A 144,179-nucleotide genomic window follows, 5' to 3' on the forward strand; every position below is an offset into this window, starting at 1 on the left:
CTTTACATCATTTTCACGTCTGTGCTTTTTCATGGATACATCTTTCTCTTTGTAACAAATTCCTTGTAATCAGCATGTTTTACATACCTGCTTTGATATTGAGCTCAACAGTTTTTGAATAAATCTAATAAGATTTGAAGCACCGCAACGAAGACTTGTCCCTTTATTATTATTATTATTATTAGTAGTAGTAGTAGTAGTAGTAGTAGTAGTAGTAGTAGTAGTAGTAGTAGTAGTAGTAGTAGTAGTAGTCACAGTAGTAGTAGTATCTAAGCTTCCCATTTTTACACAAAGTTGAGAATGTTCCAGACTAATTACAGTCATGTCATGATGAGTGTGGGGTAAAATGACATACATAACATGATCAAAAACAGAAGTGGACCAAAAATGGACTCCTGAGATACACCACACCAATCGACAAAACATGAGCGTGTACACCTAAAACTAACATTGACTTCTTCCTGTAAGGTATGATCGAAACCACTTCAGTGACAAGTCAGAAAACCTGTACACAGAAAGTTCGCTCAGCAAAATGTTATGATCAACGATGAAAAAATCTTCACGTAAATCTTCATCCATATTCTTTAAAAGTATAGACCCTGGTCAGTTAACTTGACTAAAGCAATGTGACAAGAGTGATGTTAACGTTGTCTGATGATTGTGAGTTGTGACAAAAAGATTAAATGCAAAAACTGTAAAAACTAATATAAACATGTTTTTCTAGTATTTTAGGTAGAAGAACTGGTAGGAGGGAGATAGGCCTATAGTTGTTGACATCACTCTTAGAGCCTCCCTTATGAATCGGAACTATTTCAGCACATTTGAAACAGTCGGAAATTGTACCATTATAAGCTTCAAGATTAAAAAAGTCGCGAATATATGTCAGACATTTCACCACTTTACAGCTCTGGCCAAGCGCTAGTCTGGTTCGAACTTCGCTACTAGATGATACTAGAGTTTGTTAATTAGGCGGGTAAATATCCGATATATATCGAAGATTTTATAGCCTTAGAGATCTATATCGTATAGTATAGTAGCCGTAAATATCGATTGGATATCTTATAATTATATTGCGGTGTCCTCTTGTTGTCAGAGCATCTGTATAAAATGACAAAGACCAGACGACAGACTTTGCATGGCGTGAATATCTCTTTCACTTCTTCAGAAATAAAGATGGCAAGTTCTTCAATGGTCACTGGTCTCTCTTTGCTTTCAGCGATAGTTGTATTCTTGCAGTAATTGAAAAGGAGCAAACGGTCCTATGACCTTTTTACAATCCTTCGAAAAGATAACGTTAAAATAACAACTACTGCCACTAGCGCGCTACTGCTAGTGCCACCGTTTTCATTAGTCCCTCACACCTGTCGGCCACCCCTAAAATGTAATGGTACAAGTCGGCTGGGTACAGAGTTCAACGACGGCGGTCAGGTTCGAATTGACTTCGCGCCTGAGTCATTAAACTGTCATTTTTCAGCCGCAAGGAGTAAAGTTGACCATCGATAGGAGTTACAAGGGCTCTAACATTATCTGGGAGCAGGATTATGGTGAAATTTGCACACGGTAAGGGGAGATTCTCTGATAATGCGGCCCCGTGTGTGCCTGGACCATGCAGTGTAGATCCGCACTGCAGCTTTTACACGAGCAGGTATTGGGAGAAAATGTAGCCCTGGTTGGGGCAAGGCGCGAGCCGCACGACAGAAGCCCAATCCCCACCAACCAAGGGCTACAATTATTGCAGCTAGGCGTACATAGAGAGGGGAAGATTGCTGTACCTCCGCGATCACAGCTATTTAGCTCATTATCTAAGATAATGCTTGACACTCTGTAATAGCCTCCCAAGTCAATAACAAATGTGGGCTTATGTATTGTCTCTGTAGTTTCGGCACAAGTTCCTTTAACTCCATCAGTCAAATATTGAACGGTTCTTGTATTTCCATGAATCTCCATCCATCAACGCTTTTGTTCAGGGCATCATTTTCTGAAAGAATGGACATCATTTTATTTCCATGTGTGTTAATTTTACAGCTGTGAATGGCTAATTTGTGCCGAAAATATTGAACATTTGATGATGAAGTCTTGCCCTTGCGTCTCTGAAGTCGCACCTCACACCGTCACCATGTCAATGATCACGCCTCTATCTTTCCGGTAATGAATCATGTCAAAAGGTTAAAATTCCTGTCTCTTTCCAAACCCGTGCTCGAATATTAATTTAACAAAAGTACAATTACAATTTGTAAAATCGAATAGCCCGATCATATCAGTACAATCGGCTAGTGTAAGTGATGATGCAAACTTTATCCACCCTTGTTGATGGAAGGGTGGTGGTCAAATGAACAAACGTACTTTCCAAACAGTAATCTTGCAATCAACCTTGAAATGACTATGAGGTAGCTGCAGCGTGACACTTGACCTAAACATTGGCTGTTTAGGTATAGGCATTTATCGATGAGGTTTCCACCGCCCTTGAGTCGGAATTGTCTATGATGTCCGCTAAAAACGGACTGAGCGTGTTGGTCCCTCGTAAAATCGTATAGGACCTTATTTCAATAACATCTTGTCATACACAGAAATTATGAGGAGCTAACAGATTCCGAAATAATCCAAACACAGAACAGCAATGTACTGAGAAAATGTGGTCGACACTCATAACACAATGAAAAGTTATTAACAGGCAAATCAAATGCGGTCTGTGGCACACTGTATCACGTAAAGTCAAATGAAACCTCTTTATCTCCCTTTCAAAATATAATCAAATGAAATTTGTCAAGGTCATGATACAAAACTACAATTCACACAAGACGTGTGCCCAGCATCAGATCTCCCATCAAAGGAAATTAAAAATGTACACCCATAGAGTTACACAAGCAAACGGGAGCTCACGTCCATAGATAGCTTGCAACAAAGAGCATAAAAAGTCACAAACAAACAAAAAAGTTTAAAAGCAGTGAGAGATAAAAAATGATGTACCTTTCCTATAAAAAATGTTTTCCAACAAATCTTAATTGATGTCAGACTACGTAACCAAGCAATCGCTTGAAATTAATCGCACTTTTGACATGATCAAGTTTTCTATACAGTTTGTATACACCTTCGTATCCTGTACGTACAGTATCTTCATTTTCTACTCACCTAATGCCGCAGTCTCATGAACCCTATTTAGAAAATAGAGGAGTGACAAGGTTTTCACACACATTTTTCGGTAAAGTGAGCCGTATCTTAAATGAGAACCAAATTGGTCTCTCTGGCAGTGTGGAGCCCGACCACAGCAGATGTTATCGGTTAGCTCAACGCAGCGATTATTTTCTGTTGACATCAGTTTTTATGACTTTCATTTTCCTTATATATATTCATATAAGTAATCACCTTGTTGACGACAGAAAGGGTTGATTTAGGGGCCATTTCTGGATAATTACCCTGAGATGGTTTCAGTACTAGTTATTCCAGTATGATTAGGACTCAAAAGCCCATTGTTATCATCCCAGTACAAAGGGCTTCACATACATTGCTCAGTATAATCAACCCTGAGAGAATTAAAACGCTTTCCCTGACAATGTGAAATCTCACTGAAGACATCTTTAAGCAAGTCGACAGCAATTGTACTCCCTGTGAGTACATCGCATGTTCATGTATTATTGACCTTGTTGGTGACAAAAGTTGTCGAATGAGAAATCGTTTCTCGTAAATTACACCATGCTGTTTTTTGCGTACCTGGCGGTGGTACTCTCGAGGAAAATGAGCATCCAAGCGCGTTCCCAGAATCATTTATGTTTGTTATCATTATGGTTCGTCAAGACGATAAAAAAGAGCACTTTTTCTAAACTCCTAGCCACTGACATGACTGAAGATATTGGCATGCCTAATGCACACTGCAAGGAACGAAAATGAAATATTTGAGTCTCCTGTTTTCAGAGTTGATTCAGACTAGTACGGGCATCGATATGCATCAAGCTCTAAACGACAACTTTACAATAAAATGCCATCGTACTTTGTTTACAGTGAGAAAAAAAATCAATATATATTCGAAACGGTTCTCTCTGAATTGTCGTATATATCTTCCTGTCCCATATTTTGCAAAGTCGAGGCTTATTGTCGAAAAGTCCCGGAAAAGGTGGTATCTTGAAATATTGCGGAACGAGCCTGGATACCACCATTATTGTAGTGCCTCCACAAGGAATTGGGACGCGCTATCAAAGAAAACTGCATATCTTACAGTTAGGCTAATAACAATCGTGGTTACGTAACCGTTACCATTACATTTTAAACAAATTTAGGTAAAATATAGAGATTAAGAACATGCTAATTACAAGCTTGTACGTCAGGAGGGCAATCTGCGTGCAAAATGTAGAGTTCAGATGACAATCATTAATGTGTATTTAGACATTTATTGACCAAAATGGTGCATGTCTTATTAAAATATCAAAAAAAGCCTCAGAGGCATAGTTATTGGTCGATGACGCACCATTCGATGGTTAAAACTCTAGGCTAAACTGTAGTCTGGTCGCCCTCAAACGAAGTCCATACGTGGTACCGTTTCAACCGTGTAAAACAAATGTAATGTCATCTGTCAAGGTAAATTACAGTCTTTCAGTTTATCTTAATAAATTTCTAAAAATTTGCCCGTTTATTTCCAACATGGCGTTGCAGGGCATTACACTTTGCCTATTCGATCACACACACACACAAAAACACATATATATTGCTACTAGTTTTGGCGTGTTTGTTATAAACAGCGTTTTCTCTATCTAACACGTTGCCCATAATATTTCTATTCGTCTATGATATGCCTGGCTTCATTATTCCCGTTTACTAATCACACTATTTAGTCCCCAAACACATATTAGACAAGTTTTAACCATGACAACCTCCTTTGCCCATTTTGCTTTTTACAAACACCTCTTTGTCCTTCGTCAGTGACTTTGAGAGTTCAACGAAAGGTCATTTCATTAATTTTCGTCGTAAAAGCAATTTAATATGACTGATCAGCCATTAAGCTGCCGTCGCTTTTCAAAAAAAGTCGCTGCAAACAACCCTGAAAGGCACGTCGGCCTCCGTTTTATCACACCAGCAGGACATAAATTAAAATTCAACGACGCTGTAGCAGTGTTATGAAGTTGTCTCTATGCTTCAAATACGGAGTACGAGTGACTTAATGTTATCAGGAAGTTAACGACGAATTATATTTATAATTACTTAATTACTTGAAGAAAAGAATTTTCCGCTTGCTACTCGACTTTCCTCCTCTCTTGTGTGTGTGTTGAGAGAGAGAGAGAGAGAGAGAGAGAGAGAGAGAGAGAGAGAGAGAGAGAGAGAGAGAGAGAGAGAGAGAGAGAGAGTGGTGCTGTCTGCCAGTAGGAGTGCATTACTCTTTGTCCATGAGTATGTCTCTATCTATATCTGTGAGCAATTTTCTTCATATGGACGCAAAGTACAATCAAGCTAGAAAAATACTACTTGTGAACAAGAGCAAAATGTGATCTAGTCGCGGGACAGACACCATTTTATTGCACGTGAACACCTTTGAGAGATCTGAAAGTTCTTCGATGAGGTTTGTACTTGCACACTGTATATATCCCGCGACAAATCGGGCAAATTAAATACGATGTAATCTTGTTTTATATTCATCATTTCTTATTTTGTTTTAGTGTATTCAAAAATGGTCACAAGCATTGTGATAGATACACATATATGAGTTGCAATGGAAATACATGTATTACACATTACCACGGTGTAGTCGGTGCAGTTCCATGAACAAAGTACCTGTACGTATCTTCAAGTTGTGAACAAGAGGAGAGGGTATTACTATATACCTTCTACGATAGACATTCATAGGTGTACAAATCTTCGCGAACTGATTGGCAAAGAGGCCATAACTATATTTTTGAGTATATTTTTCTAGAAACTGACTTTCCTATGTAAAACATGCTATGTTATCAATTTTAAAGCCCGATGTCAATTTTAAATCAGGCTATCAAGTTGAAAATAGTTCCAGTCAGTCATTTATGACTATGCGGTCCGCTACGTCATCAAGTTACCATAGAATTTTACATATAATAGCCCACACATGGGACTTTGTGCCTAAGGATAGCTGAACATTTACCGGAGTTAAGGAGCGCAAAAGGTCTCCTGCCTGCAGACTGCATACATGTATGATAGTTCGTTGTTTGGGCTGTAATGTTTAGATTTATTGGCAAATGACGATCATGTGCTTTATTTCCATTTTAGAAGAAAATCCGTTAAAAATGGCACGATCTTCATCATTGAATGGTACATGGGTATATTTAAATCACTGTTTGTGTTGTTTATCAGTTTCGTATACCTCATAGTTTTCTAAAAACTAAATTTCCTATGTAAGACATGTAATGGCATATTTTTTAATCTAAAAGTTGTCAAGCTGACAATAGAGGCGGTCCATTTTCTGTCAAATGATGACTTTGTGGCCAATAACGTCATCAACGAGTTACCATAAGAAAGACGTTCAGTTATACATAATTACGTTCCATCAATACGCACACCTTGATGTAACGTGATTACTACGCGTCGCATACGTGTATCACAGACATTCGGAACGTCAAACAACTTTCTACACATGCTTGTAATTACGCTTCGTAACTTTTTTATATTTTCTTGATGTTTATCGTGAATTTAGACACGCAACCCAGTGTGAAGTGTCATTGTAAATTAGCAGACATCTTTGATATCAGAAAAATTCGCATAATTTCCACCAGTACAAGAAGTACTTGCAATGATTTCCTGACATGAACAGAATGTTGTAGTCTCATATCCACTTTTTATTTGACACCTTCACAAAGATTTCTTTAAACCTCAAGAGCGACTATATCAAAGAAAATAAGTGGATTTGATTCAACTAAACCTTTACATTGAACCCTATGGAGAATGGACGTTCGATGCACGAGGCATGCAATCATATGGGGCGCGCCACGTTCGAAATGTAAGGCATGTAATAAAGGCGAATTTATTCTCATCGGTTATCAAGTGCATCAATATCAATATTTCTGTCAGATATTAGAAGAAAGTAAATCTCTTAAACAATAAAACTGACTCAATTTTTTACCCAATCCGATAACTGCAACTGATCATGGTTGTGTTCATCGGTTATTTTTGACAGCGATGTTTTACCCACATTTGTCACTTTTTGTCACGAGGCTGTGCAAGTTGTGTACTCTTCTATCGCGTTTTAGACGTCAAAGTAGCCAGGGGTAACGATAATCTCAACAGCCACGGTCTGTTATAATGTGCCAAGGGTTTTAGTTCGCCAGTCTAGCAAGTTTTCATTGTCACTATACAAAAGCACTTCTCAATCTGCCATGAATAAACTTACATTATTTCGGTGCACAAATAAGAGCCACAAACTCGTGTTTATGGTAGTAAGTTACCGAGAAGGACTTCACTGGACGCATTTCCAGCCTTTTAATTTGCATATCAGTATTACTGACCATTTTATAGGTTTTTAATATCAACGTTCTCTCTCTCTCCTCTCTCTCTCTCTCTCTCTCTCTCTCTCTCTCTCTCTCTCTCTCTCTCTCTCTCTCTGCTCTCTCTCTCTCTCTCTCTCTCTCTCTCTCTCTCTCTCTCTCTCTCTCTCTCTCTCTCTCTCTCTCTCTCTCAACAATAAACACGACATCACAGAAAAAGGGTAATTACCAATTGTATTAATTCCTTAAAAAAGCACCATAAAACGTCTTGGTATAACTGAACCATACCGAATATAATAACGAATAATAATTATAATATTAAATAATTATGATGCAATAATAATGATTTGATATTATAGTAATAGTTATAATACAAATAACTCTCCATGATATGTGTAATGTCTATACCTCCACCAGACAACAAGTACCCATCATTGATTAAATAGGTATGACAAAGTTGGCAGTTTGGGAAATAACATTAAATATAACACCTATACTAGATTCGACAATGACCTTGAATAATGCCGATTTGTCTAACACTTGCTACTACCATGATTCAAACTTTGCCGGAGTGTGTTAGCTGTAACTTTTGACGATGCTTTCGTTATTTTCTTATTTTCTTCTCTAGATCTTGCAATCGCATTTCACCCTTGCAAACATAACACATAATCTAAAATATGCGATGTCATAGGTATGTTCTAGTCCGAGTGAAGTCGCTAACGACGACGATGGATATCATAGTACTCATGCTATGTGGACAGGTTGAACACAAAACCATGCAGTCTGACATGGTTTTGGGGTTAGGACACTGGTATGTGGAACTTCGAAAGAAAGGTTGGTTTCTTTTCGATCAGAAAGGTTCGTTGAAGGGATAGAGTTCCACGTGATTATCACGTACCACAATGTTGTCCTCGGAATCCTAGAGAAAAACAAAAACAAAAAACAAGTACACGATTTTGTAAATTTTCATTTTTTAAGCTTATCTATGAACACACAGTGCGCACTGATAGCAAGACAAAGGACAAACACTGATCATTAATTATACATCTCGTCGGATGTAAAGTCTTATTTTGAACATGGCTATTGCACGTGAAAGAGTTGCATTACATTTGCTATTACATGTACACTCAAAATGTAAACATGAGTTAAGTAACTTCTTAGAGTTAGTATAAGCAGGGTAAACGTTTTCAAACATATTTTCCGTCTACTCACTCTTTTAAAGGGCTCATGCATTCTCCTTTCAGGGTACGATTCAAGAATATCGATGTCGCTTTGATCGAGGTCAAATCAAAGACCTACAAATTAAAGTATGCAAAGTGAAATACATGAAGATGAGTTAATGTCCAGCAAAATACTTCAGTTTTAGTCGGTGTGAAATTTAATCATCGTCATGGTATTCTGCTTACAACGAATGGAAACATGAAGGGGTGCATGGTAATATACAAATTTCGGATGACTTCTTTTCTCGCTATTGGCAAATCCTATTCAAACTAACGACTAATCCTCGACCTTATTACCTGAACACTGCGTCAGTTTTCCATGGTACCCTCTGAGCACAAAAAAAAACTTATAATAAAATTTCCCTGCTCGAAGATGATAAATCTTTCATTTTCATTCGAAGGCTACGCTGTGCTAGCTTTGAGCACGCGCTGCCAGACACAGCGACTGTCGGTTTTTGCAAGTATATGAATATTCATAAGGGTAGTGTCGTCAAAAGAAACACCTATCTAACTGGGCGGTTGAAAATTTTTACTTGTAGCTGGTAGACTTATATATGCAGTATGTTTTTATTTTTCATTTTTAATTTTATTTGGCAATGGTACTTGTCATTTTTTTTATTAAAGGATGTGTGCAGTTCTATAAAGTACCCGGATCAGGCAGAAATCCGCCCGGTCGCTTGCAAGAACGTCCAGACCCTGGGATTCGCGTCGCGTCTCTGAAGGGTGCGCGCGTGTTCCAACAGGGAAGAACCCGAATCGCAGGGTCTCTGCCCGACTAGCAGACACCCTATGCTGTAATCTTCTCCGCTGCTGTAAATGACTTGATATTTTTTGTATTCTTTGACCATTTCGCCACTACTTACCTTGATATTTTCGATTATCCTGCTTGGAGTGACGCTCTTTGGAATGGCAGCAACCCCTCTCTGAGTTTGGAACCTAACATAATAAAACTTCGAGTAACTGCTCTGGCGAAACAACGATTTCTACTCAGTGCTTACGGGGAAATTATGGTTGACATGACAATTGTCTGAATGTTAACTTTTGATTGATTGAGGTAGTTGTGTAGATTATCGACTGTTTTAATAACACACAAAGATGACGAATCACTCGGCAAGGTCGTGCTGACCCTTAAAGTGCTGTAATTTGACCCTTTGAGTGCTGTAATTTTTTCCAACCAAAATTTTATTGCAACATTTTACCATTTTTTTCATTTTGTTGTAATTTTATTGATAATTCTGGACCAAATGGACATCAAATTATATTAGCTACAGTTTTTTAGCAAAATTTTGGCAAAAATCTGAAAAAAAATTGACTGGGGTATATTTTATAAAGGTGACAATATCTGACTGTGGCCCTCAAAGGGTTTAGATAGTACAGTGCGTAGACTAGTATACCAAGTAAGTAAAAGGAAACATTTGTGCGCACTGATACATTCTCTGGGCAATGCATAGTATTACTGTTACACATGCAGGAACAGGGTATACCTATACACAGTAAGTGTCGCCGTCACTGCTTTAACATGTCTCCCAGCTTTAGTGTGCAACGTTATGCAAAACGATACATCAACCGACCAAAGGTACACAAGAAAGACAAATATTTCAAATATTGTTTCTTCAAACTGAATACAACTGAATTCAATATGTAAAGAAGAAATGTAATATTTATAAATGTGTATAATGATGAGGAAATATGTAATTAAATATAATTTAAATATTATACAAAAGATGACGTAATTTTGCGATGCTTATATTCAAACTATGTTCAACTTCCTGAGATTATTACAAGAGTTCTACATTTGGCTGTATGGAAAGCTTATTTGTCGCTATAAAAACAAAATTATTTATTACACTACCGTGCTCCAGTGTAAATGCAGAACTGTACGCTACATTCTATTGTCTATCTCCATTTTATAAGCATTAAACTGAAAGTTACGAACATCCTGCGTAAACTTTAAGTGTTTGCGCTCGCGGAGGATGAAGTTTGCCACACATACAGACACATGTACATGAAGACAGGGTAGAGACGTTGTTTTTTTAGTGATTTTAAAACTTGAGTATATGGGTGAACTAAGACACGTGTACGGACGGAGAGACAGACAATGACATAAATGATAGATCGATAGTGTTTCTCCCTTTAATAGGCCAACACTTCCCCATTATAGTACTTCACCTTATCATCACTTGTGCTGGTGTCCTGCCATGCTTTTCTGCAATTTGGACAACGTTCTCTTCAGACAGCATATCTGGGTCACCAGGGCGGTGCCAGGTCCGATGCCTGGATCCGAGACAGCTGTGCGCAGTGACTGCAATTTTCCTTTCCTTGCAAAATTGAATCAGATTCTTCTGATTCAGATATGGGTGACACTCTACCTGTAAACATGATATAAGAAAAGAGTATTATTTTGATCCACCATATGGTGAAACTATTTGTCACTTTTCAGAGCACCAGTTTATGCGCGTGAGAGGAGCGCCACCACACGGCTGAATCTTTCTGTCATCTCGTTGAGTGCGTCGCCTGGCGCCTGCACCACACAGAGATCTGTGTGTTGTCTCATCTTTTCCCAAACAAATTTCGTGTGTTCACAAAATTCCTAGCCGTAGAGTTCCCAAGCAAAGTCAATGATGCACCATTTGTTTTCGGTAAAAAAACAAAAATTATTTATGAAGCCGCGGCTTCCTTTTCTTGTTAACATAAATTTGACAAAATGGGGAGGGGAGGGGGCTTAATCATTTTGTAGTTGGTGAAAAAACATAATGGCAGCAATTTCGAAGAGGTATGTATCTAGGTAAAAGCCAGCGGAACCACCCGTTACGTTTGACAGATGATCAGGCCTGGCGATCCCGGTTTTTTCCCCTCCAAGTTTATCGCTTTTACCTGTAAATTGGCAGGTGCTATCTTTCCTCTTCTCATGATGTCAGATATTTGTTTACTGTTAAAATTAGAAAGGCCGATGGCTTTGCAGAGTCCTTCGTCAACAAGTTTTTCCATTTCTGCCCACGTTTCCATGTAATGCACATCGGTGTACATAACTGTACCATCGTCGTAACGCGGGACTATTGGACCGACGTCACTGGAGTAAATAAATAGAAAAAAAAACAGACATTAGGATCCTTTAATAAAATAATTCTTTGTTTGCCGTCTTCGACCTTGTCCCTAAGGTCAAGAAAAACCAAACAAACAAACAAACATACAGACAAACAAATAAACACGATGTTAGTACACTAATTTTCAACCGTTTTTGGGTTGAGGTAAAGAAAATATATTTTTATTCGTCGTGCCTTAAATACTGTTGTTATTTTTTCTTATCATTTGGCGTGGAAAACTCAACCGCCTGTAGATTGCAAGCGAAGAATTTTTGAGCGTTAAATTATCGTACCTCACGGGTCTTTGTTTTAATTTATCACAGAAACACTGTAAATACTCGTGGCACAGTTTGAATTACATTAGTGTTTTAAACTTAGCCTGGTCCCCTGATCCATCACTACTGCTGGCTGCGCTTCTAACGAAAATAGGATCTGGTATGGGTTGATGTTTCAGTCAGAATTTTGACTGCATATTAATGAGTCACCTGACAAGATCATGTGATCAGCACATCTGTACATTTGCAAGCTCGGAAATGACATGACGAAACATCGAATGTTGAAGTTGTTTGCACAGCTTCACTTTTAAGTATCCGACTATACTCGTGGTGAAATGGCGATTATCGTTTAGGATTTTATTTCAGACTTGACCTGGTGACCATGGTGACCTTCAGCATCATGTGCGGCAATTACTCAAAGTTTAAAGATTTTTTTTATTTTTCATTCAATGTCGACATAGGATGCATAGTTCGGAAACTATGGAGGTAAAATTATTCCATGGGCATACGACATCTAAAGTCGAAGGTAGCTCTAAGTTGGTAATAAATTCAACGCAATCACTGCACTGAGTCTCGTATATTATTGACCAATGATAGCCATGCTTTCAGTAGCCCATACCTTACCCTGTTTTCGTTCACAGTGCAGCCAGCAGACTATTTTACGCTTTGCAGCGCCATCACCGTTCGAAGTATGGTAGGTTCCATTGTGTTGGCAATCAATCATCCATTAATTGTCGGCCCGCAGTCCCTTTTCAGTGCTTACAAAAAATACTCAGTAACTCATTAATGTACAAAATTGTACACATGTTTAGTTGTGTACGGAAACGACGCAAAGTCCGTTCTCAGAAATCACGCAACGCGTTTAATGAGATTTGAAACGGTGCAGCAGATGATTTACAGTTTGGTTCAATAGAGTGATTGTGTAAACAAAGTCATTTCAGCAAAGTTTTGACGCATTGATGTTAATTGGTATTTGAAATGTTTTGACTGAGATTACTGAATACGGTCCTTCGCGGTCTTCACTCTTCAAGTTAATACACTGCTACAAAGTGAACTTTCTCGGTAGTGGACATGCGCATGCCTTGATTTATTTCTCCCCGTATATCGCCATGACTTAAACATGTACACTACATCGCGTTCAGAAGTGTAAGCAGTCGCGATATTGCGCAACTATATCGCATTCACTAAATCAGTTTTTTTATTCTCAGACTTGGACCGAGTTTACAGAGGTTTGCCTTTAAATTCGGTGTGGATTATCGACGTCAAGCTATATTATAGATTCTTTTAGCTCTATGAAACAGCAATTTTTGAACATACTAGTATGTGGATATGAGGGCCAGATGAACGTCTGAGCATTTCAACTTGTGAAATGATTAATTCGGGATCACACATATAAAGGGAAAGAGTCGTCGGATCTGCGCCTGTGCGAGTTTTTTGTTTACTAAAACAAGTTCGTGGTAATGAACTCATTGACGGGTTTGTATACAAGTATTATTGACTGCCTAGTGGGACTGCATACGCAATTTTCAACAAGATAAATAATAAACGTGTGCCGAAACGTAAAATGGTGCCCCCATGCAAATATAGAAAAAATTGTGTACATAGTGCATATACGCATTGTAATCTTCACAGAAACAACAGAGTTGTCCAATGTAATGCATAGTGCTGAATGTTTTCAACTGGGACACCATATGCTGTTTTTCCTTGAAATATTACCACTTTTTCAAAATGGTGGGAAATCAAAATAATGGTCAAGATATAAATTTACTGGCACTTGTCCAATTTTTCACTAAAGAATGGTTTTGTAAAGCAGTAAAAGACTACATCCTGTAAATGGGTAGAATTTAAAGAAAAAAAGAGGAAATAGGAAGCCTTTTCTAGGTCAACAAATTTCAAGAGTTACAGCTAGTGGTGCTTTAATATTCATTAAAAATTCTAACATTTCAAATGCTTGTATGTTTACTTTCTTGGAGTTTAATGTATAAATAATAACAGCCATTTCCATCGTACCTTCAAGGTATTTTTGCAGTTAAAAGTTTTAACCTAACTATTACAGAAAGAAAAAATAGCGTCAATGACACTGTAGCTCCCATCCTGGACTATTTAGTGTTTGTTCTCTGGTCAGATATTTGAACATGTGTGTAAGGGATAAAGTGCATGAAGTGAAAATACTTAAATGAAATGTACTGGAGACAGTGAAATATGTTTAATGTAATTATTCAGAATATAAAATGGAAAAATACAGAATTAGATATATCGAATACTGTGATACAACCATTAACTCAACAAGTCATTTACAATGACATAGTCCCCACTTGTAATAGGAGTATAAGTCTTGATGGGGCAGGAAAATGTGGTCATTAAGAAGTATCACTGGAGTGTATATGTTGAGATCTATGGGCACATAGGTCTATGTCGTTGTTCCCAATTTGAAACACATGAGGCAAGTCTAAGTTATGGTTCTAAATCGGGAAAAAAGATCAGACCTCTAGCAGTATTGGCCAGCCAAGAAATACATATGCGCATTATAAATGAGGTACAAGATGTGACATCTTAAGGTCTAATATCCTATCAAAATGGAGGGTATAGAACTTGTGGTTACTGAAATATGCATATATATGTATAATCAAGGTCAAAGGTCATCGAGGTCACATGACATTTTGAAAAAAAAATTATGCTAATTAATCCCTATATGCCAAAAAATCAGATCTCTAGCTCCATTCGCTTGCCCAGAATTAGATGTGTACATAATTAATGAGGTAAAGCGTGTGTTGTCATAAGGTCTCCCATCCTACTAAATACAAAGGACATAGCACTTGTGGTTACTTATTTATTGACATAAACATATATTTTAGGTAAAAGGTCATCGAGGTCACATGACATTTGGTCAAAAAATTTCTCTCCTATAGTTATCCCTATATACCAAAAATCAGACATCCAGCTCTATTGGCTCGCTCAGAATGAGATATGCGCATAATTATTGAGGTACAGTATGTGGCGTCATAAGGTGTCCAAACATACCAAACATGAAGGGTGTAGCACTTGTGGTTACCGAGTTTTGGACAAATATGTATATTTGAGGTCAAAGGTCACCGAGGTCACGTGACATTTTGTCAAAAAAATTGTTTTGCTAAGTTATCCCTATATACCAAAAATCAGACCTCTAGCTCTATTGGCTCGCTCAAAATTAGATATGTGCATAATTAATGAGGTACAATATGTGGCGTCATAAGCTGTCCCATCATACCATATATGAAGTATGGTAGCACTTGTGGTTACTGAGTTATGGACAAATATATATTTGAGGTCAAAGGTCATCAAGGTCACATGACATTTTGTCAAAATATCCGAGATATCTGCATGAACGGATGGACTCACGGATGGACGAACAGACGGACATGACCCAATCTATACAGTTCGTGTTCAGTCTTAATTTAGAGATGTATTATGCGCACTCGCAGTAACGTTTGACCCGTTGACCCTTTGCTGCGCGTGCGTAGAGCAGAAGTTGATCGTACCTAAATGTCAGAGGTCAGAGCTAGCTCCGATCGCGCGGATCGCGCTAAGTTTTCTGCCTGACTGTCTACACCGTGTGTACTCCTTCGGAAGCTTCTGCTGTATACGGTAAACTTGCCGAATCAGGTCCACAGTTACAATTGATCAGGAATCAACGGTTAATAAACCTCTTTACAGTGATCCCATGATAAATTTGTGGAACCAGCGCTTAATTTTTAACTTTCCTGGGAGCACGATGCAAGGCCTGCGAGGCAGGGCTGTGTGTTTTACCGGCGTTGGGGCCACAAAACGCCGGTACCCTGCGACGCAGAGCCCGCTGCCCGGACTTGTATTTCATGTTTGCATGCACGGCAGTTGTATTTCTTTGGTGTTAAACTTCGCCATTGTACCGTCGACTGTTTGTCCCTCCCTGCCTGTTAATGTTGATCATTTCGAATATATATATTGCCATGGGGCTGTGTATGGCTTATAATAAATATGATGCTGCATGGAGGTAGAAACTTCTTCCGCCATCGCCACGGTGAACGTACGTTGATGCTCCGATGGACGACTGCACTCTAGTCTGCAGAGGTACGTCTCAGGTGATCGTCAAAACCTAAAGCTTCCGCAATGACCCTCGGGGGCTAGGCTTCCATAACTGACATAGGTTTCTAAAACTGTATTTAATTTCCCTTCCCCTCAGTCTTTTGCTACACGTCAACGACGCCAAAGGAGTCTCGCCATGAAGCGGTTGGGAGGATCTGGACTAATGGAAGGAAACCAATTGAAGGGGAATTTTAGTCAGATGTACGACACCAGGATGATAAAATTTGCCTAAATAAAATTTGCTTCATGTGCATTATAACGTTTGTCTAGTCAAGCTTATAGGCTGATTTTCAGGTTGTTTTGATTTTGCTCTTGTTTTAGGAAAACCATTTCCTCCAAAAACCTAGTTTGAGGGTTTTCTTTCGGTTTTGTTCTTATTTTTTTATCGTCATATTTTTGCACAGTGCAATGAAAGCATTTGTTCTTATAAGGTTAATATAAAAGACACATGTCAGCAGAATATCACTCATAGTTAGTTACTCAACAGGACTGTCCATGCAGCACTATAAAGTACTACAAAAACAAGACAGAGAAACATTTATTTACTGCAAGAGTATTTATTTGAAAATTATAATACTTATATTGTTATACATGTTCATGGTGTTGTGAAATATAATAAAGATACTGCAATATGATTTAGTAGTGTCTTTTTAGTGTCTTTTTTAATTCAGATCCTCAGTCATGAAAAGCAATACAAAATTACTGGAATAACAATACTGACTAAGTTCAAGGTATCTCTTGTAGAAATACCCAAACTGCAGACCTTGAAGATGCATCACCAAATTGACTAATCACAGGGCCAGGTTACTTATCCATGTGACCCCATACATATATCATCTAAAAAACAAAAACTTTGCTTGGCAACCCTAACATCAAAATGTTTTGACTCTCCAGAAGACAATTTGTTATTGTACTCTACAATATCTGATACATGCAATATTTATTTTCAAACGAGATCAAAATCCTAAATATTTATAATGGTATATTTCCCCTCTTATCACTTAACATCGAACTCAGTTTAAGTTTGAACCCATCTAAAGTGCGGTACGTACCAATGACTTGATTCAATTCGTATACTGCCACTAGACGTAGCCGGCCCTGCGTACAACGCTGTATGTTCCTGGCGTTACACGGATGGGAGGACGTTATAGCGCCGGGAACACACACTATTGTACGCAGGGCTACCACTTGACGCAGCTGAACACTGGATGAAACTATGGACAATTGAAGGCTGTATTTTTTTCACTAAAAGAATTCCTTCGCGGGCTGTTCTATAAGTCGCCATGCATGAGATCGTTATTTCTTGGTACGTATACAAAGCTAAAACGTCGGAATTTCCAAAAATAGAAGTAGGCCGCGATGCATGTAAGGAAATGCCGAGTGTCCCCCAATGTCCCCCAAGGCGCAACGGCCATAAAATGCTGGCCTTTGTGTCCACCAATTGTTCATCGACAGTGTTGTTCACGTGGGATGAAAAAATCGGCCGAAAACGGCCGAAAAGACACTGTACGATGGATTTGAATATAGCTGAATGAAATCATGGATATTCTGACAGAAACAACATGGCGGAAACCCTGAGAGGATCGCTGAAAGTATTGCATAAAATCTACCGGAAATCCTAACTTTCCACCCTCGCTGGTAGCCATGACGTTAACTGAAAGTCCAAACTGTTTCTGCTTCCAAGCTTGACCCGAATATGTCTCTCCATCGCCTTTACACAAGAGCCGAAAGCACCCGGTGCGGTGTGCGTACCCTGAGAAAAATCCATTTTCGTGTTGAACGGGTCGCTTATGCAAATGTTGAACTGCGCATGCGCAATGCTCCAAAATACATCTCTAAATTAAGAGAGAACACGAACTGCTATAAGCTCACTGGACTTCATCCTAGGGGACTAAAAATTGTGTCACTGCATCCTTTTTGCAATACGAATACGATGAGAAACTAAATTTTTATTTTTCGTGGCCTTATACATGGGAGTCTATGGAGATCTGCCTTATACATGGGAGTGTATGCACGTGTAAACTAAAAATATGCAAATTTCACCACGATTTGCCCAAATTTGGGAAAGGTCACTCCTATGCACTTCCATACCAAGTTTCAAATCAATCGGACTTGTGGTTTCAGAGCAGGAGATTTTTTGACCAAAAATGGGAGAAAATTACAAAAAATTCATGAAAAATAGCAAGTCCAAGATACTGACCCAAGATGTGCACAATCATTTCATGTCAGCCCAAAGTACTTACATGCTAATTTTTCATGTAATCTGCTCAGTGGTTATTGAGTTTTTTCAATTTTGACTGTTTTTACATTTTTTCACTTAATTGCATATTTTTCGCAATGACAACTTCATTGAACAAAATCTAATCTACAGCCCATCATCCATATACACACCAAATATCAAGATGAAATGTACAGCGGTTTTGGAGTTTTTGATGTTGACGGACAGACATACAGACATACAGACATACAGACATACAGACATACAGACATACATACATACAGACATTTCCCTAGCCTATAAGAATAGCTTCCATTGCCATATATACATATGGCTATGGGAGCTAAAAAAGTAATATAAAAAATCAAATGAAAAAATGCAGATTAGATACTGAATATGAATTTTTTTTTTTTTTAAATCTGCCACATGAAAAAAAATAGACAAATAAAAGCATAACATAACACTGTGATAACGGAGTTAAAAAAACAAGGAACAAAGTGTAAATAAAAGCTGCAAGCAGAGTTGGCAGAGCCAAGCATTTTGTAAAAACTAATATGGGTGCCAGGGATTTGAGTGAAATTTTAGCACAATCAATTTTTTTTGTTCTGGAATTTAAGATTTTTAAGAGATTAAATTGCTATTATTGGAAAATCCAATTTTGAAGTCATGCGTGCTGTATAAAACTTTCACACTGCCGAGACCTGTAAGTCATTGGGAGAAGCCCTGTTCGGTTTTGTGAAAAGTAAATCTGGTAACTTGTTAAAATTTCAACAATTTGGTTCACCATCTCTCATCGCCTCTAAACACTCTGCTACGTTTGAGAAGTGTACATACAGTTTTTTTTAGATGTGGGCTGGCAAACAATAGAAAGAAGAATAATAAAGAAAGAAAGAAAGAAAGAATAAGATTTTCTCAAAACTAATAGGGGGCTAGCGTATGGGCTTTGATGTGTAACTATTGAAAGTACAATAATACTCACTGTGAGGATATGTATGCACTATTATATAAAATAAATGAACTTGTCTTCAAATGCATCAACAATGATTGTAATAGTGACTATTTGAATTTGAATTGGTGTTTGTGTCTTATAGAAAATATTTGGATGTTTTCATGCTTATGTAGATTCTATGCTCTTAATGGCAATGATGGTATTGGTGGTGTTAGCCTTGAAATTAATTTCTCGGCCATCACAAAATGCTGCTACTTCTTGTTGTAGTTGGGATTCGGTGTTATTGAAAGGGTCGATTTTGAGTTTTCTTAATAGGATCTTTGCTTGTTTTGGGTATATCTTGTAGGTGGTTGAGGACATGTCATTCTCCAGTGAGAGATTAAGAATTACACCTTTTCGTGATGATGGGCCTTGCCGCTGTTTGCAAAATGTGCATCTGAAATAGAAGAGATATTAAAAACAGTTAGTTAAAGTTACAATTACATGTGGATGTTGGGTGGACTTAATTATCAAATATGAAGTGGGTGTGGGTAAATATTCAGAGTAATTTAGCAGGAAATGTATGGTGGGATATGTTTGTTATACCAAAACAACCAAAATGCAGGTTTGATAAAGGTAAATTATGGTCACACACGTTTTATAATTCAAAGTGCAGGTTTCCTCCAGTATGAATTACAACTAAAAATGTGGCTATAAACTATTTGCTGATTGACATTTTTTCATCACTAGTACACACTTAGGGAACATACTATACTTTGTCAGAACAAGAACAACCATCTTTTCACAAAAATTTTGGAGAATGAAACACGGTCCCTCGGGGACCGTAAATGAAACAAACTAAACTTGTTCACACCAAACTTGACAATGAAAGAATTTACCAACAACAGCTACGTAACCCCCCCCCCAAAAAAAAAAAAACAACCAAAAAACAAATATGAGCTAAAAACGAATTTCGAACCCTCCATTACATTATTACAGACCCACAAGTCATGTACCCTTTCATTGCATGAACTGATGCCACAAACTGGTGCTACAATACCCGGGTACAATACACGTACCGGTACTTGCGAGCTAGGTGGTACCGATCGACTACACACGACTGACTTGTGCCGATATTCAACGACGCGACATCGACACATAAACACTTCGTCCTAATCATATGCACTCTATTTATATAGCGCAGTCGCGAGCATCGAAACTTGAAAACCGAAGTGGCGAAAGAGTACCTTGATTAATCGCAATAAAGGCAACAATATTTTTTTATCTAGACAAAGTAGAAAAACAAGAGAAAAACACTGGTTCGTTTTTGTCGTTCGCCGACCTCGACCGGTAGCTCAATGACCCGCTAAAACTACATGTACTTCCGGATTTACTGCAGCTATTCTCGCGAGAGTTTTGACGTCACACGTGTACATAAGCACATGTATAAATGCATTTTACACAGGCCAGGCAGTCTTGATCTCGCAAGAATTATAACTGACTTTGTTTTCATCAGGACAATGCCGACCGCCCGTCGCAGCAGCGAAATTGAATCGTCGTGTTCTTAGTTGCTGGTCTCGGCCAGTATTTCTTACTCAATCGAAAATTGAAAAGTTTAGGAGGATTCAAGCTGCAAAACATCAGTTAAAAATCTACTAAAATATAATCGAGATATTCGTGATACCAGGCTGATTGTAGAGGTAATGTTGCGCGGATGACCGCACCGTGCGTAAACACTGTAAACCTTACGCAGAAAATGAAAATCACACCGGCCCTTTCAAAAGCGACTTTACAGTTACTGATGAAAATCACACAGAATCAGTCAGACATCAAAATGAAAATGGTCGACATGCGGATTGGACGTAATCTCAAAATAACCTCACAACAAGTAATCCGCCCCGTCATTTCGGGACATTTACTGATGGAAATCACGCTACTTCAAAAGAGAGTTTACCGACGATAGACGTATAGTTACCACAAACGCCTCCCAACTGAACAGACAGACATTCAACGCTACTCGCTAGGGCTTATAACAGACGTCAGTCTGACATCAATAATCGACATGCCGTTTGACTTAATCAAATTCAAATTCACATCAAAATACATGCTACACAGTTCACTAGATGTAACCTCACAACAAGTAATCCGCTTTGTCATTTAGGAACATCTTGACACGGCAATGCCGTTCTGAACAATTTCACAGCCGCTAGCCAAACAACAGAGATTCAGCAAGTGCCCGTATACAGGCCACAATAATCATTCACAAATTACAATCCACCACTTCTAAATGTACAAATATGATAGAACATACATCTGAAAACAGCTATTAATAGACATACAGATTAGCTTACCTCCTCAATCGTAAAGTATGCGCCAGCGGCAGGAAAAATCCGGATTCCTCAGTCGACTTTAACACACTCGTCTTGTCGTCGTTCACTTTGTTTTAGACACAGTCCCTCCACCTGTGTTTTAGACAATGGTGCATACGCTGGCAATTGGCTATTACATTAATTGTTACTATTCCCTCCTTACATGTATCGTTTCACCATGCAACAATAGGGTCCTACACTATCATCGTAACAGCAATTACGCAATAGAACATAGGCTGAACTTGCATAAGCAACAATAACGCAGTTAAAAATAAATTGATCAAGAAAATTGACTTTCCAAATTTAAACTTTACCCACAAATAGTTAACAATGAGCAATCCCACTGGCAAGAAGGTATAACAATTATAAACCTTTTATTATTCAACATGTATTTTTGAAGAGCACAGTTGTTCAACCATAAATGAAAAAAAAAATCTTAAAAATACAAAAATTAAAGATATCCCTGTAAAAATTAACATTTTTGTAAACGATTGGTGCTACCTACCTATGCACAAAATATCAACACATTCTGCCTGCTGGTTCCTGAGTTGCAGCAGCTCAATGGATTTTCACATTTTTGTACCTCATTTGCATATTTTTGATCCAAACATTTTGATTTGAACAAATTCACATCTCCAACCTAGGATGCCCCTTTGTACCAAATATGAAGACGGTAGGTATTGCGGTTTTCGTGTTTTTGATAAGGACGGACATACATACATACATACAGACAACCATTTTCCCACCTTATACGAATAGCTCCCATTTGCATATATACATATGCTAATATGGGAGCTAAAAATAGTAGTTATAAAGAATCTTTTGAAGCTTCAGAAAAATAATGTGCTTCTTTGTCATGTTTTACTGTGCTTATATCATACATCAGCTATGAAGTTTTGATGAATGCCATTGCACCAGGTGGTATTTTTAATGCTCATGCGCAGACTCAGTAGAATTTACACCAACAACCTATGTATTAAGGCGCCGGCGAATATTTCAATGTGTTCTGAAAGCAGAAATTCTCGATGTCAAACTCACTCTAATTGCTTCTTGACAGTCATTTTAGAATGGAAAAAATGGTTGCCACGGACAGTTATTTTTTGCTTATTGACCCAAAAGATAAGTCACTGTTCATTGAAAATTCAAAGATTGGACCCATTGACACCAAAGCTTGCCCGTCACTTTCATTGCTTGCAGTCTTTCCAAAATGCCACTCGCAGTCACTGAACATAACATTGACGAGTACGTTTAAGTAAAGTCCCGTATTTTGTGCTAATTTTCGCTACCGGACTTTATTTTTACAGTGTTACAAACGTTCGTACAAAGCACAAAAATCACAGTGTCTCTCTTTTTATCGTGTGACACTGTTACCTAATAGTTAGTGCAAACACAGTCCCTCTATGGATAGAGGGACTGTGGTGCAATGAAGTTTGGTGAGCGCACGATCCACCGGCTAAACAGCTTTTCATATGCAAAATCAGCGTACGGTAATTAACCGGTGTTATTGCAATTCTTTTCATCAACTCTTCATGCAATTTTATGAAAAACATTGTGCAAATGTTCACAATGGCATATTATGAATACTATTTGCTGTTTAAGTCCGCGTTCCCTCACCAGAAAATCACTGTCGTGGACGTGATTTCTGGGCAATTATTTTTTTCACTTGTCTCGTAGGGTAAGTTGCATCGGAGATCCACTTGCTCGAACGCGACTTTCACTGGCCCCGGGCAATCGGGCAACCGTCAGTGTCTTTCCCTGAAAGCACAGGCACCACCGTAGTCAATAATAGCGCTTTCAGTGTAGTAGAAAGGGGCATGCACTGAAAGCGTTATCAACTACGGTGGGTGGTGCCTGTGCCTGAGAGTGGTGGAAGCTTCCTTCCCCTCCCCCATCTACTTACATGACATGTCCTATGAGCAGAGTAAATGTCATCAACAGTGTTTGCCATCATAGCAACGTTGTAGCACGTGAAAGAACGATGCAGTCCGCTCTATTCCTCCGTGTGTAGACGTTCTGCAAGACGTCCATGGGTCCATGTATGTGGCTGGCATGACACTGCGTTGTACATGTTAACTTTTCCAAAGTCAATCCCTGGTATAGACTTTCGGTTGCAATGTCATAGAAACTTATTGTTTTCCTCAATCAGAGACGGTCAAAACAAAAATCAAAAAAACTTACGCGAATGAATACGGCCAGTGCATGAGATAAAGGTCGAGGTAGTCCAGATGAAGATCTTTCAAAGACTGCTCAAATGCCGGTCGCACGTCCTTGGCTGCGTGCTTTGTGTTCCACAACTTGGAGCATATGAACATTTCTTCCCGCTTGACAGTCTGTGACAAAGAGGGCAATCGAAAACACATGGAATACAGCAATTTTATAAATAATGATCAGTATCATTGACAATAAGTACTATTTGACGGATTACACAAAATATTTATTCTAGGACTACCTGTTCATTCAAAATCGTATGATCTTCTGCAGCACTGTGCTGTGGCGACTACAGTCACGATGATCGCCCTGCCTCGATCCATTATCGTGTGCACGGATCGGGGCCAGCACACCCCGGGCTTAAATGGAGAGGTCTGTCTGAAACTTTGCAGAGTGTACGAGTCAAAGTTCAAAATAAAACGTGGCACATGAAAAATGAATTGAGTGTATGAACAAAATATATAGGGGCGAGGCTCTACTAACAAATCTGGGTATAATATTATGTAGAAATATGTATGCGTCATTGGAAGCGAATTTCATCGCCCGCTACAAAATTTGAACTCGAGAACCAAATTCCTGAACTCTCTGGGCCTCCATGTATATCATACAATCAGGTCATTCAGAGGGCAGACGACATGTCACCGTTATTTGATCAGTGTCGTGCGATCATTTATATACTACTTTAATTTGTTATGAAATATTAGTCGTTAACTCCAAGGTCACGTTTTCATGTAGCTTTAGCCACTGCGATACGAAAACTGGCCAGCTCTAATATAATCGTGACCGAGTGCCAATAACGCTGTTATCTTACCGCTCCTATCCGTTCCTCAAGGCCGGCGCCAATGGCAGCTTCGTTACCATAAGCTGCGGCACAATCGATGTGTCTGTAACCGTTATCTATAGCTACTTTCACTGCGTCGCCTACTCTCTCAGGTTCGCTTTTCCAAGAACCAAGTCCAACTAACGGCATCTTATCCCCGGTATTCAACGTCGTAGTGGTTGGAGCTGAATTCATTCTGAGACTGGTACTGCAGGTACAAATGCGATCCACGGCCGGCCGCGGCCTTTCGCTCCAAGGCTATACCCACGGACGACAACAGAAAGAATTCAAGCACAGCGACACGTTGCCAACATAACCTTTGACCTCGAAATCGATAAAACCCGCCAGTCTGCTAATAAGAAACAGCCACCTGTTGCAGCGGGATCGCAATTTATAAGGCGACCTCACAATTTTCAAAAAATTAAAGCTTATAGCTACAGACAAATAGTTGAATAAAACCTTCATGGGTCATTTATCTTTCCTCCTAAATTTAGAGGTCACCATCAGGAATAAATATTCGATAACATCGTCACGTAATTCCAGACATATAGGCCTACGAGGCAATTGCTTTTCGCACGCCGCTCCAGCGGTTGCATTGGCATCCGTTTCTCCTTTGATCGGTAGACAGCAGTCGCAATTATCAGAAAACAATTTAATTAATCGGGTATTAGAGCAGCTGCTGTCACCAGATTTTTTTTTCACAATAAAATACATGTACTTTTGCCAAGTAGGAGATAGTTGGATTCCTAAGGCCGACTCGGAGGGCCTAGGAAAATCGTTAGTGTTCCGGCTACCTGACCGACCCAATTTTTACTCTTAACCTTTACAGGCCGTACGTAAACGCGGAAGTGAATAAAATAGGTACAAAACAAAATAAAAATAAAAAACACGTGGACTCTAGCTGGCGAGAAATACATATCCCCTGCAACTTCAGTGAGGGAGATCTGCTGCACGATACAAACAACAGACGTAGCCGACGATATCCATAACGTGTACTCGATTTCATTCCACTATTAAGGTGTATGCTCCTCGAAAGTGAAGACTTAAACTTGCTCAAAACTTCCGGAACTGTCAACCATTTTCTTATCAAATCAACAAAAAATAGGGGGGGGGGGGTCATCTCGCAAAGTTTAGAACTAGAGAAACAAATAACCCAAAGTTTTGCAATATTTGAAATTCAAAATGGCTGCCATCCCTGTGTTAACTGCAAGGGCAAAATTAAATTTTGATTTTTCAAAAATATTAAGACGCTGAAATTTTTCTTTCTCGAAGAGCTTTACTTTAAAATGAGCTCCCACAATAAATATTTATCCATTAGGGGCCGTCGATAATAAAAGCTGACGCACAAGAAACGTAATTCCTTCGTTTTACATGAAACCCCCTCCCTCCCCCCTCAAACCGACAGTTCTCATGCGAAATCAATTTCGTATTATGATGCCGTTTCTGACAAACCCACACGCAACTCTCCGATCAGCACGTCCATGAAAAAATACCGGAAGGGCACATTAATTAATAAACCTCCACTTTACGCGTTTCATTTTTTAAGACAGGACTTTTAATGTATTTCGCACGTAGGAAAATGTTTCACAACTTACATGTTTCAAGTTGAAAAAGGATACAAGTTTTAATTTCACATTCATGTCTTTTCGTTGTCTAGGCTGTCTCCGTATTTTGTGGTCATTCTGTTCTCGATGAACGCGAAGGTAGTTTTGTGTTCTCGCTGCAAAGTCGCACTTAAAACAATAGAAAATCCTTATGCGATTTTGACGCACACAAAACGAAATGAGCTTTTCCCCCTCCCCCCCCCCTAAACGAAAGAATTACGTTTGTCGTGCGTCAGCTTTAATCATCGACGGCCCCTTAATAGATCAGAAGAGAGTTGTAGAAATGCGAAAAACCGAACATCCGTTCCCTTGGCGCGTTCTACCTTGAATGCGATCATGCTTGGAGCACTGCCAGAAAAAAAACATTCCGTTGGCTGTATCTTTGTATTGTGCTTGACTATCATGTACAGGCTTCACTGCAGCAAAGACGCCGTCTTCTTACATCGATCGGCCAATTTCGCTCCTAACTTCGATTCCTGATACGGCCAAATGAATCGACCCGTTTTTGCAGGGTCATAGTACAACTGACCCCATGACCTGCACGTTCAGTAAAACCCGTCGATGGTACGTGCACTGGCACGTGCAACATGTAAGTACAATCCCCGAAGTACAATCGCAATGTGCTGCTTTGGTGTTCACAATAATATGCGCTCTTCAGAATGTGTTTTGGGGTATTCGTCCACTAAAAGGGATTTTGAGTACTATTGAAGTCAGAATCGATTCGAACGGCTGCAGAGTGTAAACCCATATTGATCGGTACTGTAGTAAGCCTACATGTATGAATGTCGAACACAATGTGAAGGGCACCCTGAGGTGAAGGGATTTGTATTTCTGTACTGTGATTGTTACGCAAGATATGAAATTTGTATTTTTTGGTTTGCTATACTCTATTTAATTTATTTGGAAATTATTTTACTTCCGGTGCTGGAATGAAAAAACACGTTTGTCAAGAAAAAACAGGCTTCATAATAAAATAATTTCATAATGAAATGACAGATAGATTGAAGAAATGGAAGATCCGAATGTATTTTGCAATATTGTATTCTCATTTCGGCTGACAAGACACATCATTGATTGCACCATCTTATAAGACTAAATAAGGATTTTTGAAGTTATTTCAAAAATATGAGAAGTTGCTGATTTGTGTTACAACAAAAATGGTCTAAGGCAATTTCAGCAAAATCTTGAATTTTCGACGTTGTTCCAGTACAGTATACATGCTCGGTAGTCGTCGGGAAAAATTTCAGAAAGGAAGGAGTCAATGACAGCAAATGCGTTGTGTACATTCTTATTTACCCAAACGTAACGTGATCAGACTACGTAAATGTGAGCAATGTGTAATTGCTTTCTCTCAAACTTCGACAGTGGTCATTGACAAACAATTCAATATTTTTGTAGAAGAATTGTGTTTGGTCAAATCAATGTTAATGACATTTTTGCACATACACTTTTGTGATGTAAAGCTCTATTTAATCTGAAAACGCCTGATGAAGGAGCTATTTACCGCTAAACTGTTTTGAATAACTGCAATACGATAATTGAGAATTGAAAACACTGGCCTACCTTACGAAAACGTAATTCTGGGAAGAAAAACACGCGGAAAGAAAACTCTCTACAACATATCATAATTATTGATCTCTATAATCGTCCTTACCAGCTCGAGAATGAAGTGATGACAAAGTCACCGAAAAACAATATTAAATATTCATTTTACCTGTCATGCTGTATAGGCGTAAATGTTTATGATACAAAATCAGAGCAACACAGTCTACGCTCAAATGATAGAAAATTCCTGATCTTATCATGTAATTAAGGAACACTGTCAGAGACTCTATTGGAACAACACTTTGGGGGTTTTATTACTTTAATAAGCTTAAAGATTTTCAACACAATTATCAGACAAAATCGAAAAACGTACCATTTACCAATATATGATGCCAAAAATAAATAATAATTTTTCAACAATGGACGACCAGCGTCACTGTAATGAGACTAACAAAGATTTAGCAATATTTAAAAAGTGTAAATAAATACAGAATTATATAAAACGTCATTCGCAAAAGACCCATGGGAGCTCCATTTTGATCTTGACGAATAGAAAATTTTCAAAGTCTGCCTTCGTCTCTATTTCAAATCGCAGTTTATAAACTTCTCGAGCGAACGCGAAATCCTTGGCGAGCCACGGACCAGTGAAAGAAAAGATGTCTGTACTGAATGTCTATACTTTGAACTACACGGATGGAACTTAGAAAATTTCTTGTCTGAATTTCATCCCGAACTGATACGATTTTCTTTTGAGTTGTTGCCCTAACTGACGTGGACCACAGTAGAAAATCGTGATTTCTCCCTTCTTCTCTTGGCAAATTTTTCCGAGTACCTGTGGAATTGTAACAAAAACCAGTATGTGATCGATCAGCACTGTTAAACGTTAGAGACATCAAATTGTAAACAGACAGCTCTACACACACTGATAGATTGAGAGAGATATATACATAATATTAATATAACAACTGACTGCATTAATGAAAAAATGCGGCAATGGTATAGGGTCGTTTATAGACATTGGGAGGTCTATTGAAGATTGAAGCTCTGAGTTTTAAGCTAAACAGAGACATTGATACCGTGACGATTGCTGAAAAAATCAGACAAGAACGATACAGACACGAAAAGATGGCACATATATGTTACTTGTTCTGCCTTACCTTATCCCAGTCTGGCCTTCCCGATTTCGTTCTACTTTGTAAACCGGTGAGAAGATCACGCCTGTCTCTTCGATGCAGAAGGTCGAGCGCCAACTCGAGTCCAAATCCAGCGCATTGTTGAATGTGGATTGCAGACGTCATGTAGAGGTGAAAATTTAAGAAATTGTCGAAAGGACCGTGTTCTTGTAGATCCTTTTCTAGCCGCCCAATCAGATCTACAAACCATTCAAACGACTTCTGGTCTCGATTTATCCAGATGAATTCGACCTGCGATTTGAAGTATCACAAAAGAATTAATGCTCAGTATTATTGTGAGGAGCAATAAATCATGGTTGTGAATTATTATGAATGTCGCTCTGTTTTGTACTTGGCGTAAATTTGTTTTCGCGTAGAGTGACTGTCCTTTGCAGAATTCTTTCGGTGATCAACGTCGATGGAAGAGAAAGCAGTTGACGGCAAAGAATTACGACAAAGTTTTCTGTTATCATAGAAATATGTCCTCGGTCTATGTATTCGTAAACCTTGTAAGCACATTGTTTGAGCGCGCAGGTAAGTGCTTTCCCGAGAACAAGGGCGTCCTTTCAGCACTCTTTGCTCTTTCACTGGGAAAAATTAACCGTCCAGCTGTTGCCACGAAGAGGCTGATGGGTCATCTGTTTTGAATGGGGATTACTTATGGGAAATCTCTTACATCAAACCATAGTAGACAGTAGCTATGATCAAACACAGATGGTCTCACCTTTCTCAATTTTAGTTCACTCTCTGGAATTTCTTCTTTCCATGCGTATTTACATTCCGGGCACGTTCTCTTGGCCGCTTTGTATCGTTCATGAATGCTTTGCAAAATTGAGGCAAATGGCGTCACTCCAATCCCGGCTCCCACCAACACAGCGTGCTCGGACTCAAAAATCCTCTCCGAAGGCGACCCATAAGGACCATCAAAGTTTATCTGAGGAATAAAAATTAGCGAAAGATGAAGATTGACTAAGTATGGAGGTCAAGTATATCAGTGTTTATTGCAGGAGCTATTTTCGAATACAATTATGTGATATGTGGGAATTTAAACATTTAATATCCTTCGGTCAACAATACGTCGTCTTATAGTACATATTTTTTCTTGGCAGTGGTTAGTTACATTAACTTACAAACACAGCTCCTAGGTCTTCGATTAAGCACCTACGAGCGTCAATACAAAGGCAATGGACGATACATAGAATAGCAAACATACAATCCTAACCCAAGAAGAAATGCAAAGAGAAGGTAAAACACCGTGTGACTTACCTCGATATCCACTCCAACATTTTGCAGATTGTAATGGATCGACTCTGATATAGTTGGTATCGTGGAAGCCCGTTCAGGTGAAGCCCCGTCAGGAATAATTGCTGTGACTTCATGACTCAGTGGTGGGTCCGCATCTCCGACACACGCTTGATTCGATAAATTTCGACGACTGTCGTTGGGGGCGCTGTCAGTGTTTACCCCTTTGTTGTGAACTGTCGCTTGTTCATTGCCGACAAGCACAATATTAGGCATGTTTGTGACAGCTTGCTCCCGATCAAGCTCTTCTATCTCCACGTCAATGAGATCCAAATCTTCAAGAAGATCAGGTATAGACTTTACTGCTTCTTCGAGAAAGGCTACCGATGGCGAATCTTCTTTAGAAAGTTCACCGCATCGTTTGTAATATCCGTACAATTTTCTCGTCCAAGTACCGACCACTCGTACATGCAACTCTAAATAATCTGAACGGAAGAGAAAGGACATTAATACAAAGTTACAGACACTAAAGTACACAGACATATTTCAAAAGTCTAGGAAAAACGTGGGCACTACCATTATCGACCATATCGTACACCACATTGACTTGAAAACTTTTGTTTTTGTCAAGTATTCGTGTTTATGTATAAAGGCTCTAGGAGTTGGTTTTGTTCGCATATCAACGGGACATGTGGTAGATAACATGTATATCTACTATTATACTATAGCCTTGTCAATATCAGTGAAATTTCAATTTATTACTGATAATGTATCAGATTATAAAGCATTGAGCCCCAAGATGTTTTCTACAAGTATAAATTCATTGGCACCGCCAAAATCGTTAAATAGTACCAATAATGTACCCCATCCCGGCCTATCCTGAGCATTATTCGGGCTATAGAAGCATACTATTACGGTATTATTAGTATATTAGTAGGTTTCTCAGATCGACGATACCGCTTCTTTTTAAATCATCAAACGCAAAATATATCCAAAACAATGTGAACAGACGAACCAACAACAATACCTACCTTTCTGTTCTGGAGCGCTGCTGATTGTGAAGGGATGCCATTCATGCTTGGCGATACTCGGAATATTCACATACACGTAGTCACCAGCCTTGAAAGTGAAATGAGCCGGTCGCCGGACTTTCAGATGGACCACCTGTTAGAAAGAGAAACGGTAGATTCATATTACGGGAATTGTGACAGCCTATCTTGTCAACGACGATCAGTATTCGAATCTTATTGATGAGACTGTATGTATACTGGGTAGGTAGGTAGGTAGATAGGCAGGTACAGTAGGTAAGTAGGTAGGTAGGTAGGTAGGTAGGTAGGTAGCTAGCTAGCTAGCTAGCTAGCTAGGGAGGTAGGTTTAATTATAACAGACCCATGTATCAATGTATATTTACGTGAATGGCCTACCCCATTGTCAGTGTTTCAATATATACTGCCTCCCGCACAAACAAATCAGAGCCTTGGGCGAAGTTTGAAAGTAATAGTGTCAGTCACAGATGAAAAATTGTCTAGAAAAATGATTGTCTTTTCGAAAAATGGATATCGACTTTTTTGCTTCCGAATCTTCTTGATATTATGAGATCAGGTACCCAATAGGAAATGTGGCATATGACTCTTGACAGAGGCTTATATTAAATGTAAAGAATATTGTCGCGTGTTACCTTAGAGGGCAGGATTGCCCCCCTTTCTATGTATGTTCTTCCATTGTGAGGTTTTCTCATCCACTTCGTTCGATGAACTCTTTCCATAGCATACAACATCGCGGGAAACAGAACCCAAATCCAGAACGTAGTTGCATGGACCAGGAGGCAGATCCACCAGATGAAAAAGAGCTGATGTGTCCAGTAGAACAGCTATTGAGGAAGTCAGTAAAAAAAGAATTGAGATGTAATTGGCATTTAATCATATTCTGTCGCATATTCTTATTGTCCCTACCCTTGAATATTTTTTCGGGTTCGAGAGTAAACTTTACAGATTAATGAAAATGTTTATCGGTCTCTTCCATTCGTTGTGGAATGTAAGTCAACGTGTGCATAAAACACAGACAAACATGTTCTTTTGCAAACTGGTCACTTTACTTGGAAAAAGTATCGCTTTACCATGCAACAAACACATCGATTTATAAAGGTAGAGGCATCTGTACGAAGTAAACGACTGATAGTGTGACCTTCGTGGCGCTTGGTCAGTTATGTGGAGACACCTTACCTGAAAATAACCTTTCCTTCTTACGAACGGTAGAGAGCAGACGACCATAACGACTAACACAGAAACCAAGATGACACCAGTTACGAAGGGGAGATTTCCAGACCACTGAAATCCTGCCGTGAGAAATGACAAAACAGAATTGACATCTTAGTTTTTTAACGTCAAAAAAACCCAGAAAGCTAACTGGAAGAGTACTAGTAAGTGGAGACCGGTCGTCAGCGTACACATCGTTAGTTCGATTCCCTCCCTATACTGTGCACAAAACTCCTTATTTGAATGCCATATGTATTGTAGTAGAATTATCGTGAATATGTTTGTGAATGTGATGTACATGTAGTATAGTTATTGCTGTGATTCGGACTGAATCTAATCGGGTTCACCTCAAAGAGGCGCTAATGCAGATATCATGTTTTTACACAGATCGGTGAAGAGAGCGTAAGGTCGTGGTACGGTTATCCAGTTTAGAGCGTTTCACATAAAAAATATCACTAAATACTTAATTGCTCGCCGAAAATGACACTATTTTACTAAATCACCGACTTGAATCGAGTCTGATCTATTCTCGGTCTTTCGGGGCAGTGAAAGATATCCATGATGATAGTTTTCATAGTGTCACGAATTCAGGGATGTCGCCACGACGAGTCCAGCTGACGTCTACAACACAAAAAACCACGACTATACTTACCCAGGTTCATCAGATGAGCTGTGGTGTGAATGACGCTCAGAGAAACAACCACCCAGCCAACCATCTTATGGAGGTCAATATGCTGATCCAGCGGTAACGCGTGACCAAGTCTGGTTGGACGAAGCCACGTTAGACACTTCCTCAACATCAACACCACTATAAAGGCACTGTTGAAATTCAGGCTGCGACCTGTACAGAATAACAAGTTGTACATGACTCACACCACCATTCAAACATGTCATCGAAAAATATTTCAACCGTTCGACATTGTGCATCAAAAAGATCGACTACCTTGAGTATGTTAGCTCGTTCCTTGGAAACGCCGCGTCACACGCATATTTTATATTACACTGACATGCTGATTAAAATTGTCGGTACGAATTAAATGTAGCGGGCTTTCGATTTTCTAGAATTGAATGATTTAAAATTTACTGACCACAAAAAATTCATTCCAGGCTAGATGTGATGATTATTAGCTTTTTTTACAGTAAACATGGTAGTCATTGGTAGGTATAATTAATATTTGGAAATCGAACATTATACTGACAGACAGGCAGACAGAGAGACAGACAGACAAACATAATGGCAGGCGGAGAATAGACTTACCGCATCCCTTGGCAATGATGATCCACACGTTAGGTGGCGCACTGTAATTCCTGTATGCGGCTTCCGCAAAGAGACCAGCGTTTAGCACAATGTAGAATACAATGAAGACGATGCAAGAGAGATGGTTGCGAAGGTAGCTGAAGCAATATCGAAACACTGACGGCGGCTTCGACCTTCTCTGTTGGCGTTCGGGTCCGTTCAGCCACTTAGAAGCACTGGTAAGAAAACAGGGAAATATTAAGTTCAATAAAACACCAATCAAACATAACTTATATAGCGCCAGAATCCAAGAAAAAATATCTGTTCAATGGCGCTTAATTGGTCCGCAAAGTAAGTTCTGTCACAGTGGCAAAGTTTGTGGTCAATTTGAACAGACCAAAAACCCAGGCAATGAGATAAACGAACGCCAAAGCAAAAGCTTACCTGGCTTTTAAGTTTTTCAGAATGTCTTTGTTTTCTTGAATGTAACGTTGGAAGGTTTCGAAGTCGATTCCCAGACCGGTCGTGACACTGAAGTCTTGGTAAAGTAACTCTGTTAGATCATTCAGCTGCGTTTCTGTGCAAGTCATGCTGTTCTCTTCGAGACATGATTTCATCACACTGTGAAGTTCTGACTTATCAATGTAACCATTGTCTAGAAGAAGAGAAAAAACAGGAGAGAGAGAGAGAGAGAGAGAGAGAGAGAGAGAGAGAGAGAGAGAGAGAGAGAGAGAGAGAGAGAGAGAGAGAGAGAGAGAGAGAGAGAAACAATAAGAACACGCTTCAAGAATGATCTGTTCAAGAGGACTCCGTTTTAGAGATTATTTTGTTTTGTGTAAGGGGCGATTCCATATCTATTCCATGATTTGATTGTTTTGCAGTGTATTCCTCGTTAAAAGAACTCGCTCTAAGCAATGATTACTTCGAGATAGACAAGAACTGGAAGGAGGGATCTACAGTTTGAAATGCCACTACGTCGTCTTGAAAGTGCATACCAAGAAAATGGCACTGCCCTGGAGTGGAAGGTGGATTTCTCATGAAATAGTTATACACTTAAAATAATAAGCGTTGAAAATGTGAATTCATGAAACTACAAAGAATTCGATTAAAAATGAACTACTTCGCTTCGAATGGCTAATGGCTTGCCCCCAACTTCTCTACCAATATCATGCATCTAAGGAAACAAAACAGCAAGTGCAAATGCGAAGCAGTGGCTTAGTTTCAATAGATGCATGGTACCGTTGAACAGAATAATCGTGTGAACCTGGAAGCTATCGAGGCTGAAAGATAATGATAAGCTCTACCATACACAGGGGTCTTCCCCTCTAGGCTCTACTGTCTATGGCTCTACCAAGACCGCTGCCCTGCTAACAATGAATAGGTCCTCTTACCGTTGATGTCATACAGCTGGAACAAAACAAGTGACCGGTCTTTGTCGTTACCATAGGTCAGTAGATTCAGGCTGTACAGAAGGTGACGAGTGCTTACTCTCTGAGTGTTGCTTCTGTCCAAGATCTTGAAGAAACGTTCAGCCAAGAACGTGGACTAGTGGAGAATCATAGGATAAAATGCTGCATGTGAATTTGTCATAGTAAGACGAAACAAGGCCTGCACTGAATTCAACACTCACCTTAAACTAAAAGTTATTCGAACTTTCCCCTATATGAAGCTCAGTTTATCATGAATACTATAAAGAATCAGCTGTTAATGTATTTGAATACTTATTTCAAATGATGGAGTGACTGTGATATCATACTAAGTATGGAAAACTATGACGTACAGTAATATGATAAACAGATACGGCATAGAAGCACGAGTAGTGTCGCCTGATCGTCTCACCTTCGTAAGTTGCAAAATTTCTTTGAATTCTGTGAAGTCAATGTTCTTGTCTTTGTTGTCGTAGCCGCCATATTGATATTCAAACCATGAACGCCACTTACTGTCTCTGTCCATTCTGCCAGAAAAAATAATGAGATTTGCTAAGAGCATATTTAAAGTAAATGCTTGTCTTCCCGTCACTTTCAAATCGTTCGTTAAAAGCACGCCAAAATTATTGTCACTTCAAGAAGGTAGCTCTTCTTCCATGGTTGCTTGTAGTACTAGAATTACCGTATGCGCAACAGCTGAGCAAGTGCCAAGCTGGTGTTGGTCAGCCTAACATAGATAACTATAGAGACTATGGCCTCGGCACATGCAGGCCTATGACTTTACTTAGTCTATACGTGCACGTGGTGGCTAACGATTTAGCTCCATAGGGTTTAATTTGCTTTCGAACACTTGTCGTGTGGGGCGCCCCTGTTCTCAGCCGACTATCTGATTTCTTGGTCAGGATGCATGCAGCACCTGATAACCACACCCTCAAAAAATTATGGGAAAAAAATTTAACTCACCTGGAAAGGACTTGGAATTTCCTTTCTAATTCCTCACAAGTCAGTATGCCATCGTTTGGGTCCTTCAGTACACTGTAAAGACTTTTCATACCCTGAGAAACAATACGTCGGCATGAAATATAAGGAGATACCATTGTTGTGCACATTTCTTTTCAATAGGCAATAGTCTAGACAAAAATCAAACTTGGCGCTTCCTGTACGTTACAAAGACTATTTGTTGTTTATCCAATTTTGTTGATAATTTCTGCCAACATAGCGAAATAGTGACGGTGAAGGAGTTTCGAATGCAATAATATATTACTGCTGCTATACACGTCGCATAAAAGGTCACATCATGGAGGTCTCTGCTACCTCCATGGTCACATCAATACCTTTTTGCTCTGGATGACTCGCTTGAAATCTTCCTTGGATACCCGCCGTGTCTCTTGGCAAGCAGGGCATAGTTTCCGAAACGAGTCAAAAAGGTCCGACGCTTCTTTCCTCTGACAACGTTCACTGTCAAAAATGAAAAAAAAATATTTAGTATCCGTCTTACTTACCTACAATGTAATTGCAAAAAGTGATCCATGTCCGGGTCTTTTGGGGTACTCTGCCAATGGACAAACTAAAATCCCATTTCGCATTGGCAGCCGAAAATAGTGTCATTTTTTCCTACTTAGCCCACAAGGGGCTCAGGCTCATTGTTTGTTTGTTTGTTTGTTTATGTGTGTTTGTTATTTGTTATGTATGATTACTTCCATATACAATAAAGAACCAATAAAGAGTTGCATTTATGTTCATATTTGTCAATAAAGAACGATGTTTATTTTGTCTGTTGTTTAAGCGTGTTTATTTGTTTGTTACGTATAATTATTTCCATATACAATAAAGAACCAATAAAGAGTTTGTATATGTGTTCATATTTGTCGATGAGGAACGGTGTTTGTTTGTTTTGTTTGTTTACAAATATCATCAATAAATGATACAAAGTTTCTAATAAATCCCACACATGAAAAAACCATACCCCGCCTTTGCCATGAGTAAGCACTCATGTGTGTCCACCACTCTCTCTCTGAATAACTATCTTTTCTAAAGTGAGTTAATGCATACCACGGCGACCGCCGTGTATCGAACCACACGCAACTGTGATAGGAACCATAGACTGTGGAGGAAGAACCTCCATGCATAAATCCTGCAATATGTCGTACTTCAGGGCCAACCATAGACCCTCGAGGGTCTATGGACCAACCATTATGATTCAATCAAGACTCACCCACGTGATTGGACATTGACGAACCTCACTTACCTTGTCAGTCTGTAAACAGCCCCGATTAATTCATGCAAATGAATGCTGGCGCCACGCTTCCCGTTGATGAGCATAAACAGCTGATCTGAGAAGTCCTGGAAACAATTGAAATGTACACTATCAGATAAAAGTAAACAGGAGCTGTATGTATATCGGAATATATCTATTTGTTTACTGTAAACAATTTCGATCATGGTGGTCTCTTTCCAATAACCATGCAGGTAGGAAGAGATTTCCTTTTCCTACGTCCATGCGTTTCAGGCTCCATTGTCAATGCATTAACGGGGACAGAGAGAAATTATGGCATTGATAGTTTTAGTCGAAACTACATGTTTTTTAGTTTCTCTATTGACATATCAATATACCATAGACAGTGGAAGCGATGCAAATACCCGACCTAATGGTTTCTCTTGGTCGGTCGTTGGTTTTCAATCTTTAAAAAAATCATGATATATCCCTGTCTCACTACGATCAGGTAATACTAGACTTGTCCCAAGTCTGTGGGCATGTATAAATATCAAAACAGAGTAAATTGAAGCAATATACTCTGGCATGCTGTCGAGTAGATCGTGGGGTGGGCTCGATGGTCCACGAGATTGGTCTACCAGCGTTAACGATGTGTTGAATTACGATTCGTTGACGACGTAGTATTTCGTAACAATTACGTGCACGTCCAAGGTTTCACCTCGCATTCATGATACACAAACTTTTGTAATAATTTCCTTCGAGAACGTTGCTGTTCAATTATCCCCACTGATTTCACGCAAGGACCTTGGTGTGGAGATTGTCGGCTTGAGAACGAATTGAATTCCTGAAGACAGTGGAATTAAAATCATGGAGTTTCCCATGGAGTTTCGAGGCATGCGTACGGAATTGGGATCTATTAAAGGTAAATTATTACCATAGACACTAGAAAAAAAGGAATAACATACCTCAGATAACTCCTTGATGCGTTTTATGAAGTCGGTGGCTTTCATTTTGTCGGGGAGACTTCGGCAGGTGAAGTTTGTTTGAAACCACTTGAATGCATTCTGAGCTATCTCTTCTCCGTCGCACTCTCTGTTTTCTTCAAGAACGTCATCTTCTATCGAAATGATGACTTCACCATTGGAATTTGACGGATGGTGTATGGTCGACTGAATTTGCTCCATCGTTGATAGATGATATTCAAGTTTGATTATTTTGAAGGCTAGAGGTTTGGCGACGTATTTATATCTTCTTCGAAAGTAGCATGCCTGCACAGCGCTGAACAGACCTGAAGTTGAAAAGCGTACTTTGAACGAGCTTCTGCGCAATACCGGATAACCGTTGGTGCTACTATGAAAATGGTAAGAATGCAACTTTCAACGGGTCTCTCGTTGTTGAACGTCAGATCTCTACTACCTCCATGGTCAGATGAACTGAAAACGTTTACACTGTTTCGATATGTGTAGTCCAATATAGATGCTGCATCCACGTGGTGTTTGTAAACTGTCACTTGTATCTTGTGGTCCCTCCTCGATCAACACACTATACTTTTGCAGCCCTGCAAAGACAATGGACTTAATTGGTCGATAGCAACGAAAGAACGCCCCTATTGGTTCAACGTGAAACCAAGACTGACTATGAAAAGAGTCGTTCACAGTTTCAGCGCCAGTGTGTCTCCGAGTCGTGTGAGTGAGGAGCACCACAAGACTAAAGTAAACATTACAGGCGCCTCCTTGCCTAGTAAACCACGTCAGGGAAGCAAGAAACCTCCGTCAATATTTCTCTACTGCCAAACAGCAGCATAAACGTTGCCACTCACTTGCGGGTGGTCCATAAAGGTGAAAAAAGACAGCACACCTGATCGTAAACAATTTATACAAGAGGGCAAGTGGAGGGATCGTGAAGTGGGTAAGACTCCCTCCATCTTGACCGTTTCCTTCCACAGTCTCTTACACCTCACCTTTGTACCTTCACGTGTATTGTAACACTGTGGTACCACGAGTGGTGTGATTATCTGCATCACAGTGTGAGTCCCTCAATACTCTATGCGTGTACCATCCACACTAATATGGCAGATCGTCCATGTATCATAGGTTCTTGGACTACCCACGGTCCGTGGATTACCCTAGTTTGGGCAAGGTCTCGTTTTCACCTCCATGGTTTGCACAAGTGAAAACGGATTCCAGAACTTAAGTTTTCTCGTTTGTACCCTGTATGGACGTAGTGGGAGTTCTCGCAACCATGGAGGTAGTTTGCCATTCAATGACCTTGGAGCTACTTTACATAAAAACATATTGGAAAATTGGTCATTTTCATGACAGACGCGACCTTCAATACCGATTTGTTTTCTTGGTAATAAAGAATTGTTATGATTTTGCGATGTTTCCTTGTTGTATAAGCATTATTTTGTTATCTATGTAACTTCGAAAATTAACATGCTATTGCAAATACTAGTAGTGGTACTGTGATTCCCTTCGCTTACCACTTCACGTGTAGCTGTGTGGGGAGGTCTCGCTTTTACCTCCATGGCTGCATGTGTATCCAGCCTCTAAGCCGCTCCTGACTGACATCGACACAGTCCCTTCACCATCTTCTACTTGTCTTTCTTACTGTACACATGGACATTCTCTTGGTCACGGTCCCGCCATCACGTGTTTTGATATATGCTTTTTAATCAAATCTTGGGTAAGGAGGAACTGCCACGTTCGTAGGTCTGCGTGTCAGGGCTGTCTGTTACTGGCGTTATACGGCCTCCCACGCCGGTACCACACAGTCCTGCCATGCAGAGATACCACGTTCGGGTCTTTCGTTACCAGACCGAATGTCCCGGCCCTCACATCGCGAAGGCCCGTAGCACGGATAATGATTCTCGATACTGCTACTGACGTCGCTTTGCCCACAGTGCAGCAAGGATACGCCTTTTTTTATTTTAAACTCCGTGATGCGACCATTGGAAAGAAGCGTCTCTCTTCTTCGTCATGATAAGACCATGGAGGAAGACGTAGCACGCGGGGCACATTCCGTTCTCTTCCAGAATGTCGTTCAAGTATTGCAGCTTTCCTTTCTACAGATGTGGAATAAAATATTTGGCGTTACATATGCTGCCTGGCTCTAATACAAACGTTTATTGACAGGAAATTTTGCACCCTGCAAAGATCTCTTCCTACCTCCAAGGCTCCATCATGCTCGTATTATGGTAAGATAAAGAATGGGAATCCCGAGAATGACGTCAGAGGGATTCCACCATTTCAACCAATGAATTTCCGCAACAAATTTGAGCATGCGCGATAGCCTCAGCCCACGTTTCAGATTTCAGAACCCAAAATTGTTCAAAAGTTTGCAGGAGCAGGCTCCCGAGCTGTAATTAAATATTATAAAAAGACAGAGACTTTCTTCTCTCAGAAATGAGCCAGAACCTTACAGCGGTGTGCGTTTCGGTGTTGTTGCTGTATTCGTGAGATGGAGCGTTTCGTTGAACTCATATTCAGGTGAGTGTTCAGTCTGAAACCATGGAGGTAGCATAGCAGAGACTCTCTGCCACCTCCATGCTGAAACGAACTCAAGGATGGTGTTAGCTCATAGACAGTAGAGAAACTTAGCTGCAGTGCTGTAGCTCGAGATTTTGCCCTGATATTTGGGCCGGACGGCAAAACCAGACCCCAATACCCAGGCAAAACCTCGAGCTACAGCACTTCAGCTAGGACGGGGTCAGACTTGTGTTCGTGCTGTACTGTAATGCAGTGTAATGTAATGTAACACAGGCATTCGACTCAATGCAAGCATCTCTGCTACACACCTCCATGATGCAAGCAAACCGTCACTGGTTGCATCAGTGACGGTTTGCTTGCATTGAGTCGAATGCATGTGCAATGTAATGATACCATATACGGAATGTAAAATTGAAATAGATGAATAAAATTACTGAAATATCCGGTCCGATCAGGGAAGTAAGAAGAGACCTGCGTGGCTGAAGTTACTCTGGGGGACAAAGCTATTTGAAAGACAAACCCAGTCAGCACTACACTTACACACTCACGTATCATTATTTAGCGAAATTATTGCAAATTCAAGAAAAAAAATTCACCTTTGTGGGCTATATTGTGTTTTTGAAAACATTTCATGATTTTCGCTGTATTAAAGAAGGTCAATTCAAAATCCAGAGTCTTACAATCACAACACATTGTGTACATTGTGTACATTCTTGTTAATATTAGAGTCCATTTGTCAACAGTAATATTTCACCTTTGGGAAAGACTAGTGTATGCAGACATACATGGTATGAGGTAAAGTCAAACACTAATCATTTTAAAGTGATTTTTGTGTAGAACAATGAATTTTATGCCTTAATTATGAGCAGAACAATGATAAATGAAAATATTACAGAAGTTACATCTAATTAAGCCCCCACCCCTCTCATAACCATGGTTTTACCCAAACCTATTGTTACATGTATCAATCATGAGTTTGCACCTGTTGACAAGGAATTAGGGGTGATCAGGTTAAATTTTGTGTTGTTATTTTATGTGTTAAAGGAGCTGGTATTGGTCCAATGTTTGGTGACTTTGAGGCACAGAGACACTGGATGGAGATCACGCATCACCTGCCCCTGAAAGAATGGTAAGAAAATGTCCAATTTATCATGTATGATGTACTTTCAGTGAATGGTGTACGTAGTGAAAATTTCCCTGTGATATTGGAATGATTTATGATTTACAACCCATTCATTCACCGCCTTTCATAATTCATCATATCCTGTAAAATGCATGATCTCATCGGTGTATGGCTGTAGTCATACCATGGAGGCATGGCGGTAGCTACCTCCATTGTTTTACTGAGTGTTTTAAGGTACATATTACAGTCACTGAGCATGTAACAAAATAGTGATAAAAGTGGCTGATACAGCATTCTTGTGTTTTTCTTTTATGTGTATACAGGTACTTCAATACAAGTGATAATGACTTAATGTACTGGGGCCTGGACTATCCACCATTGACTGGGTATCACAGTAAAATATGCGGATATGTGTGAGTACTCTTCGACAATGGGAAAAAAGACTCGCCAGAATCCATAGAAACATATATAGTTTATAGATTACTCTTGCATATAACATATTCACAGATGGTGGCAAAACATTTGTATATCCATCAATACTGAGAACAAATGGTTGGTCAAGAGTATAAAGTTGTTGGAATTCCATTGCCAAACTGCTTGTCATGTGCAATGGACTTACAAAAAGTGCACATTTAAACAGGTACTTCCCCTATAAAAGTCGGATTATCGTAAATCTTTGCAAATGTTAAAAAGCCATGATAAGACATGCCATGTTTGGTCCCAGATTCCCATAATTTTCCCATGTTCCCATTTAAGTACACTTCAGCCTATGAATTAGTGATACAAGGCATGTGCAGACAATAAAGGTCTCTTTTCTCTTTTATGCATATACATAAAACAGTTTTACCTATAGATTTACAAATATCCACACATATTGACATACACTTATACATACAGTACGGTATGTGTGTGCATACATATAATGCAAATTATTATACATGCACATATCTACAGTGTATATGTGTACATTGACATTGCCAGTCAGTGTTTCCCGTGTTCATTCCAGTGCACATCTCATCAACCCAGAATGGGTGGCTCTGAAAGATTCAAGAGGCACTGAAACATATGAACATAAACTGTTCATGAGATACACTGGTAAGAACAGTATATGTATATTGATTCCAAAATGCATGTAATTCTACAGTAACATTGACTCGTTTCAAAATATCATACTCTCTCAACCCTTTGAGTGCTGTATTTCCACCAAAATGTTAGTGCAACATTTTACCAACTTTCATGAACTTTCCTGTAATTTTTTTGATAATTTTGGACCAAATGAAGATAACATTTCATGGCCAATTTTTATCAAAATTTTGGCAAAAGTCTGACAAAAATTGACTGAGGTATATTTTATAAGGGTAACAAAAACTGACTTTGGTGCTCAAAGGGTTAAACCAGACCATCACAACCAAGTATATAAAGTTATACTGAATGCAATTTTCTCAGTTCTATTATGCATGTATACTTAAAAGTGTGAGCAACTTTCTCTAGGTTTGATGGCAACCTCCAGTGCCCAGGTGTAATGATAGATGTAACAATCATACAACAGAGTCTTGAACTCTGTCATATTATGCAAACCAGCCAAGTTTCACTGTTTCGGTATTCCAGCAGAACAATAAAATTGCAAATTCACCAGTTCACATTAGTTGAAACACATGACCGTCGAAGACTACAAACTGCTTGATTTGCAAAGCCTACATTCACTACATTTAAAGAAATCAGAGATCATTTCAATATGTGAAACATGTGCATGTTCTTGTATTTTGACATCATATTGCCTGGTTCAGTCACCTATTAAGTCTAAGAAATGGCTAAGTGATTCATTTTAATCATTCTCTCCTTTTTCTTTCTGCAAGTCCTATTGACAGACCTATTGGTATACGTATCTGCTGTTTTGGTGTATTGCTACATCACAGTGAAAGACAAAACCCCACTCAGCAGAGTATTAGCCGCCACTGTTCTGTTGGTCTATCCAGGACTTGTACTCGTCGACCATGGACATTTCCAGTATCCTTTTCGTTGTGCAGTGTCACTGTGTGCATCCTTGGTATTCAATTCTCACCTTTTGATTCAATAAGGTTTGCTTTGAAAAAAAAAAATTATATATATTTATATGTGTATGTGTGTGTGTGTATATATATATATATATATATATATATATATATATATATATATATATATATATATATATATATATATATATATGTACATATATATGTGTACACGTGTGTATATCTTTATGTACATGTATGTATGTGTGTGTATTGTTGGTTCATTTCTCGTCTGTTTCAAAACCAAAGTCAATGATACCACTTTTACCATTTTTAAGGTTTTTAGCTCCTATTTGGTATGTTATAAATACCAAAAAGAGCTTATATGGTGAGTCGGTGGTATCTGTATGACTATGTTTATCTTCGTATTGTTGTTTTCATTACTGCCTTCTATGAACACACACTCATGTTTCTTACATGCAACGATCCCCAGATATAACTGCGTGAGTCTTGGTTTTGCATTGTGGGCTGTCATAGGACTAGCGACGGACCATGATTTGCTTGGTTCCATGGCATTTGTGCTGGCGCTGAACTACAAACAAATGGAACTGTACCATGCATTGCCCTTCTTCTGCTATCTCCTTGGCAAGTGTTTCAGATCAGAGAAAGAGAACTGGTAAGTCTAAGTTATGGGCGTGGCTCACAGCCAGCTTACTTGCCTCAGGCTGGTACATTCATGTGAGAATAATGTTAATGTCTTGTGAATGATGTCTGCAGACTAACATCATTATTGAGGATGCTTTCCACTGTCAGAGTTCCAACACCATTCCAACAAAATACACCGTTGTCAACTAGCTGTTGCGCTGTCATTTCCAGCACCGACTTGAATTGACTGTAACGTACTAGAAATAGTTCATGGACAGTAGGAGGGTCTTGCATTTACTGCCTATGAATAGCTCTGTGTGTTTGTAAATGCTTTTAGCCAAAACTCCCCAATTCCTGGTTCCCACATAATGCTTGCTGATATCGACTATTTACGTGATGTTAGTCCTTTGTCCTCTTTTGAAAGATGTGTTCAATTAATTAATTTGTACCCAGATAAAGCTGATAGAAACCTACCCCTTTAAAGATTTGTATTGTGCATTAGTCAACAAATTTACATGGTTTTATCCTTTTTGTCTTGAAACAGTATACTTTGACTTACTTAAATGAAAATGTTTTTGTAGGATAACTCAGTATAAATTGTGGAACCAGTCCTTGCTTTCAAAAACAGGAGTGAAACCACATTATCTTTTCTTCTGTAGGCTGTGGAAATTAATCAAGATCGGAACAGTGGTCATAGCAACATTTATATTATGCTGGCTGCCATTTCTATTGGATGTTCAAGTAGCACAGCAAGTTTTACACAGGCTCTTTCCAGTCGCAAGAGGAGTGTTTGAGGTACTGAACGGTTGGAATTGAACACTGCCCTCAGTGTTCATCAACAGCAATGTGTGTTAAAGTTTGGTATGACAGATAATGTCCTTGTGGAGGGGGGGGGGGTGGGTTCTGATGGTGGTAGCTCTATAAGATAGAACAGGCCTCGAAATTGTCAAACTTAAACTTTGCTGGAACTCTCCTCAATGAAACTTTAAATAATCCTTTTCAAAATCAAGATCAGAAATCGGGGTGCAAAGTTCGATAGTATGCAAAGAAGTTACCTTGGATTGGGGAATATTTGAAATTCAACATGGCCACAATTCCAGTGTTAATGTAACCGGTATATGAAAAAATTCAAATTTTGATCACAAAAATAACACTGCCAAAAATACATTTACTCCAAGAGCTTCAAAATGAGCCCTCACAGGCTGAAGATCAGTATTGTAACAATTTGAGAGTCCGACATCTAGGCCCAAGGCACATTCTCCCATAATGTCAGACTTTAATAAAGCATCAATTCCCGAATAAGATCAAGTATTGCAATCATGCACCAGTTTCCTTGAACCTTTCACCCCAGCTTCGCAGAGCACAGGCCTCACCCATTGGAACCTACCATTACCATAGAGTAATGAGATATACCAAGTAGTAATAGATATCATTTTCAATATAGCAATTGCATGGAAACTAGGAGTTTAAAAAGTCCCCACTCCATGGGCAATAACCATTGCAATATTGCGAACGGATGTTTTTAATTCCAAAAGCAAATTGAGACATGCAGTATGAAAATATGTTACAGATTTTCAGTGAACTCCTGGTGATGAACTGATTTTTGTCTTTTTTGTTTTTCTCTTCAGGATAAAGTTTCTAATTTCTGGTGCACAATATCCATTGTCATCAAATTAAAAAGTAAATTTTCTGCCGATACAATGCTGGCAATGACATTGGTGTCAACACTGACTGCATTGATACCATCATCAGTACATCTACTCATCAGACCAACGATTAATAATTTCAAGCTTGCCTTGGTAAGTGCAAAGTTCATGTAGGTTGTAAGTTGTGCCCCATGGAATATTTCTTGGTGACTGAAATGTATTGGCATATATGATATTTGTGTGTGTATGACCAACACAGCAATTTAAGACTAACATGTACTCCTCTAGCTCTATCGGGATAGGTTCTGTCACACTCCATCAAACACTGTGACATATAATTCAGAAGAATTTTGATGATAAAACAAAGAATATGGCTACTGATTCAGAATTACATAGAAAGCATATGTAAATGCATGTCTACATCGATTAGCAGTAGGAATAACTAAATAAATACAATTTTACTGATGAGGACCTTGGATATATTGTTATACAAATATTCTTCATGCCCATTGTGCTTACTGTTACAGAAGTATTTGGCACTTATTTTGATACCTCACTCTTTCACAGTCCTACTTGCCCATGCTATGACCCTTTTTTGCCCCTCTACAACATAGCTGAGTGAGCAAGTGGCTTAGTGGAATTTGTCAGATTATACTCTTGCTTTGCTCAGCTCTGTCATTGAGAGGGCAAATACTAAAGAGGTTCATAATGGATACATAGGCCAGTGAGGGCTGTGAGACAGTCTGTCAATACCTTTCACGATGCCACAACATCATGGCGCATAAGTAATTATTTCCTCAGAAATGTACCATATATGGTCATGTGGTCATTACAGTGAAGTCAGTGGTTGGATGCACATTTAATTTGACCATTGTCAGCAACTGATGCTTATTCATCAAACTAAATTTTCAGTTTCATAGACATACATGAATAACTATAACATGAATGTTCTCAGCAGATCACTATTAAATGATGTACTCTTAATCAAAGACAAAAAGTCTTGCAAAGACATATCAAATGACACTTTAATTCTCTTCCAGGTGAATTCTTCCTTAATATTTTTCCTATTTCCTATCAAGTTCATGAGAAGAGTATACTTATAGCCGCCTTGTAAGTAGTTCCCCTTGTAAATGAAAACTCTGTTACTTGTAAGAAACAAAAATTATTACTAATAGGATCTGTGTGGGGTTTTTGAGTCTCAGACCAGGTGTACTAATAGTACCAATTCTAATGCTTCGACAATCAGCGGATTTCACTAAACCATGTTGATACAGGACTTGTACACACTCACAGTGTGCATAGAACTCATGTAGGGTTTATCTAACAACAACAACAGAAATTTACACAAAGGTTATACTGTCTCAATTGAGAAATTTCTGCGACACGGAGTACTACTTAATTGATACACAATGTTACAACTGAAAATAAAAGCTTCGAATAAATGACCTGCTTATACTTATTGCAGCCAAATTTTGACACTGAACAAGAAACACATTTAAAGTACATGCTCAGGTGAACGAATTCAATAAAAACTGATACTGATTTCATGTGGCCATAGAGAATGGGAAAACACTTGGCTTAAAAGCCCAGAGAGCATATACTCCACTCAATGTGGTAGGTATACTTTAAGCTGACCATCTTGAATGTGTAATGAGGCAGCACCTCTTGTATGAATTTTTCTGTACTTTTTGTTAAATAGCAGGCAGTGGTTTCCAAGCACACAATGTTTGTATGCCTGACACCATATTAATAAGGTCAAGTGACATCGGAAGTACTGTAATGGTGGCACTGTAAATATGACACTTTTCACTTGCAGTGGCTTGAATGTGCATGACAGCAAAACTTGCCAATATACAGAAAGACCAGCTTGACATTCCTTCTCGTTTGCTATCTCAACAAGGACATATTGTAGGTTTAACTTTTCTTGTGTATTTATTTTAAACTAAACAGGCCTGTGTGTTTGTTACTACTTGAGAAGCCATTTTTCTGTCTTTGGTTCCTGCTGATGTCTACATTCAGGTAAGCCTTGCAAAGCTTGGACAAAGCCATAGTCTATGTTAGACATTTCAAACGTACATGTAGATCATCCATGGAGGTAGAAACGAGACCTCCAAGGATCATTTAAGGTAGTTCACATACTGTTTTTTTTTGTATTTGAAGATATTTTATTGATAATAGCTAAGAATGGTAACAGTGCTCGTCAGAAGGGTGTAAAACAGTGCAATTTTCAATTGTCATTTAGAGTATCATTAGTAGTATTTTAATACATTATGACAATGTGTCTCTAATTTGCCTTTTCCAGAGCAATTTTGAACACTAAGTGGTAGTTGTGTTTAACTTGTTGCAAATACAGAACAAACAATGGTTTCCCATCATTCATTTTCATTGCATAAATAAAGCATTTTGCTTTAATGTATGGGATAATCATAAATAACCAGAGCTCTTGCATCTCCAAAAAGCAGGAAATTGTGCTTGTATTAATCTGTAATGTACTGATTAGCCTACTGAAAATCACGTCAAGTAACTGACATTCATTTTTATATGCCCGTCATAGCTACAGATAAAGTTGCCTGTATCTTGTACCATTGAGTAGCCATTATAGGGCAGAGAAGCAGACTTGCAGTTGTTGGGTGATTTCAAATGGTTTGATAGAGGGCGCTTTTCAGAAAGGTATCCAATTTGTCTAGTCGAGGCAGAAGTCCAACCAGAACTATAAATTATAATTTCAATTTATCGGACACAAATCAATTACATACAACAGGTGAAGAGTAGTGACAATAAAAAATGTTTCTCAATGTTGCCATCATTAAGTGAACGTTAAACAAGAATTATTATTTCATGCACAATAAAACCTTTCTGTGCTTTCACAGTATGTTACCACTGCTCATCAAAGATGGTTTATTCATACCGTACCTTGTTACCATGGCATTGTTTCTAATGCTTGTAACATACACCTTTGCTTGGAAAGCCTGGGAACTTGAGCTATTCACGCAGCCACCTAACATCAAGTACAGCGATAGTATCTTTACATTCAATACTGCAGCATTTCTTCAGGCTTGGGTAAGCACTGCCAATTTGGAATTCTTGAGTTGCCATTGAAAGTGACAAATTAATAGGTAGAGTACGATGTGTGTTTTTGGTCATATCTTTTCTTTTTGCAGTTCATAGTGTTTTCAACAAAATGATTGCCCCAGTATTCCTACACAGTCAGCTGAATATCGGTAGACACTTTGTGGCCCTGCCATCCCAACATACTTATAAGATTCTAGAAGGAGAAAAAGAAAGTACTAGTAATTTCAGTGTGTGAAAAAATTTACTATTGCTATAACGATCACCTATCAAAGTGTCTAAAAAATAAAATAAAAAGGAAAGACACACCATTTTGCCTAATGTCAAAGACCAGAAATAAAAATCTTTTTTCCCTTGCCATACATGCAGTTGTTTATTTATTTATGTTTGTTTTTTTGTTTTTTATTTATTCATTTATTTATTTATTGAGTTATTTATTTATTTCGCTCATATAAGTAAGTTTTAGTTCTGTCGTGGCATTCCAGGCTGTTACAACTGAAAATCAGTATAAGAATACTGTGAACTGAATTGCCTCTTTTGATCTCATCACTATATCAAATAGTCCATTCGTATTGATAAAGTTTCTCTTTAGAAGATTAATCAGATTAAAGTGTAGATGCACTAAAAGTGTGATCTAAAATATTTATGAAAGAACGAAGTTACATTTAGAAAACAGCAGATACCTTGTTTTTAACCACATTTACTTTTGTGCATCTGTTTCAGTTTTATGTTTCTATGGGTGAGATTTTCCTGTTGTCACTCCTACCAGTTGTGAAAGCACCACCGTCGCGATTTCCAGATCTGTGGCCTGTGATATCTCTGCATTCTGCTGTGTCCATTTCCTCGGCTTCCTCGTCTATTTCCACCTGGAGCAGTTCCTCAGTTCTTTCCCACAGAAATCCATCGAAGCAAAGAAAATTGCCTAGACTAGTTTCTCATTGACAATAATTTTTTTACTTTTTCATCTTCAAAGAGGTCAGAGGTCAAGATGAAGAAACAAAAGTATGATGCCAGAAATAAATTGATTCATGCGGAAAAGACAATCCTTTTGTCACTGTGCCAAAAAGAGTGGCTGAAGTGATCTCCTTTATCTTGAAAATTGATGCAGTTCTCTCAAAAATTAGGCAGGATGTCACAAATAAGTGCAATCATGTAACAGTGTGTTTCGAAAAAAGTGCAGTCAGAATGGATTTTTTTAAGGGTAGAAAAATTACGTATGTGATTTTGCTCTCAGACATTTCTACTGTCGCCTGATATGACTACACTGAGATGTTAAATGGAAGTCCTGGTAAAATGACAGTGTAACTCTGATTAAATTACTGCCTCTAATCTCTAGCTACAGTCCCTCCAGACACGGGAGGGACTATACACACGAACTTTAACCTAAATGCTTTTTCATATAGTTTTTATGAATTGTGTCAAACATCTATTGAAATAAGAAAGACACATTGAAGTTAGAAAGGTCATGATCATATCGAACTCCTTACCAGAGTATAAGCTCAGCATGTTACCATGATATGTCAGTTAGGCTAGTAATGCTTACTATGTGAGCATATCATGTGCTGTAATTTTTCAAGGTTATTTTCATGATTTTTGCCAAAATTTGTTCATGTCAATATGCTTACAGCAGCATGCGTACACAAATATTACTAGCTATGGAACTGCATGCCAAAGTTTGAACAAGAGAATATGAAACAGATGCCCCATTCTACCAGTAAGCAAAAACGATGGTTAAGAGAGTGAAATCTTCACAGAAACTGTATGTTTTCATCTGTCTGTATTCACTCATCTGTATAAGAAATGGTAAAACCAAAATGGTGAAGTTAAATTGATGTTATTTTTTTACCAAAGTGTACCAGCAAAAAACAAATATAGAAATTATTCATCAAAGGTAATCTATCTATGAAAACTTTTACAGTATTATCCTAAATAAACATTGTCTTCTAAAACAGTATGTTCATACTTTTCAGGGTATTTTGTGTTTGTTTGGTGAAACTATTGCAATAGGAGTGACATTTCACAGGTGTCTGCATGCATGAATATGATAAAGTCACAACCTCACGAATATCACCAAGGGACACATTTTACAAATTACTAGTAATCGGGCAGACTCTGAGAATTTCCAGAAACTTATCAATGGCTCGAAAGGTATGTGTGTGTGTGTCCACAGTTCTAGTATCTTTGGTGTTTCCCATGTTCCCTTCTGTATTAGCACTTCAAAGCCAGGAATGTAGCACACAGCTTAAAAATACAGGGCGCCGACAACAGAGTTGATGAATGCATAATCTTGCATCGAAGTAGATACTCTTTGGAATTTTCTGTCTTTCCGAGAAGACGTAAAAAGCAATATGCTCTAAACAAGAACAAACAGCTTACGCTTGTAGCTTGTGAGAAACTAAAATGATGAAGAAAACGAAAGTATTGAACTCTATATAAGAGTCGCGGTAAACTTAAAGACGTGCCGCTAGCGGGCGCTCGCCTTAATATATTAGCGACGGAATCGGTGCATGACTCGTTCAGTAATCCATATGGTAATTATATTGATGTTATTAACGCATGTGTGCATTAATGGTATTCATTATTCGAACAAGAAAGATATATCCGAGGATTTAATTTTTTAGTACATGTGTCTATTTATATAACTATATTCAGTGCTCGGTAATCCCGGAATCACATGGCCATAAGAATGCGTCAAGTTTTAGAGATGCTTGTTCCAGGGGTCTAAAAGAGACAGGAAGGATTTCTTCCTTTCACGTTCTGATGTTTACTTAACAAACATCTTAATGTCCGCTCATTTTTCAACATCAAAAGGGTTTTAGCGCTTCAGTTGCCTCGTCGGTCAATCCGAAACCAATCAGAAGATATACTGTACATTGCAAATGCCAGACTTGAAACTACTTCCTGAAGTTGATGATATGACAGACACATTGCGAAATTATATAATTTGACGCAATCCAAAAGGGCAAACAAGAAACAGGTGTAAGTAATATGCGCCTCGAAAGTGAAAGCCTTAAGCTTTTGATCAAACTTTCCTAAAAGACATTTCAACCATTCTCTTTCAAAATCACGAATAAAAATAGGGGGTCACGTCGCAAATTTTGGTACTGGAGAAACAACTTTCTCAAGAATTACCGATATCTGAAATTCAAAATGGCCGCCATCCCTGTGTTAACTCTATAGAGAAAATATAAAATTTTCGATTTTCGAAAACTAAGACTGTCAAAAGTTTTCTTACACCAAGAGCTTTAAATAAGTGGTTGATCAGAAAAGAATAATTGAAAAAGTTTGAAATCTGTCTCGTAGGCACATTGAAATTAAAGGTATCATACCATGAGTGTAAAAGCTGGTGTAACTGAGCATTCACCGGTGATCGATACGCGCTTTGTATACGTCCGCGCAGCTGTTGTATCTATCGAGAATATAATCGTGTGGTCCTGGGAAGCCATTGCGATCAGTTAAAATAATATGTGATAAATACCTCTAATTAATCAAACCAGCGCTTTGTTCTCCTGCAGGGTACCTGATCGTCGACACGGGCATTTTGAATTTCCAGGTGTGATAAATGACGGCGGTGGTATACATATTGGCTGGTACTCAGATAAAAGATTTCGAAGATTCAGTAAGTAAGACAAGTATAGTCACACTTTAGACGAGTCTTATAGTAACGTCAAAGTAGATAACAACATGAACACTATTTGTACAGTCAATTTGCTTTTCAGTGATTGCATTGGCTCAAAGTGTCCTGGCCCTGTATACTTTTCAATCTCTGAACGCTCGATTAGCTGAAACGCGAGATTTTGTGTTCTGTTTGTACACAACTGTTTCAAACTCCTCTCAAAAATCACGCCTGAACGGATAGTGTGTAATTTGTCAACAAAACCTGTATGTATATGTATGCATGGATGTAAAAAAGATGATGTATGCTGTCCCGCGTGTTCGTTTACAAATTAGATTTTGTTCGGACTAGCATTATTTGACAGTGTCAGCAATAACACTGCACATTGCAAACAATAAGTTGTATTTGCAAGGCTAATACAATTTTTATTTCAAAATTATTTTTATCGAGGAGGAGAAGAAAATAGGCTTATTTTACGGAACAAAAAGAATGAAAATATCATCAAAGGTCGAAATATGTGATCCACCGCGCACCGCTATAATTCATCCTCGGCAGTGTTAAAATCACAACTGAACTTCTGCCCTGAACATGGTACCGGGATGAAAGAATGCGTTGTCGGGTTCCTGTTTCACGTGAACAGACGGCGTTTGAAAGACAATGTGTTCGCCATCGGAAATTTTCAAAAGCGAAATATTCGGGTATATGAACATGCCAAAATGTAAACCCGAACACAACAACGTGTATGCGTGAAGGTTTACACTGTTGTTTCAAATTTAAGTCAATATGTACATGTACTGAAACTCAACATCTGTTCTCTCACCGCCTCTCTTTTGCTCCGCCGTGCAGGTAGAGAACTGCCACCGATCACCGCGGCTGACAAAATGCCAATTTCGTCGAGCAAAGCTCGTCTGACCAAATCTTTAGAGCGTAAACAAAGAAACGCCGTGCAGAAAAACCAAAGGAAGCACAGATTGAGGTACAGGAAAGCGGGCAGCAAGCAGAGGAGAGTTACGCCGTGGAGACCGAAGAGGAAAAATTAGAAGAAACGGTAAGTTGTAGCTTGATCAGTTTTGTTCAGTTTTTGTCAGCTCGGTCAAGTTGGTCTTCGTTAGCTTTGTATCATGAATAGGCGAGAACGTTCTTGTCATTGAAAGGACAGAGTGCTTCAATGTCAAATAGTTTTAAGGAGTGAATTAGACTATTAAACTCTTGGAAAATCCGCGGAACGCTTCAACGTACATCATTTGCGAACGACACGGACTAGATTCTGTCCTCATTACCTGGAGAACTGTAACGCATGGTAACGTTGTAACCGCCACAGATGTGTGGAAGTGCAGTTCATTCTTGATCGTCATTCTTGTAGGTTGCCTACTGAGAAGAATCGTTTCTCTTGGCCAAAGCCGTGTCTAAATTTACAAAAACAGGATGCTGCGTCAATAATATAACACTGCCCTTCACACTTTGAAACATTGAAATTTTTGCAGGATTCGCCGAATAAAAAGTATCAACTCATTCAAAATTATCATTCACAGAAATCATGGCGTCGCTACATTTTGCCGAACCTGATTCATATTTTGCGCTGATTATCATGACGTTTTCTGATATGAAACAGATTTTAACGCTGTGCAAAATCGCACTTTTGACGCGGTTTCAAGTCGTTTAACAGGACGTGCTAATTAAATCATATTTATAATCGATTAAAACTCTGTCTGAGCGCCACCTCTTCACAATCATTTGAAAGCTGCCGTCGTTTTTTTAGACATAATACGGTCCCATCATCTTGCAGCCTTTGGAAGACATCGGCGAGACTTCATCGGATGTCACCGATGATGACGCCAGTACTAGCATTGACGACCCCGACAAACTTGACGTCTCTGACGGAGAAGCGTCAGGTTTAGGAGAAGCGTCAGGTTTAGACGGATTCAAGCGGACATCGTGGTGCATAGCTTTCGTTCTGTCATCGTTGGGTTACTCTGTGGGAGTTTCATAGTTGGAATCATTATCAAACTGAGCTTCGATAAAAAATTAAACGGTATGTAAGCAAAATTGTTTTTCCTCTCCTCTCCTCCGCTTCATTATCACTTTATAACAATGCATCTTTCCTCTTTTGTTCCGTGTACATAATGAGCGTTTGTTTGTTTGTTTTTATTTTTTGGTTTGCTTATATTTTTATGCTTTGCTTTTATGTTTATACATTTCCTCATGTGCCCTCAATACTCTCTCTCTCTCTCTCTCTCTCTCTCTCTCTCTCTCTCTCTCTCTCTCTCTCTCTCTCTCTGTCTCACACACACACACACACACACACACACACACACACACACATGTTACACACACACACATTCATTTGAAATTATATAACTTCATTTGACTTTAAAACAAAATCATCGCTTTTTATCTCTTGAAGATGCTCATAAAAGCCTAGCCGTCTGCGAAGATCACCTCCAGGCATGCCGGCATAGAGTTCACCGATATTCCGACGTCTATGGCCCCCTTGATACTGTTGATATTCAGAACGGATGTAAGAACTACGTGTACCATCAGTGCGAAGTCGTCAAGAACTCCACCATAGAATGCCACGATCTCAAGATCTACGTGGATGGAGACGAACCCTGCGTTAGGCCGAATAATGAGACCATAACGTGTGGAGATGTTACCATGGCAACGAACTGTACATGATGACTTGGCGTCTATTTTACCCAAAGTCCCACGTGAGAACGCCGATTGACTTCTATGCTGATAGGGCCAGTGGTATTTTTTCCCGAAGTGTTGCTTAATTCATATTGCTATTTCATCAACGCATTTTATATTAAAACACCCCTTATATTAAGTAGTGACGGTGCCCACAACTGTCTGCCAAACTGTTGGGTACCTAGGGTTAGAGGCCCATCAGCTGTATTTATTTTACATTAGACCCTATTTTCACGATTTCACTTTCAAATCCCGGTACATTCACTGAAAGAGGAGTGTGCGGACATGCATTATTAACCTAGGGCTCAGCATGTGCGAATTTGAGCAAGATAAATAATGTACGGGTGGCCCATTTAAATACAGCCGCCTCGCCCGTAAAAAAAAATATGCAAATATGGTGAATATGTTGTATGCACACATTGGAATCTTCCCACAAACAATATGGAGTCATTAGAATAAATAACATCAAATATCATCCACTATGAATTTGTATTCTTCACTTTTGTTGCTTTTTATTAACACTTTTAAAAGTGGCGGGGACTGTAAAAGGAAGTAAAAACTGTTCATTTAGCTTGCCCATTCAGTCACAAATGAATACTGTTGTAACGCATTTGCTTGATGGTTAGCATTAAGAAGAAAATTGGAAGATATTTCAAGGTCAACAATGCGAATTAAAAAGAGTCGCTATTTGTTAGCCTATAACTCAATATCATAACTTCTTTATTGTTCTGTGATTTCATCACGGTGAAGAAAATGTATTAATAAAGCGGCCTTTTCTCTACCTCACAAACGTTGCACTCAAATTTCGCTTTCTTCGGTAACGAGAAAATCCCATGAGAATTTCGAGCAACGTTCAAAAATAGTTAGTGATTCCAATGACGTCATACATGCAGTAGTGGATACGTATTCATAGCATAACTGTAAGCTTACCTTACCATGAGAAAGTACATACGCAATTGCGAAAAATTGAAAAAAAAATTGTCACCCCAAATATATGACAATATTTTGAGTGTGACTGTGACGAAAATATCCGACCGACTTACAATCGTGATCAGAGCTACATAAATAGTCTACATTGATAACCAGCCATTAGCTTCAGATTTGCATACTAAAACGCTATTCATTAACCTCTAAGGTGCAGCGCGCCTTGAGGACAGACATTCGGACTCTCAAAATTGTACAATAGCTTTTGTTGTACTTTTGGGGTTCATTTTGAAGCTCGTGAAGTAAATAAAGACTTTAGCAATGCATTTCTGTGACAATCGAAATTTTTCCCCCTATGGACTTAACACTGGGATGGCGGCCATTTGAATTTCAGGTATCGGTAGGGGTTATTTGTGCGGTATCTCTGGTACAAAACTTTTACGGTGGCCTCCAATTTTTACTCTTGGTTTCGAGAGAGAATGGTTTGAAGATACCCAGGGAAGTTTGAGCAGAAGTTTATGTCTTTCAATTCGATGCTCGTACTACCTAAAACTTAAGATAAATGAATCCACCATGCATTTGCATCACCTACCCGCCTCTTTGCCAAAACGACACTTCACAGGAAACACAAAATTTTTATATACATATTGACAAACGATGCCGGTTTAATCTACCCTTTTATGTAACACTGTACCTATGTTTCAATTTTGACAGTACTCAATGCAAATTTACAACGATAAAACGCTGTTTGCCATTTACAAAAGAGAATTGAAATATCAGCTTAAGTTGTCATGGTAAGGCCACGTTCAAGGTGCCCGTGGATGTGCTGATAACGGAGAATTTAAGGTTGGGTTGGGCTCAACTATTTTCCAGCCAGGAAATACTCAATATATTACCGTTGTCGGGAAGCACAATTAAAAATGTGGCTCTGTGTTAAATACTGGAAACCGTATCAGATGTCAAAAACTAAACTATCAAATTGAACCATAAATAAAATTAAAAGTGGTGAGTATATCTTTCTAACGTACATTCTACAGCTTCCAACGCAGATGATAATACTGTAGAGCCTGTTTATGGCTACAAACGTTATTTTACTGTCAATCGTTGTTTCATGACCTCAAACAGACAGCTTGCTACTCCGAATCTGCCAGTTTTGGGATCCTTCTTAGTTGTGAGTATGGTAGTTTTAGGGTTAAGAATGTGGTTTTTATTTCAATGGTTAATTGTATAATAGAGGGGAGGAGTTCCCCCTCTACTCTGTATGATTAGACTTGAAAACATTTATTGACGCCTTTAATACTAAAGCACAATGCATCGAGTTTGCGGGCAATTGCAAAGCCCATCTCTTAGTTTGACCCTGTAATTAAGTGCAGAGACAATAAGGCCCTGAAGAAATATAGTTCCATTCAACCCTTTTCAGCCTCGTTTCCCTGTAAAGAGGTTCAACTCTACCATAGCAAACAATGGGCCTTAGAAAAAACCATTGTTGTGACAAGGGTTAAAAAGTGCGAGCTAAACACACAATCCAAGAAAAAATATTCCTTGAAAAGTTTTATGGTAAAATCCCACTTTTGGCGTTTCTGCCTTTGTCATTACCGATGCATGCTTATGTACAACATACCGACGGCATGCTCACCCCTGCGGTCAAATATATAGAATAAATCGTAAGGCATTGGAAAACCATATATTTGGTTAAATTTTGAGTGTGTATGAGCACAGTGCTGAATATATAATCTGCGCATATGCACTACAGTGTATCTATGTTGATAAGCTGAGCATGCCCAGTGTTGTAACCTTTGAAATAGGACCAGAAATGTGATGCATATAGCTCAATAAAAGAGAAATCAGTAAACATAAACAAGTTTATTTTCTTTGTATCGCTTCAACGTTGCAAGCTGGCTCTTCTTTGATGCAGGACATGTGTCTTCGGGAGTACTTAAAACTTGCTGAAAGACAGTTGTTCATGTAGTATGAAAGTGGCCTGCTGTCACGTTGTTTGTTTGTTAAAGTCTAAGACAGATAGACACCAGCTGCCAATGTTGATTCCTGTAATTTTAAGGATTGAGACGGCTCTGATGCCTGCAGTGTGCAGATCATAGAAATTTCAAGACACTCGGTTTATACATCATTTCATACAGAGTGGAAGAGTACAAATCACTTATGGAAGTATTTTATCACTCCACTCCATTTACAACGTATTGATGAAAATGGAGAAGAATTATGATATTCTAAAGGTGATCAAGTGAATACATTTCATCCAACATTTCTTTTACATTTTGGTCATTGAAAGATAAATTAGACTCAACAAAAATTTGTGAAATTAAAGACATACCTCACCAGACTTTTTTCCAGGATAATAGATTTTGAAACATAAGCAACTTTCTGATGATTTTGTAAGATATTTTGGTTCAAAAAATGGACTGCTATATGCACTTTATAATTGATGGGAACAATAATGTTACGACTTCATTGCATCATTTTACTTGTTTATGAAAAGTGCGCCAAAAAGTGGCTGAAGAGATCTCTCTTATTTTGAAATTTGATCGATTTCTCTCTCAAATAATCAGTGGAGGATGTACAAATATCATGTAACAATGGTTTTGAAAAAGCGCAGTCATTGTGTTTAAGGGCGGAGAAGATAAAAACGTGATTTCAAGTTTAATCTAAAACATTTCTAATATCCAATAATATAACTACACTGATATGCTGAAGATGATGTTTGAAGTATGTCAAACATCTTCTGAAATAAGAAAGACACATTGAAGTTAGAAAGGTCATGATCATATCAAACTCCTTACAAGAGTATAAGCTCAGTGTTTTACCATGATATGTCAGTTGGGCTGGTCAAGCTTACTAGGTGAGCATAAGGCTCATACCATACGCTGCAATTTGTTTATGTTAATTTCATGGTTTTGCCAAAGTTAGTTTAAGTGTAAGTGTGCTTACAGCAGAATGTGTCTATCCAAGAACTGGAACTACATGCAGAAGTTTGACCAAGAGAATAACAAAACAGATACCCCATTCAAATACAAACAAACAGGTGCAAGTTTCTATACTTAAGCCATTGAAGTAAAAAAAATTACTTCTAGCTTTAAATATAACTTTACGGCTATTTTAATTTATAAATGGAATTTGTCCACAATATTTATCCAGCTTACTTACTCTCAGTCGCAATTATCATACACGGTCTGCGTATCGCCAGGATTGTTGTGCACTATGATGTATTCTAAAAGCTGGTCAACGTAGGTTTCACTTCCGTCTAAATTGTGGAATGCCTAACCAACAGATGTCAAACAAACTACTAGTCTGTATACCTTCAAATGTAACGTAAAAGACTAAGCTTACATCAGAAGGAATGTTATCGTGTGGTTTCTCCCTTCCTGTAAACGTATTTCTGTGATCTGTAGTAATTCAGATATTTTTCTGAACGAGCCCCTATGAAAATTACTGTATAGTAGCTCGGCCGCTCAATAAAAGTGTCAATCAATCAATCAATCAATCAATCAATCATCAATCAATCAATCAATCAATCAATCAATCAATCAATCAATCAATCAATCAATCAATCAATCAATCAATCGATCGATCGATCAATGAATAAAAAAATAAATAATAATAAATAAATAAATAAATAAATAAATAAATAAATAAATAAATAAATAAATAAATAAATAAATAAATAAATAAATAAATAAATAAAGACTGTTGGAACTGAACATTAACCGGTGATCGATAGGCGCTTGAAACGTATACGTCAGCACACACAGCTTGATATCAATGAGAATACAATCATGTGGTCCTGGGAAGCTATGGCAATCAGTTTACCAGCTTACAGATGTGTAAGTGACTTCAATCAATCAAACCGGGGTTTCGCGCCCATGCAGAGGACCTCCCTGTCGACAAGGGTATTTTGAATTTCCAGGTGTGTAACTGACGGTGGCTGTATACATACTGGTTGGAATTCGGATGAAAGATTTCGAAGTTTCTGTAAGTAACACGAGTAGTAACCTTTCGGACAAATTGTTTAGTATCGTTAGATAACAACATAAATACGATTTGGAAATTCGATTTACTTTACTGTGATGGTGATATTGGCCCAAGCTGTCCATCTGTGACCGGCTCTCTTTCGCTCCTTGCAGGTAGAGAACTACCACGGATCACTGCGGCTGTCAAAATGCCAATTTCGCTTGGCGACCCTCGTCGGACCGAATCTTCAGAACGTAAACCAAAGAAAAGGCGTGCAAAAAAACCAAAGAAGTCACAGTCACAAGGAGGAAAGATAGAAGGAACGGTAAGTTGTGGCTTGAACAGTTTTGATCAGCTTTTGTCAGCTTGGTCAAATTGGTCTTCGTTAGCCCGGTATCATGAATCGGCGAGAATGTTCTTTTCATTGATAGGACCTCAAACAAATGACAGATTGACAAAATCCAAAATCGTTTTAAGGGGTGAATTTAGGCTATTAATAAATTCTTTGGAAAATCCGTGGAACGTTTCAACGTACATCATTTGTGAATGACAGGGAGTAGATTCTGTCCTCAGTAGAACTGTAACACATAGTAACGTGTAGCTGCCACAGATGTGTGTAAGTACAGTTAATTGTTGACCATTATTATTGTAGCATGCCTACTGAGAGAAGAGTCATTTTTCTCAACCAAAGAAGTGTCTAATTTTCTTACAAAAAGAATACCCCTTCAACGAGGCTACACTGCCCTTTACACTTTGAAACATATGAGTCTTTGTTGAATTTGCCTAATAAAACAAATGTTAACTCGTTCAAAATTATCTCTAAATCTCTTGCTTACGACCTCCCTATATTTTGCCGAACTTGACTCATCCTTTGCTCCGATCGTGACGTTTTCTGATATGAAAACGATTTTTGACGCTGTACAAAATGGCAAAATTTGACGCGGTTCCATGTCGTGTACAGTATACGTGCTTATAATTGATTAAAATTCTGATTGAGCGCCAGCTCTTCACAATCATTTGAAAGCTGCCATCGTTCTTTTGTACATAATACGGTCCCATCATCTTGCAGCCTTTGGAAGACATCAGCGCGACTTCATCGGATGCCGATGATGATGACGCCAACACTGACATTGACGGCTCTTGCAAGTGTAAATGGCGTTGCATAGCTTTCGTCCTGTTCATCGTTGGGTTACTCTGTGGAAGTCTCTTCGTTGGGATTATTGTCAGACTGAGCTTCAATAAAAAAGTAGACGGTACGTGTTAATATATGCTTGTCTTCCCCTCAGCTTAATTATCACTTTATAACAGAGTCTCTTTTCTCTCTGGCTTCATGTACATTATGGAGGGTTGTTTGTTTGTTTTTGTTTTTCTTTGCGTTTTGTTTACTTTGTTGTTTATGCATTTCTTCATCTGCCCCCCTCTCTCTCTCTCTCTCTCACACACATACTCTCACACACACTAATTTGATATCATATTACTGCATTTGAATTTCAAAAAAAATTTGCTTTTTTCTCTTAAAGATGCTCATAAAAGCCTAGCCGTCTGCGAAGGTGACTTCCAGGCATGCCGGTATAGTGTACACCGATATTCTAACGTGTATGGTCCCGTTGATATTCAGAACGGATGTAAGAATTACGTGTACCACCAGTGCGAAGTAGTCAAGAACTCCACCATAGAATGCCACGATCTCAATATCCACATGGATGGAGACGAAGCCTGTGTCAGAACGAATAATGAGACCATAACGTGTGGAGATGTGTTAACCATGGCAACGAACTGTTCATGATGACTTGGCGTCTAATTTTTTCCAATTCCTACGTGATAACGTCAATTGAGTTTCATTCCGATAGGGATAGTGGTATTTTTCCCGAAGAGCTGCGTAATTCATATTGCTATTTCACAACTGCATTTGAAATTAAATCACCCCTTTCTTTCTACTGAAGATGCCCACATACATCTATTTACTAAAAGGTGGGGTACCAAGGGCTGGAGGCTAATAAGCTCCATTTTGACTCTATTTTCACGATTTAACTTCAAATCCAGGTACATTACTTACTGAGGAATGTTCAGACATGCATTATTAAAGACTCAGCACGTGTTATTTTGAACAAGATAAATAATGTCCGTGTGGGCCATTCAAATACCGCAGCCTCCGTGAAAAAATGCAATTGAAAATGCTCCCGTGTTTCAGTACATGTTATTCAGTTGCGAAAGTTCATTAAATATGCAAATCAATAATTCGCTGAAGTAGAAATGCTGAATGACTTTCAGTAATGTTAGACCATAGTATCTCCAATGTACATTTCGTAAACTTTCATCAAGTCAGTCCAGATATATATCCTTGATTGAAAAAGCTCGTTAAATATGCAAATAAGTAAATACTGAATTAAAAATGTTCATGATTTAAAATAGTGTAAGATCATAGTATCTAAAATGTACATAGCCAGTTTTGTCAACTTTAAACAAGTCAATCCAGATATAGATCCCTACTTAGGAAAATTCTTTATGTATGCAAATTAGTAATTAGCTAAGGTAAAAATGCTAAATGACTTTGGTAATGTTAGGTCTTTGATTTATATAGCAAGTTTTGTCAATTTTGGTTGAGTCAATCCAGATATATATCCCTAAGATTTTCAATATGCAAATTAGTGACTAGCTGATCTAAATGCGAAACAACTTTCATGAATATTAGATATATCTCAAATATATATAGCAAGTTCCGTTATCTTTGATCAAGTCAATAAGATATATATCCATAATTAGGAAAATTCGTTAAACTTGTAAATTAGTAATTAGCTAAAGTAAAACTGCTTACAACTTTCATAATGTTATATCACAGTGTCTCCAACGCACATATGAAGTTTCGTTAACTTTGATCAAGTCAATTCAGGTATACATCCTTAGTTATGAAAGTTCGTTAAATATGCAAATTAGTAAATAGCTGAACTAAAAATGTTAAATGACTTACAAAATGTTAGATCATAGTATTTTCTATGTACATAACAAGTGTCGTCAACTTTACACAAGTCAATCCTGATATAGCTCCTTAATTAAGAAAGTTCGTTAAATATGCAAATTAGAAATTAGCTACGGTAAAAATGCTAAACAACTTGTAATGTCAGATCATAGTATCTTTGATTTACATAGCAAGTTTTGTCATCTTTGGTTAGGTCTATCCAGATATATGCCCCTTATTAGGAAAGTTCATCAAATATGCAAATCAAAATTATCTTTCTTGTCACCCCTTAATATGTTTCACAGCTGATATATCCTGGCTTGATCAACATTTGTAGCAAATCTCATCAAACTGTCTGCAGCCGTTCTCATTGTCATTTTTTACTAAAATCATTAATTATGCAAATGTGCAAAAAGTATGTACGCCGGCCACACCCACCAAAATCTAATCAGATCTTGCCATTTGCAAACTGAATCTATGTAGCAGATTTGATTCTCGTCGAATGAGCTGTTTTTGAGATGTCGGACCAACAGACAGACAGACAGACAAACAAACAAACAGAAATACAGAAAGACAGGCAGACAGACATCGCTGCGACATTAGCGCACGTGTGTGAATACGTGAGCTAAATATTGTTAATATGTTTTTTGGACGCATTGGTATCCTGCCACAAACAACATGGAGTCAATAGAATAAATAACAACGAATATTCCACTGTGAAATGGTATTATTTTGCTTTCGTTGCTTTTATTAACACTTTTAAAAGTGACCGGGACTTGAAAATGAAGTGAAGATTGTTCATTTAACTTGCCCATTTAGTCACAAATGCATGTTCTTGTAAAGTAGTTGCTTGATAGTTAGAATCAAGAGGAAAATTGGAAGATATTTCGAGGTCAACAATGAGAATTACAAAAGAGTCGCAGCTTGTCTCCTATAACTCTATATCATATATTCTTGACTGATCTGTAATTTCGTCACGGTGAAGAAAATGTATGAATAAAGCGGCCCTTTCTCTACTCACAACCGCTGCACTCAAACTTTGCTACCTTCACCTTGAGAAAATCGATGATCACACATGAGAAAATCCCACGAGATTTCTAGCAACCTTCAAGATAGTTAGTGATTTCAATGACGTTATGCCTGCATGCAGAAGCGGATGCGTGTTCATTGCATTATTGTACCTTACAAGGAGAAAGTATATTAGCCATTGTGTCAATATGACAATAGACTGTAACGAAAAATCCGACCTACCTACGATCAAGATATCAGAGCAACATAAATAGTCTACATTGATATCCAGTCATTAGCTTAAGATCTCCATACTAAGACAATACTCATTAATAAACTCTAAGGTATAATGCGTCAAGGGGACAGACATTCGGACTCTCAAACTTGTACAATAGTTTTCGGTCTACTACTTGTGGCGTTCATCTTGAAACTCGTGAAGTAAATAAAGTTTTTACCAACTTATATTTGTGACAATCAAACATTTTATTTTCCGCACACACAGTGGGATGACAACAATTATAAACTTCAGGTGACGGTGAGGATTATTTGTGCGGTATCTCTGGTACTAAATTTTCACGGTGAACTGTAATGTTTACGCTTGGTTTCTAGAAAGAATGGTTCGAAATTATTCAGGGAAGGTTGTGCTGAAGTTATGTTTTTCAATGTACTACCTAAAATGCTTAAAATAAATGACTCCACCTTGCATTGGATGACCTACCCGCGTATTTGCTGAACGACGCTTCACAGGAAACACGAATTATTTACTTACATATTAACACACGATGCTAGTTTAATCTACCCTTTTGTGTAACACTGTCCCTATATTTGACAGCACTTTATGCAAATTTGCAATGATAAAACACTGTTTGCCATGTACTCCAAAATATTAGATATATCAGCTTGTTAGTTGCCATGGAAAGCTCACGTCCACGGTATCTTTGGATGTGCTGACTGGGTTATTCAAGGTTTGGTGGGGCAAAATTATTCTTCGGTCAGGAGATACTCAGAATATTACAGTTGTTGGAAAGCAGAATAAATTTGACTCGGCGTTTGATACCGGAAACCAAATACCAGATGTGGAAAAAAAATAAACTCAAACTGAACCATAAATAAAATAAATTACAACTGGTGAGTTTATCTTTCTAAGATACATTCTACAGCTTCCGACCATGATGATACTTGAAAGTTTTAGCCTCTTCACGGCGACAAGAGTTATTTTATTCTCAATCGTTGTTCGTGATCTCATATAGACAGCTTTCTTCTCCCGAGTCCGGCAGTTTTGTGAGTTTCCTTCTCAGACTCAGCAAATAGCAAACAATGGGCCTGGGCCAAACCATTGTTGTAACAAGGCTTAAAAAGTGAGAGCTAAACATAGAATCAAAGAAAAAAGTATTCCTTGAAAATTGTTATGGTAACCCCCCCCCCTTTGGTGTCCCTGCTTTTGTTATTACCGATGCATGGCGATATATGTACAACAATACCGCCGGCGTGCTCACCTCTACGGCAAAACATGTGAAGAGAATGAAACAAAAGGTACAGAGAATCCATTTTTTATAAATATCAATGAAGTGTTTGCTGTACGCTTGCCTTGTTTAATTGTCAGACTGTTATAGTAACCGTTAAATGTTCGATGCGTATACGACATCATCGACTTCTGTGAAAACCTTACTACAGAGCACTTGAGTTTGTAAAACTTTCAAATCACCATCACCATGATGACGACGACAACGATAATGATGATTATGATGATGATGATTATGATGGTGATGATGATGTGGATGATGATGATGATGATGATGATCATCATCATCATCATCTAATCATCATCATCATCGTCGTCGTCGTCCTCGTCGTCCTCGTCCTAGCCGTCGTCGTTTTCGTTGCTGTTCTTCTCATCATCAATGCGTTGTATTTTAAATTAAGGTACACAAGTTGTTTCCAAAATCACACTCTCTGCTCTATCCATCATATCATGAACACCGCGTTCCAATATGAGACATCGGGGATCACATGGAAAAAAATCAAATCGATCTCATAAACAAAATATAGAGCACCTCCGGAAGGAATTCATCGCCGGAAATTTTACGAGAAAATACAATGAATAACAACGTGTTGCTTGCTAATTGATAAACGTGTATTTTATACCGTCATATTTCACATACTGGTTTTTGTCATGAATGATAAATATTGAATACCACAGTGTTATACAAACACCGAAAAGGCCATTATGAGATGCACAGATGGTTTTGATCAATTACGCATTGTGCACTGCCGGGGCTGTGATATTTATTCTACAAACTAAGTTTTTCATCATACAAAAAAGAACAGGAATAAAAATTCGGTGTTTAATTTTGAAGAGTCATAGCAAATCCATCTTTGTGGAGTTTACAATGGCAAGCAGCATGAGCGCTGACGCACCGGACCAGGACCAAGAGAAAATATGGCTAATCAAGGTAAGTTTTAGATCCCATGTAATATGATAAAAAAGACATTTTCATTCCGGATCTGAACTATCAGAACCTTGCCGCTTTTCGAGGCAAGAACGAAAAATGCAAGGGAGATTTATGGACAATGAATGCTCATTTTAGATATTGAATATGTTTAGGCAGTTATTCACGCCCATTGTACATATACCAATCAACAAACCGTGCCTGTTTGCCACTGTTGACTTGGACTGTGTATTACTTGTACTTTAATTTTCTGCTTTGTGACTGACAAAGAAACACTCTAAAGGAGGAGACGGAAAAGCGTTATCCGCAAAATGAAATTATATGAGCCATAGCACCTCTGAAAAGAGATGAATGGGCTATCTGTAAACACATCGATTCCCAAACAACTTGAATCGGCGTCAGTTACTGTACGTCGGATTAACTCGGATCATACAACATTTTTTGTTGAAAAAAAGCACAGTCTGAAATTTTGGACTGTCAGTATACTTAGCATGTCTGATAGAAAAATATCAAAGTTCTAGGTAATTCGGTTTGGGTATCCCTGTGTGGAATATGGCTATTGCCCCAACATGGTAGAAAATGACACTTTTTATCTGGTAATTTATCACAGAAATCTAATGGCTTGACCAAGGAAAACGACAACAAGGAAACGCCCACCAAAGAAGACCAACTGACGCATTCCGATGAGACAGCCGCCGCTATCGATGAAAGGTGGCAAAATAGAGCCTTTGTTTGCTTCATCGTCGGATTTCTCATAGGCTGCGTCGTGGCTGGTCTCGCGTTCGGATTGTACCTGAGTAATGAAATTGCAGGTAAGGGTGCCGTCGATGGCCTCTGTACAGTGCGCCCCCAAACGACGATGTTTACATCATAGCGCCATGTCGATTCTGTGTAGTGTGTTTGTTGCTGTTTTACTTGTACGTTGGATTCTTCATCATATATGATCCTTCAGTACTGATAATATTAAAAAGGCACAGCTACATGCCCTTCCAAAGGTCGATGTACTCGGCAGATATTGACTCAAATCCACGTGAGTGAAAAGGAAAGGCTATGAGTGGCATACAGAAATGTTTCACAGCGAAACAACAGTACTTCGTTCGTGTCGTTTCTTCCACTGATGTCAATTGAACTGCCTATATTTATTTCTAATTTTTCATTCTACTTGCAGAACTTGACGAGAGGAGAGCGGTATGCGAAAGTCACTACACGTTTTGCCAGCACCGACTCAATAACTATGTCGCCCTCTACGGGAGACCAAACCCTGAAAGTGATAATTGCCACAATTACGTTCTCAATAACTGCGACATCGAAAGCTCCACCTCGGTATCCTGTTCAAATTTCGACATCACCCTGGCTAACGGAAAGAACTGTTACCGTGGTAACCTGAACCGGACAATAGAGTGTAGTAGTGCCTACGTGATGAAAACGATATGTCCTAAGGCAGAATAATTTACTAATACCTGGAGGAAATTGCGGAATCATTCGTGTATATTTCGTGTATACATCTGCTAGATGTCAACATTTCATGATGGAGAAAATCTATAAATAATTATATGTAAATACGGAAACACATGAATTAGATTTAAAATCAGCTGATTTAATTTCATATTGGATTATTTACTCGCGTTAGCCTGCCTTCTGGTTGTTTCTCAGAAAACTTGCCAATATTCTGTCCTCAGATTCAACCTCTATCGCTGTGGTGATTTCTTGGAGGTTGCGATTGAAAAATATGGAAGATAATTTCGCGGTTTTTATTTCTAATTCGCCAGTCAATGAACACCCCACTCTTCCATAATGTTCAACTTTTTTTGAAATCAACAAATCAAAACGTTCCCATAGCATGGAGCACGTCATTTGACGACGAAGCACAATCCATTAATTTCGGTGACTGTAGACGTTAAATAATGGAGATGTCTTGATTAGTTGATATGGCAAATATAGAGCAGAAATATTTGTGCATGATGGAATCTTGTAAACGTTTCACCTATACGGCTCTTTTGTCATGTTGCATTTACAATATATAAGCTTAGTGTATGTCACTATAAGGGACTGGACAGAAATTACAGAGAGAGGGGCCGGTGTTTTTGGGATTGGTCGCAAGTATTTTGGAAGGGTCGTGAAATTTCACGCATACCTTTGGGGAGGGTAAGAAGGCAAGATGTGGCCGATATAGTGCTTCACCCAAACTTGAAACATCGATTCATCGTAATCTATTAGGCAAACTATTGACAATTTTCCCCTACATAACAAACTATATCTTTATATTTATATATGTTTGATAATTTATGTAAATGTATGTTGCTTGAAGTGGGAGGTAAAAAGTACATATGTGTACCAGTAATTTGATTTTGGATTCCATCAAAATGTTTCAATATACATGGGAGTCTATGAGAAAACTATAAATAATTTCTCTTTTTTCCAAATACTAAAGTAGCTAAAGATGTGTATTTATAGATGCTTGATAATTGATAGTAATGTACTTTATTAGACTAGAATGGATAAAAGTGCATGTGTGTGCAAGAAATTTCATTTTGGAATTTCACTGAAATGTTTATTCACTATACATTGTAGTCTATATGAGGAAACTAGGAATAAGTTTTTTCCAATACGAAACTAGCTGAATCTGTGCATGTATAGACATTTATGTACCTGATTAGAGTAAGGTGGTTACAAGTGCATGTGTGTCTAAGAAATTAAATTTGAGAATTTCACCACAATGTTGATTCAATGTTGATTGTAGTCTATGAGAAAACTGTGAATATTTTCCCAATACAAAACTAGCTAAATCTGTGCATTTGTAGACGTTTGATAATTCATTTTATGTACTTGATTAGACTTGGATGGTTAAAAGTGCATGTGTGTGCAAGAAATTTGATTTTTGAATTTCACCGAAATGTTGATTAACTATGCATTGTAGTCCATGAAGAAACTATGAATATTTTCCCAATACGAAATGAAACTGGCTAAATCTGTGCTTAAATGATTGACAATTGATATAAATGTACATGATGAGAATAGGATGTTTTAAAGAGCAGACATTAACATCAAATATGATATTTGACTTTCATTCTCATAGTAGTCTAGGGGGTAACTATTAAATATTTTCCCGCTGCCAAAGTTGCTATATATGTTAATTTCTATGTGTATGTTGTTAAATATTTATGTTTAGGCTGTAATAAATTTCTAGACAAACAATAATAATGTTCTTTGTACAATTGCAAGACATGGTATAAATGAAGGTAAGCATTACAGTTTTTGTCCCTTTTGATTTCGAATAGCCAACTATAGTTGACAAAATTATTATTGAATTACTGCAACTTATCATAAAAGTGATTATTTTTAAGGTTAAAAAGTATTCTCTGAAAGTTCAAAGGTCAAATCAGAAATTATGTCAATTAAGATATTATTGATACGGACTGTCACATTAAGGGGAGAGTCACTGTTTTTTGCAAACACTTTTGAAGGGTCACTATTTTCGCTCAGCGTCATTTTAAAACGCTATACCCTTTAATTTTTGTCCAGTCTCTAAAATGACCGTTTACTTACACTTTTTTACATAATCGACATCTCCGTGTTATCATCACGATTGTAATTACTGGTGCACATAGAAAATAAATCGTATCTACTGATTGATACTATGGTTTAATCTTCATATGGTAATTGTATTTAGTTGTAGACCAGAATTTGAAAATAAGTAAAACTTTACAGTGGGTGATTAAAAGACTATATATATTCAGAAGTACGTAATCTCACGACCACATTTGACATAGCCGTACAGTAACTGTAAAACATAGACAAAAGACAGCGGTGCATGCCATTACGGTTTTATGCAAATACTTTTATTGAGGCTTATTACTTTCCCTCCTCGCTAATGGTATGAATTCTATCAATTCTGCAGTGAAAACCGAAGCTGTTATTACGTCGACTCTTTAGCTCGTGCATCGTGAGTTGCGTTGGAGTTCGACCGAACAATAAAATCTCGTTATACCTAACCAGTCCCAAGGAGTGTTTCCCTTGTGAAATTTTACAATAAAGTTGAAAAATAATTTTTTTACAATAAAGTTGAAAGATTGTGACTACATTTGTGACAAGTATGGACGGGTACAACTAAAAAGGAAAGTGGAAGAGACATTACATAATTATTATTTGTATTATATTGACTACCTGCATACAAATAATGTTTTGTTTAAAATGTCTTGTCATTTCATTCATCCATTTTTACGCGGACTGAAAGATGTAAATACATGTACCTGATATAGTTTATGCATACATTAAGAACAGCAGAGCCTGTAAATGCCTTTTCACATTGCATATGTATGGATACAAAGAAGGACGGTGGACTGTAAAGTCAGGTGTGGGAAGTTTTGAAAAGAAATGGTGCATGGAGATTTTGAAAAGAAAAGGTTCGTAAAATAACAACTAATCGAGTGATTTACGATGACGACGCCGAGCTAGAAATAATATTTTATTTTTTGAAATGGTTGAATGTTGAAATGTAGAGCAGATCGTTGACCAGATTAGACTGAAACACAGAGGGATAAAATTCTGTCCCCGCAGAAAGTTTCAGTCTGGGATCGGACTGGGCATGCATGTCAGTGTTCAGGGCTTCGGGATCTGTACTCTTTTTTGTTAGTTTACTATCACGTGAATGTTTCCGACAAAGCAACAAGGCTGAGAATATTTCACCCTCGTTTACAAACGAATACCTTTCGCATCTTGCTACCCATCCCCTGAGATAAGCCAGAGTCACTCATGTCATCTTTAACACTTAGTTCGCACTCAACACCAAGAAAATGATAACGGACGGAAAAGTGTAGTAAATATAGATATACTATAGAAATGGCAAAAATCGACGGAATTCTAGATTGACTTCTGTTTTCAAATTCATCATGCTCTATACGTGTAATGACAACCTATGACCGTAAGAGACATTTGGGCGGAAGAGCAGACCTGCTTTTCAAACGTTCACTTACTGCGTCATTATAGAATGGATGGTACTCAATGACATCTTAAAGAAACTTTTTGAACAGAAAATATGATAGTAAACGATATATTATGTAAGGTACAGGTATAGTCATAGAAAAAGGTTTGAGATCACATTTAACTATCTTGCATTGACCCGGCACCAGTGTATGAAAATTTCAAAGTAGAGTGACACACTGTGTGATGTATCGGACTGTGGAGGGCGCTGCTTGAAAACTTTTGCTGCTTGTTCATCCGGTGTATTGCTGTGGCGTTTCTCCAATTCTATTAAAGCACGAATCGAAGGAACTAGTCGGAACCTGGTTTTGTTTCGTCCTAGAGCAGAGGAAAGAATGTAGTTGTCAATTAGAACCATGCTAGAAGTATTGGAAAGTACACTGAAGTTGGAAAACTGCAAATACAACGTTACACCATTATTGTAAACTCATTTTTTGTCTTCCGTCAGGCTCGGGGAAATTACAAATTCTTGAGGGAGTCTCCAACGCTGTTTGCCGATTTCATCGTCATCATTATTCGAGTTTCGATTTTTTCCGTTTTATTGATTCCATTATTGACGAGTCTGTCAAACAAGAACAGCTGTCAATTATCTCTCGACCGGATAATCTAACATACCAGAATCTTCTGTAATTAACGATTGGACAACGGTTTCTTAAAATGATTATGCCTACATTACCAACATGCCTATACATTTCCAAAATTAACCGGCGGAATTTTGAAAACAACCAGCATATATCATAGCTCATTAATTACACAAAATAAAAATAACTTGACAATGGTAACAAGTCAGGATACCCGGCACACGCTGCAGAAGCTATTCATATTGAACAGATATTGCGATATCATCTAAAAGGCATTTAAAAGGGCATACTCTGTGTCACCATAAAGTTCTACATATGTTGATTTTCTGTGTTTTTCTTTCAATTTAATCGCATTTGAAGTTTTTTGAGATGTTCATTAATAAAGCTATGACGTCAAGTCCCACATTAAGATACTTCTGCCGCCCTTTCAAATTGTTCAGTCAACTGATTAGAGACTGAGTCAACATGGAGTTGTCATACCATTATCACGGCCACATCTGCCTCGACTTCAATGTTTTCATCGTTTGCAACAGACGGGGCCTCACTGGCTTCAACGTTCTGTGGGTTGTCCTCAACGGCGGCAGCTTTTTCTTCCATCAGGAGGCTGTCTCCGGTTTCAGCATCGGGAGAACTGGCTTCATCTCCGTCATCTAGCTTGGGGGCTGTCTTCCGCCGTGTATGTCTATAGGACGAATGACATCAATATGATATCAACAAAAGTTACCGTAAAGGGATTGCAATGAAATTCTCGATGGCGATGGTATTGATTATAGGACAAACAACCAAATTCAAAACTTGAAGTAGAAACAGCAATAAATGATCGCCAATTTGCCCTTTCAGTAGTTGCCAATGAAGTCTGTCTACGTTTATAGAGGAAACGGAAAACACTGTAATATCTCTCCAAAAGATTCAATAGTGCTATGATACACCGCACTGCATATTTTCATCAATTGTATGATGGATTTTAGTCTATTTGAGCATAAGGTTCTAAAATTATTCTTTACATATATGACGAGAGTATTCAGTTCGCATCTGTAAAGTGAAACACCTTGACGATCACTGACTTCGGTACCGGCATGATAATTAAAAGCTTAAGTCTGTCTGTACCTGTGTTTCAAGTAATACCATACGCCAAAGCCTGAGGCTGCCCCCGCACCGACCACTCCGACACAAATTAAAAATATCGCCCATCCGGGGAATGCAGATCCTGTGTCTTTTTGTCCTGTAGCTCCTCATACGAGACGGTGTCTCCGATACTGTAACCAAGCCTTTCTTCGAGATCCTCGGTGTGTTCGTCAAGCATGGCAATGAGTGACTCGCTCTTCATGAGGACGCCCTCTCCCGTCGGATGACTGATGTAAAATCCTATCAAGGTGTATTAACGTTGCTGCATGTGTAGTCGTATCCAGATGGAGAGTTAGCACACGAATCGGCATAGAAGATCACGACATCATCGGAGCTGGAAGTAAGATTTAAAGAGGTGAACTGCTGAGTTCTGTCCTAAAATGAAGTGAATGCATTACCGCTTGAAGGGTCTCTGCAAACTACATTCATGTACCGAAGGCATGAGTGAGGGTTATTTCGTGAATCAAATTTTTGGACACGATCTAAATGGATATTTCGGGGGCAAAGTTTTGTCTCCAGTCATGTATTGTCTTTCACCCTCCGTGTCTTCACTTGCCTTCAAAGGCCAAAGAAGGCAAATATGCGAACCAGACACCTCTGCTATCTCCTTAATCCCCTGCTCTGATAAATAATCAAAACGGAAGATGACATTGAGGACGCGATTAACGTATCGATACAAACAGGTTATCTAAATTTTCCTGAAAGTTGATACATTGCAGTATCAGCGCACGTACTTTGGGTCTTTTCGCTGGAGATATCATACGTGACCGTTCAGAGCAAAACCGTTTTATTTGCGTGAATGCATTTTGTGTGAATTCCCACTCAGTGAGTACTCGCCATTATAGTAAATTTCAAGTTTGCTCTTGTTCATTTTTGACTGGACAGACTGCATGGAAGTCGGGTTTATGCTGACTAGCAAAATCTGCTGTCAATGATAATGCTTGTAGTATTTTTCTCTTCCCGGCGGCTCTATCGATATCTGGGCTCGTTCCGCTAAAGTCAGCCGACCGTCTGTTTTTTTTCTTAGCGCTGCATTATTTTAAAAGTGATTTGAGTGAGGAAGTCAGAGTCTGAACTGATAAAAAGGAGGAAGTGTCGATCTTTGCGTCACGATCTGATTTCTACAGCCTTAGTTGGATTGAAAACTGGAGATCAAGTTTACATGAGGTAACAGAGAAGGACGAACACGCAAAGTGTTTGGTGACCAATTGGCCGAGTTTGGCTATTAAGTCGGCCATTTTTCATGAATTTTGTTTGATGCAAGATACTACTTACATTGTTTGACATGTTGAAAGATACTGAATAAATGGGTGACCATTTACTCGACCCCGTTTTTAGACAAATTAAATGAAACTATCGTGGAAATGAATTAATGGTCATGACCATTAATTCATTTTCGCGATGGTTTCATGTATCGTGTCTAGAACCGGGGTCGAATATATGCACGGTCACCCATTCATTCAGTATCTTTCGACATGTCAAACAATAAGCTTATTATCTCGCATCAAGCAAAATTCATGAAAAATGGCCGACTTTGTCCCTTTAAACTTACGTGATATTTGCCATGCTTCCATCGTCGTCAATGTAGCAATAACTGGTATTTGCGCGACAAAAAATGTTGGCTGAGACAGCGATAGCTTCTTTGAACGCCTCTCTATCCCACTAACAACGAGAAAAAAGTTTGTTATATAGTTGTGATATTGGACACGGAGTTCAGCGAAATAAGTAGCCTGCGATGTTTGAGAGTATGCCAAATACTAAAGCGAAATAGTATCGATTCGGCATGAGGAGACGAGTATTCCTATGTCTTTATAACAGTTGCTCAATTGTGTGAAACATAGGAACACAAACGCCTTGTTGACAGATGAGTATCTTCATCTTATTACGCTCGTACAAGAAACGCAGCGAGAATTTCAGTCTGATTTAGATCGCATATACTCAACTAAAAAGGCCAATGAACAGCTTAATATTCATGCATGCGCACCTTCAGTTAAGATTAAACACAAAGTTATTGCTGTGCTCACTGCGTGGCTCCATCAACAAGATACAAGGAGCTTACAATATATTAGTTACAAATGGGAGACATTTTCGGCAAACAAAGTGCAAATAAGAACCGTTATTGTTGTTATTGTTGGAACTTTTTAGGAACACTTGATAATACCTTGTCATATGCGACTGCTAACTCAGCGACAACGCCTCCTTCAGAGATTTCCTCCATCGGCAGCGCTGTTGACGGCATATCGGATGCGACTGATGTGGTGATGTGAGCAGTTGATGTTGATCCAGTGTAGATACCGTCACTCGGAGTTTCATCTGTGGTTTGAGTCACTGTGCTCACGTCTTCTGTTGTCTTGATTGGTGTGTGTGGTGTCTCACTTTGTGTAGTTTCGCTGGTATCCGTAGACGCCGTTCGCTCCCGGTTAAAGACGTTCGAGACGCGTCCTCAGTGACGCGTGTTGACGTTGAGGGCGGCCTGGATGTTTCAGCTGATTGACTCAGACTTGCTCCAATGGTAGGGTTGATTGCTGCATTGTTGTAAATCTAGTTGACGGACCATCGGAGGTGGTCCTGTCTGTACTTAGCGAAGTCTGGGCCTTTGTAGTGCTTGAAGTTGGTTCTTCCGTCGATCTTGATGTTCCCACGCTCGTCGGTACTGACGTTGACGTTGACTGCGTTGAGCTCATCGGTTGGGTTGAGGTTGCAACTTCACTGGTACTCAAGAATGTAGTAGCAGGTCGAGCGACGGTGCTGGTGACGTCTTGTGTAGACGTCGGTAGAGTGGTGGTTTCGTACCTTTCGGTTGACTTGATGGTGGTTGATACAACGTCAGTTGTCGTTAACGTTTCTTCAGTTGTGGTATCTTCCTCGGTGGCTGTTGAGGTCCAGTCGATTGTGGTTGATATAACCTCAGTTGTGGTGTCTTCCTTGGTGGTTGTCCAGTCGATTGTGGTTGATATAATAGCTTCAGTTGTGGTGTCTTCCTCGGTGGTTGTTGAGGTCCAGTCGGTTGTGGTTGATACACCTTCAGTTGTGATATCTTCGGTCGTTACGTCAGATGTTGTGCTGCGTTCGACCGTAGTCGAATGCTCACTACTTGTTTCTGGCACATCCAGTGGTCAAGTATCTGGATGTCGTGTCGATAGAAGTCGACCACCAGGTCGCAAATTCAGTGGTACTTAAGCCTTCAGTACTGATTTCAGTGTATGACGAGGAATCTATTCAGAAAAATACCACATATAGGTGTGTTTACTTTCTATCTACCAAAGCTTCACTATTATTCGATGGCATTTACTCAATAAAGACGAAGAGATTAATTCACGATTTAATCTATTTATCGAACTAAACTAGCATATCAACTATACACTGCCTAACGGTTACAATATGGTTATATTATTGTATAATGTCAGGATGAAAATATCTGAACTTCTCCCCAATATAACCTAGCAAGCCGACAAGGGAGCGCGACAGGACGCCGACGCACCTCTTCGGCAGAGCGTTCGGCAATCCCGTACTCTGCATGCTCACCCTTATTTTTTGTTATTTCCCCCCCCCCCCTTTCTGCAAAAGCAAAGTTTTACTCTTCCTCTTCCCTAACTTAATGCGGGGAGCATGGTGCGCGGCCGGGCGTCGACGCACCTCTAAGGCAGATCACCCTGCGATGCCCGTCCTCTGCAACACTCCGATAAATCCGATCCGGACTTGTTTTGCTGCTGTTGACGTGTCGGGCGTTCGCTTGTGCGCATTTCCAAGTGTTCAACTTCCTGTCTTGCGAACGTCAAATTATGCGTGTACCTTATGATCATGAAGGAATAAATAAATATATTACCTCCACGCTTGTGATTGTCCCCAGTTCATTTATCGCCTACTTTGACGCAAAAAAGTCGTCATCTGCTAGTTTTCTGCCCTAAGACGATCGATCGAATATTGTTCTGCTTCTCTGTTTGTGGCTTTTAATTTATGTTGAATCACATAATGTCATCACGGCATTTTTCCACACGGGCAACGTTGAGAGATTGAGAAATAAGCTTAAGTTGTTCTCCGGTGACTTGAAATCGGTGATTGTTTGTAGCGACTGAGGGGTCTTTTTACAATGTCGAAAAGACGTACAGAAACCTAACCCAAAAGGATGATGGCATCATTTTACTGCTAAACAGACGGCACATATTTTACTGCGGTTCAAACCTGAAAAAATCGAGCTTTTACCACTTTTCCACTAAGTCCGAAATTTGCCAAGCAAAACATGGGATACAAAACGAACAACTCATTTCTAAATCAAGGTGATTTTTAAATCTTTGTCGTAAAATCTTGGTCCGTTCACGGAGCTAGTGGGCAAGGCTGCCCCACGGTCTGTCAAACAGTTTGTTTTACACATCGTTTACATAACAATGACGACTGCTAAACTTCACTTTCTGGCACATTCGATCCATTAGGGCAGATTGGTATGGTCCATCTGTCCAAACATGGAATCACTTTCAAAATTATTATTGGACATTTAGGCTAAGATATTCCGGTTGCCCAAAGATACTCTTGATTGGATCACGGTCCCTCCACAAAACGGTCAAGAAACGCTTTTGTTCAAAGGTGCTAATCACCTACACAGTTGCAACAGTCCGCGTTGCGGTGGACGCAGGAAGCGAATGACGTCATAGGCAAGTTAGCGTCTTGTTTCATTGGCGTCTTGTGACACGGTCCCGCTCCGGTATCCTACGATTTTCAGTCAATCAAGCTACTTTATTTTCATCTTTCTGCACTGTTTCGCATGTATTTGAAGACTGGTGAGAAGATGAGTAAAACAGTTTCTTAAAGATCTAGGTCACTATCGAGAAATCTTGGATGATATTTTATGGCTGAGTTCAGCCATGAGGTGATCTTGACCGACGCCATGCATTTCGGAAACACTGTGAATTTTACTCCCCCGTTTGTTTTTTCATCTTTCATCAAAAAAGTAAGTCATGCACCTCCTAACAAGGCAAAGACTTCGAAAAAATAGGGAATCGTGTTGTGTTGTTATTTTGAAACCTAATTCGACTAGAAAACTAGTCTTTTTTCCCGCGTTTATATTTTCAACTGAAAACAAAATGGCGTCGCTTGGGATCGACGAGTTGTATCTGCATTACATGGGAAAATCCTAAATGTCTTGCTTAACTCCCTTTTGATATCGATTTAACATGATAATTCCTCAGTTCCAAACTTTGAGAGTTCGATTTGAAATTTTAATAGTTTTCAACAAAATTCAATGCACGAAATCAAGGAACTCTTACGATGACCTTGTTTTTGCAAGGTGCTCCCGTGGAGGGACCGTGTGTGTATCAATTTTATTCAGAGGTTTTAGCCTGACTTGCAAGTCAGAGAGACAGACAGACAGACAGACAGACAGACAGACAGACAGACAGACAGACAGACAGACAGAGAGTTTGTAATTCTCACTGGTTTTTTATTCGTCCATGATGGAGGTAGTCGAAAAGAGTTTCGTAAGAACTTTTCAAAAACACGCTTATGGTCACCGTGACCTATATGAATGTTTAGCACAGGACGTTGTTGAGATGTCGATATTAGTACGCCCTTTCGTATCCGCCGATTTCGCAATTTAAATGGCAGGCTTCGGGAGCTCAATGTGTTACCGAGCGTTGATGCGTTTATAAGTAAAAAAATGACCATAACCAAGGTCAAAAGTTTATCTTCACAACCAACACACGTAGCATGTCCAGGCCGCGTATGTATTTGCTGGACGGACTTTCTGGTTTGAGGGGCGGAATTGTACCGGTCAGCGCCGAAATCGGTCCTTACACTACGACGTCATTGGCCTTCACTTGTCAGAAATTTCTTGGTCGTAACCGTCGTATGAGGCATGGTCGGAAAGTTTAAAATTGACCCTCTTGTCAATTGTCTTGCCATTCTTCCGCCATACGCTTCCCCTTACGTACGCCTGTTTACCTAGGAAATCAAGGTATTAGGGTGTCGCTTAAGCCATATTTGATCGGTAGCTCGATATTTATTTTTAGAGTGAATATTGATTATTATTGTATAGAATGGTTGAATACTATTATCTCATGAATATTCTATGTTTGATCATGTCACTGGGTTGTATCAAATTTATTGAAAGTGTGTTTGCGAACCAACTATTTACATTCGATAAAATATTTACATTCGATAAAAATGTGCCCCCCTGCATGACCCATACGACAATTGTCACGTCGCACAAGTAATGTGTTGGCTTGGTTTTTTGCCCTGTATTTCACCCACATTGGTATACATACACTATAAGGGAAGAGTGGATACGAACCATGTTTCTCATTCATCCTTTCTTCAGTTCACTTTTCAAAGACACCACTGGTCTTATGTCTTTACGCTTGAAGACAGGCATCTTCGTAGAATAAGATCAAAGCTGCGCTCTACGTCGAAACCTAACTTTTTCTCATGCCTCACTTCGAACGTACTTATTCTCCCCCTCTTAATCAGACAGAGTTCACTTGCAGGGAAGTGCGTTATTTTGGCACCTCTATGTCAACGTATCGAAGATCTAACACATTTATAGAACTATATAATCTTGGTGCCGGGCCTTTTGCATTTCCCTGCGCACATTATACAACAACCAGGTGTAATTCGCTTTATGGTTGTTCGTCAATACTGCAATGACGGTACTGCAACGAGGAGGAAATTGATTGGAACTTTTTGAAGTGCCAGTGGTGTACATTCAATCGATCGCTGTCATGTTAAAAAGATGTGCCCCGAACTGATTTATTGTGTGTGCACTGGGCTTAATGAGGACATCAAATTCAAACCTTCTACCGGTTGGTAGCGATGCTATCGAAAGTGTTTACTTTAGGCAATTTATTACGCGTCGATTGTTGTGTTATTTCTGCTTGAGGTCAATGGCATGCTTTTCAAATACCACTGTGTTTGGCATCGCAGCAGAGTGTTGATGTCAAAACCGAAAATGCGGCTAGTTTTGTAGACATCGTCTCATCGTCGCTCTTCCAGGCCCTCTCCTGCAAACCTCCTTAGTACATCTATACCCCTTGTCTGCCTGTATTTCTGTCTGTCTTTAAAATGCATGTTTGTCTAGGATGGACCCGATCTTATGGAATGTGGCCAAAGATTTTATTTAGAAATGGTTAAAATTGGTTGATTGTTTTGGTGGCATTTTCATTTGCGTAGTTACTAGTATGAGGGAAAGGCTACAATTCAGCACTGTACATTAATTTATGATCACGGACATTCTTGCAGGGTATTTGCTCTTATAATTATTACAATGTCAGAGAATTTTACCATGAAATTTTCTCTGTCGAAATAACAGTGGCATTATTTACAAATGCCTGGTGGACGTGAGTCGCTCCTGGTAATCATTGTATACAATGGTTGATCATGGTATGTCAATTACTAACTCATTTGCATACCGAACAAATCTTTCCCCAGTCAGAGAGTTGTGTTGATTGCACAATGGAGAAACGCTGGTATTTACAGAGTTCATCATTTGACGCACACGTGAAATATTTTCAGATCAAGTAAATAATAATGTTGAAAAGAAGCAACAACAAAAAATTTAAGCCTAAGGACAGCTATTCAGAGCGAAAACTTGTATAATTCTTCTTTAATCTCCCACTTGTGGGGATTATTTTAAAACTCTTGGTTTAAAAAAAACTTTTCACAGTCTTAGTTTTACAAAAATCGAAAATTATATTTTCCCAATAACACAGGGATGGCGGCCATTTTGCACTTCAAATATTATCGGTAAATTTTAATGGATAATTTGTTTACATAGTATCAAAATTTGCACGGTGAACCCCGATTTTTTTTTTGATTTTGAAAGAGAATTGTTGAAACATTCCTGAGGAAAGTTGGAGCAAAATTTGCACAGTGAGACTTTCAATTTCTAGGTGCATACTACCTTAAGGTAAAGGCATATTCAGTTTGTTGTTTGTGACTGCAGTATTTATTTATGCACTTTATGCGCTCCTTAACTGATTATGCTGTCAGAAATGTGAACACGTGTTATCTGAAAGATTCATCACCCTTACATAAAAGGACCAGTGTTGCAAATTCCGCGAAGCAAGCTACGCCCTACAGTTAATATTTAATATGATACATATATGGCGACCGCTTTTAGAATAAAATTAAGATAAGGGTTGGATTCCGTTCTCATGGAGATCGATCAAACACAATGGCGGCATGTATTGTGTCGCCTGTTTGCTATTTGCAAGGCATTTCTTTCAATTCCCTTTCTACCATTAGCTTTTGCTGCTTTTCTCTGAAGTGCCTTTCGAATAGTCTCATAAACCGTCCACTTTAGAATAAACGAAGTTCGGAAAGTTTTCAAGGAGCAATTGAGACTGACAGTCTCCATCTAATAGTAAATTCTCACAATGCCTAAACTTTTTTTCGTAATTATCGGTTCCCTTGTCCGAAATGGGATAAAATTGTACTGCAAAAACCACTTTTTCGTTGTTACTTCATCAATTAAAAACGAATTTGCATATCATTCTGAATAAAGGCTTAGTATTTCTCTTTCACTTCAGTAGATTTTTGACACGTGTTGACATTGAGTCCAATATTTAAACGATTATACTTACAGCCCTCTGTCTTGAAAGTGCCAGAAATAAGCCAGGACAAGACCAACACGCACACACTTTTCGAAATCCCCTTCATTTTTCCAGTGCCGATGGATGGCTTTTGGTGGACGGGCGAGCGTCGACAGAAGGCAGGACGGAATGGCACCGGAGTCGGTCAAATGACGAAATGTTCAACAGATTGTAACAAGTAGACCTTGTTGCGTGGCAGCGGTCTAACAGTTCCATTTATTGGACAATACGATATCTAATCAGCTAAACTGCATTGACATAATAAATGGCAGATATCAGAATCGTTTTTACCTTTCATTTTATCTCTCGGGCATTCTATTTGTTTCTAAGGGGTTCCTCTAATTTGCGAAGGATATTTGAAAGTACTCGTGGCATCTGATCGACACTGAAATCAATCTATGCTCACTTCTTACAAATTGGCTCCCTTTTTTTCGGTTTTGCCTCATAAGATCAACGACGATAATGAAGTATAATAAGCTGACCTGCTCTTCCTAACCAGTAAACATTTTGTAAATGGAACGTCGTTCTCCTTGATCAAGGTTCGGTGTCTAACACCGTGTTATCTCGTAACTTCCCACAGGTCTCAGTTTTTGTAGATTTAAGGTAACCTAGGTGTTTTTTTATTTTCAATGTTGAGATAACGCAAGCAACTCATTGCCTGATTAAAGTTTGGGTCCCCCACCGATCTCAAGAGTTTTGTCGTTCAGTGATGTCGACTGCCGCATGCCGCGTGGGTTGACAAACGCCTTTCTCCTTTGAGTCTGCGCTTCTTAGTGGAAGTGAATGGGAGCACTTTCGGTAAGGAGATGATCTCGCCTGGAGGAACTCGTATCCTCCTGATGGGAATGCTGTATGAGTCGTTAACAAGGACACCGATGGCCACATCACGCCTGTTCTGTGGCCAATGACGTCATGCTCAGATTGAAGGTAAATCACATGAACAGCGACAGAAAGACAGCCATGTCACCTTAACATCTAGGCTGTCCAACAAGTTTGGAATCAAAGTTTAGATCGAATTCTGCGAGTGAAAAGCAACATGCAGAAAATTGATGATTATTGGGCCACGGGGTGTTATACACCGCGTATTTGACTTGGTGCGAGAGACATCAAACTTTTGTCCTGTGAGAAATGAACTTAAGCTTCTAGCCTGTGTCTTTTGTCAGCTGACATCTTGCCGTGGTGCTAACGCGAAAACGAAGCTATCCGGCAGTGAGTTTCATTTTGTATTTAAGTCAGAAAAAATTGCAGGATTATTTACGATACTATATAAGCTTAGTCTTTGCCATCATCGATTGCTGTGCAAAATCCGGTTTTGAAAGGTAAATATGACATCGTCTTTGCAATGCAAATTCATGTAGTGAACAAATCAAACATGGCAAGGTGACATTCGGAGAAGTGGTATGGTTCAGTCAAAGTACAGCGTATGGTTTTACCACCAAAACTACAACCGATATCTATCGATTGTAGGCAAGGTGCGGGCACAAACTTTTACATTATGTATTGTAGGCATTGAGTAAATTTTCGTGGGATTCGAACTTACAACGTACGGCACCCGGTCACATAGCAAAGACATCACACTACAGCAAAACCGCTAAGCTAAATCCCCACCCTTAAAAACAGTGGTTCAATTACCGACTCATAGAGTACCGAACACACATTTGATACAGGTTCGAACCATGACCTTCTCCGCGGCTAGGCTCATTTCGTGTATTGCCATAGCTTCTGAACAGACACACTGCAGGTACCTCGTACTGGGCAAACATAAATGAAATTGCCTTTCAAGAATCCTTGACGTATAATTTTTGACAGACTAGACAGGTTGAAAGATGCAAATTTTCTCTTTCCTCCCGTGACTGTGGCAGAGTCTCAATAGGAGAATCACGCGATGAACTCGAAAAATCCGAATACAAACTGCAAATGACATTACTGTAAAGAATATCATGACAGTTTTTTTTTGCCGAACAAATTTCTGCGAGAGCTTATGCCAGGTTAATGAGTTAGAGGGTGTGTGTGTCAATATGTATGCACTGATAACAAAAAATTTTAATTTGCGCGTAAACAAAGCATAATCAGTAATTGTTCATAAACGCTGTTCCGTTTATCACGAACACCCCCACTATGTATAACATTTTGTTTATCCGATCCTCAACGCCATTTTTGGAACTGTGATAAAAAGTGTGAAAGAGGCTCCCCACCTTACTATCCAAAAGTTTTTGTTGCGTTCGTGTTGGTTTCGTTTCGATCGGATAGTGTGAAATAGGATCCCTACATTACTATCTGATTGTTTGTGTTACAATAGTGTTGTTTCGTTTCGGATTTGTGTAAGAAGTTTAGATTATTGTGTATGATGATGTTTTGTTTGTGTGGGGAAAGCTTATGGCGAGATGTAGCTGGACCTATAGTGTTACAAAAGTTGATAGAGTGGCCCTTTGACGCTTGCGTTTCGAAATCCGAATGTGGTTTCTCATCCGAGTCGCAGTGTGGATTCTTTCCTCAGTTTGTGTTTGTGAATTTTTTTTAGTGTATTTAGTGCTCTTGCTCTTCAAGTTGTGAAGCAAGTATATCGATGTTTGGATCGCGTTGTAGTTGACAATGACAATGCCACGACCCTTGTCGAAAGGTTTTGTGGTAATTTGTCTATTGTTTGCAAGTTTATTTAGCCCGATTTTTTGGGCACGCGACATGAAAGGGTATCTCTAGAAGTACGAGTTTAGTTGCTTCGAGATAACTTCTTTGAGTGGGTGTTGTTGAAATTGTTTGTGTATCATAATGTGTCGCAGTCTCGTTTTCTGACTGTATTTTTTGAAATCATGAAGAAGTTGTTTTCTGTTTGGTTTTGTTAGTGTCGGAATAACCCTAGCGCTATTATTACGGTGTTTGCTAGTTTGTGTGACGATAGATTTTTGATGAATTTAATGTTGCTGTCGGTTTTTCTTTGGATGATGACTGATTTATTTCTACGGCCATTATGTCTGTTACGGTGTTTCTTAATTTTTTTTTTAGCGTTTTCATTTGTGTGCTTTAAATGTTTGTTGTGTTTACGTTTTCTGTTTTGTCTTTTGAGTGTTTGTGTGTTTTCTGTTGGGTTTTTTGGTAGTTCTCTTTTTTAGAGTATTTGGTGGCCCTGGAAAGGGCCGTTTGTACGGATTTTTAGCGCTTAGCGTTTGTGTTGGCGATTTGCCTTGTTTACGTTTCTTTTTGAGAATTCAAGGAGCTTATAAAGTGAACTTGAAGAGGAGTTAAGCTTTCTTCCTCTCACTAGCGCCACTGATATTGTCAATCGTTTCGTTGGTGGATTGGGTCGTGTCTTCAATTTTTCCGTTCTCTTTTTGATGTAATGGCAGGTAATTGTTGATAAGTTCAATATATTTTAGACCGCAGTGCCTTTCATCATACTCTCGCCACTTATCGGTGAATGATTCGCTAGGTTTCTGGCCTGGTAATTGGGCTCGCAGGATGATCTGTAGACTTCCCGGCACCAGTTCTTCGTGTAGGTACCTTTGAATAGATGCCAATTGCTGCTCGATGTTTTTTTTTTCTGTTGATGTAATAGCTGCTGTAGCGAGTTTCTCGTTCTTTTTTGTTTCATGAAAATTTCACTGCTGACAAGGTCTGTGGTTGGTGTTGGCTTTGAGAACGCCAAATCTGGTGACTTACTTCGTGTTTCTGGCCTTTTTATCGATTACAATTTCTGTGTAAGTAGCAAAAGTAAGTAACATCAAAAATAGCCAGAAAAAGACACCAAACCTAGAGAGAATGGTTTTAGTAGGGTTGTGGAGTAGGTGTCCCCTGATGGACACTACAAAGACCTAACCCGCAATCCGCGGCGTATTTGAAGTTGGCGTGAGTTGCGTAGTGTGTTCCTGGCGTTATACGGGCTAACCGGCATGAGAGTATTTTTTTCTGTTTGTCTTTGATTTAATATAGTGAATAAGTCAGCACATCAAAATTAGACTGACAGTACAATATATCAAAATTGGACCACATACATATCTAACATCGATATACTAGGCCTACATTAGATAAAATTAAAAAAAAAACAGTTGATAACCGACTGCTACGTACACGTGCACACCTGGATCGAGGTACAGGCCGGGGTACGGGCGGAGCGAATACTTGACCCCGGAAACGCTAGCGCTCACAAACAGGCAAAGTCGGTCATTTTTTGTTTTAGTATTATGCCCCATCGGCCGGAATGTGCGTCTGTGAATGCCGGACCCTTGTCCATAGCAACATAATGATTACAATTTCAAAAAGAGACAAAAGACAGAAACGCCTCATAATCTTTTTAACACCTCAGTTGTCGGGACGCAAAAATACCTCAGACTGAGTTGAGACAATGTTGCAAGTTGTTCAGGTTGATTGACAGGTTGAGGTGACTTTCGCGCCTCTTTTCACGCAATAAAGTTAGTTCGTTGTTACACATCAAGGAGAGACAGTGTCGGTTCTCACTCTCTGCACCGTAACTTTCTCATCACGCAATATAGAACCTGCTTCTAAATGTGCCCAGCCACATTTTTGGTGCCGAGACCAGGATTGTGTGACTAAAGCTCAGTTACCCGCATACGGTGCAAGAATCACAGACAATTTCGAAAAATGCCCGAAACAGGAGGAGCCAGCGGCACGGGCGGTGAACAAACCGCCCTCATCAAATTCAACGGTTGAAGTTGTCTAGAAGAGCTCATCGCGGTCAGATGACGAAACTCATCAACAAAGCATCAGAAATCACAGGACAAGGCCACGATGAAATTACCGAAGAAGGGGCAAACACTCTAATTTCGACGATCGAAAATATCTCCAAGAAACAGGCCCACCTCAACAAACTTGATGCCGACATTATGGCTGCAATGGATGTCGCCGAACTTGAAAACGAAATTGGGGAAACAGACGACTACGACGCCAGAATCACAGACAGGTTAGTGTCATTTCGCCGCCTTCTCTGAAAAACTTGGTAAACGACTAGAGCCGATCGCCGTTGCACGCCAACTCTACCTTCAACTCAGAAAAATGTGAATTTACCCAAGCTGACTCTCGAGAAATTTGAAGGCGACATCCTGAAATGGCAAAGTTTCTATGATGGTTTCAAGGCGGCAGTTCATGACGACGCTAACCTCAGTAACATACAACGTTTCCAATATCTAAAGGCGCATCTAACAGGAGAAGCTGCCAAATCAATCGATGGCCTTTCATTGTCGAACTCAAACTACACACAAGCCATGGAACTTTTGACAAATCGATACGGACAGCCTCACAAAGTTATCAGTGCTTACATGAGGGCATTGTGGGATCTAGAACGACCAACCATGAATGTGCAGAGTCTCAGGTCGTTCTATGATAAACTTGAGTCCTACATCCGGGGACTGAAAGCACTGGGGAAAGCAGAAGACAGCTATGGAGAACTGCTGGTACCCCTAATTCTGGACAAAATTCCAACCAGCACCCGTCAACAAATAACAAGAGTGTATGGTAGCAACGAGTGGAACCTCAGCGAACTCCGCGAAGCACTTCGAAGGAAATAGAAGTCCTGCAGTCAGGCAACAACTCAGAAAACAGTTTCGAGCAATTTGACGGATTTTCATCGGAGCCTAAAGAAAGCACAGCAACCTTTTTGGTACAGGGTGGGAAACCAAAGCCGAGACCGCGCAACTGTGTTTTTTGTAAAACAGTATCTCACGCACCGACAGAGTGCCAGATTGTAGCTGATCCTGCCAAAAGATTACAAGTGGTAAAGCGTGACAATCTTTGCTTCAATTGTCTCGGTAGACACAAGGTATCAGCTTGTAAGTCAAAATATCGCTGCAAGAAGTGCGATAGGAGACATCACACCGCGCTCTGTGATCCGTCGACGAAGACAAGTAAAGCCGAAAACCCTAAAAAGAACTCTGAGATAGAAACAGTACACACCAAACTCGCAATAGAAGGAAAGAAAACACACCCTGGACCTGTTTTACTGAAAACAGCGGTCGTAACAGCTATCAACGGAAAAACAAAGATGAAAGCTAACGTTCTCATCGACGAAGGAGCTCAAAGATCATTCATCACTACGACTTGTGCCGAACAGTTGAAACTGAAAGCTGAGCATAAGGAGCTCATCAACCTAGCACCGTTCGGTGCAAAATCAAATGGCATACGCTCGATGGAAAACGCCAAAGTGACACTTGAAACTAACACTGGCTCAAACATAACCATTCAAGTTTTGATGGTACCGAAAATATCAACACCGCTGAAATCTCACATCAATAAATCAGTGCTCGATCTCCCCCACCTACAAGGTTTAACATTAGTGAACCACGCTGACACTGAAGTTGTTGAGATCGACATATTGATTGGTTCTGATTACTATTGGTCAATAATTGGTGATGATATCATCAGGGGACCCGGACCCACTGCCGTTTCATCCAAGTTTGGATACCTGTTGTCCGGGCCAACGCACCCACGTGCACACGATCCTTCTGCTCATGTCACTCAAACAACTATCCTACACGTCATGACTGACAGTCGAATGGAGGACAAATTGACGTCACGTTATTGGGACTTAGAAACAATCGGCGTCAGAGACGTCAGCTCAGGCACATCTACACCGATGAATTTGAGAAATATCGTGACTCTCATCTGAGTAAAGAAAAAGGAAGTACACCGCAAGTTTACCTTGGCTCGATAATCACCCACCGCTACCTACCAACTACGGTATCTGCAACGTCAGAACGCGCTCAATGATTCGAAGACTGAGCCCAGAGCTACGAGCAAAATACAACAATATCATCAACGACCAGGTGTCACGTGGATTTATCAGTGAAGTCGTCAATGATGACACATCGCGCGGACACTATCTCCCTCATCGTGCCGTGAAAAAAGACTCTGAGACCACACCAATAAGAATCGTGTATGACTGTAGTTGTAAACAGTCCACCGATCAGCCAAGCCTGAATGAATGTTTAGAAACAGGGCCGTCTTTACTCAACGGACTTAGCGAAATACTCCTGCGCTTCCGCGTACACAACATCGGCATATCTAGTGATATCGAAAAAGGCCTTCTTGCATGTGAATTTAGATGAAAAGGATCGACAATATACTAAATTCCTCTGGCTGTCTGATCCTACAGATCCAGAAAGCCCTTTCAAGACATATCAGTTCAACGTAGTACTCTTCGGCGCCGTGTGTTCGCCATTTATCTTACAGTCAGTCGTCAAAACGCACATGGAAGCAAACCCGTCACCAGTCGCAAGCGATATCGGGAGAAATATCTACGTCGATAACGTTGTGAGTGGAACGAACGACTCCGATTCCGCCATACAGTACTACAAATCGGCAATCTCGCTGATGCAGTCATCTGGTTTCAAACTTCGCGCCTGGGCTTCCAACGACTCGAAATTAAACGCAATCGCCCGACAAGACGGAGTACTTGAAACGAAAAAAGATGTAAATACCCTCGGTACTAAATGGCTTACAGCTTCCGACGAATTGACTTACGCGTCGAAACTGGAGGAAAGCGATATCCTCCCTACCAAGCGAGAGATTGTTCGCTGTACATCAACAATCTTTGATCCTTTGGGATACCTTTCGCCCGTACACATCAAGGCAAAGATCTTTACTCAAGAACTTTGGAAGGAGAAACTTGATTGGGATGTTCCAATTTCAGATAAGCTAGAGCAGAAATGGCGTAAAATTCGCGCTGACTTAGAAGGTACACAAGATGTAAAACTTCCACGCCAATTCATATCGGACATTGATCCAGATCGCTGTGAACTACACGTGTTTTCTGACGCAAGTCCGCAGGCTTACGGAGCAGCAGTATACATAAGATGTGGTCAGAAAACGTCACTCGCGATGGCCAAGTCACGTGTCAAACCATTGAAAGATATTACACTACCGCGAATGGAATTAATGGGAGCCTTGATCGCAACAAGACTAGCGAACCACGTAGTCGACGCTCTACGCGATACCATTTGCTCACCGAGCAAGTACTTTGGGTTGACAGCCAAATTGTCATCCACTGGATCACGGGCAATAAAAAACTCCCGGTGTTCGTTCAGAACCGAATAAATGAAATCAACAAGTCTACCTACAAAGTGAAGTATTGCCCATCTAAAGACAACCCCGCTGACCTACTGACGCGGGGAATATCACTACAGAACTCAAAACTCACGCCTATGGTGGAACGGACCCACCTGGCTAGGGCAGGGTGACTGGCCAATATGTGAGTTGTTCGACAGCCTGGACCCCCTACAACCAGAAACGCGCAGTGAATCGCCGGACGTCACTCAAGTAAACGCAACAGACCAACCCACAACGGTAGCATCGCCCAAATCATAGACATAAATCGCTACAGTTCGTTCGCAAAGTTGCTAAGAGTAACCGCCTTAGTACTCAGATTCGTTTCCATGGTGAAGGGCAAAGGTCAAACTCACTACTCTACTTCTCCCTCAGCCAAAGAAATCAGAGAAGCCGAAAAGAGGTGGATCAAGGCAATCCAATCTGAGGAGTACGCCGCGAAATAGAAGCCTTCAACAAGAAATCGGCAACCAAAGCACCTCTTGTGAGACAACTTCGTTTATTTGTCGACGAAAGTGGTATTCTTCGTCTGGGCGGAAGATTACACAATGCGCCCATCGACTATGAAACGAAATTTCCAGCGCTGATACCCAGAAAGCATAAGTTCACGCAGCTACTCATTCGACATGCCCACGAAAAAGTTCTACACAGCGGTATGCCGTCTACAGTTACTCACATCAGACAACGATATTGGATACCGCGAATACGAGAAACTGTCAAATCGGTACTCAGAAACTGCGTGATATGCAAGAAAGTGATCGGAAAGGCCTACACTATGCCTGTATCTCCGCCTCTACAGTCATTTAGAGTGAATGAAACGCCTCCTTTCACGGTCACTGGCGTAGACTTTACGGGAACACTCCTCGTTAAAAACACTGAAAACAGAGAGGCAAGCAAAGCATATATTTGCTTGTTCACATGCGCTGTCACGCGCGCTATCCATTTAGAAGTGGTATCAGACTTATCGACCGTTACCTTCCTAAACGCGTTTCGCAGATTCGCAGCCAGACGGTCGCTACCATCCAAAATGGTTTCAGACAACGCGACAACATATCTCGCTGCTGCGGAAGAAATAACGAAGTTACTCAACTCCCGGGAAATACGAGAATATATGAACAATCACCGCGTAGAATGGATCTTCATCCCGAAAAGAGCCCCGTGGTTCGGCGGATTTGGGAAAGACTAATTGGCCTAACTAAAACCGCACTTAAGAAAGTGCTCGGACACGCACGCGTGACCTTGGATGAACTGACAACTGTTGTGGCGGAAGTCGAAGCAACTCTGAACGACCGCCCCATCACATACGTCGATGAGTGTGATCCGTTAACGCCTTCATTACTGTTGCACGGGCGTTTGATAAACACACTACCTCATGAACTTGTCGACGACGATGAATTACGGACCCTACGTACATAACCAGCAAACAGACGACACTGGAGAAACGTGTCAAATATCTTGCTAAATTACACGAGCACTTCTGGCAAAGATGGTCAGCGGAGTATTTACCCGCACTTCGCGAGCGTCACAGCCCTAAGGGTAAAACGGGTAATGTGATCAAAAAAGGAGACGTGGTCCTAGTACAGAACGATGACAAACGTCGCATCAACTGGAATCTTGCTGTGGTACAGGAATTACGATACGGAAAAGACGGACTTGTTCGGTCAGCTAGCGTGAAAACCAAATCCGGACATACAAATCGTCCAATTAGTAAATTGTACCCCCTTGAGATCACTTGTAACGCCAAACTCTACCTGTGGTGTCACCGCTAGTGATTCCGACCCTGGAAACCAGATCACGACTGAGTCCGCATCTAATGACAGACGTTCAATTAGAAACGCTGCCGTAACAGCACAAAACAAGATTAGACGTTGGGCTGAATTACTACGAAAGTGAACGATTTCCTTCCTAACAGTAGTCTATAAGTGAAAATTTGAAACAGTTCATGAACCATGACATGTGTTGACATTATTTTAACGTTGTTCTTTGATGATTCAATAACCTTTGTGTGTTATCGTTTAGAATGTTATTATTCAATGTTGCATTACTCGCCACTTGAGCGATCTGTTTAATTCATATTACAGCATTCAGAGAACATTCTGCATGTCGGAAATGAACACTCCGTGGACTGATGTCACGTATTAAAGAACGCTAACAGTCATTTGTATAAATGAACATTTTGTCGTTATCTAGTTACATGTCACATCATAGTGACCAGACTTTGCTTAGAAAAATCGATGACAACTTTCTGTCATTGACACTATGTTTATTCATATTTCAACTTTCATTTGTTGAGTTGTTGAGACAACTACAGAGAGTACGTACTTATGCAGGTTTACTCTTTATTGGCGCCCCCGGAGAAATGTCGGGACGCAAAAATACCTCAGACTGAGTTGAGACAATGTTGCAAGTTGTTCAGGTTGATTGACAGGTTGAGGTGACTTTCGCGCCTCTTTTCACGCAATAAAGTTAGTTCGTTGTTACACATCAAAGGAGAGACAGTGTCGTTCTCACTCTCTGCACCGTAACTTTCTCATCACGCAATATAGAACCTGCTTCTAAATGTGCCCAGCCACAACAGGTAACCCCGATCCAGGACCTTCTCGAGCCGGGGTTTAAATACTCGAAATCACTTTTGATAGTTTGCTAGTATCCGTTTCAACTCAATGGACGATGGACACATCGTTAGGTGTCACCGTTCTCAAACTACCAAAAATCCAGTCGTTGAGGACTGACCAGGTGGGAGTGCAGAGAAATACTTAGAAGAGCCAAGTGTAGAATTTGGAACTAAGTTGAGATAATTTGTTTTCGTTCCTGCCAGCCTCAGGCTGATCCGCGCATTCTCATATAGGGCTGCACAAAATGTCCCTCCACAGGGGCAGGGGCGGGGATAGGGGTGTCTTGGGCTCAGCACAGGGTTCTTCTTGCAAAATTAAATGTTTATTTTATTTTGTACGTTTGACTATGACATATAAAGAATACTGCCAACCTTTGGTGTCTTGGTCTTATGTTAGCACTGGTTTTGTAACAATTTCTTGTCAACAAGAAACGCGCCAGCAAGGTGGTGCGTTCGTTGACTTTGTCAAAGTTAACAGGTCTCAAAATTAGCGGTAGTCCCGAGTCCACAGACTACCAACATTTCCCTGGGGCTACCAAATCCCATGAAATGGTAGCCCACACGGACCACCAAAGCCTGGGACATGAAGTTACTTAGTGGGCGACATGATGTTAATCGATGTGAGATGACCGACGCTCATACAGTCAACCCAGCTGGACACAGAAAGGCCAGATTATGACTAATATCATTATCAGAATTGATGTACTTGGCAGGCTCAGGAAATGATGGCCAATGAAAATTAATTTTCATAATTATTTCATCACATTGTATCAATCACAATTAAACACAAAATTATTCAAACTGCAAAGAAAAAGCTGTCGGGCCATCCACACGCTTTCCGAAGTGTACGAGATCATCCCATGATAGTGTACTACAGTGCGTTTCACCTAGGTACCGCAACTCAGCGTATGAGACGGACACAATCCACGTACGAAACACACGATTAGCTTGGGTATCACGGACACATTTCAAAGCCACCGACTCGTCGATTTATTACAGTAAACCAGCATGGGGCAGCCGCTGTCTAGACTGAGAGATAAACAGTTGACCAGACTTGATCTACAATGTAACTTTTTCTTGTACAATTTCAGCTAAGAGTTCAAGAGGTGAAGGTATTCTCAACAGAACTAACTAAAAAGCCACACATTGTAGATAAAGTGTATCCCTCAGTCTAGACAGAGAAGCTGTCCCATGTTGGTTTACTGTAATTAATCAATGGGTCGGTGACTTTCAAATGTGTCTTGATACCCGAGCTAAACATTTGTTTTGTACGTGGATTGTCTCATGGGTCGCCGCTGAGTTGCGGTACCTAGGTGAAATGCACTGTATGGTGGTGAAATATAGCCAAAATTGCCACGAAAGTATTAGGAACATGACTGTACCAAATTGTCATCCTGAAATTCATAGCCAATCTATTTTTATTTGCCAAGTTATGATTACATGTACTGAGTTAAAAGTCGTTGTCATGACGAACATCAAAATTTGCATACAGGCTCCGCGTAAGTGTGAATGGTTCGTTAAACTTTGATCACTGTTGTCCACTACACATGCTATACCGTTCAACTATGGCTATTTTCTAAAGGTATTGATGTCAAATGACGAGAAAATTCACTTCCGGGATATAATCATGCAAAATAAATCCTTCATTGTCTAGATGTAAATAAAAGTATCCTTAACAAAAAAAACCTCTTCATTCATGCGTGGGCTACCAGACCTTGTCGCTGGGCTACAAACTTCAAACCAGATATGAACTGAATGTGCTCACGTGTTTTACAACAGGTTCATTAATAGTAGTACGCTTCACAGAGCAATAGATATATGTTATCACTAGGACTATATGTAGCAGGTTTTTTCAACATCGCACAGTACTCTCAGAATTTAATCACTAATTACAAAACTTTATTTAATATGCAAATGAGCTGTTAATTAACTTGACACTGCTCAATGCTTCATGGGACAATTAGATACCCATCAGATCAACATTTGTAGCACGTTTTATTTAATTCAATGCTGTAATTTTAGAGTAATGTCACTAATTGGAAAATTCATTAAATATGCAAATAAACCCTAAATTAACTTGACACTGTTCAATGATTCATAGCACAATTAAATATTTATCAAATCAATATCTGTAGCAGGTTTCACAAAATTTTGTGCCGTAATTTCAGAGCTATATACCTGATTACAAAGTTCATTAAATATGCAAATGAGCCCTTAATTAACGTCACACAACTAAATGCTCTACACCACCATTAGATATCTGTCGGATCAGTATCTGCAGCAGATTTCATCACATTTGGTGCTGTTATTTTGGAGTTATATCACTAATTACAAAACTTCATAAAATATGCAAATGACCTATTTGTTAAATTGACACTGCCAAATGCGTCTCAGTACAATTAGATATTTATCAAAACAATATCTGTACCCGATTTCACTGACTTGGGTGCCGTAATTTCAGAGTTATATACCTAATTACAAAGTTCATTAAATATGCAAATGAATCCTTAATTAGCTTCACAAGACTAAATGCTTTACACTACAGTTAGATATCAGTCGGATCAGTATCTGCAGCAGATTTCATCACATTTGGTAAAGTTATATCGGAGTTATATGACTAATTACAAAACTTCATAAAATATGCAAATGAGCTATTTATTAACTTGACACTGCCCAATGCTTCTAAGTATAATTAGATATATATCAGATCAATATTTGTTGCAAGTATCATCAAGTTTGGTGCAGGAATTTCAGAGTTATGTCACAAATAACAAAAGTTCATTAAATATGCAAATGAGAAGATAATTGACATGACACTCGCAGTATTATCATAATGTTCTGAGATTGTCATCTGTGAAAAGTTTCATGAAATTTTGTGCAGTATTTCTTGATATATGTCTACACTGTCATTACCGTCTCCATAGGGAAACCATTGTACGGAAAAAACGATATTGCATAAATTCATTAATATGCAAGCCACACTAACCAAAATCTAATCAGTTCTTGCCAGTAGCATATGGTACATGTACCTGTGTACCAAATATGACTTGAATCCGTTCAGGCATTTTTGAGTTATCGTGTAAACAGACAGACAGACACACACACCACACACACGGACAGACAGACATCGCTATGACATTTATGATTAGCCCACGTGTTTACACACGTGAGCTAAAAATGGTAGCCCAATTGGACTACCAGGGAAAAAAGTTAATTTCGAGCCCTGGTTAATCCGGTGATAATCTGGTGACAGCGTCCACAGATTAGTAATTTACCCTTGCTTACTTTGGCGTATTACGCGATCAAACGCATCAGATAATAGACGCAACACAGTTACAAAATTTCGCATAAGACTGTCAAACTCAAAGGACCAATAGGTGACACGGGGAAGGAGAAAAAGAAATTGTTCCAAAATCAGTGCTTATATATGACCAAGACACCAAAGGTTGGCAGTAATCTTTATTAGCAATACATATCATAGCCAAGCGGATTAAAATATCATAAATCATAGCAAGGAGAGCCCTGTACTGAGCCCATGACACCCCTACCCTCGCCCCTGCCCCTGGGGACGGACATTTTGTGAAGCCACTATAATGGCATTCTTTGAAGTTTTATCGCCCTCGTTCAAATTGAATATTCATGGAAGTAGTCACTGTGGCTATCCGGTTCTCGGGGCCTGAACCGGATAGCCACTACGTCAAAATTTGTACCGCCAAAGCTGGGATGATCGAACATGAAGAATTTTGTGGACTTGCTGTCTCACCGTGTTTTTCGTGTCTGTTTCGAACAAGAGCTATACGGAAAAAAACGGCTAACATAGTGTTCTGCTGGTGATAAAATGACACTGAAATCGGCTGGTATCATTATGGCAATCGTAAACGGAAATGCTGACCTTAAAATGTTCAGTCAAGTGTGCTGCAGAATGTTAGTACATGTATGTAGGTCAGATTGATTTTGCATAAGGACTTTGGTCACGAGAACATGGACCTGCTAACAAGACCTTTGACACAGTACCGCTTAAGTTGACAATACATGAAAATGAACTATTACTCACATAGTTTCAATCTACATTTGATAATTAGTTTCCCGCACTCGATTAGTCAGTCAATCAACTGTTTCAACGACTCTATAACAGAGAGGGGAAACGCTCTGCTCCCTCCATCGTCGTGGAAATATGAGTTTAGTTCCTGAAAACCCTGTGGTGTGTCCTTCATGGGAGTGTATACCGCTACTGCAAGGTTTTTGCCACTGTCAGATTTTTTCGGATGGAAATAAACTGCATTCCAGAACAACGTGAGTTTTTTTCTTATTTCATCCTCAAAGAAAGCATTTTATGAGGCTGAATTTACAAGGGGAATTTTTATTTCAGTTCGGAATCCCTGGAACGGTCTTTCGTCCGGAGGTCTGAGAGAGAGAGAGAGAGAGAGAGAGAGAGAGAGAGAGAGAGAGAGAGAGAGAGAGAGAGAGAGAGAGAGAGAGAGAGAGACAGACAGACAGACAGACAGACAGACAGACAAAGAAAGACATAAACAGCGACGAACAAATACGCAGAATGGGGGCGTTCATCTTGACAGCAAACAAGCGAACACGTTGTCGTATCGACAGGCACAAATTTACGTACAATATCATAAATGTCCGTCCTAGAAACGACGACACTCACTTCGTATTATCACGGTGAATAGACACATATACGCATCAGATCGTCGTCTTTTGTGAGGAAAAGAAAATCATTCGTTGAATCTTACCATTCAACGTATTGCATATTACTCTCTGTTCTTACGTAGCCTTATAACTGCACGTAGAATCAATTAGGTAAGTTTCAAGGCTCCTTCCCGTCCAAGTTTTGCGACTAAACCAAACTCCACCTATATTTATAGTAGCTTTCAAGTATCATAACATGTCATAAAAGAGTCTTTTCGGAGCCACTTCAGAAATGTTTATATAGAAATAAAAAAATGATGATTTGCTTACTTTTGTCGGCAAGATCTGTCACGACGCCAAAGCAGCATCAGATAATAGACGCAACACAGTTACAAATTTCGCATAAGATTGTCAAACTCAAAGAACAATTCGTGACACGGGGAAGGCGAAAAAGAAATTTTTCCAAAATCAGTGCTAACATAAGACCAAGACACCAAAGGTTGGCAGTAATCTTTATTAGCAATACATATCATAGCCAAACGGATTAAATATCATAAATCATAGCAAGGAGAGCCCTGTGCTGAGCCCATGACACCCCTACCCTCGCCCCTGCCCCTGGGGACGGACATTTTGTGAAGCCACTATAATGGCATTCTTTGAAGTTTTATCGCCCTCGTTCACATTGAATATTCATGGATGTAGTCACTGTGGCTATCCGGTTCTCGGGGCCTGAACCGGATAGCCACTACGTCAAAATTTGTATCGCCAAAGCTGGGATGATCGAACATGAAGAATTTTGTGGACTTGCTGTCTCACCGTGTTTTTCGTGTCTGTTTCGAACAAGAGCTATACGGAAAAAGCGGCTAACATTGTGTTCTGCTGGTGATAAATGACACTGAAATCGGCTGATATCATTATGGCAATCGTAAACGGAAATGTTGACCTTAAAATGTTCAGTCAAGTGTGCTGCAGAATGTTAGTACATGTATGTAGGTCAGATTGATTTTGCATAAGGACTTTGGTCACGAGAACATGGACCTGCTAACAAGACCTTTGACACAGTACCGCTTAAGTTGACAATACATGAAAATGAACTATTACTCACATAGTTTCAATCTACATTTGATAATTAGTTTCCCGCACTCGATTAGTCAGTCAATCAACTATTTCAACGACTCTATAACAGAGAGGGGAAGCGCTCTGCTCCCTCATGTGTCCTTCATGGGAGTGTACACCGCTACTGCAAGGTTTTTGCCAATGTCAGATTTTTTCGGATGGAAATAAACTGCATTCCAAAACAACGTGAGTTTTTTTTTCTTATTTCATCCTCAAAGAAAGCATTTTATGAGGCTGAATTTACAAGGGGAATTTTTATTTCAGTTCGGAATCCCTGGAACGGTCTTTCGTCCGGAGGTCTGAGAGAGAGAGAGAGAGAGAGAGAGAGAGAAGAGAGAGAGAGAGAGAGAGAGAAGAGAGAGAGAGAGAGAGAGAGAGAGAGAGAGAAAGAGAGAGAGAGAGGGGGGAGGGAGAGACAGACAGACAGACAGACAGACAGACAGACAGACAAAGAAAGACATAAACAGCGACGAACAAATACGCAGAATGGGGGCGTTCATCTTGACAGCAAACAAGCGAACACGTTGTCGTATCGACAGGCACAAATTTACGTACATTATCACAATTTACGTACATTATCACAAATTTACGTACATTATCACAAATTTACGTACATTATCACAAATTTACGTACATTATCATAAATGTCCGTCCTAGAAACGACGACACCACTCACTTCGTATTATTACGGTGAATAGACACATATACGCATCAGATCGTCGTCTTTTGTGAGGAAAAGAAAATCATTCGTTGAATCTTACCATTCAACGTATTGCATATTACTTTCTGTTCTTACGTAGCCTTATAACTGCACGTAGAATCAATTAAATAAGTTTCAACTCAAGGCTCCTACCCGTCCGAGTTTTGCAACTAAACCAAACTCCACCTAATCATAGTAGCTTTCAAGTATCATAACATGTCATAAAAGAGTCTTTTCGGAGCCACTTCAGAAAATAAATAAAAAAAATGATGATTTGCTTACTTTTGTCGGCAAGATCTGTCACGACGCCAAAGCGCTGCAAAACAACATTTGGAAGTGACAACATTTTAAATAAAAACACGTAAGGCAATGCATTTTAAGAGCAACACAGTTGGCTTCACAGATGAAAACGGTATTTTAATTTGTTTGGCGAGATTGTAGCTGCCCTCGCGTGTAGCAAGAAAGAAAACTCATACCAAGAGTGGCGCTTTTGATTGGGAAAATTTGACAGAAACTGGTCCACCAGTCACGTTCACCTGGAATGTGTGCACGTGTGATTTTATGATTAAATGCACGTCGGTAACATAGTACCCGACTGGCAGTTTTTACGGTGGTTTGCTCATCTACTGTGTGTATATAGACTCATTTTGAAACCTGTGTCGTCATTCAGGTTTCCGTTGGCTTGTTTTTGTGACAACCAAACATATGTTTTCCACATACATTTAACACAGAGGTATTGCGGTCAATTTTAGGTAAGTTGTTTCTCTACTCAAAAACTTCTAAACCCGAAATTTTGATCTTGATTTGGATCTTGATTATAGAAGAAAATGAGTGACAATGTCTATGAGGGAAGTTTTGGCAATAATTTGAAACTTGTGTTTTGAGCCGCGTATTGCCTTGATGGAAATGTGTGCCGACACAGCATAGGGGAAAAGGGATGAGAAAAAATTCGTGACACGGGGAAGGCGAAAAAGAAATTTTCCCAAAATCAGTGCTAACATAAGACCAAGACACCAAAGGTTGGCAGTAATCTTTATTAGCAATACATATCATAGCCAAGCGGATTAAAATATCATAAATCATAGCAAGGAGAGCCCTGTACTGAGCCCATGACACCCCTACCCTCGCCCCTGCCCCTGGGGACGGACATTTTGTGAAGCCACTATAATGGCATTCTTTGAAGTTTTATCGCCCTCGTTCAAATTGAATATTCATGGAAGTAGTCACTGTGGCTATCCGGTTCTCGGGGCCTGAACCGGATAGCCACTACGTCAAAATTTGTACCGCCAAAGCTGGGATGATCGAACATGAAGAATTTTGTGGACTTGCTGTCTCACCGTGTTTTTCGTGTCTGTTTCGAACAAGAGCTATACGGAAAAAAACGGCTAACATAGTGTTCTGCTGGTGATAAAATGACACTGAAATCGGCTGGTATCATTATGGCAATCGTAAACGGAAATGCTGACCTTAAAATGTTCAGTCAAGTGTGCTGCAGAATGTTAGTACATGTATGTAGGTCAGATTGATTTTGCATAAGGACTTTGGTCACGAGAACATGGACCTGCTAACAAGACCTTTGACACAGTACCGCTTAAGTTGACAATACATGAAAATGAACTATTACTCACATAGTTTCAGTCTACATTTGATAATTAGTTTCCCGCCTCGACTCGATTAGTCAGTCAATCAACTGTTTCAACGACTCTATAACAGAGAGGGGAAGCGCTCTGCTCCCTCCATCGTCGTGAAATATGAGTTTACTTGCTGAAAACCCTGTGGTGTGTCCTTCATGGGAGTGTACACCGCTACTGCAAGGTTTTTTGCCAATGTCAGATTTTTTCGGATGGAAATAAACTGCATTCCAAAACAACGTGAGTTTTTTTTCTTATTTCATCCTCAAAGAAAGCATTTTATGAGGCTGAATTTACAAGGGAAATTTTTATTTCAGTTCGGAATCCCTGGAACGGTCTTTCGTCCGGAGGTCTGAGAGAGAGAGAGAGAGAGAGAGAGAGAGAGAGAGAGAGAGAGAGAGAGAGAGAGAGAGAGAGAGAGAGAGAGAGAGAGAGAGAGAGAGAGAAAGAGAGAGAGAGAGGGGGGAGGGAGAGACAGACAGACAGACAGACAGACAGACAGACAGACAAAGAAAGACATAAACAGCGACGAACAAATACGCAGAATGGGACATTCATCTTGACAGCAAACAAACGAACACGTTGTCGTATCGACAGGCACAAATTTACGTACATTATCACAAATTTACGTACATTATCACAAATTTACGTACATTATCACAAATTTACGTACACTATCATAAATGTCCGTCCTAGAAACGACGACACTCACTTCGTATTATCACGGTGAATAGACACATATACGCATCAGATCGTCGTCTTTTGTGAGGAAAAGAAAATCATTCGTTGAATCTTACCATTCAACGTATTGCATATTACTCTCTGTTCTTACGTAGCCTTATAACTGCACGTAGAATCAATTAGGTAAGTTTCAAGGCTCCTTCCCGTCCAAGTTTTGCGACTAAACCAAACTCCACCTATATTTATAGTAGCTTTCAAGTATCATAACATGTCATAAAAGAGTCTTTTCGGAGCCACTTCAGAAAATAAATAAAAAAAATGATGATTTGCTTACTTTTGTCGGCAAGATCTGTCACGACGCCAAAGCGCTGCAAAACAACATTTGGAAGTGACAACATTTTAAATAAAAACACGTAAGGCAATGCATTTTAAGAGCAACACAGTTGGCTTCACAGATGAAAACGGTATTTTAATTTGTTTGGCGAGATTGTAGCTGCCCTCGCGTGTAGCAAGAAAGAAAACTCATACCTAGAGAGGCGATTTTGACTGGGAAAATTTGACAGAAAATGGTCTACCCGCCACGTTCACGTAGAATGTGTGCGCGTGTGATTTTATGATTAAATGCACGTCTGTAACAGAGTACCCGACTGGCAGTTTCTGGACAGGAAGTTTTGGCAATAATTTGAAACTTGTGTTTTGAGCCGCGTATGCCTTGATGGAAATGTGTGCCGACACAGTATAGGGGAAAAGGGATAAGAAAAAATATTGCCTGTCATTTTGTTCTGTGTTACTCAGTTTATTTAAGAAAGATCAATTTCACAATCTGTTCCAATGATGTGAGGCTATGCTAGTTATTCAGTCTGAACTGGACAGGAAGCTTTTCAACCAGCCGCGATACCAGAAGAAAACAATACTGCAATGTATCGAAGGCACACATAGCCATATGAACTCAGAAGGTGTAACAACGTAAGAATGAGAGGGGGTGGTTTTAACACAAAAACAAACCCATGTGTTGTTGTCACATTGGGGGATATGAGTTCGCAAATTTGATGTGATCCAGTTTGATGTGATCGGACAAGTTGAAGTTAACATGACGTTAAACTTGTTGAACTGCTGTAGAGAATAGGTGTTAATCTTCGCCTATGAGACCACATCTGCGTTATCTTTCATATCGGCTATTGATCAAGTGATATATAGTCCTCAATAATGCATGAATACGGAGCCTTGTCGATGCCCAATATACGACACCATGCCCAGCCTCGTCGGCGTCGTCGCCAGATAAACCTGCAGTAAAGTCGACAAACAAGAACAAAATAAAACATGAATTATGGTGTTCAACTTCGACAGTCCAAATATCATTGCACACTATATGTATTATATAAGTTTTCATAGTTGGCGAGTAAGACAAAGTTTAGGCACCGGACAACAAACTCTGATCCTAATCCCCAAACGTGTAAAAACTCAAGTGTTGCTTGTAAAATGTGTCAGCGGTTCCCTTGTGACAGACACAAACCTAAGCCTAAAGAAAGGAGGGCGTATCACATGTCGTTGAGTTTCTAAGTATATTTCCAGGAGAAAACGCTTGGTGTGTGTTTGTGGCTCTACGCTGAGTTTCTGCTCTCGATGCAGTGTCTACTTTTACCTAATTATAAACCTCTGGTGACACTTTAATGCACAGACGCTTTTAAACAGAAGTACACACCAGACAAACAAAGAAACGAAAATTCACACCAAAAACACAGAAGGAACGCTCACCGTCCACAGTTCCGTCCGTTGTGTCATAACAACATCAGCACCTTGGAATTCATTGGATATGACCCTGTAAAATAAATGCAAACTACATAGAATTCAATGACATTATGGCTGAGATGCCACGTTTCAAACCTTTATGAACTGAATAATGTTGATCACAAATGATTAGTTCTTGATAGAAATCCATGTTAGAAATTCAAACCAAAGCAATGGTGTTAGGCAAAATGTTTTTCCTATTTGTATTTCTTCGTTTCTTCTCTGTATCTTACGTTCTTAAAAAAATAAAAAATAAAATATTAGCATGTCATCAAATGAAGACCTCCTTGTTTTGTATTTTGCAGGCTGAGCGTAGAAGCTATATTTACTTTTGTTTACAATCATCGAAGGTTTTTGCAAAACAGGTTTAACAGATTTTTTCTGCAATTTCACGCATTTGTTGCAAAGATAGCTAACAAACCAAATTCGTTGATATTCAGACTTTCTACTCAGACTTTCATTCAGACGTTTTCACTCATCTGTTCATCACCTGCTCCCTGTTGGTGTAGCTCCGATCATGCAAATTTGTTATTAAACACGTGTAAGATAAGCAGCGACGGGGAGTGACAAAGGAAAATTCGCTACAGGAAATCTATTTCGTTCACGCAAAAGTTAAGAGAAGGAAAATTATCCGTCACTAGTCTCGGTTACACAGACTGCTTGGCGGGGCTCTCATCCGCCGTCCCTTCGAAAGGGAGTCTCGCAAAGCAGTCTGGGTAACCGAGGCTAATCCGACACAAGTGCTCCCATAGACGTGAGGAAACATTCATTTCTATTCTAGAAATATTGGACTGCCGTATTGCATGGTTGGGAGACGTGAACCCAAAACTAAAGATATGAACCTTCATAGACTATCACCAAGAATCAAAACATGCAAGATTTAACACTGTTCATTGTTATTTATTTAAGGTAGAATGCGCCCCAGGAACAAATATTCGGCCTCTCAAATGTTTAGTTCTTTTCTGATCTACAGCTTGTGCGGGCTCATTTTAAAGCTCTTGGAGTACGAAAAATTTTCACCGTCTTATCTTTCGAAAATCGGCAATTATATTTTTCCCTAGAGTTAACATAGGGATGACCGCCATTTTGAATTATTCTTGTTGTTGTTGTTTTTCTTCTTCTTCGTATCCCAGCCACCTTCATCAAATTGAATACATTGCTAGTTGTACGATTGCAAATGTGGGTATGTTAGGAATTTTGAATTGTTTCTCTAGTAGCAAACTTCGCAGGGTGACCCCTGATTTTTATCTTGATTTGGTATAAAGAGAGTGGTTGAAGGTTTCATTGAGCAAAAGTTTAAGTCTTTCACTTTCAAGGCGCACACTACCTTTATAATTGTAATTGACGTGTTTGTTTACCAGGTCAAACCAATGGGGTCGGGGAATGTTGCCAGAACCCGAAAACTTGCAGCTATTTGCATATTTTGAAATGTTTGTTGTAAAACAAATATAGGGTCAGCACGAGTAAAGCAGGTCTTTACAACATTACAAAGTTCTGAAAATGATTTTAAAAAGATAGATATTTTGCCGATAAGACAGTACAAATGTTTGTGACAGCTTGTGATATCGATCTTTTTTATGAGGTCCTTTTCGGACCTATGAGAGGATCGGCGTGAATTGTCAAATACCATACAGACATACTAGCCGTGTTATGTTAAATAGACATATATTTCGCACAGATATTGACGTGTATAGTAGATTTGATCCATCCATCTCTTAGTACCTATAATATATAAGCCATATTCGCCGGTAAGAGATACTTACAAGTGTTGCACCTTAAAATACCTTACATCGAACCCTGCAATTTTAATGAATCACGACTAGAACGAATAATTTCCACTTAGTACTAAGTGACACGAACAGGCATTTGATAACTTGTTTGTAATTTTGGAGTTTTCTATAATACTTCGCGTATCAGCATCTTACACGTCAGCATCTTTTATGTTCGGAAAGAGACGAGATGACACAAATGAAGCAAGAGTATGAAAGCTTTTAATCGTAAGATTTTTGAGAGCAACGAGAGGAGTACGAGTGAAGGGATGAAGAAGTAATAAACCAAATTATCTTTTGCACCCGACACATTGGTTATCTATCTCTTGCTTCTACAAACGTTACCTGGGAGTTTGATGTTTACCATGTAGCTGACACATAAGTTACTAGCCGCTGCTTATTCCCTAATCACAGTATACAACACTATATATACTAAGTGGTTAGTATCAGATCTAGAGGACCATAAGACATGGTGAGCAAGTCCATGTAATACCGCCAAATCAATGATTTGAAGTTCCTATGCCTTGTTAATATATCACACTCACAGCTCCAGTGCAAAATTTGAATATTGTGTACATTTCTTATTGGATGACGTAAAGGGCATGGATTGTTTTGTTAAAACCGTAGCGTGCTCGACGACAAAACTGCACTTGGAAAACAGAAATGGCAACAGCTATGAGATTGTATTCACCAGGATATATCTATCCGGATGTCGATTTGTCAAAGGTTAGTTGATATCTAGTATTGACAGAGAAGATAACGGTCAAATAGACATATCCGATGCAGATATAACCCAGGTGTCATCGTAATCAGATGCAGAGATAGGTCGGGCTTAACACTACTGTATTAGGGTCTTTAATTTTTGAAGCAATCCTTACTGTCAATAAGCTTTGCAATAAGGACTCTTTGAAGACTGCGATTTGGTCACTATTCTAGTCAATTTTCTACAGATAATCTTCTGTTATTCTTTGTTGATATGCCGGCTACTTGATTTAGTAGCAGCTTTGGCAAAACAGTACACAAGCGAAGCCTCTGCGAGAGAGAGAGAGAGAGAGAGAGAGAGAGAGAGAGAGAGAGAGAGAGAGAGAGAGGAGAGAGAGAGAGAGAGAGAGAGAGAGAGAGAGAGAGAGAGAGAGAGAGAGAGAGAGAGAGAGAGACAGACAGACAGACAGACAGACAGACAGACAGACAGACAGACAGACAGACAGACAGAGAGGGCCACTTGTGTTCATGACAATTTAGTGGCTTTAAACTTTTTGTATGCGTATGTAATTGCGTATTTCGTCCTGTGACATTCGTCGGCTTGTGAGTGATGTGTTCTTGATTTCCGTATGTTTGTAAGTTAGTAAAAAAGAAAGCTAAAATCAACGAGAAAGCATCCCAGAAGAAATGATTTAGACGTATTAATTGGAAAATACTTTTTGTTAGAATTACAAAATGTGTAAAATATACATGTACTGCTCCTGTGGCAAGGCTTAAATCATCTGAAAATGTTATATGAATGTATTATTTACCTATTTCCATATTAAATATAATGTGAGCGAAGATGCCTTCAGAAACTCAAATGTTTAGTTATAATTGACTTTTCTTGTGTTAAAAACTAAAAAATACTACCCTTTATTCCCTTACTTGAGGAAGTGCCATTGCACGTCGAAAGTACTTTACAAGAGATTTGAGATGGAAAACTAGGCTTACGAGGTCTTCTGAACAAATATTTAATTGCTGCCTTTGAAAGGGTTAGCCAGGTGCATATGTCACAATTTCAAAAAAGTAGGAAGATAACTGAAAAGGTATCATATTTAAATTCTGATCATCTAGAAATTGAAAAGATATTGGGAAAAAAACGGCACGTCTCAGAGATAGGGTATTGTATAACGACGCCTTCTAAGCGTAGACTTATGATTTATCTCCATGTATTTCGCAGATTTTCAGACCTCCTGGCCCAAATCTCATAGTTCTCCACTGTTGCTCTAATTAGTTTCGTGAACTCTAGTTGAAACTCTAGGGAAGAAAAAAAAGAAAATTTCAACGACGTGGTTCGTGCAAACAAACAGTGATTCTCTCCAGCCAACCTAAGTTTAATAAATCATAAATATGCACAATGTGCAATGCTTTTTCATTATTGGACTCAATTTGAATACAATGTGCACGTTTACCTTGAAATTAAAACTTTCATTTTTATGGACAAGTTATTGCTAGCACTAAAAATAGTGATTTTACGGCAAAAGTAGGTGCACTTAAACGCTAACATTTGGTTCGCGTCACATTTGATACAACACTGTTGTTCTGGTTAAATCCGAAAAGAAACCCCAGGTGAAATGATTCACCATGTAAATAGTCACGGGCTTCTTGTAAAGATGTTATGGAGACCTATTGCCTATGTGGTCGAGTCCGATTGGGGTCAATCCCGAATGTACATGTATTTGCCGATAAACAATGACTTGACCAGAATTCCATGTCCCTATCGCGTGAGTCCATTAAAAAACAGTGATGGCAGGTCAATAACCCGTACAAATAGTCTACAACTTTGATGTGCCGTATGTAGATTTCAATCATATAAATATATAGTGCTGAAAATTTGGCCTCGAGGAAAGTAAGTAGTTTGCAATTGCTCGAGGAGAATCGATGCATTGGAAATCAGCTGCAGTTTATCATGTTCTTGCTAAAGTTGGTGGTGTAAGGCAACAAGGGAGCCTCATAGACATGAAGGTTTAATCCTGAATTAAATATACCATTTTACTTCAATATACGTGGTCTCTTACTCTCAACAGGTCTATATCTTGCCCCTGTTTTACAGCAGCCGGTGTTTTTTATATGTAAACTGTGCTTAATTTCATTGTAACCTTGAGCAGAACGACAACATGTTAGAGAATGCCATTTGTTTTTGATATGTATATAAAGTTTGATTTCCTGTCATACCAGAAAAATATCAAGAAGATTGATTAATTTTTGTCTTGCTAGATCTTGAAAGTAACATTCAGTTCGCTGATGTATTCCCAGCTTTCAGTAAGAATAGAACAACACTATCATTTTAAGAGCTAACTTTCGTTTTGATTTCATAGGAAGACGCCAATTTTGGAAAGCTTCAATGACCTATATTTCTCTCGTATCAAAGGTTATAATCATTGATAGCAGTTTGTTGAGAGTGGGAGAGTAGGCAGGCTGAGTCCATGTTAACACCACTGATTTTAACCAAAAAGATTTCAAAAACCTGGTGTTATTTGATTTCACATGTTTCTTACCAAAATGGGTTTAGTTATCAACATCACTAAGATTGTCAGACCCGGAGTTCATCAAAATTAATGTTCATACAAGGAATCAGGCTGGGGGCGGGGGTAATTTGAACACCAAATACAAGCCTGTGCTGTTGTCACACATTGGGAAATGAGTTCTCCAATTTTATGCGATCGAACAAGTCGAACTTGTTGAACTGCTGTAGAGATTAGGTTTTACATAATTGTGCCCCTGACGGTATTAATCCTTCGCCCATGACACCACATCTGCGTTTTCTTTCCTATAGGTAATTGATCAAGAGATATACAGTCCGCAATAATACTTGAATGCGGAGCCTTGTCGATGCCCGATAAGCGACATCTGCATAGTCTCGTTGGCGTCGACGACAGATAAACTTGCAGTAAGGTCAAAAACCAATTACAAAATAAGACATGAATTATGGTGTTCAACTTCGACAGTCCAAATATCATTGCACACTATGTATAACAATTTTCCAACTTGGCGAGTTAGACAGAGTTTAGACAATATTCAAACTCTGATCCTAATTCATCAACGTGTAAAAACTCAAGTGATGCTTGTAAAATGTGTCAGCAGTTCCTTTGTGATAGACCTATGCCTACAAAGAAAGGAGGGCGTATCACATGTCGTTGAGTTTCTAAGTATATTTCCAGGAGAAAACGCTTGTGTGTGTTTATGGCTCTAAGCTGATCTCGATGAAGTGTCTACTTTTACCTGATTATAAACCTCTGGTGACACTTTAATGTACAGACGCTTTTTAACATAAGTATACACCAGACAACACAAACGAATACCCCCTCAAACAAACAAGGAAACGAAACTCGCACAAAAAACGGAAAAGCAACACTCAGCGTTTACAGTTCCGTCCGTTCTGTCATAACAACATCAGCATCATGGAATTCATTAGAAAGGGTACTGTAACTATGGACTGAATAATTTTGATCACGTATGATTAGTTCTTGATAGAAATCCACCGCCCCATGTTAGAAATTCCACCCAAAAAACGTTTAAGGCACGATGTTTATCCTCATTTGTATTTCTTTATTTCCACTCAGAATCTTACGTTCTCAAACAAAGAAAAAACAAAATATTAGCATGTCATCAAATGAAGACCTCTTTGTTTTGTATTTTGCAGGCTGAGCGTAGAAGCTTTATTTACTTTCGTTTACAATCATCGAAGGTTTTTGCAAAACAGGTTTACACTGATTTTTCTGTATTTTCTCGCATGTGTTGAAGAGATTAACAAACCGAATTCGTTGATATTCAGATTTTCTGTTCAGACTTTCATTCAGTCTTTTTTACTCGTCTGTTCATCGTCTGCCCCCTGCTGGTGTAGCTCCGATCATACATCACGAGAAACAAAATTTGTTTATGCAAGAGTAGTACTGACGAGGAGTGACCGAGGCGCATTCGTCACAGGAAATCTATTTCGTTCACGCCACTACGGTGAGAACAAATCATCCGATATTAGTCTCGGTTACGCATAGTGCTTTGCGGGGCTCTCATCCGGCTGCCCCTTCGACAGGGAGTCTCGCAAAGCAGTCTGGGTAACCGCGGCTAATCCGACACAAGTGATGACTGCCATTTTGAGTTATTCTTGTTGTTGTTGTTTTTCTTCTTCTTCGTATCCCAGCCACCTTCATCAAATTGAAGACTTTGCTAGTTGTGCGATTGCAAATATGGGTAAATGTTAGGAAATTTGAATTGTTTTTGTAGTAGCAAACTTTGCAGGGTGACCCCTGATTTTTATTCTTGATTTGGTAAGAGAGTGGTCGAAGGTTTCATTGAGGAAAGTTTCAGCAAAAGTTTAAGTTTTTCACTTTCAAGGCGCATACTACCTTTATAATTGTAATTGATGTGTTTGTTTACCAGGTCAAACCAATGGGGTCGGGGAATGTTGCCAGAACCCGAAAACTTACATCTTTTTGCATATTTTGAAATATTTGTTGTAAAACAAATATAGGGTCAGCAGGAGTGAAGCAGACCTTACAAACATGCTCTGAAAATAATATATGAACAATGATTTGACCCAGAATTCCATGTCCCTATCGCGTGAGTCCTAAAAAACAGCGATGGCAGGTCAATAACACATACAAATAGTCTACAACTTCTCTGTACTGCGTCTCTCTCTCTCTCTCTCTCTCTCTCTCTCCTCTCTCTCTCTCTCTCTCTCTCTCAGAGAGAGAGAGAGAGAAGAGAGAGAGAGAGAGAGAGAGAGTAGTGTAGACTTTATACTTATTTAGCCCCAAGGAAAGTAAGCATTTTCCAATTGCTCTGAGAGAATCGATGGCATTGGAAATCAGTGTTTCTACTTACAGTATCATTGTCTTGCTTATAGTAAGGCAACCAGGGAGCCTCATAGACATGAAAGTCTGATCCTGAATGAAATATACCATTTTCCTTCAAGATACGGGTTCTCTTATACTCTCAATGGGTTTATATCTCGCCCCTGTTTTATAACAGCCGGTGTTGTTCTATGTAAACTGTGCTTCGTTTCATTATAACCTTTAGCAGAGCAATAATATGTTAGGGAATATAATTTGTTGTCGATTTATATATAAACTTTGATTTCTTTTCATACCAGAAAAATATCCACAAGGTCGATTACTTTTGTCTTGCTTAAACTTGAAAGTAACAATCAGTTCAATGATGTACTTCCAGCTCTCAGTAAGCATAGAAGAAAGCTATCATTTTAAGAGCTAACTTTCATTTTGCTTTCATAGGAAGACGCCAATTTTGAAAAGCTTCAATGACCTCTATTTCTCTCGTACCAAAGGTTATAATCATTGGAAGCACTTTGTTAAGAGTGGGAGAGTAGGCAGGGTGCAGGCTGAGTCCGTGTGAACACTACTGCGATTAACCAAAAATATTTCAAAAACTTAGTGCTATTTGTTTTCACATGTTTCTTACCAAAATAGGTTTGGTTATCAACATCTCCTAGATTGTCAGACCCGGAGTTCATTATTACAGTGTATATAATCTACAAAATTATTGTCCATCAAAATTAAAATTCAAACAAGCAATTATGCTGCTGAGACCAAGACTATTCCTTTGTGATACCAATTTTCAACCCTATTTTCAGCAACTGAAAAATTCACACAACTACGTCAGTGTCACGGTTGATGAGCCATATTGCATAATTTGTCACGTTCAACAATCATTGGCCAAAATGCTAAAAATCTTGAAAGTCCACTATTTCTTGTCCACAATTCGGTAAAATTCTAATTGTCGACATAGCAGAATGTCCCTTAATTGTACATAATATCTAAACGACCATATCCTGACAAAATGGTCGTGATGTATTTGTACCATATCCAACAGAAAGATAAAATTTACCCCTTTATGACCTTGTGCTGGCAATGTCAACATTTACACACAGCCCCCGCCAGTGTTTGATAGACCGAACTCTTGAACTGTGACCTCGTTGGATTGCCTAATATTTTGTTCGGGGGTTACACAGAGGAAGGGCTTGCGAACACCACCTTAAAGTCTGCAGCTCTTCTACGGAAGGTAGTAATATCTATTTGTCCATTGGACAGAGTATGTATTGTAGGGATTGTTTACGCCGCGAGTAGGATTTCATGGTAGTGAAGGATGTGCCCGGGGAAAAGGACTGTCAAGAGACAAAGTTTAACCGCCTGACCATAGCAGCCGCCATCTGCCACAATTATTAAACATAACAAACCTGCACAGACACACTGTCACCAACAATGAAACAAGTTGTCAATTTAGCAGCCTATATATGAAACCGGAAGTGTGCTCTCTCCAAACTTTCAGCATTGAGATATAATACTTGTTAAAAGGCAGAGGATAAAAAATGAAACAAGTTAAAACAAATACAGTAAAATACTGACCTACCAGCGGGATATAAAACACTTGCAAATTGCAGAGAATAAAAACACACAGACGTTTCTGGTGCAACCCTTCGTCAGTACTTAATCTCGCTGGAAAAAAGTGGAAACACAAATTAAAACAGCCAATCAAACAAGAGAACGATCAAACGCATTAAAATATGCATTCATTCCGGCTGGTGCCAGAGTGCAAGGTTTAAAAAATGCGGCCTGTTCGGGTTTATGGCGGATTGAGTCGGTGGTGGAAATAATTGGTAGTAAAAGTATGCTGGCTGGTGTTACACACTCGACAGCCACATGATGATGTTCCAGTTGCGCAGTTGCGATTCGGTAAACTGGAAGTATGAGCCGGTCTTTGATATTCGAGTCACGTCGAAATGCCATGATGGGAGGTGCGGAAGAATTGGGAAGTTAGTTAAGATGGAAAACTTAAAGATGATTTTGCGGATTATATGGTTAAAAGGATGGTATGTTAAAGACAAGAGAAATGCGATCGCATTGAGATCGGGTGGTTGACATTAACGCATCTCGTGTGTACACATTTGCTAAAACCCGTTTCTGTAGTCATGTCTCTTTTCTTTCTACCTGCCATCGTAACCGTTGCTTGCCCACTGGTTTCAATATTCACGTGCATCCGTCCATTTTTACACCAGGTGATTCTCACTATCGACAACGTATCCAATTCCTGTCGAATAAATTTCCTTGCCAATATTTTAGAGTTACTCTCATTCACATGCGTTAACGGGTTTCATTTTTACAACTTCTATTTGTCAAAAGAAACGCACCCTTTCCTCTCTTGTAGCATCCACCTCTAACAGGAATATCATCCAATACATACGTCTAGAAAATGAGTCCCTTTACATGTTTTTAACATCTCAACAGTTAAAAAAGATGCAAAACCTGGTTGACAAATTTCCGACAGTTACTCGACAAAACACCACGCCGAATCCATCGCAAATCACACCTGTTGTTACCATTCCATCCGACCTGCCCCTTTCTGATCCCAAACTTTCTGTTCTTGCAAAAAAGTTGAAATTCACTCCTGTTCGTAACTCCCCTGACGAATTCACTTCACTTCATCATATACATTCTTTCTTTCGTCGTTTCCGCTTGAAGGATTTTTTTTTCATGAACGTCAATTAGATACTACTGATGATTCAGCAGTTAATGGTTCCAATAATGGACCCAACCCATCCTCTACCAACATCAAACGGGAGCCATTTTGGACTACCCCTTCAGGACATAACCCCACACTCGATCTCAACATTAACATCTGTCAACACAGAATTAATCGCTTGATCCACAACACCAATAAATCAAAAACATACAATATCTCTAAAGCTGAATACAAGGCTCTGCGCGATTTATCTCGCAACGATAACATAGTTATTAAGCCCACTGATAAAGGAGGTGCTGTGTAGTATATGGCGTAAAGATTTGTACATTGCTGAGGCACACAGGCAGCTTTCAGACACATCCTTCTAATAAACATCTCGACACCGACATCACTAATAAACACAATGATATCGTAAAACGTACTATCAGTGACCTATTCATGATAACCTTGTGCCCAACAATGCAAATTCCTTGATCATCTCGTACCCACACACATCTCGCGATCGCTTTTAATACCCAAAATCTATAAAACCAGTAATTCTGCCCCCCCCCTCCCCCCATTGTCTCTGCATAGTCCTGACCTACCGAGCTCATCTCAACATTTCTCGACAATATATTCGCCGGCATCGTGAACACACTCCTCACTTTTGTCTAAGACAGATTTCATGCCGTCAAGATCTTCAACAACTATGAGTATACAGGTATCCATCATAGATATATATTTACATTTGATGTTTAGGCTCTCTATACTTCCATTCCTCATAAGGATGGCCTCCAGGCACTCGCATATTTTCTTGACCGACGCGACGGTATGGATCCACCCAAAAACGTTTTAATTCGCTTAGCTGAATTAGTGCTGACTTTAAATTACTTCACCTTTAATAGTGAAATTTACACACAAGTGCTGTGTTGCCATATGGGTACACGTATGGGACCCCCTTACGGTAATAAATAAAAGCGATCGGCGAGACGTGTGTGGGTACATGTCAACAAATAGTTGGTTATATCGAACATCAGATAATACACCATATATCGGTCACATTCCCGAGCTCTTTAAACGGTACAAGATGACTGCTTTGGTGCAGCATCTCGTTCACGCACTAAATTGGACAATAATTTTCTTGAATTCGTTTCACCTTTTCACCTTGCACTCGAATTTACTTGCTCTATTTCAGACACATTGGTTGCAATTCTTGACATACCATTATCTATGATCAAAGGGTCTCCCTGTCTACCTCCATACATTATGAATCCGCAGACTTTCATGCGTACGTTCTATTCAGCTCATCTCACCCCTTCGGTGCAAGGAACCCATTCCATCTTCACAGTTTCCACGCACTCGGCGCATTTGCTCTGGCCAAAGGGACTTTGAGCAGCGGTTAGACACTTTAAGCATTTCGTTCTTGGCTCGGGATTATCCCCACTCTGTAGTGGACTAAGCCAAACAGCGCGTCGAACCTCCAACATAGGAAAATGCATTAAAGGCCCGATAGCTGTATCTTTTAGCATTATTTTTGTGATTTTACCTTCAAACTAAAACAATTGCAATTTCACGGGAATGTAATCGTTGAGGGGTGCATACAGGTAGAATAAACTGTCCTATGGGACTACATGTGCAATTTTGAGCAAGACAAATAATAAAGGTTTGTCCAAACATGAAATGGCGCCCTCATGCAGATAAAGTAAAAACACGGTACGCAGTGAATAAATGCATTGGAATCTTCACAGAAACAACAGAGTATCCATTATAATATATAGTGCTGAATGTTTTCCACTGGGACACCATATGCTATGTTTTTTTTTTTGTAATATTACCAATTTTTAAAAAGACAGGGAATCAAAATAACGGTTAAAATTTAAATTTACTTGTCCAATTTTTCAGTGGTAAAAGACTATATCCTTTGAATCTGTAGAATTTAAAGAAAACCAGAGAAAATAGAAAGCATTTTCAGGTCGACAAATTTCAAGAGTTACAGCTACAGGGGCTTTAGTGTCAACCACCGTTCTCGATGCGATCGCATTCCTTTTGTGTTAACATACCATTCTTTTAACTATAGAATCCGCAAAATCATCTTTGAGTTTTACATCTTAACTAACTCCTCAAAACAGCATAATTTTTCCGCACTTTCCATCATGGCATTTCGACGTGACTCGAATATCAAAGACCGGCTCGTACTTCCAGTTTACCGAATCGCAACTGCGCAACTGGAACATCATTATTTGGCCCGGATATTTTTACTTCCAATTTCATTAAGGGCCCTCGTGGTAGAGTCAATGTTTCCAGCGTGTTCACATGCACGTCGGCTAATATTATTTACTGCATCAAATGCAAACGCTGCAGCTTTGCTGAACACCTTGGCACCGTGACCGACAACAAGCTTGCATACCCGGTGGCCAAACATTTCTGTACACCACCCCACCGCGGTCGGTCTGACATGGCAGTGTCTGCTATTATTTCCACCACCGACTCTACTAGCCATAAACTCGAACAGGCCACAATTTTTAAACTAGGCACTCTGGCACCAGTTGGAATGAATGCATATTTTAATGCGTTTGATCGTTTTCTTGTTTGATTGGCTCTTTTAATTTCTTGTGTTTCCACGCTTCTCCAGCGATTTTTAGTACTGACGAAGGGTTGCATCAGAAACGTCTGTGTTTTTATTCTCTGCGATTTGCAAGTGTTTTATTTTTTGCAGTTTTTATCCTCTGCCTTTACAAGTATTTTATCTCCCGCTGGTCGGCCAATATTTTACTGTATTCATTTTCACTTGCTGCAGTTTTCTGCATATCCCCCCTACACACAAACTCTCTCTCTCTCTCTCTCTCTCTCTCTCTCTCTCTCTCTCTCTCTCTCTCTCTCTCTCTCTCTCTCTCTCTCTCTCTCTCTCTCTCCATTAAAACTAACTGGCCTTGGCATGAAGAATGAGCTCGAATATCTCTCTTGGATACTCGGCGGCGGTGACTGCTAGAAAGGACCATTTCCTTTGTAAGAACACGTAATGTAATATACCACGAGGCAGCAAAATGTGGAAACCAACCAGTAGAAGCATCGCATACATACACCGGCTAATAACACCACGTGCATTGATTACAGAAAGAGTTCAAAGACAGTACGTAAAAGGACCCAACCTGCTTAACCAAACTGTCTGTATTACTGAATGAAATACACTTGATTATGTAAGTATTCCGAGTTACTATCTGCGACTTCTTAACACCCGAATAGGCTTGTAGATCATGTTTTAATTAAGCTTATGATAGTATAGTCGACTTTCTTTTAGCAACCGGACACTCTGATCGTCAGTATTTCAGTATAATATTTGTCACTAAACTATTTGGACAGTGCACTTTCAAAAATAATAATCGTGAAACAGGTATACCAGTGTTTCTTACACGATGTATAAACGAACTACTTTACGGTAAAAACAATAACAAAATTGAATAAATTCCTGGTATGAAATACGATTCTAAAATTATAATGAGTTTACCTTCGTACATAATCTTAGCATTCTGTCATCAATGTAAATTGCGCAAGTAGAGGCCAGCTTTGCGTGCGTTTCTTCGTTACTGAACAAACAATATCGGTGATATTCATCGAACTCTTTCGTGAAATTTGTTTCAAATTCACATTGGACTAGTTTCAATTAATGCAGCCCTGAATTAATCAACATGCATCAACTTGTCGCCAGTTTGTCTGTTAATGACAGTACAATTTTTGGAAAGTTTTGAGGGCAGTCTGATGACACATATGTCCTATGGAAAGCACCTATACGGTTTGCGGGGCCGTCAAAGACTTCTCTCGTTATCTCTCCGTGTATCTCGCCTGACCACGAAAGAAATGCAAACCTCTGTGAGTACATATCATGATTATATAGAATTTGCGGAATTTTAAAAAACAATAACTATCAACAAGCTATAATAACTCGATTAAATCTTTCGAATGCTTGAATACCCGTCCCTAAAACTGATGCGATGGAAATCGAGTTTGGTCTTGTTGTCAACGATGCTTTATTCGGAAATACTTTCGAATTGCCGTACAGTAACCCTTCGGTACTGTAACTTTCCCACAAAGATTTTAGAGCAATATTTTACAATATTGATGAATTTTTCTGACTTTTTGGATAATTTTGAACCAAATCGATATCACATTTCATCGGCTGCAGTTTCTATCAAATCTGGCAAAATCTGAAAAAACTGACTTGGTATATTTTTAAACGCGACAAAAATTAACTTTGCGCGCGCTCAAAAGGTCAATGCAAGCTAGGTGAATTTCCAGATTTGAAGCAGTAATGCAGATATAGGTTATATAGCCATAAGGCGTCAATTTCCATTGCAGTTGAAAAACATGTCTTGGGGCGCCTGTGTGACGCTCTGCATGTTCAGAATAACATCTGCCACATATACTAGAAGTATGCTTCAATTTCAATGGATAACCAGATTCATTTTGAAAAAAGGGGGAAAGTAAGTGACGTGAGGGCATTTTACAGTGAGGAAGGTACTCCATTCTTTTAACCACAGAATCCGCAAAATCATCTTTGAGTTTTCCATCTTAACTAACTCCCCATCTTAACTAATACCAGTCCCTAAAACTGATGCGATGAAAAATTAAGTTTGCTCTTGTTGTCAGCGATGTTGTATTCGGAAATACTTCCGAATTGCCGTACAGTAACCATTTAGTACTGTAATTTTCCGACCAAATTTTAGCGCAATATTTTACCAATATTGATGAATTTTTTGATTCATTTTAATAATTCTGAACCAAAATTTAAATGGATATCACATATCAAAATCTGGCAAAAATCTGAAAAAAATTGACTTGGTATAATAACGCGACAAAAATTGACTTTTGCGCTCAAAGGGTTAATGCAAGATAGGTGAATTTCCAGATCTGAAGCAGTAGTACTGGTATGGGTTATACAGCCATAAGACTTCAATTTCCATTGCAGTTGAAAACCATATCTCGGGGCGCTTGTGTGACGCTCCGCATGTTAAGAGGGAATAAAGCTCAGAATAAAATCTGCCACATATACTTGAAGTATGCTTCAATTCCAATGGATAATCAGATTCATTTTAAAAAAGAGGAGAAATTAAGGGTGAGGGCATTTTACAGTAAGGGAGGTACTCCACATCAAACGTTTATCGTTTGATCCACAAATACCATATATGTCCAAAATAGCAGACAATATGCTCTGAACAACAAGACGATAAAAAATACAGAAACTTGGGGCCAGCAGTTTTCATGTTTTAGTCCTCTGTTCATCCTCAAGAAAATCATAACGGTATGAGCTTTCAAAGAGCAACAGAAACCCACCCTCGTAATAATAGTTGAATAGAACAGTGCACTTTAATGCATTGGACATAACATTTTAGAATTGGTTCAAGTCTGTGATTTGTAAATGTTTTAGTGGGGTGAACGCGATGATTTGTGTTCTGATTTCATGTGAAGCGCTTGAGTGAGGGGAACGCGTTGAGTGGGGTGAACGCTATACTGGGGAATCCGACAGAAACTAACTCATACTGAGCAGACTCAAAGGTAACGCGTTCAATCGCTAAGAAGACCTAACTGGCCTGGGCTGTAAAATTCCAAATAGGTTCATAGGAGAGACACAAGAGTAGCTGTTACAAATGATATTATTGTTTTTAAAATTCACCCAGTTGAACCAAGTTTAATAACATTTATACACAGACAATTATCTGCAAATTTATGCAACATAATATTTTATGGAAATGGTCACCCGAAGCTCAAGTCATCGACCAAATGCTTGAAATTCTTTGTAGTCACTCCCATGGCTGTGACGTCACATTCTGTGTATGAACAGAATTCATTGAGTATTGCATTTGCAGAGAATGTATGGAGGCAGATAATACGACACGGATTAATGTGCAAGGATTAAAGATCGCATTATCTTGCAGTGATCTGGTTATAACTGCAATTCTGCTTCTGGTTACATCGTTGTTGCGTTTTCGTATGACAAAAAGCTTTTTTAAAGATTGCCAATGAACTCTAAAGCTGACAATGGAAAAATCTCTCCAATGTTTCTTGTGTGTGTGTGTTTTCGAAAGGAAAAAAGAACAAAGGATGGATAGCCGTGGAGGAGATTTGCACCAGACACACGGTTCTAAACATATAATGGGGTTTATCACATATTATTGTATTTTTGACAGCAATAAAGGCAATTTCTACTAAAACTGTATTATGGGCAAATAAGCTGGCTGCCATAAAAACTACAAGGAAAGACGACGACAATCTGTGATATTTGTTCGACAGCTGCCTACCATGAAGTCCACCGTTCAACCGGCACCTAATGAAGGCGACGAGGTATGTGCATCACTAGTCAAAAATTTGCGAGTCTAGAATAGCTACGTCGCGCTTACCTTGACAACCGACAATACATGACATGTTTTCCGTGTGCATGTTTATCAACACCTTGTTTTCCGTGGCTGTTCAAATTCCTATGCTTCGTGCATGGGAATCGAAAATTGCTACGGCACCTTGTGTAGCTGACACACATTTGCTTTGAAAATTTTGGAAATTTATCATTGCAAATCATCGACTCTGACTCACGTTTAGCATTGACGATCTTTCGCCTTTTCCCTCTCCTTTTTTGTAACAGCCATTGGCTTTTTGTAGCCCTTAAAAGTTTAAACTTTGAGTCAGACTAACCCATCACTACTTCTGATACATTCAATCTGCAAAGTAGGCGTCTACAACATTATGCTCTTTACGTTAAAATTAGTCTGAGACTCAAATGCCTAAATTCCTTGCCAAAGGACCCGCCTTTCGCTGAAGTTAAAATTTGTATCTTGTCAATGGTCACTTTTTTCGATTTTAGAGTCAGGAGGTAGGGTGGATAGATTGTGCATTTGGGTTCTATGGTAGGTATGTATATGCACCTGGTCGACTGACCAATATTTATTTATTTATTTATTTATTTATTTATTTATTTATTTATTTATTTATTTATTTATTTATTTATTTATTTATTTATTTATTTTGTGCATTTGGGTTCTATGGTAGGTATGTATATGCACCTGGTCGACTGACCAATATTTATTTATTTATTTATTTATTTATTTATTTATTTATTTATTTATTTATTTATTTATTTATTTATTTATTTATTTATTTACACTTTATGAGTAGTAGAATAATTAAAGTAATATTAACCCATGCAAAAAAGTACAAAACGATTCACGAAAAAGTTATGTACAAGAAATAAAGACACAACAGGGAAACCCTCTTGTCGATGTAATCTTTCAAGCAGTATTTTGTAAGAATTCAGACTAATCGTTTGTATTTGCTATATGCAAGACTTTTAATTTTTGAGTGGATCGGAATTCTAAAAGTAACCATACCAGGTTTTGGTACACATCAATACACAGCAACAATCCCGGGGATAAGCAGACAGAGCGATGAACAGATTGATTGAAATGACAAGACATGACGAGCAGAAAAAAAGTAATTTTTATGAAGTATCGATCAGTTTGAAATGCTTTGTTGTTGAATAGTATCTTTTTTAAATATTTCACCAAGCATTACCAAGTGGAAAGTCTTACGGAGTATTAGATGCACAATCTGTATTTCTAAACTCTTTGATATTTTTGAAATGTAGTATGCAATGTATTCTAATACACTGTGTACACACAAAAAATAATTAAATTGCAGATAATAATCTGTAACACTTCCGAGGATTCACCCTTCAGGTCAATTGTCATATACCAAATTAAAAAAAAACAACTCAACAACATATAGGTAATTTAGAAAATTTCCTATCGCAAAGACAAGGTAATCATCTCGATAGATTTGTTCGGGGAGTATAAAGACATTGATAGATCTTGAAGCTCATGACAAAGTGACGTGTTTGGACATATGCCAAATAAGTATGTAAACGTTTAAGTATGGCTAGTGGGCCCACTGACTTACCGGTGATTGTTACTAAACGTCTCTTGTATCGCCAGAACTTTGAGCGTAGAATTTGTCTCCGAGACATGATAAAACTCAAGAGCCATGAACATCTACATGTATTTATGTCAATGGATATTTGGAATCGTGACTCTCCTTAGAGCTTGAAATGGTATGCTTTACGGTGGGCTGTACATGTTAATTTCTATGTGTGTTTACCTATATCCATCAATTGCATTCTCTTCAAATGGAATTTCGCCCGGCCTGTCTTCGCGTGTTCATTTTTGGGCTATCACCATTTTTTACAAGGAAGATATATTCTTCACAGATTCAAATTTCAAAACAACCTACCTGCCGACATTTTACTCCCTGGATGCATGGGTGAGATGAGAATGAAGTAATTTATCTGGGTTTTTTTTCTTTTCGGCAAGACTTCAGACAGCTGCCACAAAGTGGTAGTTGTCTCAGGGAAGATTGACCAATGCCAGGCCCACGCTGAACTGTGTTACACTTGCGACATAAACAAACAAAAAGATCAAAGCTAAAATACCATTATCTTTCAAAGACTCATCCGTCTGACAACTTTTAATGAAGTTCCCGGATCTTCAAATTCTTTGTTAGCTAGCGGAAGATTCAAGTGTTCTTTCTAATATTTATCCCCCCCCCCCAATTAAAGTCACTGTATTCTGGTTTGTTTATACAAATTCATACATTAGGAAACATTTTATGCCTCGTCTTTCGACACGCTCTTTCATACCCAGATTGATTTCATGATCATGGTGTCAACGTCTGGAAGTAATAATGGTGAGTTAGGGTACTTAACTCTGAAGGAGCTTTTCTTCCTTGTTTATGTGTGTCTGTGTTTGTTTGTTTGTGTGTAAGTGTTTTTGTTTGTTTATTTGTTATTTCTAATAAAATAATAGCGAAAACCTGTTTTGTTTATTTTTGTCAATAAAGAGCAGTTTATTTCTTTATTTATTTATTTATTTATTTATTTATTTATTTATTTATTTATTTATTTAATTATTTATTATTTATTTGTTGTTTATATGTATTTCCGATGATTAGCATAATATTAGGGTTAGGCTTAGGGTTAGATGTAATGACTTACGTCTAACCTTAACACTAACCCTAACTTAAGCCTAACCCTTACCATAACCATCGAAAATACATATAAATAAATAAATAAATAAATAAATAAATAAATAAATAAATAAATAAAGAAAGAAAGAAAGAAAGAAAGAAAGAAAGAAAGAAAGAAAGAAAGAAATAAAGTGCTCTTTATTGACAAATACAAAAACAACTATTTTAATAAAAATAACAAATAAACAAACACAAACACTTACACACATAAACAAAGAAGAAGAGCTCCCTGTGCTTAACTGTGCGTTGGTCTGGTTCGTCTAGAATAGCGGCGAGGAAGCAGACAGCAAGCTGCGAAAAAGAGCGATCATAGTGATGCTTGGTACACTAGGAGTCATCAGTGGAGTCGTCGTTATTGCGACTTCCAGTGCTTTATCGGCGAAACATAACCCCGACACTCAAAATGCTCGACAGGGAGAGTTGCTTAAGTCAACCAAACTTCAATCAGGTACCATCAACACTCTTTATTCAGTATTTATTCTATTCTTAAAAACACAGAACTCTCACAATTTACAATAATAAAAAGGACGATGGTATATATATATATATATATATATATATATATATATATATATATATATATATATATATATATATATATATATATATATATATATATGATATGTATGTATGTATGTATGTATTGTATATGTGTATGAGAGAGAGAGAGAGAGAGAGAGAGAGAGAGAGAGAGAGAGAGAGAGAGAGAGAGAGAGAGAGAGAGAGAGAGAGAGAATGTGTGTATGTATTTATTCGAGTTTGCTTATTCTACGAACGGCTATTTCACGTGAATTAATTACAAGTGCCATTGACTGAAAGAGAGATGATAATGTCAACCATAATATCTTCACCACTATTGTGTAACGCTGCTGTTACTGTTAGTCATTATCTTTTACGCTGTCTTTTATTTCATATTTATGCTTGAATTACATCAACTTTGTGGTTCATTCTCAGAAATGACATGTAAACTAGATCCCTCTGGCAGTGTCTGTCAACATTGTGATGCGAAATCGAACTTCTTCATATTATTCTGATTATTGTCGCAGACATTGACGAATGCTTGTCGGACCCTTGCCTTCACGGTGGCACCTGTGAAAGCACAAGAGTTGGCTATATCTGTCATTGTACCACTCTGTACCAAGGAATGCACTGTGAAATAGGTGAGTATCTGTTTACCTCTTCTGTTTGCTTCTATCTTTATTCCAAAAGTTAGAGAAGTATATCCTGACTCATCGACAATCTACCGAATTTCATGATATTGAAGATAATCTCGTTATCAAACGAAGAACAAAGCGAGTGCCGTTATATAGAGTTGCAAATGAATCACTAATGATGTGCATTTTCTTCCGTTTGACATAAATGTCCAGGCACGAGTATGTCTGCTATGAAATAAACATTCACGAAGGGAGAATATTTTGTTCGTGTCAACACTAACCGAGGAAGGTCTATATCAGTGCAAACTGACCTTTATTTTCCTTACGAAATTAGAAAAAGACGAATGTCAGTCTGGTCCTTGCCTGAATGGCGGAACCTGTGAAGACTTGCTCGGTGGATATGTCTGTCACTGCATTGTGCCATATGGAGGAAGACTCTGTGAGATAGGTAGCGGTATTTCCTCCTTGTTTTGCTAGTTAGAGTGCAGATGTTTGCGCGAATTTTACAGGTCCATATGTCGCATTTTGTACACATTTGACGGGCAGGTGAATGTATGCTGAAAAATTACACCTGTATGCCTTGTTCAATTTCAGTATAACTACTGTTGATAGAACTTTTCCAAACAGCATTACTTAAATTTAGTTCATTGTTTTCCATATAGATAACACTTGCTTACCGAATCCATGCATGAATGGCGGCTCGTGTGTTTTCAACGTCGCGGACGAAACCCATGCCTGCAGTTGTGTGCGTGGCTTTACCGGCAGGGCTTGTGAAATCAGTAAGTGTTATCATTGAGGTAGGAAGGGAGTCTCTCCCTACCTGGTGTTATCACACACTTTGGTTTAAGTCTTTCTGGACGCCATTCTGGTTTTATTAATACGATCGGTCTCTTGATTATTGGAAAGTCAGAACACTTTGTGAGAGATAGGGTGCGAGCTTTTTTGTAAGCTATGTTGACGAAAGAGTACAGAGAATGATCACTAATACCAATTCAATCCCGTAAAGGGATTCGAGTACACGGTATCGAAACTTAAATTGACGTGTAACCTTCTAGATATTTTCAAGTGACACATTTATGCCAATAAATAAGTATAGGTGATCCTTCCTTCAAGCAGAAGTAGTCATAGTGTCATGTTTATTGCAATTCAAGATCACGGGTAGTCCGATAACTACAGATGTTTCAAAACGGCGAAATCACACACGCTTTAACATTTATACGTACTATGGACAAGTTGCTGTAATAGTCATATATGTCACTCAATTAAAACGTCATCTTTCACTGAGAACATTCTATTGAACTTCAAATAATCCATCCGTTGAGACTCACTCTGTAAATGTTTTCTTTTGATCGTGAGCAGAGGCACCGTAGAATCGTAAGGAGATAATTTGGCGCGATATGTTCCTGCTGTGGCGAATTGAATAGTGTATTTCCATTTTCTAACTCGCAGATATCGACGACTGCCTTACTGATGATGTATGCTTCGGAGGTCAATGTGTTGACGGTGTCAACGGATTTCACTGCAACTGCAGTGGCGCTAACGGTGAGTCAAGGGGTCCAAATGTCACATCATCACACATAACCCATTTCTGGCGCTTATTCTAAGCTTCTAAGTGACCCTAGGTAAATTATTATCGACTTCTCTGTGCCGCTAAGTTCTTTACTTTACCACAATTGCATATCGGCCTGTATAGCTACTCATCCGTTGGTTGTGGTAACTGCATGGCTCTTTTTTCGAATATGCGATGAATTGTGAACAAACTTTAGTTCGTTGATATTCAATACCACAGTGCCTGACCTTGGTCAGACTGCTCCATAAAACACAACGGATAATCCTGTTCTAATCTATCCCTGTAGCCATCGTCTAAACGGTAGGTGGGGTACTTGTTTTACGCGTTGTGCCCTGTCGATGGAAGCCGGCAAACAAAAGAAAGGAAAAAACAAGAAGACCAACACAAACACAGTGATACTGTAAAAGTAGTGATGTAGCCCCGCATTTAAATGCCAGGATTTCGGATTAACACTGAATTTGGGCTAGTGTATTCAGGGCATGGATCTGCATAACGAGTGTGTTGGTAATGGTCACGATCGTTTGCATTATGCGCAATCTGTTTACTCTCCAAACGCACTTGGACTAGTAAGGTATAGACGGTATAGACTGAAAGATCCGTCGCTCGAGGGCGCCCTAGTTTCAGTCCATACATGGTCATGCCTACTGCTGTACAGCCTTCGTTTCCCGATGCGTTTCAGTTTTGTCATGGCAACATTCAAAAAAAAGAAAAGAAAAAGAAAAAGAAAAGAAAGAAAGCATATGTCAACGGATACCGGTATGGTCTAGATGTACATGAAACAGTCTGTTCATCGTATGCCCAAAATTTTGTTTGAGAATCGTTCAGGCTGAGTTTCCATAAGCAGTCGACCTGAATTTTCAATGAATTAGGGGGCCTTTTATGTGTGTCACCAAGCATCTCCTAGGAGCTTTTGTTGTAACAATTTTAATTTTACCTTTTTTCAGTACAACTTTCTTTCAATTTCTATTCATAATAATTATTATTTTCTTCAAATTTCTATATTTCGTTTTGTTTGTGAAGTAAAAATTAGATTGACTTCAAGAGTAATGGTTGTCGCATACAAACGACATTTCGGAATAAATACTTGTAACCAAGGGAGCCTTCAAGCTTGCGATCAGGTATAAATCATGCTGAAGGCCCAGGAAAATCCTTTCCATTCATTTGCGAAGGTTTATGTCCAGTAACCTTCAAGCGTAGATTGTAAGGCGGCAAATGCACCTTTGAGACAGATGTTCGGACTCTCAATATTTACCGATTCTACAAACCTTGCATAGCCTGAACCTAAAATTTATCAGTGCACGACTTTCTAACTTTCTTGTGTTTGCGAAAAGCGAGATTTGAATTTTTTCATAGTGCAGTTAACGCCGAATGTAAGGTAACTTTGAATTTTAAAATCGGTATAGTCTAAGACTGTTCACGGTGATTCGGGATTTTATCCTTGCACTATGAAGGCAATTGTTTAAAGATTCCACCAGGAAAGTTTCAAGACGCGTATAACCTTTGAGTCTTTTCATTGAAGCATGAACTTTCTCTGGTGACGTTAAAGACTATGAACGGATCGCATGCGAAACATTTAATGTCTCGTAAAGCTTACATTCTGACCTCCAAGATTATTTGCCCAAACAATACAAGAAACAAGCAAATCCATGCGTGAGCTGTATCTTTGGCATTCAAACACTTCCACCAACAGTGATAGACCGATAATTAAAATGCTGCCGATCCTTGAAGCTCAAAGTATGTGGAGAGAAGTGATTAGAATCTTTTTTTCTAGTTTATTAGTATATTGATTTAGAAACAGTGTTTTTTATAAACAGGGACAACTTTAACGAATATGGCACGGAATAAGTGGGCGATCCAATCTAGCACCTATCAAGATTACTATGCAAGCCGAGCCGTCGATGACGTCATCAACCCGGATTCATCGGGTGGTCTTTCCTGTGCTATCACTGGCAATCCATCTGGCGAAGCCAGGCTGGTGGAAAGTTGACCTTGGTCAAGTTTACTGTGTCTCCCGCGTCACCATATCAACGCCACAAGATTGCTGTGGTAAGACAATAAATGGCGAGTTCCCGAGAAGGGAAATGTTGCTTGACATTTTAGATTTCGTCTAGTTTTGTGGTTTGATAGGTCACACCTCATTAAAAATAAAAATAAAAGGTTCCCGACAGGAAAAAACTTTTCTTGTGAAAATTTAGCTTACTAAATTCCTTCTTGAGATGATTGAATAACTCAAACTGAAACTGTATAAGTGTGATATTTTGCATGGATGTAATTGTTTTAATTGTCGTTTGGTATTAAGTAAATCCACACTTGAAACTCTTTATTTTTTTATTTCAATTATTTTTGCCCAGCCGGAAGCATTACTGACGCAGAAGTACGGGTTTCGAGACATTACGATATGTCTGATCCGAATGTTTGTGGCATTGTCCACGACAGGATGGCCTCAGATTGGTTAATCGATATTGAATGTGCTCTGGTGCAGTTGGTCGATACCTCGAAATACGCCGTCTACTCGGCGATGGGGAGAGCCTTGCATTGTGTGAGGTCAAAGTCATGGCACCAGGTTTGTAAATTGCATTGTTACACGCCTGATACATCTAACGTCGCGCGCCCCATGGGATTCAATGGTTACTCTTTAGAGGGTTAAATAGGATTCTATGGTAATCGTTGATGAGGTCGCGGTTCGCCGCAGAGTCCTTTGACAACATTTCGACTTGACAACTTTGAGAATTAAAATGTTCAAATTACATGTTTTACCTAGGAAATCCGGTTTCTATGCATAACAGAATTAATAACCCGCATAACAATGACTTTAAATATCACTGTGTCATTCGATGATAGATTCATTCCACTTTTGAAAGGATTTTTCGTCTAAAATGGAAATAAAGCATATGATTGTCATTTGCCAATAACTTGAATATTTAGACTGAAAACTATGGAAGAGAGACATGTAATAAAATACTATGGCCTAAAACAAGGGACTATATACTCTAGAGGCATAAGACCATTCACCCTCCAGACGTCTAGCAAATGGTCACCTATACCCTCGGGCATACAGTCCCTTGTTTGGGCTACAATATTAGATTTGCAGTGCGGACGCAGATATGCGATTTTTCCGTTGTTGCTAAGCATGCTTATGCCAAATTCCATAGTTGCCAACTGAAGGGTCCTGGCGTGCGCTTCAGAGCAACATCAGACTGACTGGGCGACGGTTCAGGTAGGTGGAGCTCTCCTAAATTTCGTTTAATTTCGCCCAATAAGTTTGAGATCGAATATTTTACGTAATCTTATTTTAAGAATAATGGTCTCCGATCAAAATTGACCGTTCATGCAGTAATCCTCCTCTAAATAATGTAAATATGCCCAAAGAAAATTGACATTGCTGACGATAGTGGATTGCATCGTTAGGAGAAAGTTGTCGGTATTATGTCTTGCTTTCTTATGTTAACATTTTCGTCTCATGGCCTTATCTTGAACAATTTTAGTAATTTCCGTAACAGTTTATGTCTAGGAATAGATTTTGTGAATATCGCTTCTGGAGGAGGTCATTTGACAGTACGAAAGTGTTTGAAATGCAGACACCTGAAAACCGGAAGTACATTAAGTTTCCAGGCGATATCATTGATAACAACTTCGTTCACAATATTCTCATTTAGTATTACGGTCTTTTAATTCAGTTATTTGTTAGGGAAGCATTAAGTTGACAATCTTCTGTGGCTTACTTAATGTATGCAGAATAGTTATAACCGTCGCAGTATTTCAAAAACAATAACATGCAAGTTATCCTTGAGCCACAGTCACTAGCGGTTCGATACACGGCGATGGCCGCTTTGGTATGCATTAGGAATGTATAGGAAGTCGGGAAATGGAATAGCCGCTATACGCACGTAGAGCCGAGTTTCGGAGACGGATTTTCTTGACAAAAAGCTATAGTTTACTTAATAAACCAGCATCGATGGCTTCCAATACGTCTCTGAATCCATACCTGTTATAGTATATCTTCAGTAACGATCTTCTAGCATTTTTGGGTACGATTTCCGATTCTTCTCTTGATTTTTCTCTGAGTGTCTACAATGTGACGTAGTAACATGAAAAAAACAAAGTCCCCTTCCTATGACCCGTGTCTTAAGCCATAGCAGTGACTATTCACTTTAGCCTCACCTGTACACTCTAGATAGTATGATAGTCTAGAGGGCATGATGTATACCAAGTAGGCTGAAGTTCATTTCAAGTATAGGGCGTCCATTGGGAGTTCAGATGTGTATGTGATAAAACCCTATCATAGACAAATGAGAGCATGCCGCCATTAAGTCGGACGATTCCACAGAATAGCTGATATGGAAGGATGTTTTGAGATAGAGAAAAATCCTTGGTTGTATATAACAATATCTGCTACTGATATATGTTACTATATTATGCATGTATATCCATTAAAGAGATAATTTTCAAAGAGTGCCATTCTATAAATTTCATGCACTAAAGTGTCCTATAACAATTGACTGAGGACTTGATGAATAATCATCGACAAATACTTTTAAAACATATGTATAAAAATGATAAAGTTCCTGGTTTTTAATATGCATGTGTATTAATAAGTGGTGTGAACTTATTCTTTCAGATCAACTCTACATGAACTGACGGCCAGTGAGCGTGATGCGTGACTGTCACAAGACTGAAACATTTAAATTTCTTTTTGAGATGTCATTACAACAATGATTTATTGCCACTAAAGACATAAATCATATATTACAATCTAGATTTGCTGCAATTTTATGAATTTTGATTGAAAATGAACTCAAAGTTCCGTCATAAGATTGTGACAATGATATTCAAAAATGTAGAAAGCGAAAATCTGCTTGATGTGGAAGATTCAGAGTCATTTATCATAAACATTACATGTTGATAGTATTGTGAAAAAATAAAGAGTAATCTGTATCTTCTTGCCAGAATTTAAGCATTTTTACCAGTTTCAGCAAGGCGTCAGTTTTATAACAGTTTCATTTTACCATATTTTGATTATGGTAAAGGTGTTTGGGGTTGTTGTAGTCAAAATGATATGAATCACTTGAACTGTCTTCTATAAAGCGGGCAATGCGACTGATTTTGAATTGTGACATTGGTACCTCATCCATTGAAATGTTTACACTTCTACAATGGTATCTGCTATCCCATCGCTATAAGTACAACCTAGTAGTGTCTGTTTACAAGTGTATGTTGTGGCCAGTCTCCTCCATACATCCGGGATATGATAACAAAGTACAAAGATCCACAAAGATCTTTAAGATCTGTTAGTAATAAAGCTCTACAAGTTCCATTTGCTAGAACCGAATTATTAAAGCAGTCTTTTCGAGTAATTACCTGTACAACAATGTGCCTACAGCAATAAGAAGTTATACAAGCGTTAGAGATTTTAAGCAGGCTTGTTACAAATTTCATCGACAAAGCTTTTTCTACACTTTTGCATGAAACCTGTGTTGTAATGTTGTTTTTTATCCCTGTACTTTGTCTTCTGTGTATAAGTTTTCTTTGTGCTCGACGCTTGTGAAAAGAGGCGTACACCTATCATGGCTAGAGAGTTAAAATAAAGTTTATATTGTTGTTGTATTGTTATAAGATATTTATTGCATTAAATCGTAAAAGATTTATTATACGTATTTTAGTTTCGGTTAATCGCATAACCTCATGATTAATTACACCTGTACTTTTAGAACAATGATTGTTAAAATAATCGAACTCAGGTATAGCTTTAAAGCTGTGATTCTTGTAATTTTTTCCCTTTCTGGCTCAATAAGTAAATGTGCATTTCAGAAAAATCAGTGACAATCAGTAATTATATTGACCACTTCAGAGATACGAGGCTTCAGTGAATCGCCGGCCTCATTTTTAATATTTAATTTTCTGCACTTTTATAGGGGAGATACTTTCTCGAGATCTCCAGCGCAAAAGTTCAGGATGAGACTGATGAGATTCTTTGAGAAATGCGACAATGAGTATCGTCGCTAGAGGGCAACCTCCACGCATGCTGTTGTCAGCGAGATTTGCAAGGACTATACCTGTACCAGTCAGTGCTATTTTAAGTTAACATTTCCGTCTCACGGCCTTATCGCCAAAACTGAAGGCACAGCGTTAAAGTTTGATTTCTGTGTAAAAGGACAGTGACAAAATCAAATTTGGAGAAGAAACATGGAATTAGCACGACCGGAAAATTCAGGAGTGAATGAGTTGTATGTTCTGTCAAAACGCACGAGACAACATTTTGACTTCGCGATTTTTCTGCAATATAAACAAATAAGACACTAAATAATGTACGATTTGGTAATTCTACCTATCTATCTTTCAATTCGCCTAGTTATAAGTAACATAAAATGAATTCTCGATGAGCTATAGGCGAAATTTCTTTACAATGTGTAGCGCTAGATTTAGTGATTTTTTTTGAAATTTTCGCGTTCCATACCACCCACGAAGGAAATCGATTTTGCTCGTCTCGGGTATCTGCGTCCGCACTGTTTGACCGAAAGTGAACCGGACCTTTTTTTTCAAATTGACAATTTCAGGATTTGAAACTATAGAACTTCCCACATGTTTTACACAGTAAATCCGGCTTTATATTTTTGAATAATAAGTAGATGAGCCGAATAATAACGATTTAAATACATCAGTTCGATGATGATGAAAATCCTTTATTTTTACGGATTTTCGTCATCGTGCATTTCAAGCCAACCACTGTCATGTGCAAATCAACCACAAAATTTGAAGTGAAAACTATGTAAGAGACTCAGGTATGCATATAAAAAATATATAGGCTAAAAAAGGAACTATGTACCCTCGAGGCAGACACCATTTTCCCTCTAGACGCATATAATTCCTTTTTTGAGTTTTAATATATAAACTCACTGATACAAAAGTTTGAAGTAGATGAGCTCAGCATAGTGTTATACGATATTGCCGGGTTTTCTGGGATTATGGCATCAAAACTTGTCCAATGATCATATTGATTGAATGTAAACCATAAACAGGTCTGTGAGATTTTATTATTTACGATGTTAAGTATGCCATATAACAGTAACATAGCTGTACTGGGTGGGCGGAATCGTGGGTGAGCATAGCTTCTGCCATGCCACCACACCCGTCAGGATTGGTCCGAAATTGACAAATTTGGGAGTGCTGCAAGTTTGATTTGATGAAGAACCACTCCATGAAATCTTGAAATATCCATTATATGCATGGTCAATTCTGTCTCTCATCCGGTCTAATATAGTGTTATGCATTTGGCGGGAACCAAAACGTGTTCACGATATACACAAACTTTAAGGCACATCGGACAGTAGACTAATAGTTATGGATTTTTCGAGTCTGGGAAATTACTAATGTCGAATTGCAGTCTAATCTCTTAAGGTAGAGCGCGCCTCGGGGAGAGATATTCTAAATCTCAAATTTATACAATTATTTTCTTATCTCCAAATTGTGGGACTCATTTGAAAGCTCTTTGAGAAAGGAAAACTTTCACCGTCTTAGTTTTCCAAAAATCCAAAATTTAATTTTCCCCCATAGAGTCCACTCTGCAACTTTGAATGCCGATATTTATGATCAGCTTTCACAATTCTTTACACATACGTACATTTAACCCGATTAATAGAATCTTATGGTGTACGGATATTACTACTGTCAAAAAGTTCAATCTTGTTCATTCAAATAATTTTTTATCAACAGAAGGATTCCATGAAATCCCACCTGTCGCTGACTCTGGTAAGAAATCAATTATTTATAAATGTGATATTAATTGAAATATTCCCTGAGGGTATATATATATATATATATATATATATATATATATATATATATATATATATATATATATATATATATATATATATATATATGAGTACATCTGTTTCCGCTGGTAATCGACGTGTTTGATGCCAAACCAGCAGACATATAGATTACTTCATGTTTACAGTCGTTATATCCATTCCTGTATTTTCTCTCTGTTCTGTAAAAATACCTAGAAAAATTAGCAAAGAATTACTAATTACTGCGGCAAAAGACGACAACATTTTCATATCTCTTATGTAGGAAACTAGGAGTCTGTATCTGCGATCAACATTAAGGCACCTCTGATTGATAATGACAAATTTTTGTTCTTAGAAGTAGACATGAAAATACATAAAGATATCCAAGGAAAACTCAATAAGTTACAGAATACTGTGTATCAAATCTAGGGCGGGGTCAAAATACAGAGGGCAATTTACAAGGCGAAGTCGCGCCATTTTCAAAATACTTTGGCATAACACCGTTTCTTTCGAATGCTATCGATTACTGAAGTTTCGTGCATCTTGCAAGCGTTTTGAAATCTACATTTCGAAACTAGCCCATATTTGGAATTTCCAAATATTTATATTATGTTTTTGGTTTAAGCTTGTGGGGTTTAGTCGGAAGGCCTTGGCATTAATGAGGCTTTCCCGTCATACTGTTTTCATTGAAAATTGAATGGCGTCCAATGGTAGTTTGCTTCTCTTGTAAAAAGTGCACGGTAATCCGTTACTTTAATTTCGATATCGAAAGGAAGAGGTTTCAACTCTCCATGAAGAAAGTTTCAGCAAAAGTTTTAGTATTGCAGTTTTGTAGCGCATGCGATACATTATATATATATATATATATATATATATATATATATATATATATATATATATATATATATATATATATGTTGTAATAATGGTAATATTATTTTGACTTGCATTTACATCATAAGAACATTTATGTGATTTTAATATTGTTTACTCTCGAAATAGTTGAGTGTCCATCAGACTGGAAACCTTTTGGCGATAAGTGTTACTATTTCGGTACAAACCAGTTGACCTGGACCGATGCCGACGTTTATTGTCAAAGTCTAGGCGGCGATCTTGCGAAAGATACACGAGAAGTCCATGATTTTTTGTCGTCAGAGGTCGCAAAGCTAAATACAGACGGATGTTCACCGTTATGGATATGTCATCCTTTCATCGGTTTAGTATATACCGTAAGTGTTTCTGGTTTGTGAAGCTCACAACCACGACTGGAAATAATAATAACAAAATTGGTGACTTAACTAAAAGTCATGATTCATGCATCATCTGTTCCTCATGTTGCATATTTTGAGAGGGATGGGGGGTTTAAAAGAATGATTTTTATCCCAATGTCATCAGCGGGTTGTTGTTAGAGTAATCTGACGACGAGTTTGACATAATCGAAATCGACATTTTCCCGCTCACTATTAGTTTAATGCCGGAAAATGTCGGACTTAACCGCCCTAGCATCTGTGTTAGTAGCCACATGTGCCTGAGAAGTGGGGACAAACTGATTGTATTTATTCGCTGAGTGCAACAATAGGGTAGCTCATATAGACTGAACCATTTAAGAAAGCCCCGTTTGATTTAACCTTGTACTACCCTTTTAGTGAGAAGAATTTATAGGAAAGTAACACAGCTGTGATTTCGGTAGAGAAATGTGACTTTAAATACAGGTTTATAGGAAATATTTCATACTTCAGCCGATCGTTTTTCTTTTAACAGCCTGGCGAAGGCTACAAATGGTCTGATGGTTCAGCTGTCGATGTGAGTTTCATGCCATGGAAAGTTGGCGAACCAAATAATGGTAATGTGAAGAAAAGCGTAGAATTGGTAATAAGCACCCCAGACAAAAGTTGGAATGACCGACCGCTGGATTATTACATTCAGACGTCTCGATACATTTGCCAAAAAGCAGGCAAGAGTTTTTCTTTTATCCCAACTGATGACCAGTGAAGGGAATATTGTTGCAATGACATTGACCTACTCAATCAAGTACAGAGCAAATTCATATTTCATGAACTACGGCTCGGAACTGAAGGAAATTAGGTGCAGACATCCTTCTTACACATTCAGATGTTACGAATATTCCTGAAGGATTAACGTTTCGCCATTAATCATGATATTGACCTTCTATTCTCATTATTATTGATGACATATTCAGTGATCGCTCCTGTCCAATTAAAATAAATATTTGGCGTTATTGCCACACTCATCTCGAAGAAATGATCGGCGAAGCGCGGACTATTGACGATTCAATGATTCAACGACAAAGGGCGGGAGGTGCATAAAATAACGGGCGAGGTATAGAGCCGGTCCATGCGCATTAAGTTGGCTTTCCCAACGCCCAAGGTCAGTTATAGACGTAATGAATTGTCAGCGTGGAGACATTTATTCATGTTATTATACCAACAAATCCGGGAACGTCCTTTTAACAAAAAAAATGTGCATCTGTGAAACCCTTAGTTTGTGCCTTGAAACATGGACAAGCAAATTTGACGATTACAGGAAGACAACAGATGCCTTCGGTTTCAGTGCAGAGAGTGCACCAGACCGATGCCAGGTCATGCCCACATATAACCACTTCAGTTTCATCTTCCTCTATACTATAGTATACAATGAACCGCCGACCACTTTGTCAGGGCGACCACTGCACTTTTCTCAAAATAGTTAAAATTGAAGAAAGTCATTGACTTCAGAGTCATCACAAAGTATTCGCGAGGGTGAAAGCGCTCAGAGAAAGCGCTCAGACCCACTGTGGTGTGTGTTCTATGTGGATTTCGTTGGTGCAGTTCAAACGCATTTTACACCAGAAATGAACTGAAAATGCTCAAGTGTTTCATTATATATTGCAGTTATGTGTAAATTTGAACCTTTGCCACGTGTTTGCAACTTCATTCAAAGTGTTATGATCAACATAATGAACAATATTCACCACAGATTAATTCTAAAGGTCATTAAGTATACAAATATGTAATTAGCTGAAATAAAAATACTAAATTTCTTTGACTGCTGTCATTGTATCACCACTTTATATAGCAAGTATACTTGCCTTTGGTCAAGTCCTTCAAGCTATATATGCCAAACTGTGAAAGCTCATTAGATATGCAAATTATAAATTAGCTGACATGAAAATGCGAAATGACTTTCAATATTGTTTTAACCTGGTATAATCATCAATGTACATAGCATATTTTGCCCTTTTGATAAAGTATCTCTCATTATATATCTCTAATGAGGAAAGTTATTAATATTCAAATAAGGAATTTACAGAAATGATCTCATTAAATATGCAAAATTAGGAATTGGCTGAAGTAAAAATGTTTAATGACTTTCAATAATGTTGTATCATAGTATCTTTAATGTACATAGCAAGTTTCGTCAACTTTGGTCTAGTCAATTCAGATAAATATCCCAATGGGAAGGTTCATTAAATATGCAAATTAGGAATTGGCTGAAGTAAAAATGCTTAACGACTTTCAATAATGTTGTATCATAGTATCTTCAATATATGTAGCAAGTTTCGTCAACTTTGGTCATGTCAATTATGATATATACCCCTAATTAGGAAAGTTCATTACATATCAAATAACGAATTGGCTGAATTTAAAATGCTTAATTGACTTTCAATAATGTTGTATCATAGTATCTACAATGTACATAGCAAATCTCATCAACCTTGATCAAGTTAATTCAGGTATATATTCTTAATTAGGAAAGTTCATTAAATATGCAAATAAGGAATTGGCTGAAATTAAAATGCTTAATTAGTTTCAAGAATGTTGTATCATGGTATCTTCAATATACATAGCAAGTTTCATCAATTTCAATAAAGCTGCATAGAACCCAAAGTTCACTTTCAGACACAGGGGCCTCTTAGCCTGGCCTGAGGTCATGATAACAGTTGAAAAAGATTGTCCACGTTCACAAAATATTTGAATCTCGAATTCTAATTAGCTGGCATGGATAACAGTCGTATGTCAATCCTTTTCTCACTCTTCAAAACTTTTTAATAATATTGTAGGCAGCCTTTCTACATGTACACACGAGGCAAATAGCATTTATTGCTAGAGAATTGCACGCTGTTTTAACATTGGACTTATGGTCAGTAAGTTTTTCATGAAAAGTCGCTAAATGAAAGCGAACGCTCTCATTTCGCCATTCAACCGATTCATGCATCGGATTGGCATCTGTACAATATGACGCAGCTAAGCTCTCCCGAACAGTTATTTTGACTAAGAACTCATCGCTAATACCCAACATGAATTAGGCCGAAGAAACGCCCACCCAGGGCTGAAGTAATGTGTTCACGTTTTTTTTAAAACTAGGCCGACTTAGAGCCACTAAACTTTGTAGTCACGGTTTAATATCTGCTGCAAACAACACTCCAATTTTTTTAAATGTCTTCAACAGTGACAGCAAATGTGGCTTTTGGAAGACTGACCTGGCAGTCAAGTTCACATCCTAATGGTCCGGCTGACAAGGCTGTCGACGGATACAGTTCGGGTGATTTCGAGCAAGGAAATGCACCCTTAGTGGTTCGGTGATTCACATCCGTGGTGGAGAGTTGACTTAGCTGAACCTCATCGAATCGAGCGCGTCGTCATTTTCACCAGGACCGACTGTTGTGGTGGGTTGTTATCATTTTCCACCTATGTATGATGAAATCACTGATATCTGCTATGGAATGCGCCTCAAGGACTTAAACTTTTGCTCAGACTTTCCTATTTTTGCGATTCAAAATGGCCGCTATAGTTGTGTTAACATTATTAGGAAAATATTCTTTTCAATTTAAAAACCTCAGGCAGTGAAAGTTTTTTTACAAAAATATCTTTCAAATGATCCCCTTAGTAGTAGAACTGAAAAAATGTAAAAAATTAAGAGTAAAAATATTTGTCCCTTAGGCGAATTTTTCCTTAATTGAACAAGTCATTGTCAATGACACAGTACCCGCCAAATGGGCAACAGTAAGCCCACAAATGTGATTGTAGATGCACTTTCCAAGTCCAGGAGTGATGGTGGTAGTGAAACAGTTCTAGGATAGAAATTGAGGCATTGGCAGTATCTTGTATGTAGTGGTGGACATTTTTTCAACCAAGTGGTCGTCGAGTGCGCTATCACATGCGATATTGCAAGAGTAGATGGCCCTGTTTTAAGTTCCAAGTGAACTGTATATGGTTCACAAGAATGTGCCTGTACAGGGCACCGGGGTTTTGTAGAGGGCAACGGAACTGCAGCAAAATCTTCTTGGAAAAATCGAGACAATAAGTAAATATTGCAGAGATGCAGAGCATGTAAAGGTAAAAATATTAAGTTTCATTAAATATCTTAGACTGTCGGCAGTCGTTACGCCATTTTCGTCCATGCCGTAAAACAGGACACAGCCAATGCCTGGCGCAAGTGACTGTTATAATTTTGAATGGTTTGCCTGGCTATTAATTATTCATGAGATGTGACGTCGTGAACAGGAAGGAGGCCGGGGAAGAATTGTGTATAGAGTTCATAAGTGCAAGTGAGGTCATGAGTCTGTCGTCTTGTCTTAGTTTTAGAGCAGCAGCGGTTAGATTGTTAAATTTCTGCGAGTAATTCAGTAAAAACTTGAACGTTTCCTCTCTGAATTTAGTTGTACGTCATCTCACCTTTCATACTAACACAATGCAAGATCGCGCAGGTTCGACCCCTCTCGTGAGCAATAGTAATTATTTTGTCTGACTTTGACGTCAGTTGTTTTGACTTGTACTAGAGCCGCTGTCTGAAGACATCATTTCCACCGAAACAACCCTAAATTGTTTCTGTCTTTGAAATCAAGTCGTTGCAATGCGAATATCTGTGTTTCTCCAAAGCTTCACTGCACTCAAGCTGCTTTACTGTTGCACATGTTGTGTTGGTAATGTTTCAAGCTGGCCGTGCCATGACCGGCTGACCTACAACCCACTTCACCTGTCAATCATTTCCTGTGCGTTGGGTTACAACATAGTCTTTTCATCTGTTATCGGCGAGGGCGTAGCAGCTTATAACAGTCCTCCATGCCCTCGGCACTTACGGTCATATCTGTGGTATTCTGCGACTCGCGCCTTTGGCGCTACACTTGCAAAACTCCACCCCGTATATATGCGAGGTAATATACCAATAATTTATTAGAAAAGGCACAAAGCACTGTCGACAGTCTACATATGTGTATATTTTATTTAAACACAATCAACAGCAGCTGGGTTCTGTCATGATGAAAGATGCTATGTGTCATTTTATCCATTATGTAATCAGAGTGAGAATATACAAATCAGAAAAACAATGCTGCTTGGCGGCCATATGGGATTGTATCGTGAAGAAATTTGACGTGCACATGTAAGTCATACCGTGTAGTCCTAATGCCAAAATTTAAAGGAAATCTGTCAAGGCAAGTCTTAGTAATGGCTCTGGATATTATAAAATGGCATGATGGCGGCCATATTGGATTGTACCATGAAGATATGACATGCTCATGTACGTTATAGAGTGTTGTCCTTATGCCAAGTTTAAAAGAATTTCGTCCTGGCATGTCTTAGTTATGGCTATAGACATTTAAAAAACGAAAAGAAAATGGCTGATGAGTACGACAACCGTTTATTATTTACCCTGTTAAAGCGCGTGGCCATGATTCAAATCAGCAAGCAGTGACACTTCGACACAATGTCTTTCAGTTAGCACATTTACACGAATAAACTTTTTTGGAAATAGAATCATGAAAACAATGCATAAAATTCGTAGCTATTGGGGCTTTAATGAGGAGGTACAATTAGCCGACATCAAATGAATCTGTAGGAAAATGTAGACCACTATAACATTGATAAAACTAACATAACCGTTGCCTTTTGCATAAGAAAGATCTGGAATGAAATTAAGTCAGACTCTAGGTTCCGACCATTTACCTATGTTGCACCTAAGATATTTAATTAAGTCAACATACACAATTTTTTTACTGCCTTATTGTGAGTCCAACAGCCAACAACAAGAGCGCGACTCTTGGAATTCGACGTATCACCGCCATTTCCAATCAGTGGAGGCAAAACTTCCGAGATTCATCGTGTCCTCGTCCTGATTGATAATAACCACAAGAGGCAATACAAGTGTGCCTTTAATGTGCCATGCATGCCGACAGCTCATTTGTTTAAAGCGGTCCGAACTCCCCAATTCACACTTACAAATGTGCCAGTGACTAACATAAACTCATCTTACACCGTCCCTCCACCGGGTGGAGGGACGGTGTCTTAACTATCGAAATGCTGCATCATTTATTTTTGAACGATATCGACAAAAATGCGCTAAGTTGCAGTGGCAAAATTTGACCAATTATGGTATTAGAATATCATTTTTAAACTTTATACAAAAAGACAGTGAGGAATCAATACCTTTTATGTCAAACTTCATCCACGCCAACTCATTCGATATTAGCTTGCTATATTGCTGACTGTGCATCATTTCGTTATGACTGTGCAGAAAAGTATAATCATACCTATGTCCATTTTCAGGCGAAGGTTTAGTTGGTGGTAAGGTGTTTGTCAGCAAAAACGTAGCGTTGAGTGACGCCGCACAGTGCGGCCCGACTGTCACCTACTCGATGTCAAGACAGAGTAGCATCGACTTTTTATGCGACCAAGGATCGGTCGGCCGTTTTGTTCACTTCAAACAAACAGATCGAGCATCAATATCTCTGTGTGAAGTCAAGGTATATGCTCCTGGTAAGTAGCAAATCCTCAAAGTAATCACATGAAGGTTTCTCAACTAACAGTAAGGGTGTCTGATATGAGTTGTGGCGTAGGCAGTACCTATTACCTGTGAAAGTTCTACAAAAGTACACAATTTCGATGGCCTAAAGGATGAGCAACGTTACATGTTTATAAGTGCTTATAAATTGATAATATCGAGACGTACATGTTCTTGTTTTCCGTCACCAAGTCCGCGATAAATAGTCCAGATGAAACGAATGAAATATGTTTCTTGATGACCTCATTTCTCTATTAAGGTAGCATGCGCCTCGGGACGCATATCGTAAAACTGAAATATATTACTCTCAACGTAGAAATACGCACAAATTAAAAGTGACCACTATTTTGCATTTTCTGAAAAACGTTATAGAATGATCACCGCTCTTTGCACGCGATGTTACTATCTAACTCGAAAGCGGTGGGACAGTGCATATAGGTAAATGTTGGGTCAATAAAACTAAAGCCCATTTAAACATTTAGTTCTTTTTTTAAAAACGTGTGGACTTAGCTTGCCATTCATGTTGATGACTTGTTTTTGGTCAGTGAAACTTTACGAAAATCTCTGTGGTTGTTGGCAGTTTAGTTGTGTGAATTTCGACACCATTTTGCATGAAATACTGTGGATATATATATCAATGGATGACGCCTGTTCAAATTTATATCAGTGGGCGCAAATTTAAAGATCCTACTACGCTTTTACGATTGAAAGGCGTGCACTTATTTCACTCAAATGCCGGGCATGGGTGTACAGTAAACGATCTTACCCGATGTCGCCTTCTTCCGAATCATTTAGGTGCGTCAGATAACAGGGCTGACGTAAGTGTCTGACACATTACGGGTGAAACGAATGCTGATATGACACAAGGAAAATGCAATATTGACCACTAACCTCTTATTGTTATCAGCCAGGGGAAGATACCAGTTGGTAATGGTGCCTGAAACTCCGCCAGATGCCCAGGCGTACTGTGCGACACAATCTGTTGGGGGACATCTGGCCAGAATTACAAGCCTTGATCAACATGACTACGTGGTCGGACTCATCAGGCAGTCTAGGAGAGAAGATGAAGCAGGTTTGTCTTCACTGTCACGTGTTATTTACGAATATACTATATAGGATGAGGTCAAAATGAATAACTAGATCCCCCCCCTTTGTATGGCACCGCAGTTTTCCCTCGAGGATTGTCATCATAATATGGTGATGCAGTTCCCTGATGACTTCCTATTGGTAGACTATTTCTGACGACCTCATAATATGGTGATGCAGTTCTCTGATGATTATCTTACTCACGTCTATTTTCATTGTATTAATTGAGATGAAATGTTTCAAACGCAAAATTGTACTGTAAATGGGACTGACCGAAGTTTTTACAAATTACTTGTTAATACTTAACCCTATTTATCGTTTAGTCGTTTGTATTCGTATACATCTTTCGGGTTACATCGTGTCCTTGAGGTCTTAATACAAGTCGAAATTGGATTAAAATATTTATATTTCATCCAAATAAATTATGTAGTATTTTGTTAGTTCGCCGAAGGATTAAGAAAGATATCATCTTTTAGGCTAACCTAATTTGTAAAAGCAATGTGAACGTATACCTTTCCGTTTATCATGTCAAACTATTTTGATCCGATGCAGATTATTGGTGGGTTGATGGAAGATATCAATACACCAATGGTTGGCTGTTTTCAGACAACTCAACTATTTTGTTCAGTGCTTGGCACTCCTCTGTCAACATTACCATTGAAGAAGCACGCTGTGTTAGACTGTCGTAAGTATAAGCACATATGTATAGATATGTGTAGATATTGCACCTGCATGAAGAAAATATCGCTTATTTAATTGTGCGTCGAAGAATTTTTGAGACATGGGCATGGGTGTATATATATATATATATATATATATATATATATATATATATATATATATATATATTAAATAATTGACGTACATGGGTTTTCAATATAGTAACGACTAGCATTATTATTATTATTATTATTATTATTATTATTATTATTATTATTATTATTATTATTATCTGACAGCAAGCAAGAAAATTATCTATGGGATGCTGCTCCGTGTTCAGATGTTGGATACTTTGTTTGCCGATATGATGGTTGATTAGTTCACAAGATACTAGTATATTTGTGCTGTAAATTTATGTCACAACAGGTTTAAGTTATAATGTAGTGTGTAATTAGTACGTGCATATGATTAGCTGTAATTCAGTTTGAGATCGGACGAATGTGGCTTCATAAACCTCACAAATACATTTACCCCTTATAAGTAGTATTTGCTCGTCGGATTGCATATATAAGGAAGAGGAGTCAACACATAACGAAAGATAATCAATAATAAACATAAATAATAAAGGTCCTAAAATCGATCCTCATTGAACTTCAGTGGTAACATTGCGTTTGGCTGGTGTATTACACATATACTCAACAATTTGATAAGGATTTGACAGATAAGACCTATGATTAGTCTAGTGGTGCGATCACTTTGCATCAGCCTGTTTGCAACACGGCTTTTTATGGCAATAGAGCCTTTTCTGTATGTGCTCCCCATTTGTGGAATGCTTTACCATTTGAGATAAGGCTTGCTAATTCTTATAACAATTTTAGAAGTCAGTTAAAAACTTATCTTTTTAGATCATTTTATTCCTAGACACTTTTTAAAATTTTATCTCTTTGCATTTTATTGGTGTTTTCTCGTAATTTTTATTTATAATTTACCTCTTTTTTAGTGTTGTGTAAAGCGCATTGAGATTTTAAAAATGTAATGCGCTCTATAAGAAATAATATTATTATTATTATTATTAGTTCAGGAACGCATCTGATGATCCGTATAATGATAACTTTGTTACCATGGTCGATGAGGTAAATCGCTGTTGAAAGATCAAGCGAAAGTACAGAACTCAAATTCTCTACATTAAGCAATATTTATATTCTTTTAAATGGATTAAGGCTTTTTGGCATTAGTTGTTCTTACGAAACCCAGACTGAGTATCAAAAAGTAGATTAGAGGCAGATACATAATCAAAAAGCGCATTATATACATGGCTATCACGGATTTTTGAGAAAGCTGGTAGTTTGGAATTCGAAATCGGTTGACAATTTGACCGTCCATATCAAAAGCATCACCAGAACCTTTATGGTTGGGAACTGCTCTCTAGCACACTTGAAAATATTGGGAAAATGAAATTCTCAAGACTAACATTAAATATAATGAGTGAGTATTGTATTTTGATGAATGGGAGTGTTACGAAAGAAGAGCTTTTTCGCCTCGATGGTAAAGTCCACAACTTTGTTGTGAAGGATTTTAAGGACAGCCCTGCGGCCACACAGAACTTGACGAGGTGGCGTAAAACGACGTTCTGCACCACGTCTATTAGTTATGCCATAGGGAATTGCACAAAAGGCCATCTCCAGGGTAGGGATAGGGG

General features: G+C 38.8%; 8 protein-coding genes and 1 long non-coding RNA gene across 9 annotated transcripts; 5 read left to right on the forward strand and 4 right to left on the reverse strand.

The window, feature by feature from the left end:
- Positions 1–7,650: 7,650 nt before the first annotated feature.
- LOC139138735 (aldo-keto reductase family 1 member A1-like) lies at positions 7,651–24,957 on the reverse strand. Its single transcript, XM_070707248.1, has 7 exons — positions 24,647–24,957; positions 23,806–23,957; positions 11,528–11,723; positions 10,823–11,022; positions 9,517–9,589; positions 8,646–8,728; positions 7,651–8,352 (listed from the first exon to the last, which is right to left on the reverse strand). The coding sequence occupies exons 1-7, from the start codon at positions 24,848–24,850 to the stop codon at positions 8,178–8,180; spliced, it is 1,083 nt and encodes a 360-aa protein (XP_070563349.1). The 5' UTR covers positions 24,851–24,957; the 3' UTR covers positions 7,651–8,177.
- Positions 24,958–28,130: 3,173 nt separating this feature from the next.
- On the reverse strand, positions 28,131–34,360 carry LOC139138733 (NADPH oxidase 5-like). Its single transcript, XM_070707245.1, has 10 exons — positions 34,155–34,360; positions 33,732–33,946; positions 33,126–33,314; positions 32,441–32,553; positions 31,897–32,088; positions 31,250–31,382; positions 30,243–30,703; positions 29,701–29,910; positions 28,962–29,228; positions 28,131–28,636 (listed from the first exon to the last, which is right to left on the reverse strand). Exons 1-10 carry the CDS (start codon positions 34,325–34,327, stop codon positions 28,505–28,507), a joined length of 2,085 nt encoding a protein of 694 aa, XP_070563346.1. The 5' UTR covers positions 34,328–34,360; the 3' UTR covers positions 28,131–28,504.
- Positions 34,361–36,096: 1,736 nt separating this feature from the next.
- LOC139137994 (uncharacterized) lies at positions 36,097–38,724 on the reverse strand. Its single transcript, XM_070706214.1, has 4 exons — positions 38,318–38,724; positions 37,386–37,480; positions 36,472–36,595; positions 36,097–36,192 (listed from the first exon to the last, which is right to left on the reverse strand). The coding sequence occupies exons 1-4, from the start codon at positions 38,534–38,536 to the stop codon at positions 36,097–36,099; spliced, it is 534 nt and encodes a 177-aa protein (XP_070562315.1). The 5' UTR covers positions 38,537–38,724.
- Positions 38,725–40,716: 1,992 nt separating this feature from the next.
- LOC139137995 (dolichyl pyrophosphate Man9GlcNAc2 alpha-1,3-glucosyltransferase-like) lies at positions 40,717–51,253 on the forward strand (the record flags this gene model as incomplete). The annotated part of the gene is given in 13 exon segments (XM_070706215.1): positions 40,717–40,840; positions 41,885–41,969; positions 42,287–42,376; positions 42,970–43,058; positions 43,820–43,970; positions 44,448–44,630; positions 45,259–45,394; positions 46,228–46,398; positions 47,286–47,310; positions 47,313–47,355; positions 48,196–48,264; positions 49,116–49,305; positions 50,038–51,253. Coding segments are annotated over 13 exon segments (1,575 nt in total), but the record flags the coding sequence as incomplete, so codon positions are not given.
- Positions 51,254–53,751: 2,498 nt separating this feature from the next.
- On the forward strand, positions 53,752–58,381 carry LOC139138729 (uncharacterized). The gene is made up of 3 exons (XR_011553663.1): positions 53,752–53,978; positions 54,717–54,962; positions 55,335–58,381. It is a non-coding gene; the product is annotated as an uncharacterized lncRNA (long non-coding RNA).
- Positions 58,382–60,420: 2,039 nt separating this feature from the next.
- On the forward strand, positions 60,421–65,687 carry LOC139138728 (uncharacterized). Its single transcript, XM_070707241.1, has 4 exons — positions 60,421–60,529; positions 60,682–60,833; positions 61,578–61,761; positions 62,029–65,687. The coding sequence occupies exons 2-4, from the start codon at positions 60,717–60,719 to the stop codon at positions 62,292–62,294; spliced, it is 567 nt and encodes a 188-aa protein (XP_070563342.1). The 5' UTR covers positions 60,421–60,529; positions 60,682–60,716; the 3' UTR covers positions 62,295–65,687.
- Positions 65,688–66,772: 1,085 nt separating this feature from the next.
- Positions 66,773–70,039, forward strand: LOC139138737 (uncharacterized). Its single transcript, XM_070707250.1, has 3 exons — positions 66,773–66,925; positions 67,533–67,734; positions 68,091–70,039. The coding sequence occupies exons 1-3, from the start codon at positions 66,863–66,865 to the stop codon at positions 68,369–68,371; spliced, it is 546 nt and encodes a 181-aa protein (XP_070563351.1). The 5' UTR covers positions 66,773–66,862; the 3' UTR covers positions 68,372–70,039.
- A 6,064-nt stretch (positions 70,040–76,103) lies between these two features.
- Positions 76,104–77,127, reverse strand: LOC139137996 (integumentary mucin A.1-like). The gene is made up of 2 exons (XM_070706216.1): positions 77,090–77,127; positions 76,104–76,671 (listed from the first exon to the last, which is right to left on the reverse strand). Exons 1-2 carry the CDS (start codon positions 77,125–77,127, stop codon positions 76,104–76,106), a joined length of 606 nt encoding a protein of 201 aa, XP_070562317.1.
- Positions 77,128–86,881: 9,754 nt separating this feature from the next.
- On the forward strand, positions 86,882–88,803 carry LOC139137997 (uncharacterized). The gene is made up of 2 exons (XM_070706217.1): positions 86,882–87,102; positions 87,951–88,803. The coding sequence occupies exons 1-2, from the start codon at positions 86,882–86,884 to the stop codon at positions 88,801–88,803; spliced, it is 1,074 nt and encodes a 357-aa protein (XP_070562318.1).
- Positions 88,804–144,179: the final 55,376 nt, after the last annotated feature.

This window comes from Ptychodera flava, chromosome 8 (genome assembly GCF_041260155.1).
Source record: "Ptychodera flava strain L36383 chromosome 8, AS_Pfla_20210202, whole genome shotgun sequence".
NCBI lineage: Eukaryota > Metazoa > Hemichordata > Enteropneusta > Ptychoderidae > Ptychodera > Ptychodera flava.

Bases quoted from the DNA above. Each gene is read 5' to 3' on its own strand.
- LOC139138733 (XM_070707245.1), bottom strand. From the start codon at position 34,327: ATGAAATCATGTCTCGAAGAGAACAGCATGACTTGCACAGAAACGCAG. The intron at 32,089-32,440 runs GTAAGGTGTCTC...CTTCCTCAATAG, and splicing joins GAAGGAAAGGTTATTTTCAG to CTGTTCTACTGGACACATCA. The intron at 28,637-28,961 runs GTAAGGCAGAAC...ACAATTCCACAG, and splicing joins GAAGGCCAGACTGGGATAAG to GTACTCGGAAAAATTTGCCA.
- LOC139137996 (XM_070706216.1), bottom strand. From the start codon at position 77,127: ATGCAGAGTACGGGATTGCCGAACGCTCTGCCGAAGAG. The intron at 76,672-77,089 runs GTGCGTCGGCGT...GGTCGAACGCAG, and splicing joins CCGAACGCTCTGCCGAAGAG to CACAACATCTGACGTAACGA.
- LOC139138728 (XM_070707241.1), top strand. From the start codon at position 60,717: ATGCCAATTTCGCTTGGCGACCCTCGTCGGACCGAATCTTCAGAACGT. The intron at 60,834-61,577 runs GTAAGTTGTGGC...ATCATCTTGCAG, and splicing joins GAGGAAAGATAGAAGGAACG to CCTTTGGAAGACATCAGCGC. The intron at 61,762-62,028 runs GTACGTGTTAAT...TTTCTCTTAAAG, and splicing joins CTTCAATAAAAAAGTAGACG to ATGCTCATAAAAGCCTAGCC.
- LOC139137994 (XM_070706214.1), bottom strand. From the start codon at position 38,536: ATGGAGCAAATTCAGTCGACCATACACCATCCGTCAAATTCCAATGGT. The intron at 37,481-38,317 runs GTATGTTATTCC...AATTGTTTCCAG, and splicing joins GCATCAAGGAGTTATCTGAG to GACTTCTCAGATCAGCTGTT. The intron at 36,596-37,385 runs GTAAGTGAGGTT...CATTTTTGACAG, and splicing joins GCTGTTTACAGACTGACAAG to TGAACGTTGTCAGAGGAAAG.
- LOC139138737 (XM_070707250.1), top strand. From the start codon at position 66,863: ATGGCAAGCAGCATGAGCGCTGACGCACCGGACCAGGACCAAGAGAAA. The intron at 66,926-67,532 runs GTAAGTTTTAGA...AATTTATCACAG, and splicing joins AGAAAATATGGCTAATCAAG to AAATCTAATGGCTTGACCAA. The intron at 67,735-68,090 runs GTAAGGGTGCCG...TTCTACTTGCAG, and splicing joins CCTGAGTAATGAAATTGCAG to AACTTGACGAGAGGAGAGCG.
- LOC139138735 (XM_070707248.1), bottom strand. From the start codon at position 24,850: ATGAATTCAGCTCCAACCACTACGACGTTGAATACCGGGGATAAGATG. The intron at 11,724-23,805 runs GTAAGTTTTTTT...TATTTACTCCAG, and splicing joins CACTGGCCGTATTCATTCGC to TGACGTCGGTCCAATAGTCC. The intron at 8,729-9,516 runs GTAAGTAGTGGC...TTTAATTTGTAG, and splicing joins GGATAATCGAAAATATCAAG to GTCTTTGATTTGACCTCGAT.
- LOC139137997 (XM_070706217.1), top strand. From the start codon at position 86,882: ATGACGAAACTCATCAACAAAGCATCAGAAATCACAGGACAAGGCCAC. The intron at 87,103-87,950 runs GTTAGTGTCATT...TTGTCTCGGTAG, and splicing joins GACGCCAGAATCACAGACAG to ACACAAGGTATCAGCTTGTA.